Source organism: Triticum urartu, chromosome 4A (genome assembly GCF_056163025.1).
Source record: "Triticum urartu cultivar PI428250 chromosome 4A, HENAU_Tu73, whole genome shotgun sequence".
NCBI lineage: Eukaryota > Viridiplantae > Streptophyta > Magnoliopsida > Poales > Poaceae > Triticum > Triticum urartu.
In genome coordinates this window covers 228,889,247-229,033,425 of record NC_141876.1, presented here as the reverse complement: position 1 = coordinate 229,033,425, position 144,179 = coordinate 228,889,247, and the positions used below count along the sequence as shown (strand labels likewise).

General features: G+C 48.1%; 1 pseudogene; it reads right to left on the bottom strand.

Annotated features, from left to right (window-relative positions):
* Positions 1–25,799: 25,799 nt before the first annotated feature.
* LOC147975448 (uncharacterized) lies at positions 25,800–89,991 on the bottom strand (annotated as a pseudogene).
* Between the last annotated feature and the right edge of the window lie 54,188 nt (positions 89,992–144,179).

The window sequence follows — 144,179 nt, the reverse complement described above, 5'->3', positions numbered from 1 at the left end:
CACGTGTGCATAACTACACACTTAAAATACCTTGGGCAACGACAGAGGCACACTGCAGACAAGGTCTATAGTGTGGCTCAACCCTATTTGGACCTCAACCCTTTTTTCCTTCCTTTTTTTCCTTATATTATAGGTTCGTTAAAACCTAATCACCTTATGGTCGTACATAGGGCTCTTTCATTAGGCACCTTTTATATAAACGATCGTCGATTTGTCCTCTGAAAGGATCTTGCACCAAGGCGACAGCGGTGCAGACATGTGGCAGGGTGTCAATGGGATCTTTAAGAATACCTTTTCTTTTTAGGCCCAGTATACAGCTTCCCCTCTTTTATAAATTCTCAGCATGTAAAATAGCATAGATGTTTACGGCATTATCTGTAATAACACGTTTTGACGTATCAATCAGATTATAATGGAAGAGTTTTTTGCCAACCCCTGTTCGGTGTTGGTTTACTTTATAATCTGTATTTCCTCTTTGCTCCAGATTTCCATATATACTTTGGTACCGCTTAAATGTCGGGGGCTCTATTCGTCCATGTATATTTTCAAAATTCTGAACACTTCTAGAGTATACTTTGGCATCCCGAATATTGCATTATATGCAACAACTCTGAATCCTGTCTTTGGTCAATAGTTGGGTTGCCCGGCTCCTGTGATTACCACCTTACGTTCTGCTTGTTCAGCTAAGGTAGTAAAGGGAGAACTACTATGATTGTGTCTCTGGATAGTCCAGTCAAACACCTCAGTAGAGAAGCCAAAAACTGACTATTATGATATGGCGAGAGCTGGTCAGTGATTCGATGACTTGCTACAAATATTTTGCGATTTACTCCGTATTATATGAAGCACTGGCCTTATCCCACTCATGCACCTAAGGCATCCTTGTTCGCATAGCCACATACGCACCAGGGCCTAGTACTTAGCCCCACTGTCAAACTCCTAGGGCTAAGTGAAAGTAATAAAGCCGCATAGTCTGATTGCCCGGTTCGCTGCGCAGACACCTCCTTTATGGACCAAGATGTTGGGTCAAGTGTGATCGCACGCTATCCCGAAGACCCCCGTAGTATCTACGTGGGGGCTGAAGCCGACGACTGGCAAAATTTCTAAATTAAAAACGACCGCACAGAGGAAAATAATTTCACATAAAGGCATAACTATATTACAAGCCTTGGTTCACAAAACAAAGTCTGGATAACCATAATACATTCAATCAAACATGATATCCTTTGAGCATTGGCCGTCTACTATTTGGGGACCCGCCAGGACATCGTCAAAGTACCGCTCCGGCTTGTGCTGGTTCTTGCCTTCGGGCAGGCCTTCAGTTGCCATGACAGTGGCTTTCATCTTCACCCAGTGCATCTTGACACGGGGAAAGGCCATCCGCGCACCCTTTATGCACGCCGAGCGCTTCACAGCTTCAACTCGGGGCAGTGCTTCAGTGAGTCGCCTCACCAGGCCGAAGAAGCTGCTAGGAATGGGTTCGGCTGGCCAAAGACGAACTATGATGTCCTTCATGGACAGACCGTACATCCTATGCAGCTCCGACAGTTGCATCATCTGGTTGTTCAACAGCGGCGGACGCTCCGACGCTAGGAACTGTGACCAGAATAGCTTCTCTATCGTGTTCCCCTCCTGGGCTCGGAAGAACCACTCGTCATCGGTAGCACTCCTCAGAAGATCCGCAAAGGCGTCTGGACAACTCGACAGTCGAGTGAGAAAGTCATATCTTTGACCCCCAAATATACTCTGCAAAAGAAAGGGCTTACCAGCGGCTATCTATTCAGCCTACCCAATCTCTTCATGAGCACTCCAGGACTCTATCCGTGCCTCCTTGGCCTCGTGGAGGGCTGTGGAGAGTTCGGCCGCTTGGTCCATAGTCTTCTCCTCCAAAGCATCACATTTGCTGATGGCGTCTTTCAGCTCCTGCTCCACTTCGGCCACCCTCTCTTTGTGCTGACGGCGGGCGACCTGTTCGGTCTTCAATTTCGCAGCCGCTTTATCAGCGGCCGCTTTGCTCGCCTTAGCCTCCTCCTTGTGTTGGGCAAGGGCACTCTTGAGGGTCTCAACCTCGGCCGCGCTACCTGAACTCATAATTATAGTAGTACATGAGTTACACTCTGAATTCGCATATCACTTCAGATATATACAAAACTCTTTTAAACATACACACATACCTTGTGCCTCATCGAACCACTTGTTAATGCGGTCGATTTCGTCATAACCTAGCTCCAGCTTCCGATTGAGTTCGGAAACTTCAGCGGCCTTGGTGGTTGCCGCCAACAGGGAAGCCTGTTATATAAAAGAAAAGTATGTGACCTCCTCCGAGTACAATTTGATGCTCTGTTCATCTTTTTTCAAAAACCAGACATAATATTAGGGGCTACTATCGATATACATGTATATTTCCTTCATATGAAATGCATCTAGAGAATTGCGTCGCATACCTAGAAGGCTAGTGAAGGCTTCATTCAGCCCGCTCTTGGCGGACTGAACCTTCTCAACAACCACACCCATCAGGGTGCCGTGCTCCTCCATGATGGAAGCACGTCATAGTGCTTCCACCAGAGCATTCGGCGCCTCCAGGTTAGTGGAGGTCGCAATCGAAGATGATGCTCCTCCCTCCTTCAAAGGAGGCTGTCTCCCTATTCCGGAACCGTAAGGGTCTCTAGAATGGTGTTTGGCTAGGGGCTAGACTAGTCAGGGACCCCGCAGTCGGTCACCATGGGGATTGCACCCCCATGTCTTCGGCAACCGAGGTATTAACCTCGAGCGCTGTTTCGGACTCCTCGCTCACTCCTCCGCGGCCGGGAGAGGTCCTTCAGGACAACACCTTAGTGTCATCCGCGGCGATGGGCGGAGAGGATCTCGGAGGCGTCTCGCTCTCTGCCCTCTCAGGCGGCAGACAACTCCCCTCAGATAGTGAAGGGTTGGGGAGGTCGCGGGCGGGGCTGAAATACACACAATATGATATGTTATATTAAAAACATGGAGGACCGAATACATGTAATAAATCCTCTGATGCTTATGATTCGGCCAGGGGCTTCACCCTGGGAAGCCTCTTGGGGATGGGTTCAGTTTCCGATTCCGAACCATCTGAGAGGGTAATCTTCCCCCTCTTGGGCGCCTCCTCCTCCGAGTTTGTGGAGGCTGCCCACTTTTCCTTCCTCCCCTTAAGAGGGAAGTCGCTTTCCACCTCCTCCTCCTGATCTCCCTCGTGGGAGGAGGGGATTTCGGTCTCTCCGGACACTATGTCCAAAGGACCCTTACAGCGGAGGTCGCCCTTGGCCTCCTTACCCTTGTTCTTCTTGGCATTCTTCTCCGGCGCCTGATAGGGCGCCAGGACCAACATCTTCATCAGTTGGGGTTCGGCCGGGTCTTCCGGCAGCGGGGCAAGACACTTGATCCACTCCGCCTTGCTATCCAACCCTGTGCAAGGGACAGAAAACTCATTATGCCTAAAAATTTATTGATCAAACATATATATTCTAGAATAACACACTTACCGGTGTGGCCAAATTCTCGCAGTCGAGACCGACGTCTTCGGTCTCCTCCGGCCACGCTTTTTGGGCCTTGAATAGCAGCTTCTAGATGTCTTCGTGCGTTGTGCCAAACAAGTGCTTTAGGGTCCGAGGACCTTCCGGATTGAACTCCCACATATGAGAGGGCCGGAGTTGACATGGAAGAATCAGGCAGAAGAGCATCACCTGAATCACGTTAGTGAGACTGGTGTTCTTGCTCATATTTGTGATGCGCTTTTACAGCATCAACACTTCCGCTGTGGATCCCCAGTCCAGACCCTTAGTTGTCCATGAGGTGAGCCGCATAGGGGGCTGGGATCTGAATTCAGGAGTGGCCGCCCACTTGGCGTCGTGGGGTTCAGTGATGTAGAACCACTCCTGCTGCCACACCTTGACAGTCTCCACAAAGGACCCCTTAGGGAAAATGGTGGTGGGCAGCTTGCTCATCGTTGCGCCGCCGTAGTCCGCATGCTGCCCATCGACCACCTTTGGCTTCACATTGAAGACCTTGAGCCATAGGTCGAAGTGTGGTGGGGCGCGGAGTAGCGCCTCACACACGACGATGAACGCCGAGATGTGAAGGAAAGTATTCAGCTCTAGATCATGGAAATCTAGCCTGTAGTATAACATGAAGCCCCGGACAAAGGGGTGGAGTGGAAACCCTAGCCCGCGGAGGAAGTGAGGGATGAATACAACCCTTTCGCCGGGCTCCGGGGTGGGGATGACTTGTTTCTTCGCAGGGAGCCTATGCGCGACATCCACAGACAGATACCCCGTCTCCCAGAGCTCCTTGACATCCTTCTCCATGATGGAGGAGGCCTCCCACTTGCCCTTCGAACCACACCCGAACATGGCTGGAGATGCAGGCGGTGGTGGGAAAGATTGAAGTTTGGGCGCTGGAGATCGAAGATGGGAAAGTAGGAGAAGGAAGAAGGCGTGGGAAGAAAGAGGAATCTTAATCATCTTATATAGGCAGTGAATATCAAATGATCCCCCCTCATGCCTTAAAACTCGCATGTTCTCAAGGGGTCATGCGAATGACACAGTTGGATTAGCCAAAACCGTATTGATGAGAATCCCGTGATAAGCGGACACGATCTTTGTTTTGACTAGACGTGTCAATAGAGGTTGCGCCTCGAAACACGAAGCGGGAGGCGAAAGAACGGTTCGAAATGTTACGAGGCCAGATTTGACGTTTTGCTGAAAAGTTGTCAGTTGACAAACAATATTTTGATTAAATACCTTTCCTTCATAGCTAAGGGGTCAGACTATTATGTAGAGCCATATATAGTTTTGTTGTTTAGAAGGTTACTTTGAAGTTCTTAGGAGGAGAAACCCACCTTGCAATAACAAAGACAACCCACGTGCCGAACATATCGTCATTGAAGACTGATTTAGGGGCAACTGAGGGAGTGCTGGTTTAGGGGGTCCTCGAGTGTCCGAACTACTTAATGTGGGCCTGAGTGATGGGCCGTGAAGATACAAGGCTGAAGACGTTCCCCCTTGACCGGGTAGGACTCTCCTATGCATGGATGGCAAGATTGGTGTCCGGATATGTAATTTCCTTCCTCTGCAAACCGACTCTGTACAACCCTAGGCCCCTCCGGTGTATATATAAACCAGAGGGTTTAGTCCGTAGAGGCGATCCGAATTCATACATGCTAGACATCTTGGCTTTAGCCACTTCGATCTTGAGGTAGATCAACTCTTGTAACCCATATACTCATCAAATATAATCAAGCAGGACGTAGGGTTTTACCTCCATTAAGCGGGCACGAACATGGGTAAACATCGTGTCCCCTTTGTCCTTTGCTATCTTCTATCCTCAGATGCACAGTACGGGACCCCTACCCGAGATCAGCCGGTTTTGACGCCGACACCTACCTCGCGAGAGGTGCATCATCAAGTGTCACCGGGAGCCTCATGAGGCTCTCTAGCGGGGAGCTACCCGAGGCTGCCTCCCGAGGCCCCTCGCGTAGGCATGCGAGTCGAGAGTTGTTCGACGGAGCGAGGCTAGAGGAGCGCCAACGGGTGCGGACGTGGAGGCTTTCCTCTTTTGTGCTAAGGGAGCAAGGACGACGCAATGGTTCGCAAAGCAATCTCAAAAAGGTTACCCGTTCGATGCAAGAAGACCAAGACAACGTGCTCGCCCGGATGGAGGTCATCACCTAGCCCACCAGCGAGTCACGGTAGAAGGCATTTGCATGCGAATACCACCTTTAGTCAGGATAAGCTACATCCCTGTCCCACTTCAGAATTGGCTGTTGTGGCAACCCTTCTCGCCAAGTGTTTTCAGGGGAAGAGGACCAAGGCTAATATGAGTAAGGACAGGGTGCCACCGTCAAGAAGGATCCCTCCCAAGGTCACTCATCTTCCCCCCTTGTATTCTCATACTCATCCTCCCTCGTGACGCAATCCAACCACAAAGCAGGAGTAGGGTCTTACACCACAATGTGGCCCGAACCTAGGTAAAGTGACATGTCCACTATTCTTCTTCCCTAGCTCGAGCCTGACGGATGACCGCCGTGAGGTAGTGAGTCCCGTGATAGGGCTTAGCGGAGACAACGAGCACACCTAGTGTTCGAACCTTCTTGGGTCCCCGTAGCCTCGACTCCAACATCTGGCGCGCCAGGTAGGGTGTGCTACAGCTCAATCACTTCGCTCTGATTCCTAGTTCACCGGTGCCATGGACAATTCTCATCATGTTCGTACCGAGCGCCGGGCGGCCCATGTCGCCTAGACGGAGCCTGTAGGCTGCAACAACCGTTGCCACACCGTCGAGGCCGTGGCTGCTGCCATCGACCTCGCCGATCACGAGCAGAAGGAGTCTTTCGTGCACCCTTCCGGGCATCCCGATGGCCGCACAGCTACGCCTTCGCTCACCACTGCTATAGCCTCGTCTTCCCGTGGCCGTCGTGGGCCACCAGAAGCATAGGCTTGATAACCCACAAATATAGGGGCTCGCAAACAGTTTTCGGGGGTAGAGTATTCAACCCAAATTTATTTATTCAACACAAGGGGAGCCAAAGAATATTTGCATGTATTAGACATTGAGTTGTCGATTCAACCAGACCTAGCCACTAAATATCTCCAGCAAAGTGATCGGTAGCACAGTAGTATGATAGTTTGATAGCGATAGAGGTAGTAATGGTAGCAGTAGTAGCAATGATTTTGTAGTAGTTGTAACAGTAGCAACAACAGTCGTAAAGAACTATATGTGCAAAGGCTCGTAGGCATTAGATCAAGGATTTTGTTGGATAATATTTGTCATATAACAGTCAGAACCTAGGGCGACACAGAACTAGCTCCCATTCGTCAATATAATGTAGGCATTATTCCATAAATAGTCATACGTGCTTATGGAAAAGAACTTGCATGACATCTTTTGTCCTACCATCCCGTGGCAGTGGGGGTCCATAAGGAAACTAAGGGATATTAAGGCCTCCTTTTAATAGAGAACCGGAACAAAGCACACATAGTGAATATATGAACTCCTCAAACTACAGTTATCACTGGAAAGTATCCCAATTATTGTCACCTTGGGTTTTATGGACCAAAACACGTAATAGGTGCATATAACTTGCAAGATCGGATCAAGAACATAGATATAATGGTGAAAACATAAACGGTTCAGATCTGAAATCATGGCACATAGGCCCTAGTGACAAGCATTGAGCATAGCAATGTAATAGCAACATCAATCTCAGGACATATTGGATACTAGGGATCAATCCCTAACAAAACTAACTTAATTACCTGATGAATCTCATCCAACTGATCACCATCTAGCAAGCCTATGAAGGAATTACTCACTCCTGGCAGTGAGCATCATGAAATTTGTAATGGAGAATGGTTGGTGATGATGAAGACAGAAGATCCCCCTCTCTGTTGCCCCGAACAGACTCCAGATCTACCCTCCCGATGAAGCAAAGGAGGTGGCGGTGGCTCCGTATCATAAAAAGCGATGAGACTTCCTCTCCTATTTTTTCTTCAAAAATAGGAATTTATAGAGTTGGAATTAGGGTCAGTGGAGCCTTATGGGCCCCACTACCCACCAGGGCGCGCGAGAGGGGGCTGGCGCACCCTGGTACCTAGTGGGCAGCTGGGCATCCCTCAAGTGGTTCTTGGTTCCAGTATTTTTTATTTATTCCAAAATAATTCTCCAAAAAGTTTCCTCCAATTCCGAGAACTTTTCTTTCTGCACAAAAACAACACCATGGTAGTATGATACAAACAGCGTCAGTCTGGGTTAGTTTCATTGAAATCATTCAAATTAGAGTCTAAAACAAGGGCACAAGCGTTAGGAAAAGTAGATACGATGGAGACGTATCGACTACCCAAAGCTTAACCCATTGCTTGTCCTCAAGAAATTTAGTTGATAAACTAAAAGTGATAAAGAAAAACATTTAGGAACTCTTTTGTTTCTATGTACATATACATGCTTAAATAGCACCCAGGTTTTCAGCAAAGATCATGACTAACCATGCAAACAATAACTCTTAGAAATTATATTCACTCATATCAATGGAATAATCAACCAGTGAGCAATAATAAGATATCGTAATGCCAACACTTTGTTAAAACAATCCTGATATAATATGGTAATATTGATACTCCCTCCGTACGAAAATACTTGTCATCAAAATGAATAAAAGGTGATGTATTTAGATGTATTTTAGTTCTAGATACATGCTTTCCTATCCATTTTGATGACAAGTATTTTCGGACGGAGGGAATATCTCGCTAACCCTTTCTGATACCGCAAAATATAAATGCGGAGCACCTCAATAGTTCAAGCACTGACTAAACATTGTAATTCATGGTATAAGAGATCCAGTCATGATGCATTCAACATGAAATATACACAATGCATGAGGATGACAATAGTCCTCTACGGTCTAGTGCTTGTTTGAGAAGGTGATGACTCAACATAAAAGTAAATATAATTTTGCAGAGGGAAGCAGGGATTTGCAGACGGAAGCAGGGATTTGTAGAGGTGCCAGAGCTCAAAGCTTAAATCATATATAAATATAATTTTGGGAGGTATACCCTTCTTGTCAATGTTATGACCAAGAGTATTCAATATCTTCCATGCTAAACAAATTACTGGCGATTCCCAAGCGGTGAAAGTAAAGTTTACTCCCCCTCCACCAACAAACACAAGCCATGGCTAACCGAATCCATGTGTGCCTTCCATACCAATAACAGTCCCGGGGGAGTTTTGTTTAATTAGTTGCAATTTTTGAACATGGGACTGGGCATCCCGATTACCAGCCCTCTCGTGCAAGGAAGAGTGAATAAACAATGATCATGAGAATAACCCACTAAGCATGGAAGATACTGACCACCCCTATCGCTCCATGAGCGGTCCAGGCATACGAAACAGATGTTCGTTTGAATTTTTAGAGGTGGCACATGCAAATTTACTTGGAACGGCAGGGTAATACCACATATGGGTAAATATAGTGGAGTCGTCTAGAATAACTTTGTTTGAAAGATTTTGATGCACAAGAAGTATTCCCTCTTAGTACAGGCAATGTCTAGCAAATAGGTTGAGAAGCGACAGCTAGAGAGCAAAAACAGTCATGATCTTGCATTATGAATAATTAACATTGAGTACAAGCATGAGTAGGATGTAGACACCATGAACATAAATATCGTGGAGGCTATGTTGGTTTTGAATCAAGTACATGCGTGAACATGTGCCAAGCCAAACCACTTGAAACATTCAGAGAAGGACGCCATATCATCATGCTACATCAGAATCATTATCCACTCCTAGCTACATAAGCATGGAATGAGCAACTATAATCTCTAATTGTCATTGCAAACATGTTCAATCATAACTTACTGAATCATGGATACTAAGTTAAACATATTAAAAACACAAAAACAAGTTGAGTTCATACCCACTTTTCCCTGCCACAGTCACTTCATCAATTATCGTCATTATTGCCTTTTACTTGCACGACCAAGTGATGTGAAAATAATATTAGTGCAATCATTCCATGGACTAAGATGGAATCTGCAAACGTTTTATTCAGGGGAGAAGACAAAATAATATGGGCTCTTTGTTAGATCAAGAATAATGCATATGAGAGCCACTCAACATTTTCATCGTGGTCTTCCCCTCAGTTAGTGAAACACACTAAAATATTTTTGAAGTTTTTGTTTTTTCTTAAACAAAGCAAGTTAAAGAAAGAAAAACGAAAATGAGAGAAACTATTTACATGGGAAATCTCCCAACAAAGAAAAGAAGAAATGGGCAATCTTTTTGGGTTTTTCATTTAATACTACATCTAAATTAAACTAGAAAGAGAACCGAAAATAAGCAAGAAATATTTTTGGATTTTCTCAAAGATTTTCAAACACAAAAGAAGCAAGCAAGAAAATAAAACTAACATGGATAATACAATGAAAAAGTATTAACACCGACAACTAGAATGAAGTGCGAGAACATGAATGTAATGTCGGTGGAAATACGTACTCCGCCAAGCTTAGTATTTTGGCCTAGCTTGGTAATCACCATCTACGACATAGATAATAGAAGAGTGATAACTCACGGAGGCTCTTGGTGCGGCCTCCTCAGCCTGTCGGGCAGCCTCGCCCGCTGCGTTGTACTCGCGCACCTCGCTCTCATATATGTAGTTTCTTCCTTTACGCTGATAATCAAAGAGAGAGCAGGTGCAGGAAAAATAATAGGTACAATGGATTTGTTATCGAACATCAAATTGTAATTATAGTTAGTGATCTCGGTGTGACTGAAATGGATGACTCGACCCTGTGGTTTATATTTCCCGGCCCTGTCAGTGTGACTGAGTGGAACAACTCGGTGGCATCGAGATGCAGAATCGCAAGCGGTTACTGCAGCTCGGTGTGACCGAAAAGTTCAAATTGGTTGCACCGAGATTGAAAACCTAGATCAACTTAGTGATCTCGGTGTGACTGAAATGGGTGACTCGGTCATACCGAAATGCACAAAGAGGTTTTGGAAGTTTATGTCTATGACGAATCGGGGACTCCAAGTGCTCCTCACACAGAGTGGTTTGAATCTGACTTGATCAAACTTTGTGATGTAGCATGAATAGAGTTTGAGATGAGAAAAGCATAGATAGCAAGAGGGAGTTCTTAGGCATTCTTTTCCATCCATTTGGCAAAAAAAAGTCCAAACAATCAAAGAAACAAATGGATGTCCTCCAATGAGTGAAATATGCAATCAACATGCTCACATAATAAAGTGACAAATGAAATATGTGACAAAGCATGCACAATCACTCTAGCATCTATCAAGCAATTTGGCGATGACTAGGTAATCTATATATGAGTATATTGACTTAGGAGTCAAATGAGAACATTTGATCATAGGTCATACTCATTGTTTAAGCACAAGTGGGGTTTCCAACTTTACATAAAGCATTGTTGTGCTCACATCATTAGAGTTGCTTTAGCTTAATTGATTAGAGTAAAACTCCCCCTAGATGTGATATCCCCCCTAAGCTGCCACCGCTCAAAACGGTGCTTGGGTAAGCTATACTTATTATGATACTTATAGCACATTGCCTTAGAACATATGCTGTATTTGATTTTTTTATTCTTTCCAGGGCCAAACCTAGGCCAAGCAAAAAGGCCCGCCTGGACAAAGCGGCCGAAGAAGATGCCGTTCTTGAGCCAGGCAAGACACCCGATCTTGAAGCGGCTATTCCTGAGGATATACCCAACGATCCACCGCAGCAAGACGACGATCTTATTGCTGAAGAGAGACCTACTGATGCCTCAGGTCCTGTCAATCAAGCCCACAGGCTCCATCCGGATTGAGAGATCCACCGGTCCAGCAAAACCTACTGACAAGCCAACAGCCCCAGTGCAAACCGGCGATACTCAGGAGGATGAGGTTGTCATTACTAGCACTGGCCATACCGAACCAAGCAATCCTGTTGCTTTGTCCAAACATTCTGCCAAGGAAGAATTTGCTGCCTTTGGTAAAGGCAAGTGGAATGCTGATCTGGCAACTTACGCTGCTCTAAACGCCCAAGATATCCATTCCGGCTACCTGAACCGGCTGTATGCCAGCCGTGACTATGAAGCCAGTCTGATTAATATGATGAAGGATAAATATGAGGTAACTTCCATACGCTCTTTCTTGCTTGTATGCTTCAATATTTACTGACTCTCCTTAGCCCCCAAGGGCCGGCTTGTAATCTTCTTTCAAACCTGGACTTACTAACATAAATCTTAATACTTTGAACTTTTGCCGATGTAGCCCCCAAGGGCCGGTTCAACTTAGCGTAGTGAAACCGATACTTTAAGTAATTGAGATTGCCGCATCAGAATATATATACGAGCAAATAGCCATTAGCCCCCAAGTGCCAAGTTGAATACTTGTATTGATTTTGGGACTTTGCAAGAAATTGAAAGATGAAGATCGAATATGCATTAGCCCCCAAATGCTAAGTGGATAAGTTGTTATGTGGTTGGTACTTGAATCCTTATACCGATTTGTTGAAGCATATATCTGTATGCATGCAGGCGGAGCTGAAGACGAAAGAAAACCAAGTCACCGATCTCCAAGAGAACCTGAAAACCCAACAGGCTAAAACCTCCAAAGCAAAAGAGGAATTGGCCAGCGCTTTAAGCGCCATGGAATAGCTTAAGGAGAGCTTCAAGAAGAAGCGGGCGGATTGGGCCACTAAAAAGTCCGCTTTGATCAAACGAGCAGAGGATGCCGAGGCTGCACTAAAACCAGTGTCTGATGAACTGGCCAGCATAAAGCGGCACGTGCATGCCATGACTACTGCTATCTTTAGTAAGCCAGTTTGCCTTCTGAATTGGCTCTGCCTTCTTACAGAGTCGCCGGTTTATTAACCCTTTATGGTATTTCAGGGACACGCATTGGTCACTTGGGGTCAGATGTGCGGAAGAAACTGAAAGCCGCCTATACATTGGTTGAACAATTGTATACTGGTGCCCAGCAGATCATCTGTACCGCATCTCATAACAAACCGGCGCCCACTTTGATTCAAGATACTCTGATGAAACTGTCGGTGCTTCCTGCTCGGGTTGAAGAGCTGAAGAAATCTGCTGCTCGAACCAGTGCAATCAATGCCTTAATCCGGGCAAAAGCCTGGGTGCCGGATTTTGATCCTATTGAAGCGGCTCAGGGTTATCCCAGCTTGAAGGAAGACGGGTCAGAATTTGGTGAAGCGGATCTGCGAGCAATAAACCGGGAGGTACGTCCGCTAGCTTGTCAATTGGCTGAAGAAGCAGCCTTGTCTCATTATCAAGCCCAATATGACAATCAGAACAAGCGAATAGCTGCACCAATCCACGAATCGGAAAATCTGATCCCTCCAATCCGTAAGCATACTTACGCTCCCAATATTGACCCATCATTGCTGATCCATGATGAAGCTGTTTTTCAAGCATTAATGGGAATCGACTGGACAACTGTGGATTTCCAGCCACTTGGTAGAGAAACGGAGGCTGAAGCGGCGCAGGATGACCCACAACCATCACCAGGCTGGTGACCAAGCTTGAACCGGAAGCCGGTTTGAAAACTGCCTCTCCTTTGCGAAAAACAATTATATTATTATGGGCACCATGTTGCCTTGTAATAGGCTAGCTGATACTTTTGATGTTGATATGCCTTCGTGCATAATTTGTTCTTCCTGTGGTGATGAACTTTCCAAAGCACTTTCTAAAATGAGAAATTCGTCAAGTGCCACCGCGGTTGTACCGTCAGGAGGAATATGATGTCTGCATATATGAAATCAAAACATCCAAAACAAAATTTTAAGTATATGATCAAATTTTTGAGATACATAATACCTGCCATCATTGAGCGTGAAGTTGGCTTAGCCAATCTTGAAGCGGAGTTTTGCAAACCCACACTATTGAGGAGATAACAACTCTTGTATATATATGACTCTAGTTTACCATGTAAACCGTGCCGGGTTATAATAAACATCGTGTTACTCCATAAGAGGATGTTAACAACAAGGATCAAACCGGGCAAATAGTCTCTGGATTGGCGTGAACTGTGTTCCGTCAATGGATTGATTGAAAACTTTGTCAGTTTTAAAAAGAACGCAATAAAAAAGAAAAAAGAATCTAGCAAAGAAAAATGCGAAGCAAAAAGCAATGATAAAACCGTTGCAAAAAAGATTTTTTTTTGAGCTGATCAAATGGCGTTACCATGGCCGAACACGACCAAGCTCCCGTTAGGTGTAACTATGGTTCTAGCCAGCCAGGTCCCCAAATGAAACCATGGCAGTTATGCCGACCAAGTGGCATGGCGATGGTTCGGGTTCGACCAAGCCCCAAGTGATTTTGTGGCCTTAGGCCGATCAAGAGGCATGAGTGGTTCAGACGTGACCAAGTCCCTAAGTGATCTGGTGGCTCTCGCCTATCAAGAGGTATGGTATTGGTTCGGACACGACCAATCCTCCAAGTGACATAACACGATGCTTTTAGAAAAGCGAACTCAAGGGGTAAACCGGAAGCCGCTTTAGAACAACTCCGTGTAACCACACATGATGTAAAAGAACAGATACCCCGCTTTAGCTAAGGTTCCGGTTTATTATAGTTAATATATACATCGTTGTAATATGTACATAAGTAGAACCAATGGCTCAGGTATAATAAGGCCGAAGATGAGCTATGTTCCACGGCCTATTGGTCTCCTCCTCTGATGTACGTGAATCCTTATGTTCTCGAATATCGATCAGATAGTATGACCCGTTGTGCAGATTCTTGCTGACCACGAAAGGCCCCTCCCAAGGTGGGGATAACTTATGCATATCAGTCTAATCTTGAATGAGCCGAAGCACCAAATCTCCTTCCTGGAAGGTTCTGGTTCTGACTCGGTGACTGTGATAACGACGAAGATCCTGTTGGTAAATCGCCGATCGGGTGGCTGCTATGTCACGCTCTTCATCCAATCGGTCCAAAGCATCTTGCCGTGCCGTTTCGTTGTTCGCTTCAATATAAGCCGTCACACGAGGTGAATCATGACGGATATCACTGGGGAGAACCGCCTCCGCTCCATAAACCATGAAGAACGGTGTGTATCCTGTTGACCTGTTGGGTGTTGTATTGGTGCTCCACAACACAGATGGTAATTCTTCTACCCAACAACCCGGCATTCTCTGCAAAGGAACCATGAGCCGGGGCTTGATGCCTCTCAAGATCTCTTGATTAGCTCTTTCTGCTTGACCATTGGACTGTGGGTGTGCCACTAATGAAACGTCGAGCCGGATGTGCTCTCGTTCACAGAACTCCTTCATGGCACCTTTGGACAAATTGGTACCATTATCTGTGATGATACTGTGTGGAAAGCCAAACCGGAAAATCACTTTTTTAATGAACTGAACCGCCGTGGCTGCATCACACTTGCTAACAGGTTCTGCCTCCACCCACTTTGTAAACTTGTCAACTGCCACCAGGAGGTGGGTCTTATTATATTTGGACCTTTTAAAAGGCCCAACCATATCCAGCCCCCAAGTCGCAAACGGCCAAGTAATTGGAATCATTCTCAATTCTTGAGCTGGTACATGAGCATGTCTTGAGAACTTTTGGCAACCATCACATCGTCTGACCGGATCCTCTGCATCAGCATGAGCAGTTAACACATAGAAACCATGGCGAAACGCTTTAGCCACCAGAGATGTTGAACCGGCATGGTGACCACAATCCCCTGCGTGGATCTCACGCAAAATTTCACGGCCTTCTTCAGGAGACACACAGCATTGAAATGCCCCTGATACACTGCAATGATGCAACTCGCCGTTGATAATAGTCATGGACTTGGATCGCCGGATTATCTGTCTGGCCAGAGTCTCATCCTCTGGTAACCCGCCTTGGTTCTTGTACGCCAAGTAGGGAAGCATCCAATCCGGAATAACATGAAGAGCTGCCACCAATTGAGCTTCCGGATCAGGAATAACCAAATCCGCTTCACCAGGGATCTTGACCGACGGGTTGTGCAGCACATCCAGAAAAACATTGGGCGGAACCGTTTTGCGCTGAGAGCCCAACCGACTTAAAGCGTCTGCCGCTTCATTTTTCCGTCGGTCCACGTGGTCCACCTGATAGCCTTTGAAATGACCTGCAACAATATCCACCTCACGGCGATATGCTGCCATGAGTGGATCCTTGGAGTCCCAAGTGCCAGACACTTGCTGAGCCACGAGGTCCGAGTCACCGAAGCACTTAACTCGACCTAGATTCATCTCCTTAGCCATCCGGAGACCATGGAGCAAGGCTTCATACTCAGCTGCATTGTTAGTACAAGGGAACATTAAGCGGAGAACATAACAAAATTTGTCACCTCGTGGGGAAGTTAATACGACTCCAGCCCCCGAACCTTCCAATTGCCTGGATCCATCAAAATGGATGGTCCAATATGTGTGATCCGACTTTTCTTCAGGTGCTTGCATTTCCGTCCAATCATTGATAAAATCAACCAGTGCTTGAGACTTAATCGCTGTCCGCGGCACATACTTCAAATTGTGCGGCCCAAGGTCTATAGCCCACTTGGCAATCCGGCCAATTGCTTCCTGGTTCTGGATGATATCTCCCAAGGGAGCAGAACTGACCACCGTAATTGGATGCCCTTGGAAGTATTGTTTAAGCTTTCGGCTTGCCATAAAGACTCCATACACCAGCTTCTGCCAATGCGGATATCTTTGCTTGGACTCAATGAGCACCTCGCTGATATAATAGACCGGACGTTGAACTGGATGCTCCTTACCTGCCTCGTTTCGCTCCACCACAATAGCCACGCCGACCGCCCGAGCATTAGAAGCAACATACAGCAGTAACGGCTCCTTGTCAATGGGAGCGGCGAGCACAGGCGGATTGGCCAATTGCCGCTTTAAGTCCTCAAATGCTTCATCAGCAGCAGAACTCCAGACGAACTGATCCATCTTTTTCAACATCTGATACAAAGGGATTGCCTTCTCACCAAGGCGACTGATAAACCGGCTTAGCGCGGCAATCCGGCTTGCCAGGCGCTGAACATCATTGATACACTTCGGTTTAGCGAGGGAGGTGATGGCTGTGATCTTCTCTGGATTAGCCTCAATTCCCCTATTGGACACCAAGAAGCCTAATAACTTTCCTGCTGGTACACCAAAGACGCATTTGTCCGGATTAAGCATCATCTTGTATGTCCTCAGGTTATCAAAAGTTTCCTTTAAATCACCAATCAGAGTCTCCTTTTCCCTGGATTTAACCACGATATCATCCACGTAGGCGTGTACATTACGGCCAATCTGTTTATGTAAACAATTTTGCACACAACGTTGATAAGTTGCCTGGGCACTCTTGAGCCCAAAGGGCATAGACACATAGCAGAAGGCTCCAAAGGGAGTTATGAACGCCGTTTTCTCCTGGTCCTTAACTGCCATTTTGATACGATGATAGCCAAAATATGCATCCAAAAAACTTAAACGCTCACAACCTGCCGTAGCATCAATAATTTATTAATATGGGGGAAGGCAAAAGGATCTGCTGGACAAGCTTTATTAAGATCTGTGTAATCCACACACATGCGCCAGGTACCGTTTTTCTTAAGGACCAGCACCGGATTGGCAAGCCACTCAGGGTAAAAAATTTCAATAATAAAACCAGCTGCTAAGAGCCTGGCTACCTCTTCTCCAATTGCCTTGCGTCTTTCTTCGTTAAACCGGCGGAGGAACTATTTCACCGGTTTGTATTTAGGATCCACATTAAGGGTGTGCTCAGCGAGTTGCCTCAGTACACCTGGCATGTCAGAGGGCTTCCATGCAAAAATGTCCCGATTCTCACGGATGAACTTGATGAGTGCGCTTTCCTATTTTGGATCCAAATTAGCAGTGATGCTGAACTGCTTGGACGAATCACCAGGTACAAAGTCAACAAGCTTAGTTTCTGCTGCCAATTTGAACTTCAGGGCCGGATCATGCTCCGTAGTTGTCTTCTTTAATGGAGTCATGTCTGCCGGATCAACATTGTCCTTATAATACTTCAGCTCCTCGGTGGCACAAACGGACTCTGCATAGGCCGCATCACCTTCCTCGCACTCCAAAGCAACTTTGCGACTTTCGTGAACCGTTATTGTCCCCTTGTGACCCGGCATGTTGAGCTGCAAATACACATAACAGGGCCGTGCCATAAACTTGGCGTAGACCGGTCGCCCAAATAGGGCGTGATACGAACTTTGGATTTTCACCACTTCAAACATCAACGTCTCCGACCTGGAATCATGATCATCCCCAAAGGCCACTTCCAGAGCTATCTTGCCAACAGGATATGCTGATCTGCCAGGTACTACACCGTGGAAAACCGTATTAGACGGTTTGAGATTTTTATCTGTCAGTCCCATACGACGGAATGTCTCATAGTACAAGATATTAATGCTTCTACCTCCATCCATGAGCACCTGGGTGAACTTATAACCTCCCACCTGAGGCGCCACCACCAGAGCCAACTGACCCGGATTATCGACCTGGGGTGGGTGATCCTCTCTGCTCCATATGATTGGCTGTTCAGACCAATGTAGATAACGGGGTATGGCCGGTTCAACAGAGTTGACCGCCCGCCTCTGAACCTTCCGGTCTCGCTTGTCCAAGCTAGTGGTGAAAACATGGTACTGTCCACTACTCAACTGCTTTGGGTTGCTCTGGTAACCTGACTGTTGCTGTTGTTGGTTGTAACCACCCTGGTTGTTCTGACTATTTTGACCATTATGTCCGCCCGGATTACCATTAAATCCTGAACCGGAACTTCCTCCACCGTAACCCGGCCCGGATCCTGAGCCACCGCCAGATTCGTGATCATACCGGAAATTATTAGAATTCTTGAACTCCTGCATAATAAAGAAATCCTTCCAAAGGTGGTTTGCTGGCGACTCCTTCGTCCCATGTCTTGGACAGGGCTGGTTTAGCAGATAGTTTAGGCGTTCTGGGTTAGGATTGGGTGCCCCATTACGATTTTTCGGTTTACCCCTGCGTCGCTGGCCATTGTCCTGTGCGTTAGTATTAGCCACAAAGTCCATGTTACCATCCGCTTTACGCTTGCCTCCACCACCATTGCCTGCCCAGTGATGCTGCTGACCCTTGGAGTTACTGTTCCTTTTTCCCTTCCCTATCTTGTCATCATCAGATTCGCGATCCTTGGTACTATCAGAATCAGCATATTTCACCAAAGTGGCCATGAGGGTCCCCATGTCAGTGCAATGACGCTTCATCCGTCCCAACTTCAGCTTCAGGGGCCCAAACTGGCAGTTGCCTTCTAGGGTTAATACTGCTGTGTCAGCGTTGATGCGGTCTGATGAGTGCAACACTTGTGAAACCCAGAGCACCCAATGAGTTGTTGACTCTCCTTCCTCCTGGACGCATGCAGCTAAGTCCACTATCGACATAGGCTGTTTACATGTATCCTTGAAATTGCTGATAAACCGGGCTCGTAATTGGGCCCTTGAACTGATAGAATTAGCCGGCAAGCTTTTTAACCAAGTACAGGCCGTTCCTTCAAGCATCATGGTGAAGTATTTCGCACATGCCGCATCATCCACATCAAGCATCTCCATGGCCATCTCATAGCTCTCCACCCATGTCTCCGGAGAGGCAAGCTTTTTAACCAAGTATGGGTCGTTCCTTCAAGCATCATGGTGAAGTATTTCACACACGCCGCATCATCCACATCAAGCATCTCCATGGCCATCTCATAGCTCTCCACCCATGTCTCCGGAGGCTGATCCGCCGTGTAATTTGGTACCTTGCGCGGGCCCTTGAAATCCTTGGACAGGCGCACATTGCGTAAAGCGGGGATAAGGCAAGGCACCCCCAAAGAACTAAAAGTAACACCAGGTTCGATCGAGATGGTTGGATGAACCGGTGTGAGCTGCCGAGCCTGATGTTGTGCGGCTAACTCGGCCTCCCTGCGTGCTCGGGCCCAGTTCACCACTTCCTGAGCGTCATCAGCACCACCCATCAGGTTGTTGCCACGGGGTGCTCCACGACGTTCGTTACTCGACACTGCCGGTTCATCCATATGTCTGCTATAGCTCCGGCTTGGACGGGGGGTCGAGTGGATCCGGTCGTGGCTATACGACTATGCTTCCTGTTGGACCAAGGCTGTCCTCAGAAGCTCCTTGACCCGTCGCGTCTCTACTGCCTGCGGCGAATCTCCTTCAATTGGAATGGCCTCCAGCCGCGCAGCAGCGGCAACGAGATTGTCCATCTGGTTGGAGTAGTGACCCGGAGGTGTTAAAACAGCTTGAGGTATAACGGTGTTTTGACGAGGCGGGTCCATCTGATGAGGCTGAACCGGTGCGCCGGCCCCGGGAGCTTCAGCCCGGTTTCCCTCCATCGGATTGCCGGTTCCTACTCCTGGGATGGGTACTTCCTCCTCATGACTTCCTGCGACGCACTCTGGTCCAACATGAGCATGTAGGCTTGTGCGTCTAAAGCGGCCCGCTCCATGGCCATCCTGGTGTCCTCAGCTGCCAGATCTGCCTTGGCCTGGGTGATCTGTTCCTTCACCTTTGCAATCTCGGCGTTGTGAACGCCCTGATCCGCCGGATTAGCCTCCGCCATAAGCACAACCAATGCATCAAATAGCTCTGATAGAACTTGAGCCGGCGGGCGCACAGGACCTCCTGCCCCGACAGCCGTTGCCGCTGCTGAACCGGAGGTCGTTGCCACAGCGGTCGAAGAATGAAGCGCTGCTTGTGTGCCAGTCATGAATATTCCAACCCGATTGGGCAGGTCAGAGGGGTCCGGAATACTGTCGCCGTCGGAATAGCCCCCAATCCGGCCGTCTTGTAGCTGATAAAGAGATTCGGTTTCTCCGGTCGATGACTCATCATCAGAACAAATGACGGTATCGCCGCGAGATTCCGATCCATCCTCATAACTTCCTCCATGGATGACTCCCATGAAGGCACGCTTCATGGCTGGTTTAACCCGGGCGGATCGCGCACGCTGAGCCGTCTCGACGAGATCGGTGCAGATGTCCAGCTCGGGGCCCGGTTCACTGATCTTGCCAATGAAAACGTGAATGCCACCAAAGGGGACCCGGTACCCGTACTCAATTGTGCCGGCCTCGGGGCCCTAGCCTGTGCCGTTGATGTAGAGCTTGCCGTGACGACTCTTAGTCATCCGGCCTACGGCATAGCCCTCGAGTCCTTCAAAGCGGCCATCCAAGAACTTGAAACCATCGTGCGATGGCCCCACGGTGGGCGCCAACTGTCGTGGTTTTGTCACGGCAGATGTCCTAGAGAAAGGACTTAGACATGGAGCCATCGCGATGGGTTAGCTTGAAGGGGTTAAAGCGGACACAGGGACGCAAGAGAGTTTATACTAGTTCGGCCCCTTCGGTGAAGGTAAAAGCCTACGTCTAGTTGTGATGGAATTGATGGCGGTTTCGATGACTAGGGAGCAAACAAGCTTCGCCTATGTCTCGAGTGGTTGTCTGTTATCCTTGAACCGCCGTCGGGTCGTCCCCTTATATACACGGGTGACTCCCGTCGGCTTACGGAGTCCCAATACCGGCTCATAGATGTGTCCGGTTTGGTCTCTACTTATTCCTAACTTACAATACAAGTTAACTACTAACGCCGGTTTACGGCTACAGGACTTGAACCGACCATGGGCCTTGAGCCCTCCTCTGTATTCTTGGGCTTCAACATACTTAACTACTGACGAAGTTAACCCGGCCCAGATAGGCCGGTTTACGCCCAGTAGTAATATCCCCAACAGGAGCAGCTTGGCGGGGCCATCCTCCGCACCAGCCAACGGCTCCTCCAGGCCGCTCTCATACAGCGTCTTCAGTATGCCACGGGCCTTCTTCTCCAGCTTCGCGAAGGCCACCCGGTCCTCCATCAGGACCTTCACACCTTCGCCTTGGCGTCCAGCTTGGTCCTCTCGGCCTTCAGCGACCGCTCCAGCGTCTCCAGTCGGCTGTGGCCGTCATCAAGCTTGGCGTCCCGGTCCTTGGCGGTGGCCTCCCTAGCCTTCATCTCCTTCTCCATCTCCTGGAGGTTGTGCACCTCCTTGGCGAGCTCGTCGCGCAGGCCTTGCAGCTCGGCCTCAAGCGTCTTGCAGCGGCCCTGGGCAGTTGCAGCATCGCCCAGGGTAGCGTCGCGAGCGGCCTTGGCTTGGTGGGAGGCCCGCTTCTCCTCGTCGGAGGACGACACGGCCTGGCTCAGCACTGCTCGGACGGAAGCAGCAGAACGGGCCTAGCCAGAGGCCAACTCCAGGTGCCCGGCCAACAGACGAGGGTCCGCGCTCAGTAGATCCTCCCGCAGTTGGCTCAGCTCATTGGCAACCTGCTCCAGGACAACGGCGGAGGGAGCAGAAGAGACAAGAACCTGTGGAGCAGGCAGAGAAGATGGCGGCGTGACCAGGGCTTGGTAGGAAGGGACCTCCTGAGCCTTGGCCGCCACGGCCACAGCGTCGGGCACTGTCGACTCCAGGTCCAGCGGGGCCACGGGGGCTGACTCCTCTCCGGGGTGCCCCACTTGGCCTCGTGAGGGCGGTAGGGTCAGAGAGGTGCGGGCCTCGCCATCCTCTTCCCCAACTGCCGAAGGCGTCGTCCCGGCAGATGGATTTGCCCCAAGCGGGGCCGCAGAAGCCTCTTTCAACCTCTTGGCCGCAGGTGCCGGCCTGGTAAAAGAGTGCAAATGTCAAGCCTCAGCGGCACAAAACAAGCAGAGCATGAATCAAGCACTTACCGGACGTCGTCTGTGGACTCAAGCAACCTCCAGCCAAACTTGAAGCCCGAGAGCCTGCAGCGGGGGTCAGCCTTGGGGGGCGCGGAAGTAGAAGGCGCGTCAGGAGGGATGGAGCTGGCCTTGGACCCCCAAGGACCAGAGTAGAACCTGGGGAACCAAGCTCGACCTGCCCTTCCTCATGACCGAGGAAGACCCCTCCCTTCCTTGCTTGGCGCTGGCCTCGTCGTCGTCCGGCATGGAGTGGAGGGCCTGGGACCTGCGCCAAGGGAAGGACTCCCCCCATTCCTCGCCAGTCTCCTCCGAGTCAGACGCTTCCTCCTCCCCCTCTTCTTCCCTCTTTCCCCCGCTGGAGCTGCTGGAGGACAAGTTCACCATCGCCAGGACCGCCAGATCTTCCGGAGCTGCCACGGGCACCAGCCCCTCACTGTTGAAGGTGGTCATGGCGTTCACCACCTGCTCCCAGTCGTCACGAAAGAACAGGGGGACAGGGGCACCCACCGGGCTCGCCACATCTCCCCAACCAAGGAATGGAGGGCCGCATTCAGATCCTCGTCGGTCAGGGCCTTGGAGCTCAGGCGTAGGGCGGCGTCTGCTCCTCCAAGCCTCCACAGTGGGAGCGAGTGCTCCTGGAGCGGAGCTACCCGGTGCTCCAAGAACTCCCTCAGGAGCGTGGCCCCGGTCAGCTTCGCCGACCCCAAGTTGCTTGGCCTCAGGTCCGCGTTCATCCTCCCCAACACCGCCTTTGCGCGAGGGTCGACGAGCTCCGCGCGAGACCATGCGTCAACGAATTTAGGTTGCCCCGTGGGCAATACAAGATGAGGGTGGAGGCGCCCGACATCCATCATGACCCACTTGCTCCGGTAGCCTTCGATCCTCTTCCCAGGCTTCGAGACGGCGTTGGAGCTGGAATATGCAATGAAGCTCGCGCATGCGGATACCTGAGCACCAGAAACCCGGAGGGAGAAAAAGTGGCATAGCAAGGCCACCGAGGGCTTCACACCAACATGAGCCTCGCAATAGTAGGCGAAAATCGCTAGGAGAAGGACAGAGTTGGGGTGGAGATGCAGGGCCTGCAAGTTGTATTGGCGGAGAACGGCATGGAAGAACTCAGAGAAAGGAGGCACCAGACCGGCGACAATGGCGCTCATGAAGAACGGGTAGAAGGTGCTCCCCTTGCCCTCAAGCTGGTCAGAGCCAACCTTGAGCACAGTCGCCCCCTTGCTGCCCTGCGCCACCGTCATCAGGCGCGCGAGGGCGAGGTTCTTCTCCGACAAATTCGGGGAATCCAGGGCCGGCGAGTACCAAGCATCAGTCGGGGACTTGCGAGTCGCCATGGCGTGCCGGATGCGAAGGATTGAGATGGATCTAGAGGATTTCGGGAGCAAGAGGGAGGAAAGCGAGAAAGGGGATCTAGGGCAAGATGGACGAGAGCAGGGCAAGTAAGCATGGCCCGGGCACCCCCTTTTGTCAGTCGTGCTGTTGCCGAGGCGTCGTGGGAAGTGCAGACGCCCACGTCCAATCAACCGCCATGCAGCGCCCAAGGCCACAGGCTGTTAGGGCCCGCGGCGCTTCATGCTTGCCCCTTCACTTCTCTGCTAAGCCAAGCCCGCGCGCGCCTTCGTCCCGAGGGCTACTGTCGGCGTTCTGGGAAAGGGGGTCCCCAGACTTGCCTGCCTGTGGCCTGCGGCGTGGCTTAGGTGGGGGCCCAGCGCGGCCCATGTTCATCAGCCCAAGCTCAAGACCCTCGCGAGGGGCCAAGCCTCGCAGGGCGGATGACAGGAAGCTTCCTTGGAGCGGCCACATCAGGCAGGCTCGTGAGGAGGCAGAGAGATCAATGCAAGGGTACCCTGCGAGGATCCCATGACGCAAGCCATGATGATCAAGGCCAGGCGGGTGCCGGCCTACGCAAGGTCGTTGTTTCCCCTTTGGTGCAAAGGGGAAAAGCACTGGCCATGGCATCAGGCAAAGGTTACCATTCCGGTGCAACGAGACCAAGACCAGCCGGATGGCCGGACGGAGGTCATCGTGGACCCCAAGACGGCGTCATCACCAGTGCTTTTGGTAGCTAAAGACCACCTTTGTCAGGATAACTTGTACTAGATGTTCCCCTTCAAAATGGCCAATTGTTGGCGCCCTTCCCGCTCAATTATTTGGGGAGAAGCCCAGGGCCTCTATAAATAGAGCTAGCCACCACAGAGTAGAGGGACGGCGAGAGATCTAGTAGAACCCTAGAAGAGAGAGAGAGAGGCGACGGACCTCACCCTAGCAGTTCATCGCACCATCTCAAGAACACCTCTCGCGAGGCTGTTCTTCCCTTGTACTATTCATCATCGGCCCCTAAGGCAATCCACCACACCACACACTGGAGTAGGGTATTACACCACAACGGTAGCCCGAACCAGTATAAACCTCCTGTCTCTTGCGTTGTTCATCATTTTCATCTTAGTTCGCACGAGAGGATCGGATGTAGATTGGTAGGGGAGAGATCTCCGCGCGCACCCCAGTGTTCGAACCTCAAGGGTCTGCCGGAACTCGAAATCCGACGGTAGACCCTTGAGTGGTTCGAACTCAGGGTGCGTGCGAAGAACTCGTCCTGCCCATTCTGCTCGCTCAAAGATTCCAAGGCCTAACTTGATGAACCCAAGGGACAAGAGACACATCAGTTCATCCTGGTTCGGGCCACCTTGCGGTTTAATACCCTACTCTAGCTTTGGGGTGGATTGCCTCGAGGGACTGAGGATGAACTAGTACATTGGTCGAACAACCTCAGGAGGTGAGGTATTCTTGAACTCGATGAGCTGGTAGGTGAGAGTATGATCTGAATGACCCTCCCCCCTTCTATGGTGTGGCTAAGTCCTATTTATAGTGGCCTTGGTCCTCTTCCCAAAAATAAGCGGGAAGGGATCCCATAACGGCCAAATTCGAAGGGAGACAACTAGTACAAGTTATCCTGACAAAAGTGGTCTTCGCCTACAAAAGCCTCTGGAGGTGAAGCTGCGGTGAGCTCCGTGATGACCTCTGTCCTACCGTCCTGGTGGTCTAGGTCTTCTTTCACCGAAATGGAAACCTTTGCTTGATTCCTCAGGACCCTGCGCCTGCTCTTGCCTCCTTAGCACCAAAGAGCAAACTGGTACACTGTGCCCACTGGCACCCTCCTGGCCTTGGTCGTCATGGCTCACGTCATGCGAACCTCGCGAGGCCGCCCCCAGGGAGGTCTTGCCGTCGTTCTCCTCGCGAGGCTTGGCCCCTCGTGAGGGTCTTGGGGTTTTTTACGCTGAAGCTAGGCCGTACCGGCCCGTCGACGGAGCCACGTCGTGGGCCGCACGCAGGCAAGACTAGGTACCCCCGTTCCTAGGACGCCGACAGCCGTCTCCGTTACCGGCCTAGCTCGCTGGGTCCCTTGAGCCTGTCTACATGTCGGCCTCGGTCGGGCCGCACGTGCTGCACCCGCCAGCGATGCACCCGACCATGCAGTTTAGTGGGTCCTCGAGCTCCGCCGAGCCGTTCGCAGCATCGACGGGCCCTTGTTCCGGGGCGGTGCCCTGATGCCCGCCTACTCGGCCCCATCATCCTCGCTGCTCCATGCTGACGAGGCGCACCCGTCCATCACCCACGTCCAGACAGCGCCGAGATTCTGCAAGCTGGACTTCACGACTTACGACGGCACCGTCGACCCCCTAAATTGGCTCAACAATTGCGAACAATTTTTCAGGGGACAGCGCACGCTCGCGTCCAACCGCACCTGGATCGCCTCGTGTCATCTCTGAGGAGCCACGCAGATGTGGTACTATGCCCTCGAACAAGACAAGGGCAGCATGGCACCATGGGAGTTCTTCCACGATTGTTCCTCTTGCGCTTCAGTCTGCCTATATGCGGGAGCTATCTGGCGGAGCTTGGGCATCTTCCATTCCTTACCTCGGTGCAAGACTTCGCCGACCGCTTCCAGGCACTGGCGTGCCACGCCCCCAGCATTTCGGCTCCTCAGCGGGCTGAGCTCTTCGTCGGCAGCCTACCAGACCACATCCGCGTGGACGTGGAAATGCGCAGGCCACATGACCTCCAGATGGCCATGTAAGACGCCTGCACATTCGACCGTCGCGCGGTGGCCATCCAGCAGGCTCCACCACCCCGGGCCGCTGGGCCGTCACCCTGGCTGGAATTTCCCGCGTAGGGTTGGCCTGCTAGTCTTCCGCGGCGCCTCTCCCCGCGGTTGCGGCATGCCTGTTCCACCTGGCCACGTCTGCCCATGACTCTTCTACCTGGATGCTTTAGACTACATTGAGGAGGACCCCGCCGCCGCCGGGCTCGGCGACTAGCCCGGCCCAGTTGACATGGAGGTGATTGGCGACCGTTGATCTTCCCTGTCTTCTAGCTCCAAGACGAGCTATTTGTGCAAGCGGGGGCAGATGTTATCACCGACATATTAGGGGCTTAGCCGAGTTAGTTGTGGCCCACTTTATCTTATCGTTATTTGGGGCTTATCCCAATCATCTTATTAGGAGGATTATATAAACTTGTGTAAGGACCCGTTTTGAGATTAAGCAAGAAGCAATGATATTTGCTCGGCTTCATTAGGGAGCCGAGAGATCTAACCCTAGCCACCGCCCCTGCTCTCTCTCTCTCTATCTATCTCTCTCTTTCTCTCTCTCTCTCTCACTCTCTCTCTCTCTCTCTCTCTCTCTCTCTCGCACGCGCGCACGCCCGCACGCAACGACGGCACCCCAGCGCTAGCGACCATGCCTTCCTCCACGCCATACCTCCTTCCACCCCTACAACCTGAGACCACGCCCTGGTAGCGATCTGGTTCCTACTAGTTTTGGTCTCTCTTTGATTTGGATTATTGTGCTATTTTCAAGTGCTCTGAAAGTCATATTGTAACTTCCACCCCCATACTTGTTCCTCTTGCTCCAAAACCTCACCAAATAATCATGCCATCTGTAGGACATAACAATATTTTCTTACAAAAATAATTTGTCCAAAAAGTATTTTCTAAATTAGGTTTTCAAAAACCCCCTAAATAGAGACCTGAACTACAAGTACTTAATTTATGGTGTGAAACATAAGCAAAAATTATATTTGACTCCTATTAGCTATAGGACTCCTAAAAACCACAGAAATATTATTTTAAACATTATTTTGCTATTCTATTTTAAGGCATTTTCTTAAGTTCATAAATGGTCTTTAATAGGTTAAAATTATTTTGATGTTTCTAAAATATATGAGAAACTTTAGGGAAACTCTGTGCACATATAGTGTCCATATACATCAGTTAAATCCCTCGAAAACCATTTTTGGATATATCATGCTTTTGAAATATTGGTCAAATCCCTCAAAAACCATTTCTGGATATATCATGCTTTTGAAATATTTACAAAGGAAATATTCTCCAATAAATCTAAGAAAAATCTATCATGTGACAAATTCCCTATTTGATGATATTGCCAAGCTTCATGTCTTTGAGAGCAAGATAACCTCATCAAAACCCCTTTTGTCCATTTCCATATTTGAACAAATTTGCACTATCAAGTTTATCCGAACTTTCTCAAACTTGGTACACATGCTAAAATGATCCAATAATTCATCTAGAACATGTGGTTCATCAAGGAGAACAAGTTAACTTGATCAAAGCTTGTCAAAACCATTGTCGGATTGTGGGTTCCGGCAAACCCTTGAGGTTTGAACTCTGGGTGCGCACGAAGATCTCTCCGTAGCTCCCTCTGACAACGATCTCAAGGCCTACCTTACCGAACCCAAGGAACAGGAGATGCGAGAGATTATACTGGTTCGGGCCACCATTGTGGTGTAATACCCTACTCTACTGTTGTCGCCCGTCCTCCCCGGCCGCGCTTCTGGTCGGCAGAGGTACTGCCGGAGTTCGTCATGTGGTCGGAGAACCCGACCGGCACCTGGCTTCAGCTTCCGTGCTCCTTTGCAGGCGAGCTGCCGGCCACGGGTCCTGGCGGCCTCTGGCTGCAGGCCGACGACTGCTGCACCAAGGCTTCGTGGGTCACGGTGGATGTCTCCATCACGGGCAGCATAGCCCTGGCTAGCGGCTGGCCGACATTTGCCCGCGCGCGTGGGCTGAGCAGGCGGTGCACCCTCCACTTCAAGTACGATGGTGCCGCGAGCCTCTTCATGAGGGTGTTCGTGGAAGGTGGTCGCCGCGTCGGGTGCTGACATGAAGACAGCGAGGGTGACAAAGTGCTCGGCCTTGGTGACGGCCGTGATGAGGACGAGGGTGGACTCGCCCCAGGCGACGGTCGCGGCTCGTTCGGCAACGGCAGCTCATCCTCCAGAGAAAGCTCCAGCAGTGGCGGCTATGACCACCCGCCGCATCGTCGGGCTCGCTTCAAGGATGGTGGCGGGTCGTCCCATCATCGTGCCCCAACGAAGAGCGAGGAGGGCTTTGGCTGAGCCGGGGGGGAGGGGGGCGATCCTTGTGAGTAGCCATGCCATTGGAGCCGCTTTTGCCTGTCCTTTCCTTTCCTCCTACATTACAAGAAACAATTATGTGGCCCTATGAGGGCATGTAATGAACCATAATTTCCATGCCACTTGTGTTATGTTCGTTGTTCCTGTGTTGTGTTATGGCGTTCGTTCTTCATGTAGACATAGAGGGATAACTCCTTGACGCGCCCAGGGTAATTTCCTATATCATGAGGGCACGCCCACTGGCACCTAGTGAGCCCTCCTTGCTGCTGGCTTAGGACGTCCGTCGGGTGCCTTATCCTTCCTTGCGTGAGGCCTCATGATCATGGCCTAGCGCACCATGTCGCGGTACTCGTGGGCCACAGACATAGAGGGGTGCGCCAATCCATGAGCTCAATCGAGGGTGCCTCGCGAAGGTGAGGCACTAGAAAAAAAGACACATCCGTGACATATTGGGTTGAACGAAAAAAAAATTCTGTCATACTTATGACACTTCTATAACGATAGTTGTGACAAAACCCGGTGTCATCATCGATGCGGTGGGGTCCTACTTCTATGACAAAAAATCATGATAGAAAATGGGCTTTTCGTCTTGGGTAGGCCGGAGACGCAGCTGCATGACATTCTTTGGGCCGTCCATGACGAAAAAACCATGGTAGAAGCGAGGGCGAGGAAAATACGGGGGAGTTCCCGGTTACGGTGGGTGGTCGGGGGCCGAGCGATGCGTGTTTCTCTCGTACGTACGCATCGTGTGTGTGAGGCGTTGCGCTCTAACTGAACCCGAGCGTTGGGCTCTAACTGAACCCGAGCGATTACACTGCAGGCTACGCGTTACTGAACCCGAGCGATCGATTGTTCCCTTGGTGGTAACTGAACCCGAGTGATTCCTTCGCTATTGCTGCTAACTGAAGCTGATCGATGCTGCCTCTGGATTATCAGCGAGCGTTGTTGGGGCGTTTGGATGAAGAGTTCTCGGTGGGGGGTTGGATGAACAGGACCACGTTGTAGTAGAGGCCGTTGCTGCTGGATGAGGAGTACCCCGATCGATCGAGCCGGTGGATGAACATGACCCCGTGGAGGCTGGATGAATAGGACCCCGTGGAAGGCTAGATGAACAGGACAACCCCGTAGAGGGCTGGATGAACAGTAGTCAGTGGAGGGCTAGATGAACAGTAGCCCATGCAGGGGTGGTTGAACAGGACCCCGTGGAGAGGGCTGGTTGAACAGTAGCCGGTGGAGGAGCGCGTGGTGGAGGCTGGATGAATAGGAGCCCGTGGATGAACAATCGCAGGTGGAGGCTGGAGGAGGTCGACGGTGGATGAACATTAGCCCGTGGGGGTTGGAGGAGGTCGACGGTGGAGATGAACAGTATCCCGTGGAGTCCCGTTTTGCGGTACGCCACACCCCTCGGATGAACAGGACCCCATTTCGACCGTAATGCTCCAACACAAGTCCGTTTCCTCCGTTTTGCGGTACACCACACCCCTCCCGATCAACAGGACCCTGTTTCGACCGTTTTGCGGTACACCAGACCCCTCCCGATGAACAGGATCCCGTTTTAACCATGGTCGGTCGAACACAAGGCCGTTTCCTCCGTTCTGCGGTACGCCAGGCCTCATTTCCAACGGTTGTTCCGTCCAAGCCGGTTGGATCCCGATGAACAACATGCGTTCTGTTGCCTCCCCATGACCACGACGACGACGCAGTTTCCCCGTTCCGACAGCCATGTACATGATCCCTGGCTGTACGTATGCGCGAGTAGGCGTTCGAGACCCCGCCAATATGTATGTACGTGGTCGTATTTTCTTTCTTGCACCCTGGACGCTGTATGTACGTCTACATGCTATGTGCGCGCCTCTACTACGACACACGCGCGCCTCTACTACGACACGTGACCTTGCTTACACGGCCACGGTTCATCGCTGCAGCCTGTAGACAGACCGATCGTATGTACATACACGTTCATGACCAGAATGTCAACGCTACATACACCTTGACCAGGTGGGTCCTGACTGTCAGGAACTTCCTTCTGTGCGAAGATGTAGCTAGTGGGTCCTAGCAGTCAGGGGGTGAATAATTTTTTTGCCTATCATATGGACACACTTCGTTGCATGCGAAGATATAGCTGGTGGGTCCCAGCAGTCAGAGGGGAAACATTTTTTTCACGAAATACGGTGGCCCATCCAGTGGGTCCCTGCTGTCAGGTGGAGGAATCATTATTTTCTGCGTAATAAGGAGGCGCTTCCTTGCTGCGGCCGTGGACCCAGCTGTCAGCATCTCCACGTACAGTACTCTTCCGATGGAAGTCGTTCGTTGACCACATTGACCACGCCGCACCGAGAGCACCAGGGCAGTGGACGAGGTCGAGGCGTAGGAAGGGGATGACATAGAGTCGTGGAAGACGCGGCAGTGGATGCCCACGCGGAGGGGAGTACGTGGGTTGACTGCTTTGGCTGCGCGGTGAGGCTGTCGTTGCCGGAGAATAATAGGAGGTGTGGGTGAGTATAGAGGGATGGCATGTCCGGCGGTGGCAGCACAACTGGACACGGGAGGCAGGAGCAGGCGGCACGGCCGATGCTTGTTTGGGCGGCAGGAGCACGAAGACCAGAGGTTGAAGAATCACTACAGTCATTGGATGGATATCGTACGGTCACTGGAGCTAGAATCGTTCATATTGACTAAGTTGACAAAGCCCTCCATCCCCGTCATCTTAGTAGACCCACAAGTCAGCCTCCCACTATGATGGGTCCCAGCTAGCAGGGGGAGTATTCATTTTTTGTCCGTAATAACGAGGCACTTCCTTGAATGCAAAGATATAGTTGGTGGGTCCGACCTGTTAGCGGGGGGGGGACGTTTTTTTCGCGAAATACAGAGGCCCTTTCGGTGGGTCCTAGCTGTCAGGTGGAGGAATCAATATTTTGCACCCAAGAATGAGGCATTTCCTTGCGTGCGGCCATGGACCCAGCTGTCAGCCTCTCCACGCACAGTCTACTTCCGATGGCTGTCGTTCGTTGACCACGTTGACCACTCTGCGCCGAGCGCATCCAAGGTGGTGGACGACGGCGAGGCCCCAGACAGCAATGAGCTGGATATAGGAAGACGCGGGAGTAGAGTCGCAGACGGAGAGGTGTAGGAGGGTTAACTAGTTCCGGTGCGGTGTGGTTCGGCAGTCGGTGGAGAAGAACTGGAGGTGTGGAGGGGTGGAGAGATGGCCTGGCCAATGGTGCGGTAGCGCTTCAAAGCGAAGCATGCTAAGCAGAGCTGCTAGCAGCAGGAGGCGGGAGCAGGTGGCGGGAGGAAGAAGACGAGAGATTGAAGATGGATGTCGGTCGTTGGATGTATATCCAACGGCTAACGATGTCAGAATCATTTGTTGACTAAGTTGACAACGACTTGCGTTGGCTTCGACCTATTGGCCCACATTTCAGCCTCCCAAAATGTGGCATGTATTCAACCTACTTTTTTCCGGAATTTACAGTCAATTTGATCTCTTTATTTAGAATTACAGTCCATTTACTGGGCTGGGTGAACAAATAATGTAGCGTCCATGCGGCCATTTGCACTTTCTCGATATACACGATTTTCCTGGCCTGATTCTAATTATAATGTTGGGTTGGGCGCAGCAATGTTATCAAAAAATAAACAGGTGCTGAGCATTTTGTTATAAAAATATTGAAATAATAAGTGATTTATTATTACATTGGTCCTTAAATCTTGCCAAGCTTTTGTACACAATCACCAGGATTTTTGTTGCCAAAAAATCCAGGAATTTATTGTTAAGAAATTATTTTTATAAGTTAATAAGATGTGGAATATTGTTTTCTTACATATGTAAGTATCTGTTAAATATATGATGACAATAAAAATAATATATAATAAAATATAAAATAATTTAAATCTATATAATATAGTTAGAAGGGAAACATAAGTTGGACCAGGCGTTCCTATTCTTATATAGAAAAATAGAACAGACTTCTGCGTTTCTTCATAAAAATACATAAATTGGGTTGCCAATGTTTCAGGAAAAATAAAACCTCGGATGGGAGGTCCATAGGCCGGTCGATACATGACGGCCCTGAAAAAATACAAAACGGCATGTCGTAGGCTGGGCATGTTAAAAAAGAAATCCTAGACGGGGCAGCCCAAAACCCAGCTGATACTTGCTGCCCCAGTGATAATAAATGATACTTGCCAGCTCCCCGGCTTCGTTCTGAATTTATCTCCTATAGTAACTATGTTGAAGAACCTAAAAGAATGTAACTATGTTGACAAACCCATGGGCCCCAACGTCAGTATAGCATTAGGAGGTAGTATTTTTTCGATGAGGCACTTGCTTGCGTACGGCCATAGACCTGGTGGGTCCCGACTGTCCGCCTCTCCATGTAAAGTTCTCTCTGGATTCCTCTTGTTTGGTCAGCATGTTCACAACGACAGACAATGGCGTCGCAGCGAGCGCACAAAGGTGCAGGAGGAGATCAGACCACCTGAGCCAGTGCCCTATTTGTAACGAAAGTACTGAACTAGCATAGTGGCCAAGTGACACTACCTGACAGGCAACAGCTCTTCCGCCTGGGTTCGATTCCACCTGATGCAGGGAAAATATCTCCAAATTTTTTGCCTCTACCATTATTGACATGTGGGTCCCCATTGTCATCTATGCACACCACGTCCAACACTTGCCAAAATTTTGTCCCTTGTTTTCTCTGTTTTTCGCACACTCGACATTGTGTGGGCATTTTGAAAATAGCATACCTTTTTGACTGTGCATCATATGAAGATATGCTATGAATGAATGTTGATCAGCATGATGTTAACTGGCTGGTAGTTCCATTTTCGATCATGAATAAAACTTCCAACATGATGTTAACCCTATTTGAAAAGGCCGTGTTAATATAAATGCTCTCCTCTGAAAGATGCAGTTTCTTATCTGAAACTGAACTTGCAGTTTCTTATCTGAAACTAAAACTTGCAGTTTCTTCTCTGAGAATCACATTGTCTGCACTTTTATACTCCTATGAAACTACATTTTTAAGTGCTAAAAATAGATCTCTAGAATTCATAAAATACTTCATATGCTCAATACTACAAATTTGAAATTCAAAAGACATTCATATCTGAAAGGACTCTCAAAATACACAACACAAAACAGAATTCACAACCTGCAAATACTGACAACCCTAAGCTCCTCCTAACAATTCACAACCTACCCGACTATTGGGCTGGGCAGACAGTCCCCTCCAATTCCTCAGCGGTAGACAGCCACCCCGTGAGACGGTGTGAACGGCGAGGGAGAGGATGGCGGGGAAGTGTCATCGGGCCAACTGTTTTTATCCTCTTGAAGTTGGGTTCGGTCGACGAAGACTCCACTGGCTCGCTTTGGCTCGATCCTTCAATATCTGGTGGATGCTCATCTGGGATCGATACTCCCACCACCGCTCCCTCACGATCGGATTCGGTGAATCTGTTTGCTCCGTGGCCCAGAGGAGCAGCTCTATGTACTCCCGCGTGACTCCCTTCGGGAGTATCGCCGCCTTTTCGCTCTGTTGCAGATATTTGGCCATGGATATCGCCGTCGCCACTAGTTAGTCCTTGTTGTCAAACCAAGACTGCATATCCAACATCCTAGGTAGCTTCACAGGGTCGCCATCTGCGATCCTCACGTATCGGTTGTACTCCTCCACTATCTACTTCTCCACAGCACCTTCACTCGCCGACGGTGGTTTTTGAATGGAAGAGGAGAGGAGCAGCGCAGGTTTTGGATTAGAATGGGAGAGGAGCGACGCTGGTTTTGGATTGGAACAGGAGAGGAGTGGTAGTGGTTTTGAAATGGAAGAGGAGAGGAGCGGCACTGGATTTAGATTGGAACAGGAGAGGAGCAGCGGTGGTTTAAGAGGAGAGGAGCGGCGCTAGTCTTTGAAGTATTTTTTGTTTTGCGTATTTTGGGTCAAAGTTTGACCACGTACTATATTTCACAAGGAAAATGTGAATGCATGTCACCAAAAATTGTATCGTTTGGTTCGTATCTGAATGTACTTTCAAATTATATTATTTGTGCAATGTATAACATATATTTTATTTGTGAAAATCATGGTCAATTATGACCCAGAATAAAAGGGAGACTAGTTAATGTGGGGTCACTCTCTTAATTGAAGGGGTAAATTGATTTTGATTTTGATCCAGTCACAGCGCGCCGGACCTCTCATCCCATCCCAAATCGCTGTCGCGCGCTCCTCTCCCTCTTCTCCATTGCAAAACCACCTCCTCTCCTCTCCATCATCTCTATTCCAAAACCACCACCTCCTTGGACGAGGATCCCCTGACGTAGCCCATCCCGCCATTGAGACAATGACACATGGGTCCCACCAGGCGCGGGCCAACCAGTCAGCGACCGAAAGGCAGGGAAACCTCTCCTCTCCATCATCTCCATTCCAAAACCACCATCTCGCCTCTCCCTCTTCTCCATTGCAAACCCCCCTCTCCTCTCCATCATCTCCATTCTAAAACCATCGTCTCGCCTCTCCCTCTTTTCGATAGCAAGACCACAGTCTCTCCTCCCATGTTCCAAAGCTAGCACCGGACCACTTAGAAGGACATCTATGGTTTGACAAAGAGGAGATCGTCGGTGGCGACCAGGCAAAGTTAGCGAGGTTGAAGGAGATCCTTACTTGGTTTGACAATGAATGGGAGATTTCGAAAGAGCGAGATAGCGGCGATGAGGGCAGTGATGTACTCCTCGGCGGCTGTCACGCTGCAGTCCTTCAAGTTCATCAATATCTCATCTGGGCGACGGAGCAGACAGATTCGCCCGAGGCGGAAGTAAGGCGGAGGTGGTGGGCGTACAGGTCAAAGGTCGGGCACCTAGAGGATAATGAATCGATTGAGTACAGTGTGCCATTCGTGAGGGAGCAGAGCCAACCGGAGCCACATGAGTATTCGTTCTACCACCGCAAGAGGAGGTCGGATGGCGCGATGTTGCTTCCCCGCCATTCTCCATGGTTCCCTCGACGCTTGCCTCATATCAACGGCGTCGGTAGGGTTTAAGGTAAGCTTTACAATAACCTAATCTTCCATCTGCTCATGTGTGGGAGTCCTGGATTAGGGGGTCTCCGGACAGCCAGACTATATCCTTTGGCCGGACTGTTGGACTATGAAGATACGAGATTGAAGACTTCGTCCAGTGTCCGGATGGGACTCTACTTGGCGTGGAAGGCAAGCTAGGAAATACGGATATGTATATCTTCTCCTTTGTAACCGACCTTGTGTAACCCTAGACCCCTCCGGTGTCTATATAAACCTGAGGGTTTTAGTCCGTAGGACAACATACAATCATACCATAGGCTAGCTTCTAGGGTTTAGCCTCTTTGATCTCATGATAGATCTACTCTTGTAATACTCATATCATCAAGAACAATCAAGAAGGACGTAGGGATTTACCTCTATCAAGAGGGCCCGAACCTGGGTAAAACATCGTGTCCCCTGCCTCCTGTTACCATCAGCCTTAGACGCACAGTTCGGAACCCCCTACCCGAGATCCGCCGGTTTTGACACCGACATTGGTGCTTTAATTGAGAGTTCCACCGTGTCATCACCATAAGTCTCAATGGCTCCTCCGATCATCGCTAGCGATACGGTCCAGGGTGAGGCTTTCCTCCCCGGACAGACCTTCATATTCGGCGGCTTTGCACTGCGGGCCAATTCGCTTGGCCATCTGGAGCAGATTGAGAGCTACGCCCCTGGCCATCAGGTCAGATTTGGAAACATGAACTACACGGCCGACATCCACGGAGACTTGATCTTCGACGGACTCGAGCCCATGTCGGATGCGTCATACAGTCTTGACGAGCATGACGTAACTCTGCCGTCGGATAGTATTCGGGAGAGCGCATCTGCAGATACTCCGTGCATCAATCCGGAGCAAGTCGCTCCATCCGAGAGCGGAGGGATGGACCCCTCCATGGAGGCCGCGCTCTTAGTGGCGATAGAGCCGGATACTGACTTTAGCCCTTACGAGAGTCGTGTTGCCAAAACACTGGATTCATCTACAGCCACGGACTCCGAGCCGCTCATATCCGTGCCCGTCGAGTCCGGCTGGGCGCCGATCGTGGAGTTCACCTCCGTGGACATCTTTCAGCACTCACCCTTCGGAGATGTGCCAAATTCATTATGGTCTCTCTCCCTGTGAGGAGAACCTTGGCCGAACTATGTCCGGCTAGAATGGGATGCGGGCGACGAAGAAATTCACTGCCCACCCACCACCCACTTAGTAGCCACTGTCGACGACTTAACTGACATGCTCGACTTCAAATCCGAAGACATCGACGGTATGGACGACGATGCAGGAGACAAACCAGAACCACTACCCACAGGGCGCTGGACCGCTACTTCATCACATGACGTAAACATGGTGGACACCCCCAAGGAAGACAATGGCAATGAGAAGACGAAGGATGACCCCTCCAAGAAGCAACCCAAGCGCCGACGTCAGCGGAGCCTCTCTAAGCCCCGCCATAGCAAGAACAGCGATAATGATAGTCCACGCGACTCTGGAAGAGACGACAATTGCACCACCCCGGTGGCAGAAAACGATCAGGATGCAAACTGCAAACATAGTGCGGATCCGACATCCAAACACGATGATGCCAAATATAAGCCTCATCAATCCCCGTCTAGGGAAGAAAGCAGTCCAGACGAAGATGCACCCATCATCCCGGAAACACACTTGGAGCAAGAGAACCTCCGCAGAAGGCTTACTGCCACAGCGAGAAGCCTGAAGAAACAGAAACAAAGGCTCAAGTTCGCACAAGATACGCTCAACAGCAAGTGGAACAAAGTAACAAAGTATGGTGGAAGTTACCATCCAAAAAGCTATTCAAAGAGCAAGCTATTACTGGAATTCGACGATGAGGCCTTAGAGCCCATACGGCCGAAAAATGATACGGCCAACCGGCCGGATCCACCACCCTGTGAACGTGATAGAGCGGCTAACAAATTCACGCATAAGTCAACACACGATCTACGTGAGAACTTGCGTCAAAAATCCGGCGCGACCAGATCTATCTATGGATCTAGGAAGCGCGCTACGGTACACAACCAACACCAAATACTACAACCGTCTGAACAGCATGGCGCATCCCAATACAGGGGTGCCGCACACCCCTTATGTTTCATTGATGAGGTGCTGGATCATGAATTCCCAGAGGGATTCAAACCGGTGAATATAGGGGCGTACGATGGAACCACAGACCCTGGAGTCTGGATAGAGGACTTCGTCCTCCACATCCATATGGCTCGTGGAGACGATCTCCATGCCTTTAAATACTTGCCCCTCAAGCTTAAAGGGCCAGCTAGGCACTGGCTGAAAAGCTTCCCCGAAAACTCAATTGGAAGTTGAGAGGAGCTCGAGGACGCTTTCCGGGCCAATTTTCAAGGGACTTATGTCCGGCCTCCAGATGCAGACGATTTAAGTCACATAATCCAACATTCCAGAGAGTCCGCCTGAAAGCTTTGGAATAGGTTCCTCACAAAGAAGAACCAAATAGTCGACTGTCCGGACGCCGAAGCCTTAGCAGCTTTCAAACACAGCGTCCAAGACGAATGGCTCGCCAAACACCTTGGTCAAGAAAAACTGAGAAAAATGGCAGCCTTAACAAGCCTCATGACCCGCTTTTGTGCGGGTGAGGACAGCTGGTTGGCCTATAGCAGCACCAGCGACCCAAGCACATCCGAAGTCAGGGATTGCAACGGTAAACCACGACGCAACAAAAACAAACGTCGAAATAAAGAAGGTAGCCCAGATAACACGGCGGTAAACGCCAGATTCAGGGGCTCTCGACCACGTCAGCGGAAAAAGCCTTTCAAGGGCAGCAGAGAAGGACAATGTGGCCTAAACAAAATTCTTGACAAACTCTGTCAGATCCACGGCACCCCAGTCAAACCTGCAAACCATACCCATAGAGAATGTTGGGTCTTCAAGCAGGCCGGTAAGCTAAACGCCAAACAAAAAAGGGGATGAAACACCAAGCGAAGACGAGGATGAACCTTGCCAGCAAAGCGCTGGAGGACAGAAAAAGTTCCTACCAGAAGTTAAAATAGTAAAGATGATCCAGGTGATAAAGGGGAGAAGCAATCACGCAGCCCGATGCACACGCGCCATAAAGCCCGTCACCCCTAGGCTCAACCCCTGGTTGGCCTGCCCGATCACTTTTGATCGTAGGGATCACAGTACAAATATCCGGCGCGAAGGACTGACGGCCTTGGTGTTAGACCCAATACTAAATGGGTACCATTTCACAAGGGTCCTAATGGACGGCGGCAGTGATCTAAATTTGATATATCAGGATACAGTCCGCAAAATGAGGATAGATCCGACACAGATAAGACGCAGTAATACTACCTTCAAGGGAGTAATACCAGGCCAAGAGGCCCACTGCACGAGCTCTCTACTACTAGAGGTGGTATTCGGTTCTCCCGATAACTTCCGAAGTGAAACGTTAACTTTTCACATCGCTCCATTCCGAAGTGATGTTCAAGCACTACTCGGAAGGGCGACTTTCACTCGTTTTAACGAAATACCGCATTATGCTTTTCTCAAGCTCAGGATGCCCGGTCCACGAGGCGTCATTACAGTTAGCGGAAATACCAACCGTTCTTCACGTACGAAAGAGGACGCGGCGGCTTTAATAGCCGCACACTAGACGGCCTCACCAACTAGAAAAAATGGTAGGTCACCAAGACCACGGACACGGTTAGACGAGTCCGGTGTTCCATCATACATGCATGAGATTGGTTTTCGAACCCTCATAACATGATACCAGGGGCTTCCCATGTGTAATCAGGGCCAACCCAGGTCAACTAGGCTTCTCTGGAATTCTGATAACTCATTCTTCTTTTCTTCACGACAACTTTCACCTAAGTTCTTTCTTTTTGCAGGTTACAATCATGCTACACCCACCCAGGACACGGCACAATGGAGACACAGGCGCAGACGTGAAGTAGGGACCCTCCCAAAGGTTTATTTTTAGATTAAGGCCCTGCGTAAACCTTTTTTATTGTCTCTTGTTGCTCACATCCTCCGGATACTCCACACAACCGAGAAGGATGTCGGTGTTATTGGCATGTGGCCACGCGAGGATTTTGCACGTACCCGGACACATGGGGTTTCTTATAAAGGGCATTGTTTAGCCCGATATATGTTATAAAGACCAAACACCTTAGAGAGTGTTCAGCGTCGCGAGTTTGGCCCTATATGCATCATCTCTGAATCATGTCTTTGGTCAAACGTTGGGTTTGCCCGGCTCTCACGTTGTGGTACCTTATGTTCCGTTATATCGGCTAAGGTAGCACTGGGAGAACTACTGCGATCGTGCCCTAGTTCATCCGGATGAGCACCTCAGTAGAGACAGCCGAAAACTGACTATCATGATATAGCGAGAGACTGGTCAACCACTCGATGACTAATCGAAATCTTCGGGATTCCCCGCATTAACAAAGGGCCATTTCCCGGTCACGTACGTATGCGCACCGTATTCGGATGAGTGCATAAGTACCAGGGGCTATATAGTAGCCCCACTGTCAAACTCCTATGGCTAAGTGAAAGTGTTAAAGAAATATAGTCTGATTGCCTCGTTCGCTATGCTATCACCTCCTTAACGGACCAAGACGTTGGATCAAGTGTGGATATGCATCTTTTGCAAACACCCCCGCATTATATGCATGGGGGCGGAAGCCGACGACTCCAAACTTTCAGGTTATATACATATATACATAAACGGCCGCACATGAGGCATCATAGTACTTTCGGGCAAAAGTGTAAATACAACCTTGATTAATTCAGAAAAACATTGTTTGTACAATGGGACTACATGTCACTGGAAAATAATATTCTTCGACCACTGAGCCTCTATCAAACGAGCACCTTCAAGGACTTCTTCAAAGTAGTGCTCGGCAACAACTCGGCCTATAGCCGAACCCTATGCCACAATAGTGGTGACCTCCATCTCCGCCCAGTATGTTTTGACACGGGCAAGGGCCATCCGCGCACCTTCTATGCACGCTGATCTCTTTACAGCATCGACGCGTGGCACAGCTTCAAGGAATTGTTGCACTAAGCTAAAATAGCTTCTCAGCCTTGGCCCTCCCAGCCACAGGTGATCCACAACAGACCTCATGGCAAGTCCGGACAACCTATGGAGCTCGTCCCAATAGGTCAATCGCTCATTCAGCAGCAGCGGACGGACTGGAGCGTGAAACTGTGACCAAAACACCTTTTCAACTTCGGGACATTTCTGATCCTTGAAGTACTCGGCTGCGTCAGCAGCACTTGCAGCCAAATCCATGTACGCGTCTGCAGAACTCCATAGCCGGTCCAGAGGAGCATATTTCGGATCTCCGAACTTAGTCCGCAACAAGAAGGGCTTCCCAGAAACGATATATGCAGCTTGATTCAGCTCCTCCTTCGTCGCTCTAATTTTGGAGCGGGCTTCCTTGGCAGCCACCTGAGCCTTCTCCAGGTCCGTCGCCTTCGCCCGATTTTCTTCTTCAAGAAGCCGGTACCGGTCCGCAGCCTCTTTTAACTCCACGGCCATCTTGGCTATTTTTTCTTTGCTCTCGCAATGCGCGGCCTGTCCGGCCCTTAACTCCTCGGACGCCTTTAAAGCGGCCGCATTGCTACTCCTTGCTTGCTCCTTGGCTCGGGCATGCTCCGCCCGAAGGGTCTCCACGGTGGCAGCTCCATCTGCAGTCACAACATGTTGACAATACTGGCATCATGCTGCTCTTATTATGTGACGATCACCAGAAAAATCACTCACCATGTGCCTTGTCAAGCCACTTGTTGACAAGCACGATGTCGGCATCTGCCGCATCCAGTTGCCGCTTTAGTTAGGCAAAACCATCAGTCTGGCTCACCACCGAAGCTTCAACTACCTACACATAAAGGCGATCTGGTTATTACCCGGGACTATGATCCACTGTTTGCCGCCGTTCCCAACGACAACCAGAGTCTCAGGGGATACTATCTGCATGGGCAAACCTAACGTATGCGGTACTGTTAAAGGCATATATTGTTTCACGTACCTCGAAGCCTTTCATCAGACTCATAAAAGCTTCATGCAAACCGCGTTCAGCGAATGAAATCCTTTCAATTACCGTACCCATTAGCGTACGATGCGCTTCCCAGACGACAGCTTGCCCCAGAAGATCCTTCAGCGCATCCGACCGCACACTGTACGGACCCTTGCTGTCGCTCCCCACAGGAACCGGATACTGGGGATGCCGGGCAGCCAAAGGGTTATCCTCTGGCCCTAGTGGATCCGGAGATACCCTTCGCGACGACATATCAAGGTCGCCCGCTTCTTGGGCTGGGCAGTCCGGGGGAGGCGTTTTGCTCGCCATCATCTCCGGAAGAAGATCCCCCGAAGATGAACTCTATCGAGAAGGGCTGTGATCCGGACTACAATTTATAAGCATCGATTATTGTCTTCGGAAGTAAGATAGGATATCTTCACTATTAAGTACTTTTTGATTACTTATAGCTCGGTAGAGGGCTAATCCCCGCGCGGACATTGTGCGGCCAGAATACCCTCCGAGGCAGGAGCCTCTGGCGGAGATTTCTTCTCCCGTTTGGAAACCTTAGTTTCCGGATCTTCAGAGGTAGTCCTCTTCCTTCCCCGGGGAGAAAGAATGTTAGATTCTTCCCCTTGGTTATCCTCCCTCGCGGAGGCGCTCATTCCCCCGATTGGAATAAATAGCGATGGAGGCCCGCTTTCACCCTCTTTATTGCCCCCTTCATCTTCCTTTCAGGGCACTAGACAAGGTGCTGGCTCGAGCATCTTTTCCAGCACCGGATTGTCCAACCCCTCATGAAGGGGAGCCGAACACCGGATCAGCTTCACCTTTGTTATCCAGTCCTGGTCAAAGAGTGATTCTTCAGAATGATGTCATGATAAATAAAAGGACAGTGTGTTCGGACATGGGATTACTTACTTGGGCAGCGGGGCAGTTGCAGCTGAGGCCCACGTCCTCTGTGGTGTCCGGACACTCTATTTGGGGTGCGAAGAACGATTTGTACATCTCCTCATGCGTCATGCCAAGGAAATGCTAAATAGCGCGCGGTCCTTCTGGGTTGAATTCCCACATACGAAGGGGTCGGTGTTCGCAAGGCTGGACTCGACGAACCAGCATAACTTGCATAACCATAAAAAGACTGAAATCTCCCTCGAAGAGAGCTCGGATACGGCTCTGCAGTATTGGCACGTCCTTGGTTGGACACCAGCTCAACCCCCTGCTGATCCATGGCATCAGTTGTGGTGGGGGGCGAGCGAAAGGCGGGGGCAGCTACCCATTTGGCACTTCGGGGAGCTATGATGTAAAACCACTCCCGGTGCCACAATCCGGACACCTTTGGAAATGAACCCTTTGGCCATGGAGCGTCAACAATTTTGCTTACTAAAGCACCTCCGCATGCTGCGTACTGCCCCTCGACCATCTTCGGCTTCACATCGAATGTCTTGAGCCACAAGCCGAAGTGAGGGGTAATGCGGAGGAAGGCCTCAGATACAACGATAAATGATGAAATGTGAAGAAGGGAACCCGGGGCCAGATCGTGAAAATCCAGCCCGTAATAGAACATAAGACCCCTAACAAAGGGATCCAAAGCAAGGCCTACTCCTCAGAGGAAGTGGGAGACGAACACGACGCTCTCGTTGGGTTCGGGAGTAGGGACGACCTGCCCTCGGGCGGGCAGCCTATGCGAAATTTCGGCGGTCAGATATCTGGCCTCCCTCAACTTCTTGATGTCCTCCTCTGTGACAGAGGAAGGCATCCATTGGCCTTGAAGGCTGGATCCGGACATGATTGAATTTCCGAAGCGCCTGACCTGAGCTTTGGGTGTTTGAACTCGAGGCGGCGGAAGGATTCGATTGAGCGCGGGAGGGAAAAAAGAAAAAGCCCTCTCCCTTTATAAAGGGGGTGAATATCAGGCGTCCACCTCGTGGCCAGTTGAGACTTACCTAAGATCTAGGAGTCATACCAAAAGGCATGGTTGGGTTACCCATGTTTGTATTGATGAGAATCCCGTGATAAGGGGAACATGATCTCTGCTTTGACAACACGTGTCAAGAAACCGCCTCGCGTTATGTGCGGGGCTGATTAAAGTAAAACGGTTCAAATAATGACCGGGCCATGGCGTGATGTCATGCTATCCAAACATGTCAGCAGATTGGATTTATGGAAGTATTATTCTCTCTACGGTGGTATGTGGAACTTATTTTACAGGCTCAGACACTATCCTTGCATTCAAACTCTTCCATGGTGTATTCGGAGGAGGAACCCGCCTTTCAATGCCGAAGACAACATTGTGCGCCGGACTCATCGTCATTGAAGCCTAGTTCAGGGGCTACTAAGGGAGTCATGGATTAGGGGGTCTCCAGACAGCCGGACTATATCCTTTGGTCGGACTGTTGGACTATGAAGATACGAGATTGAAGACTTCGTCCCGTGTCCGGATGGGACTCTACTTGGCGTGGAAGGCAAGCTAGGCAATACGGATATGTATATGTCCTCCTTTGTAACCGACCTTGTGTAACCCTAGCCCCCTCTGGTGTCTATATAAACCGGAGGGTTTTAGTCCGTAGGAAAACATACAATCATATGATATGCTAGCTTCTAGGGTTTAGCCTCTTTGATCTCGTGGTAGATATACTCTTGTAATACTCATATCATCAAGAACAATCAAGAAGGACGTAGGGTTTTACCTCTATCAAGAGGGCCCGAACCTGGGTAAAACATCGTGTCCCTGCCTCCTATTACCATCCGCCTTAGACGCACAGTTCAGGACCCCCTACCCGAGATCCGCCGGTTTTGACATCGACATCATGCTTACAATCAGTGTGACCACTAATAAAAATCATGCTTACAATCACTCTCCGAGTACTACGCCAATCACCCTAAAATAGCTCTGGACCTTTGGGTCAAAGTTGTGACACTGTGTACAAATAAAGAAAAATAGATTGGTGGTTCTTTCAGAAAAGAGTACTCCCTAGAAAACTACCAATATAAGCTACTAGTCTTTTTTATGTCTAAGCTACTAGTATTTTGTTAGAGGATTTGCTGCCGAGAAAGATCCATCCACAGTGAGCGACACACATGCCACTGGTGGTGGTGGATGCCAATGCTTAGATGGAGGAGGGCTGGTGTCGGTAATTTTTACTTGGCACCTCACACTCTACATATATGCCGGTTCCATCCGTACATTTGTGTAGTTCCACCAAAATGCAGCTGAATAACCCTGTTTTCATAGATAATGAAAAAGCGTGATTACATTATAGTGTAACTAGTTTATGAAACATACAGTAATAAATAGAAGAAAATATTCTAATAGTACCATAGTACGCCATGCTGCGAGGGCGAGATGGGCCCCGCGACGCCTCATACGGTACGCCTCGCACTGGAAATCGAGTAATTGACTCAAGCCTCCCCGATACACCTTCTGCCAGTGATGAACATCAGTGTGCATCGGTAGTACAAGGAGGGGCCTTGAGACATTCCAATCTCTATTTTTGTGCATATCAACTAGAATTAGGCACCCCAGTTTGCACAAATGCTTAAACATTAACAATGGGACTAGTTGATGAAACATATACTAACAAAGAGAAGCACTTTCTTTATCTACAATGGAAATGAAATGATAGAGAGGACACTCTCTCTATTTTAACTATATTATTAATTCATTTTACTAGTGGCACTAGGGTCGAGCAGGTGGCAAACGAGGTGTAACGTGTGTCGCAAGGATGGAGACTGGGGGTGCTTAGACCGGGATGTTGAAGATGGCTCTACCTTCCCCCCTGATGTTCCTGTCGTAGCATTTGGGTTGTAATCCAAACTTGGTTGAGCTGGTGCTGCGTCCCCCTACCTGCCTAGCTTATGTGGCAAACTTGTCTCCTGCTAGTACTCAGTCCGGTCTAGTACTAGTTGCATAACTACCCGTTTACACTGAGACGTTGTCGGATAATGGTTATCTATGCTAGGGTTTCTTTAATGAAATCCGAGGAAACGCCCTCTTTCGATATATATAAAAAACCTATGGCACTAGCGGTGCCAAAACATTGCCTCAAATTAATAGTGCCACTTGATTAAGGTGCAAAATAATAACATTACTACTTTATCATGGCAGTGCCAAAACAGTAGCACAGGAGCAGACTCAACATGCAGGATCTTTGGCAAACGGTCAGACCAAAAATCCACATACCTCGTGATGGGAACCATATCTGCAATCAACGCCATCATAGAAGGGATGACACCAGTCACCAACATGGATGATTCAATTCATGGGACCTTTTGGTGCAGTTCACCTAGAATGAAGCAATGTCCCATGAGCTAGCAGCTTCTTCTTCATTTTTTAAGAAAAGGGCTTCAGCCCCGGTTCCATTCCATCAAAAAAGGAAACCCACAGAGCTTCATCTTCATTAGTTGCAATAAAATTGAGCAACATCAAGGTTGGTTGTGAAGCTCCTAGAATGTTCAACTATAATTTGGATATCATTTGTGCTGTTCAACTAAGATCATGCGTGAAATGTATGTCTCTGTTTGCACAAAAAAGGTCGAAAGGAGGGTGACAAACAAGTGATGAAACATACATCAAACAAAAATAAGCATGTTCCTTATCTAAATGGCAATCCTACAAGGACAGTAGCAATTTCTAAAGCAGCAGCTTTGTTAGATATTAGTGTGGGCATTAGGATTAACTATAACAACCGTTAAATACGACATTACTTTAATGGTGTCAATGCTTCATTTTACAAGCAACATTACATTAATAGCTGCTATAGAGGCGGACCAGGACAGTTGCATTTCTAACGAAAATAAGCAACTTATCTTAATGGGAAATTTAGCAGGGCATGAAAAAAAGTGCCATTGATTCATATTACTGGAGGCATTACATTGAAAACAACATTGGTTTAACGTGTCCTTACTTTTAACAATGCGACTGCTACATTTTACCAGTGGCATTACATAAGAGTGGCTCGGGGCAACAAACATCAGAACATGATATCTTTCCTTTTTCAACCAATAGATCGGGTTTATATTGAGTTTGTACTGCATTTCCCTTTATTTCCCTATTAGACCAAGAGACCAGTTGGATAGCCAGTCTCTGCTACTTTTCGCCCCCATTATTTCCTCTTTCGACCAAGTCTTAGATTCAGGTAACAGATCTTCCCCTAGCTCCCACCCCCTTTCTTCCTTGTTTCAACCAAGTACTACTAGATTCGAGTGCATGAACTACTTTTACCACATAACAGTCAAAATTTAGGTGGCTCTCAAACAGCCGATCGATCCTATGTATGAGGGGGCCTGGGAAATAGTAAAAGATACAAATGTAGCGATGCCAGGAGCTCGGGCAGTAGAGCAAGGCCAGATTCGAAGGAAGTTATACCTAAGGGTCGTCGGGATGTCGATAGGTGGCCGGCGGGAGGTCGGATCTGCCCACACAACGACAGCGAGGAAGAAGGGGTCGGAGGCCCTCCCTAGCCAGCGGTGCTTGGGAGAGAACGGCAAGGCACGCTTATCAGGATGCACCGGCAGTGGGTAAGAGCCGTCACCGAGGACGACCGCATGAATATTGCACCGTCTCACCTTCCCCGGCGGAGAGGATCCAGCTGGATCTGTGACCAGCGGTGAGCAGAGAGAGAGAGTGTGGCCACCGCTGTCGTGTTTACATCTGGAGAGGACGAGACAATGTGAAGAGAGCAACACTAGCAAGCAAGCGTGGAGGCTCCTGCCTATATCGTGAAGTACTAGTTTTCTTTTGTCTACTGGAGCTGGCTTGACCTTGTCAATGACTGTCGAGAAGTCTTCATGCACGTGCCCCGGAGGCGCAGTTGTCGTCATTTTGATCTGAAGCACGGAATTATAACTCATAACACAAAAAAATGCAACATGACAAGAAACCATAACCTCACTGCCCAAAGGAGACAACATGTGTGTGAAAACGCAAAATGACCCGCGTACCATTCGGAGAGCAGCATGCCAGACCGACCGACCGTCTGGGGTGCCACACGAACGCGCTGGGCGTGTTGTATACTACGTGCATGTGTGCCACCGTTTTCTTGAGGCTTTGCTCCATGGCGCATTCCATGGACAAAATATTAGTATACTGTACTATTTAAAAGTCGAGGGCGGGGCTTTTCCCGCGCAGTAGGTGGGGCAGATCCTCCTAGTCGGTTCAACAGAGAAGCGAGAAGATGAGGGAGTAGGTTGCTGCAAACTTAGGGCTGTGTGATTTGACAGCGAGTTACTGCTGGACAGGTGGGACCCCGTGATTTGACTTCCATTTTATCATTTTAATTGGGGCGCTATGACCGGCGTGAGTCTCCCAATTCATGACCACCTCCATGGTATACCGGTGCCTCTCCCAATGCTCCACCATGTAGAGGCTGGCTCTTGCATGAGAGCCCACTCCTCCACTTTTTCCTTGCCTCTTTCCTCCACATATGCAAAAATTCCATGTAAGCGGGCTTATAGCCCACTATTGTACTTGCTCGTAGAGGTGCTAAGCCTGCCACATAGGCATAAAGTCTGATGGGCAAGTTAATTACTCCCTCCGTCTAGGTGTGCAAGTCATCTTATGAAAACCAAATAATCCCAAAACACTTAGGCGCGGTGCATAGAGCGTTTCTTGTTTCTTGACATATCAACCAATAATAGATGTGGGGTGTGCATGCTTTTAATGACTTGAGAGTACCATTTCATTGGAAAAGGTCACTCCTTGGGAAATGCAATAAATACTACGAAGAAAGAGATAGAGAGAAGTAAACAAACACTCGTATAGCTGACCTTGTTGTATAAGTGATGACTATGTATGACATGCCAACATAAAATAGCCTAATGCACCGTGTTAAATCTCCATGGGCGCGACCGCGCGAGCGAGGCAACGGTCATGGTAGGCGCGACCATGATACGGGCTGCTGGCAGCCCTTGGATCTGAGATCAAACAGTCGCATGCTAAATTGGTATAAATTTGCAGAATAACCCTCCAGGATAGGATATTCACCCATAGGTCTAGAATCACGCCATGCAACCGTTCGATCTCAGATCCAAGGGCTCTCGGAAGCCTGTATCACGGGAGAATGGAAAGCTTCGTATCACCTGTAATTTTCCCGACGATTGACATGACATCGAAAGCCATTTAATTGTGCGTCGAGTAGACATGACATCTAATTGGGCCCCCATAGTACTGTGCATGAATCCATTTATCCACCAGGCAAGCCACTACCCTACTATTCGCACGGCCCACTCAGCATTTTTACAAAAACCGCTGGTAGTTCTCGCTCATACTCGTCCCCGGATGTCCTTTAACATTACGGCAGTTCTCTCCTAGTCGTCCCGTCCTTTCACATTATGGCAGTTCCACTAATACTAACCCTCCTCCGAAATCCATGACGTCCAAAATCTCCATGATCGGCGGTGAGTACAAGGTTAAAACATCACTGGCGATGAGTGAGGGAGTCCTGGACTAAGGGGTCCTCGGGTGTCCAACCTATTGGATATGGGCCGGACTAATGGGCCGTAAATATACAAAGGCCGAAGACTCTGCCCGTGTTCGGATAGGATTCTCCTTCGCATGGATGGCAAGCTTGGAGATCAACTATGAAGATTCCTTTCTCTGTAACTGACCTTGTGTAACCCTAGATCCCTCATGTGTCTATATAAACAGGAGGGCTAGGTCCGTAGATAGATCCTCATAATCATAGCTAGACTACACTTTTAGGGTTTAACCATTACGATCTCATGGTAGATCAACTCTTGTAATACTCATATTCATCAAGATCAATCAAGCAGGAAGTAGGGTATTACCTCCATAGAGAGGGCCCAAACCTGGGTAAACATTGTGTCCCCCATCTCCTATTACCATCGATCCTAGATGCACAGTTCGGGACCCCCTACCCGAGATCCATCGGTTTTGACAACGATAATGATTTTGACGTTATATACACCCATTCTTCCACAACAGGTAAAGGATGCCTTGCTCGCTTCAAACGCATGTTCTAAAACTCAAATGATGAGTGGTTCGCTGGGCTAGATGTTGAGTACACCATAGTCCTAGGAAGCAAGAAGAATCTAAAGGAGGGAGAGAAGAAGAAGCCCACCATGATCCAGGTTTGCGTGCATAACTTATGCTTGGTCTACCACATATGCCATGTGACGTTGAGTGCGAGGAATTTAAGAAGTTCCTCAAGGGCTGCCGAGTCAAATTTGTTACGTTAGACTTTAGGAACGACAAGGAAATCCTGGGTCTGATAGGCCTCGTTGTAGGCAACCCCTTCAACCTCCAGAAGGAAGGGCTGGTGCCATCCCGTGATCAGCCTTCAATGCTGACCCTGGCAGGTTCATCCTTCGTACGGTACACTGAAGAAACCTCCGTTCAAGTTTCATCATGCATGGGAGTGGAATGTACTAGATATAGACCACATCCACTATGCAACGGATGGCTACCTTTGTTTCAATATCTACAAGGGTTGGATGAAGAGGAAGAGCCAAGTGTGTGGTTCAAGAAAAGAAGTATCACCCAAGAGGAAGAGGGATAAGGACGAGGTCGATCACGTGGATGAGGAGTCTGAGTAAGGTGGCAGTGTCGATGCTCATGGTGGTTCTAATGTAGTGTCTACCGGATTAGTTCCTTAGTTTAATTTCATGTGTGCTTAGTTTTATTTGAGGAGTGTGTTGTGGTGAGCCTCTAGCAGAACTATGTTATGTTCCTTCTTGTTACTTTAACTATTCAGTACGTACTACATACTAGTATTACTTACAGTTCATCTTTTAGTTGGTATAGTACTACCGCTCATTTCTTCACATTATATACGTACAATATATATGGCCAAAATCGTAGAGCCAACAGTTTAGTTGTCAAAGAATTTCAGGGTGCTTAGTTTTATTTGAGGGGTGTGTTGTGCTAGACACCATTATTGTGACTCAAATCTCTTTGGCCATTTTGTAATGACATAAATACTGATGGACCAACATGCCAGCTCTCCCTCTATCTCACTACAGTAAAATAAAGTGTGGGCCTACTTGATCCCAATAGCGTTCTTGTTTTCCTGTAAAATTATTCGCTTGGTTAGTCCTAACAAGTGGGGCCACACTTATCATTGGGAGAATCGGCTTATTTTTGTCATATAACATGGTCAACGGGTTTGACGTGAAAATAACAATGTCTAATGGCATTTTTGAGCAAACATCTAACTTAACGATGGCATTTTTGAGATATCTAATTGCATTTTTGAGCAGGCATCTCACGGATCGATGGAATTTTTGAGTAGTTCTAACTTCTAATGGAAAAACTGAGTAGTGATACACAACTGGTGGCATAAATAATAAGAACCCAAGAATTAAATATGTATGCTAACTTCTTTAATATAATTTAGCACCCCATTTAAGCATGTACTAACTTTTTTAGCAGTACTATATGCATAATTTGGCAACGAGCGCTCTCTATATGTACCAACTTTTTTTATTTAATTTCATCTTTTTAGTTTTGCTCCATGGCGCAATCCATCGATACTACTACTATACAGAAGTATACATTTTATAAAAGGCTAGAGGGCGGGTGTCGGTGTCAAAACCGGCGGATCTCGGGTAGGGGGTCCCGAACTGTGCGTCTAGCCCGGATGGTAACAGGAGGCAAGGGACACAAAGTTTTACCCAGGTTCGGGCCCTCTTGATGGAGGTAAAACCCTACGTACTGCTTGATTAATATATATGATATGGGTAGTACAAGAGTAGATTTACCACGAGATTGGAGAGGCTAAACCCTAGAAGCTAGCCTATGGTATGATTGTTGTTCTGTATGTTGTCCTATGGACCAAAACCCTCCGGTTTATATAGACACCGGAGAGGGTTAGGGTTACACAAAGTCGGTTTCAATGGTAGGAGATCTACATATCCATATCGCCAAGCTTGCCTTCCACACCAAGGAAAGTCCCTTCCGGACACGGGACGAAGTCTTCAATCTTGTATCTTCATAATCCAGGAGTCCAGCTGAAGGTATAGTCCGGCCATCCGGACACCCCCTAATCTAGGACTCCCTCAGTAGCCCCCGAACCAGGCTTCAATGACGATGAGTCCGGCACGCAGATTGTCTTCGGCATTGCAAGGCGGGTTCTCCTCCAAATTCCGTGTACCTGTTGAATAAAGTCCGGTTTCTTGTAAATGTTGCGCTCCTTGGCTTCTACGCCCAATAATGGCCATCTCCAACGTGTCAAATGAATATGAAAAGTCTGAGTGTTTTTATATCCACACCCCTAGCCGGGTAAATGAGCCGCCCATTTAAGGGGACGAGGATTTAGATCCAAACCACACCTTCTCCCCTTCGCGAGTGTTCATCAGAGCGCATCCGAAAAAGGTCCATTCCACTATGGCCAGCCGTCGCAACTCCTCCTTTCGCCCTTCCAACCCTCAGCTTGGATATTGGGAGAGATGCTCCATCCCACATAGCGAGCTAGTGACGCTCCAGACTAAGGGATTTCTCCCCAGGGCCTATATGGTCCTGGTTCGAGCCGGTCTTGCCATCTATAATGGCAGAGAGCAAGCAGAGAGTGCCCCTAATCCCTCCAAAGGAGAGCGGGTATGCCTTGTCCCTTATTTAATAAGAGGGCTCGGATTTCCAATCCATCCATTTCTCCGGGGGCTCCTGGAGTTCTATGGCCTCCAGCTACACAATCTTACGCCTGCCTCCGTATTGCATATCGCGGGCTTCGTAGCCCACTGCGAGCTGTTTTTGGGTGTTGAGGCTCATTTCGGGCTGTGGAAAGAGCTATTCTGCCTTGTGCCCCGTTCTCAGAAGGGGTCAATATATCAAGTGGGCAGAGCCGAAATGTGGCGCATCGCCGGGACCCGATATCTATCCGGAACCCCAAAGAAGGCGTCCGAGGACTGGCCTTCGGAATGGTTTTACATAGAGGACGTCCCGCTGCCGGATCCTGTCCGGATCGGCCTCCCTGAGTTCGACAATGCTCCACTAAAGAAGCGCCTAAGTTGGCGTCCACGGAGCCCTCAGAGGAAAGTGACAAGGACGTCCTTTACCTGATGGGCCGGATAAGATTGTTAGCTCATTCCGGACTGACCATGATCGGGGTCATGGACGCATGCATCATGCGAGGGGTGCAGCCGCTACAGTATAGAGGCCACCCCATGTGGGACTTCAACGGGGAGGACGACGCCACCCGCTACGGCCGTAAGGGACCGGATTCGGCTGCGGCTCTAACAAAGACCTTGTCCGCTTTGTAAAAGGGAGAAGAGGAGGAATTTCTCCGCGTCAACCCACAGGGTGGAATTTCTATGTACAATCCCCCAAGCTGGGTAAGTGGTCACATTTACGTGCCCATCCGTTTTATATTCCCATTGTTAAATATTCAGTCTAACGACTTCAATGCAGGAACTGCGCCAGCCTGTTAAAGAAATAAACAGCCCTCCTCCACAACCCGAGGACCCAGGACGGTCCCTCGACCTGGCCTCTCAAGAGGATCTGGACTTATCTGTGGAGCTGATTGATGGAGTGTTCCATCAATTGAGCAAGGACAACGCCTTGGTGGCCATTACGGCCGATTACCCAGGGCTAATCCCGGCCTCCCAGGTAACTGAGATCAAAGTCCCAGTACCCCGAATAGGGGTCCGCCCTCTCGTGTTTTCAGTTTCCTAATTACAACCGAACCTGCGGCAACAAGTCAACGAGGGGCCGCAGGGCCCAGTGGGCAGAAAAGATGTGCAGTCCGAACCGAGGCGTCAGCGCAAAGGTATGGCATGCCCCCTTATCCCAGGTGTTATACCTTCAAGGCATATTAACACTCGTGCTCTCTTCAGGACAAAGAGACCTCGCCGGACTATATCCGGAGAGGCTGCCAATCGCGCCTCCACTAGCCAGGCTCCAAAGCCTGGTCCGGAGGCGGAGGCAAACACAAGGCGTGCACCGGACGCTCCTCCGACGGAGGATGTGGACAGGTTGTCTGCCACCAACTCTGAGGTGGAGAGTGCCATGAACCACAGGCATCGTCGGACAATTCTTCGCGATGCTTGTTTCTCCCAAGAGGCATTAGATGCCTTCAATTCGAGAGATGCGTACCTCCGTGCCTCTGAAAATGGTCTAGCCAGAGCCACGGAGCAATATGTAAAAGACATACGTGTAAGAAAATTTTGGTAATTATATATATATACCAGTAGCCCCCGAGACTTGAAATAGTTAGAATAACTGATTTAAGAATCATTTGTTATGCAGGTTCTTACAGAAAAGAATTCCCTACTGTCCCAGGAGCTGGAAGAGTGCAAAGCCCAACTTGAGGCCGCACTAGCCGCGGCAGGGGAGCCCAAGGAGACCCCTCTGGTAATATACACTTCGAAAGATAAGTATTTTGTGAAGCATGACATGGGTGCGAATCTGACAAATGAAATTGCAGATGGCGCCGGAATGAATCCGGAAAGGCAACAACTCCTACGCTAGCTGAAGGCTGGTGAGAAGGTGCTGACAAAGGTGAGGCGGGAGAAGAACGATCTCCATGATGCCAACACCAAGCTGGGCGTCGACCTGAAAGATGTTCGTGCCCAGCTGTCAGACTCCGTTAAGGAGAATCAGCGGCTTCGGCGCGGCATATTTAGTAAGTGCTTGAACGAGCCTTTCAAAAAAAGTTCGGCGGGGAAGTCGACTAACAGAGTAATGTCTGTAGGTGTGCTAACAGGTCGTCCTGCAGAGGAGATGCCTGGTTCTACGGGTGGCCTTCTTCCCGAGCTCTCGCAACTGCTCGAGCGAGTTCGGAAGGCGATGCAAGGCGTCACCCAGGCTTTGTAGCCATCCATCTCCATGCCCGAAGGTCTTGGAGAGCCTGCGGAGAAGCTAAAGGGAGCACGGCGGCGCTTCCGATTGTGGAAGATATCGGCCTGCTGTCAAGGCGCTAGGGAGGCCTGGGCCATGGTGAAGACGCGATACACAAAGGCTGACCCCAACCACATGGCCGAGGTCGGTCCTGTGGGGCCCGATGGGAAGGAGATCCCTGTAAGCTTAATATACGGCCAAGTAGAATTGGCCGCAAAGTATTCCCAGCAGGACTATAAATTAGACAGCCTGTTAGATGGTATTGAAGAGGAATACAATCAGTCAGAATGACTATGTAATTTAATGACATTTATAATGCCTTCTAGTCGAATTGTAGATCGTTTGTCATGGCCGACCTTTTCGCTTCAGCCTCGGGACCTGACAGTCCGGAGTGTGTCCGAATTCCCATGTGGTTATATAAGAACTGGGGAATGCATGGAGACCAGGTGTAGGGGTCATTAGTGTGTGAACAGATAAGTGCCCGACTAGTTATGTTATATTTCATGGTTAGTAAGAAACATCTTCCAGGGAGAATAGTTCCGTTAGGGGTTCCTTTCCCTAGGAGGCATGCCCTAAAGTGCATGCCCATTCTGCGAAAAAGACGCGGGAAAAAGCATCTGGGGGTGCATAAATAAATAAGTGAAAAGATCATCTTTTAGGTCACCGACCGAATATTCCCTTAAGAATGCTAACTTTCGGCTTCACCCAGTCTGAGGTACACATCCGGCTGATCCGGCAGTAACAATGGCAGAGGTGCTCCCTTTACCTCCTAGCCGAATAATCGGGAACGTAGGGGTAAGCACAGGAGCCAGGAAACCCAGCTTGGCCAAAACTTAAGTCATATCGATGCATATAATGGTGAAATAAAAGGTACATGCGGAAGTGTAACACATGTGTTGGGCATGAAGCCCGTATAAATAAGCTTCTGTTAAAAGAAGCCCCCAGGTTTAATGAGTGCGAATAGCACGTCATTTGATGAGCCTTTAAAGTCTATAAGAGAAAGGAAGGCGAGAAGGAGAGAAATGTAAGACAGATAGTATATAAAAAATGGACAGAGGAAGGAGACGAACAAAGAGTCTAGTGCTAGGCATAGAATCTTCGGAGACGGGCTGTGTTCCATGGGTTCGGCTCGAGTCGGTTATCTGATGCATCTCGCAGGCGGTACGCTCCACCTGTCAGGACTTGGTCAATTATGAAGGGACCTTCCCACTTGGGCTTGAGTTTGTCCTTTTTCTTGTCCGGCAGGCGTAGAACTAATTCGCCAACGTTGTAATTTTTGGCCCGTACTTCTCTGCTTTGGTATCTTCGAGCCTGCTGTTGATAGAATGCGGAACGGGCTTTTGCCATGTCACGTTCCTCCTCCAATGCGTCCAAACTATCCTGCCGATCGAGCTCGGCTTCTCTTTCTTCGTACATGCGCACTCGAGGTGAGTCATGAATTATGTTGCAAGGCAAAACTGCCTCTGCGCATACACCATAAAGAATGGTGTGTATCCGGTGGTGCGATTCGGTGTGGTCCGCAGCCCCCAGAGTACGGAGTCGAGCTCCTCTACCCAGTGCATGTTAGATTCCTTGAGGGACCACACTAATCTGGGTTTGATGCCGCTCATGATAAGACCATGTGCACGTTCAACCTGGCCGTTAGTTTGTGGGTGATAGATGGAAGCATAATCGAGCTTGATGCCCATGTTTTTGCACCAGAGTTTTACCTCGTCGGCCGTAAAGTTCGTGCCGTTATCAGTGATGATGTTGTGGGGCACGCCGTAACGGTGTACAACCCCGGATATAAAGTCTATCACTGGTCCAGATTCAGCCATCTTAACAGGCTTGGCTTCTATCCATTTGGTGAACTTATCCACCATGACCAGTAAGTATTTTTGCTTGTGGGTTCCGCCTTTAAGGGGTCCAACCATGTCAAGCCCCCAGACCGCGAAGGGCCAAGTGATGGGGATGGTTTGGAGGGCGGTGGGTGGCATATGGCTTTGGTTTGCAAAGAGCTGGCAACCGACGCATCGTTGGACTAAGTCCTAGGTGTCTGCCCGGGCCGTCGGCCAATAAAAGCCTGTATGGAAGGCCTTGCTTACAAGGGACCGAGCTGCAGCGTGATGACCGCCGAGTCTGGCATGAATTTCAGCCAGGAGGTTCCGCCCTTCCTCTTCGGAGATGCACCTTTGAAGGACTCTGGTAGTGCTTTTCTTATAAAGCTCTCCCTCGTGGACTTTGTAGGCTTTGGATCGCCGCACTATGCAGCGTGCCTCATTTTGGTCCTCGGGGAGTTCCTGCCTAGTAAGGTAGGTGAGGAATGGTTCTGTCCACGGGGCGATGATGGCCATTATTACGTGGGCTGAAGGTGTTATTTCATTGGCAGAGCCTCCGATTGTGTCAGAATGTTCGGTGTCGGGCGGTGCGGTTGGGTCCGGGTTGTTATTGTTCGCCTCCCCTTCCCATACTACGGATGGCTTGAACAGCCTTTCCAAGAAGATGTTGGGGGGACTACATCGCGTTTTGCGCCGATGCATGCCAGGACATCTGCCGCCTGATTATTTTCCCGGGCTATATGGTGAAATTCAAGCCCTTCGAACCGAGCTGACATTTTTAGGACGACGTTGCGGTAAGCTGCCATTTTTGGATCCTTGGCATCGAAGTCTCCATTTATTTGGGATATTGCGAGGTTCGAGTCCCCGCGCACCTCTAGGCGTTGAATGCCCATGGATACTGCCATCCAGAGACCATGTAAAAGGCCTCATATTCGGCTGCATTGTTGGAGTCTGTGTACATAATCTGGAGTACGTATCGAACTGTGTCTTCTGTGGGGGATGTAAAAACGACGCCAGCCCCTAGTCCGGCCACCATCTTGGAGCCATCGAAATGCATGATCCAATTTAAATATGTGCCGTACTCTTTAGGGAGTTCGGCCTCCGTCCATTCTGCGACGAAGTCGGCCAAAACTTGCGACTTGATGGCTCACCGTGGCTTATAAGTTATGTCTAACGGGAGGAGCTCAATGGCCCATTTTGTAATCTGGCCCGTTGCGTCACGGTTGTTTATAATATCGTTAAGTGGTACATCCGAGCCTACTGTTATTGAACACTCTTGAAAGTAGTGTCGTAGCTTCCGGGATGCCATGAATACCGCGTACGCAATCTTTTGATAATGCGGGTACCGTGATTTGCACGGAGTGAGGACAGTGGACACATAATAGACCGGCTTTTGAAGGGGGAATTTGTGTCCGTCCGTTTCTCGTTTGACGACGAGCACTGTGCTTACAACCTGATGTGTTGCTGCAATGTACAATAGCATTGGTTCGCCAATGTTTGGCGCAGCCAGGACTGGGTTTGTTGCCAATATGGCTTTTATTTCGTCAAGTCCGGCTGTGGCTGCATCCGTCCATTCAAAGTGTTCGGTGCGCCGAAGGAGGCGGTAAAGGGGTAGGCCCTTTTCTCCCAAGCGGGAGATAAAGCGGCTTAGAGCCGCCGCGCATCCGGTTAACTTTTGTATTTGTTTGAGGTCCTTTGGGATATCCAATTGTGAAAGAGCTCGGATCTTGGCTGGATTTGCTTCAATTCATCTATCGGATACAATGAAGCCCAAGAGCTTTCCGGCTGGAACGCTGAAAACGCATTTTTCCGGGTTGAGCTTGATGTCGTATGTTCGGAGGCTATCAAATGTGAGCCTCAAGTCGTCTACTAGAGATTCGCCATCTCTTGTTTTGACGACCACATCATCTAAATATGCCTCCACTATTTTTCCGATCTGGTTTGCCAGACATGTCTGAATCATGTGCTGATATGTTGCGCCGGCGTTTTTGAGCCCGAAGGGCATTGTGTTGAAGCAGAATGGGCCGTATGGTGTGATAAATGCCGTTGCGGCTTGGTCTAATTCTGCCATCTTGATTTGATGGTAGCCGGAATATGCGTCGAGGAAACACAACGAATCGTGTCCCACGGTAGCGTCGATAATTTGATCGATGCGGGGGAGGGGGAAGGGATCCTTTGGGCAAGCCTTGTTAAGGTCTTTAAAATCAACGCACAGGCGCCCGGATTTGTCCTTCTTTGTTACCATGACCAGGTTTGCTAGCCAGTCCGGATGTTTTATATCTCTGATGAATCCGGCCTCCAATAGCTTTGCTAGCTCCTCTCCCATGGCCTGTCTCTTAGGTTCAGAAAAATGCCGAAGAGCTTGTTTGACAGGTTTGAATCCTTTTAGGATATTTAAGCTGTGCTCGGCCTGCATGGGATTCCTGGCATGTCTGAAGGGTGCCAGGCAAAAATGTCCCAGTTCTCTCGTAGGAACTCTCGCAGTGCGGCGTCTACATCAGGGTTTAACTGTGCCCCGATGGAAACTGTTTTATTGGGGTCCGTTGGATGGACCTGGAATTTGACTATTTCGTCCGCCGGTTTAAAGGAGGTGGACTTGGATCTTTTGTCGAGTACCACATCGTCCCTATTCACCATGGAGCGCAGCACTATCAGTTCCTCAGCTGCTAGGGCTTCGGATAGTGCCTCGAGGGCCAGTGCGGCTGTCTTGTTTTCGGCGCGGAGTGCTATGTCCGGATCACTAGCGAGAGTGATGATCCTGTTAGGCCCGGGCATCTTGAGCTTCATGTACCCGTAATGGGGTATTGCTTGGAAGATTGTAAACGCTTCCCATCCTAGCAGAGCGTGATAACCGCTGCTGAACGGAGCCACATGGAACGTGACCTCTTCGTACCTGTAATTATCCGGCGTGCCGAACACCGCATCTAGTGTGATTTTTCCTGTATAGCATGCTTCCCGACTGGGGATTATTCCTCTAAAGGTTGTGCTGCTTCGCTCAATGCGGTTCCAGTCTATTTCCATTTTTTTGAAGGGTTTCCTCATAAATGAGGTTCAATCCGCTGCCGCCGTCCATGAGTACCTTGGTAAGACGAAAGCAGTCCACTATTGGACTAAGGACCAATGCGGCTGGTGCTCGGGCTGTTCGGAATTTAGGTTCATCACTGGCGTTAAAGGTAATAGCCGTGTCACTCCATGGGTTTATTGTTGCTACTTAGTAGACTTCGGCAAGGCTGTGGAGTGTCCTTTTTCGCATATTATTTGATGCGAAAGTCTCGAAGACTGTTAATACCGTATTGGTGTCTCTGGGGTGGCTTTCTGTGGCCTCCGGAATTAGGAGATCTTCGCCAATTTTGGCCACCTGCCGGAGTATCCAACATGCTCTAAGGCTGTGAGTTGGTGTGGCATCCTTTGTACTGTGAATTTTACAGGGTCCATTAAGCCATCCTTCCAGTACGATTCCATGCCCTGTAGAGGGTTTTTGCTTTTTGGTGTTTGACCCGGGTGACTGGCGATGATGCACCCTTTTATTTCGGACTGGGTTTGTATTCAGGGCCGGATCGTCCCAAAATTTTATTTCGGTTTTCCAGGCGCTTTCCATCGCACAGTACTTTCATACAATGGACGCCAAGTCAGTGAAGCGTGTAATATCACGGCGACTTATGGCGTTGAGGATTCCCTTGTCCGTGCAATTATTGCAGAAGATTGAGATTGCGTCTTCCTCGCGGCAGTCCCTTATCCTGTTCCTAACTAGGAGGAATCTGGCCCAGTAATGATGTACTGTTTCTTCAGGCTCTTGCCTGATTTGGGATAGATCGCTTATGTTCGGGTGGGTGGGTGGAATAAAATCCGAAGCCTCACCCAATCTGAGGCTCAGAGGCCGAGGAATTTCCGAACTCGAAAATTTGGATTCCTGGATGTTGTCCATTGAATCCAGCCCGTCGCCTGACTCTAAGTTCAGGTCTTGAGTGGTATCCTCCCCTCCGCAGGTATCCGGCTTGGAGGGATCGGGAATCCGGACGTAGCTAGTCCTTAAGATAGATGAAGGGTCGCCGCACTGTCCCTCTACGACGGCAACGTGATGGGTGACTTGGGGAGAGTTAATCTCTCTCAGATCAGGTTTAGGCCCAATCTGGTCGTAATCCGTAGCGACTCACAGGGCGGCGAGGCGATCCAAGAGCTCGTTTATGGAGGAGAGCTCCATTGGATCTAACTACTCAGCGAGTTCCGAGGTGACATGAAGATTGTTTTCGATGGCTCGAGAGGTCATCGTCGGCGCAGAAGCCGAACAGGCGGTCATAAGAAAACCACCTAGCCAGAGGGTTTGGCCGACAGCCCAAAGCTCCCTTAGCAACTGTTCCGTCTTTAAAGACGGGGCGAGGCATCCTTCCTGATGGTGAAGACACAGAGGAACTCTCAATGAAAGCACCAATGTCGGTGTCAAAACCGGCGGATCTCGGGTAGCGGGTCCCGAACTGTGCGTCTAGGCCGGATGGTAACAGGAGGCAAGGGACACGAAGTTTTACCCAGGTTCGGGCCCACTTGATGGAGGTAAAACCCTACGTCCTGCTTGATTAATATTGATGATATGGGTAGTACAAGAGTAGATCTACCACGAGATCGGAGAGGCTAAACCCTAGAAGCTAGCCTATGGTATGATTATTGTTCTGTATGTTGTCCTATGGACTAAAACCCTCCGGTTTATATAGACACCGGAGAGGGTTAGGGTTACAAAGTCGGTTACAATGGTAGGAGATCTACATATCCGTATCGCCAAGCTTGCCTTCCACGCCGAGGAAAGTCCCTTCCGGACATGGGACAAAGTCTTCAATCTTGTATCTTCATAATCCAGGAGACCGGCTGAAGGTATAGTCTGGCCATCCGGACACCCCGTAATCTAGGACTCCCTCAGCGGGGCAATCTAGCTTGGTCGGTTTGAAGAGAGGCGAGGGCCTTTGTGATTTGACGGCTCATTCTTGCTTGAAGGCGAGGCCTTGTGATTTGATTGCTTGTATAAATGTGTCGACGACCTGAGGAGGAGCAAAGAACCATGCGGTATGCTCAAGTTTTCCACTGGAGTAGTACGACGTAGGAGCATGAAACACGGCAGCCCAATGCCATATGGTGATAAAAAATGATCTAATTTTGTAGTCTTCTCATCATTAGCATTGTTCTGTTCATGCCTCGCAGAGAACGTGACACGTGCGGTGAAACACCCGAAGCAAAAGAAGAAACACATGAGTAAAAGAAGAAGGAAGATTATCACCCCCCAAAAAAGAAGGAAGACGCACACTCAAGTCTGGGGCGCTGCTCTCTACTACATGAAGGGTTGCTGGCCGCGGAGTCGAAACTGCTTCTTCATCGCCTCCACGACCTTCATCTCCTTGCGTGTCTCCTCCGCCATCTTCTTCATTCTGTCCATGATGCGGGATTTCTCGATGCGAGCCTTCATCATCTGTTCCACGGCCGCATTACATACCTTGACTTCAGCCGGGTGCTCGATGCAGAGCTTTGCCAACTCCTCCTTCTATTCCATGACGAGGGCCTGCAGCATCTTCATCGAGGAACTACTATTCTCATGCAGCTTCTTCCAGCCGGCGTTCTCCTCGTTCAGCAGGTCGAGCTCGTGGCAGAGCTTCGCCTTGTCCTCTTGAAGTTGCAGGATTGCGCTGGTCGCCTTCTTCCCTGAGGCAATGCTCTTCTTCAGCAGCATCACCATGCCGGCACTCAACTCCCCTTGCTCATTGAGCTCAGCGGGAATGTCATCGAGGTTCTCCTTCAACAGCTCCTCCAAGCCGTGGATGAACTCCTTCTGCTTATTGAGGTGCTTACTGAGCTGATCGGGCATGCCATCGAGGGATAACGACTCCAGCGTCGCTAGCTCGGCATGTTCGCCTCCGCGGCTAGGGCGCTCTTGGGAGCCATCGCCTTCCCATGAGAGATCTTTCGAGGTCTGTGCGGGGCGGCGAGCCCTCTCTTTTTTCCGCAGCCTTGGTTACCACTCCCTTGTTACGAGTAGTTCTCGACCTAGTGCTCTACATACCGGCCATGGCAAGGATGAATGAAGAAGAAGGACTTATGAGGAGGAAGGTAGAGTAATTTCCGGTTAGGTACTAGATCTACACTAATACTAAAACCTGCATAGTGGGAACACGTTCAGGTTTGGTACGTACTAGTAGGTGTGAGCAGGCTTGCACTTAATTGTAGCACTAGTACATGGGAATGTCATGGGAACAAGGTAAAGATTAATAGATGGTTTTGGTTTTGAAGCCCGAAACGGCTCCCGATGAGTTTAGTGTAACATAAATTTCAAGTACTCCCTCCATCTCAGTTTACAAGGCTTACACGTGTATCTAGGTAGTCAATGTAAATTATATAAAATAAATTGTTTAACATAAAACATATATCATTAGAAAAATAATATTTGAAGTTTGTAATGATATATTTTTCGTAATGTATGCCTCTTATTAAGTTGGTCAAATTAATGACCTAGGTACACGTGCAAGACTTGTAAACTGAGATAGAGGGTGTACTACACTGCTGAAATGCATGTCAGACCAAGCCGATGTGTGTCCCTTTTGTGTGACGCGGGTCCGACCGACAGTCCATTGGTACGACCGACCGTAAAGTATTACGCGATGGAGACTTCTAGTTGTAGCTTCGGTTGATTGTCACGACCAAGCATTCTAAAACTAGTGATAAATCACTTACCATCTTTTTCCAAACGACCAAGTATTTTCACGGGAATACAATACATATAGATGGAGTGATTGTCAAAGTTGCAAACCGACATGGCGTTGCAAGTTCACTGCAATAGCAACCGACTAGGTCACTGCATCGCTGGCGGGGAAGGAGGGAAGCTCACCTCACCTAGGATGCATGCCCAGTGGCGCCGCCACAACTGGTCCCGGGATTTGGCTTCTCCTACTGCCCATTTGAACAGTTGCACGGGCTACTCATGCCATTGCGCAAGCATGCGCATTCTTTCCTCCGCAGTTGACTCCGTGAATATGATCTCTGCCATTAGCCCTAGCTCGAAATCAACGCGACGCTACCAGATGCTGACATCCCTCAGCATCTCTCCCCTGAGATCGACTTGCGCCTCCGCCTTGTGCTGTGCCAGGCACAGCTCCTTAGAACTTCTCTCCAATAGATGTGACGCTTCCTCGATCCGATTTGCCCTTGCTGCCCACCACCTGAAACGCAGCCCCGGCATGTACTCCGGCGCCACCGATCTGTGATTCCAGAGCAATGGATCCCCTCTAAAACACATGTGGGTTTCGCCCGCGGGATCCTGGGATCTGAGGGATTATCCATGGCGGGATCCTCCATGGCGGGATCCAGTGGGCAAGGCGGGTTAGCGATCCTAGGTGCAGGGAGAGCCCTATGAGGCTAAGATAAAGATAATACTACTCCACTCCATCCATATTAAATACAAAGGCCACCAACGGTAGCCCTGGCAAAAATTGATAATGCTGCCCACGTCCTGGTTTATTGGCCCCCTTTTTTGTGCCACTTTTTATGACATGCATAAATATTATGTTACTTACAAATATGGTCAAAAATTGGCACAAAATACGAAGGAGACCAATGGAAGTACTAGCAACCCATGATTTAACTACTTGCATGCGCGCAGTGGAGTAGTAATGTCTTTCTTTCGCCCTCACATCCACTCAATTTGCATGCGCTGTATTAATTGACCATGAATGAATTGAAGGGATATAGACACGTCAAATTATCACATGGGGTGGATCTTCGTACAAAAATGCGTCCCCCCGTGTACCCATGTGTGTGTGCGAGGGAATGAGTGCGTGCATGGCCTGCGTGCACATCTTCTCTTCGTGCATGTACCTCCAGTGTGGCTCAGAGAGGACGAGTACATTCTTCTAGAACAAGCAGCACATCACTGTGATCAATCTACACAAGGAGGTCACAACAACAACTCCACATGTGCCACGTGGCTTCATGAATTGTAACAGAGACATTGTGTAGCGTGCCATTGGAATCCTAATTTACGTGTTCTGCACATACTCGAAGTACTAGTAAGGTACACATGCATTGAACGCATTAGATTTGGCAACCAAATTATGAATAAATACCACACAATAGCATGTAAGCTCTGAGTCATATATGCCTGATGTAGACCTTCGTTTAATTCTTATAGTTAACCTCATTCAAAATAAATTAGTTTCTATAAAAAGCTAGGGACTCTTTGATTTGTAGGATTTCCTAAACGCGGGAATAGGTAAAACATGGGATTAGAGTGGAGTGTCATCTTGAATCCTACAGGATTGTACGAGTGTTTGATTGTGCATAGAAAAAAATGCAGGATGGATTCTTTCAAAGGGGTTTGAGTGGATGGGATGTTTCCTATGAGATCTAGTGCAAATGAATCCTATGAAAAAATTCCGGTTTACAATCCTACAAATCAAACAACCAAGATAGGAAAAATTCCAAAGATTAGAATCCTCCAAAATTACTTTGAGAATCCTTTGAATCAAAGAAGCCCTTATTCAATTTTATGATTCGTGGAATTGTGCATTGTAAAGCATAAAGTAAAAACAAATAATGGAAATTCAACTAGAAAAAAGTTTGGGGACTTATGATACGGAAGATTCTAGAACAAAGGGGGGCTAGTAGATGGTGCGAAGGGCCAAGTGGAGGGAGACTATGAAGGAGTGCTCAAGTGCGATATCGATATTTAAAGAGAGGGGGCGAGAATGTGCGTCATTGCGCGCAGTGGTGGAGCCATGAAAAATAAATGAGTTAGGGGGCCAAGCATTGCTAATCCTTTATGAGGAGGGCCAATTCATGAACTTAAACCATTTGACCAGCAATTGTCTAATGATCACATTCATATTAGCCTTGATATATAGTGATGTTAGGGGGGGCAGCGCCCTTGCTGCCCCCTGTCTTCGCCACTATGCGTGCGTCTGAGAGATGAAGCGGAAGGCATGGATGATGAGAGGGGGACATTGGATATATAATTAATGTGTGTGTATTAGCTATGTAATCCTATATAGAGAGGAATAGATTGATCGACGTGGACATGGGAAAGAGGGTGAGACCTCACTAGATATATACATTGATCGGTTTTGTGCGGGAAACTGTGAAAGACCAAGCTATATATACACACACATAGAGGAACATCGATCGTTGAGAATGCACGTGAGAGATAAACAATGCCTGATACGATGGAGAGTGGGAGGTGTGTGTGTGTGTGTGCATTCATGGGAGACCGACCGGAAGAAAAATATTGCATGTGTGCGGTGGATAATGCCAACTGGTACTATCTGTGCATGCATGCACGGGAGAAAGTTAGTGGTACAATTATAAAAGAGAAGACGACTGTGTGGGCGTAAAAGATTAGGTGAAGTCATAATCAATGTAAAGTTGAATTCAAATATTTGAATAAGAGATCATGATGTTTGAAACCCATGCATGCATGAATATAACTGAGATATGTGCGGTGTGGTTTGGAAACGGGCATGTTGTACTGTATACACATTGAACAAGGTCGGACTGATTTGAATTTAAGATATCGATGGAAGACATCATTTGGCCACATTACATCCGTGCATGGACACACTATTCTAATTGGAGATGATGGGTGCCTTTCGCATCACATATCTATATCTATACCCCTATGTATATTATATTTTATATTTTTTATATAGTGTGCGGATAAATTTAACTTTGAAAGATGGTCGTTGGATGAGGCCAATCCGATGGTGCAGAGATGGCAAATTTGAGCACTATTGGCCATTGGATATCATCTAGATTCCACCAGATTTTGCCACATGTACAATCTAGAAGACTCCATGGTTGAACTTAAGCATAATGCACAAACCTGAAAACACAAGCACTTCTTCTTTGTTCTAGAATCTTCCGTATCAGAATTTCCTAAATGTTTTTCTACATGATTTGCCATTATTTGTTTTTACTTTATGCCTTACAACGCACAATTCCATGAATCTTAAAATAGATTATCATTCTTATAAAAACTAGGTGATTTTGAATGAAATGAACTATAAGTATTAAACGAACATCTACATCATGCATATATGACTCAAAGCTTACATGCTATAATGTGGTATTTTTTCATAATTTGGTTGCCAAATCTCATACGTGCAATGCACGTGTACCTTACTAGTCTAAATGGTGATTGTGTGTGTGTTGTGATTGTTAAACACATTTTGCATAGTATATCGTACATGGTTTAGATTCCGAACATCTAGCTAGAGCATACATGTACTATGATTTGAATTCAACATAAAATGGATACATATTTTTGAACTTGAGATCTTATGTCCATGTAGTTCGTATTTATATAGGAATTTACTTCTCCTATATTCATGTCTTGTGTTGTGAAGATAATATTTAGATGCTTGTATAACAAACCCGAGTACAATCCCATTCAAATAGGGAAAATGTACTCAAATTTGGTCCATATGCTAGACAACACACATTGTTTTTTTTATTGTTGAGGGAAGTGCAAATTGTTTAGGTACAGTACATGTTATGTTTGTTGTCTCGATTTTTTTAGTTTTTTTGTTGTATTTGATTGCATTTCTAGTAACATAGTACAACGGAACATGGCACTCTCAAGTGATGAGGTGTGAATTGTATTTTTGGTACACGTTAAGCTTGTTCTCCCGAAATTTCAAGCCGCGCCTTGTTATGCCGAAATTTCAAGCTAGCATCTCTGTCTATCGTGCTGCGAAACTCCCGCCTCTTCAACCCGCGCCTTGTTTTCCCGAAATATTTAAGATATATCTTTATCTCGTTGTGCTCCGACAACTACCTCCATGTCAACTCGCGCCTTGCTATTCCAAAATTACAATGCGCGCGAAAACTCCCACCTCCTGTGAAAACCCGACACGTGAAATGCCCGTGATACCCCTGAACCTAAAGAACTGCCTAGCTCAAATTGGTGGGGGTACTTTCGTAACTTACCCCACATTTCGGACAAGCCTGTCCCTAAACCATGGTTCCCCACTCCCATCCCATACATCCACCCATTCGTACACCAAGGACGCAGAAACCCGCGAAGCCCCACACCCTCCTCAGTCTGCCACGACGACGTCGTCCATGGCAACACCTCGACGTCCCTCATCCACCATACCGGATGAGGATCCGTCGTCGATCTCGTTGTCCCGTCGGTTCAGCCACCCCGTTGTCCACCTCCAAGGAGCTGCCCCGACGTTCCCCTCGTCTTTCTCGCCACCTCCATTCCCACACCGCCATCTTCACCTGCACCACCGGAAGAGCATCATCATCATTGTTGCCTTGGATGAAGCTGAGGCATAATCGGTGCCACCAAATAGGTTGTACACTGATCGCCGCATTTTCTTCTTGATTCGATCTCACGGTGCTGCCGGCGCTCGGTCCCGAGCCGACACGGCGCGGCTCCATCCACGGCGGCATTGCCGGAAACTTCCTCCACGACGTCGCTCCCTCGGGGGCAATGTCCACATTAGTAGGGGCTGCTGCTGCTTTAGCTCTCACTCGCGCTGCGGCTCTGCTCATGCTCTCGGTCCCCTGCTTGGTCTCCTCTTGCTATTGCTCTTGCTCTTCCTCTTGCTCGCACTGCTGCTCTCGCTCTTGCTCTTGCTTGCGATGCTGCTCCGATTTAGCTACACTTCAGTCGTAGTGGGGAGGAGGACTCGTCGGAGAGGTACCCCAGTATCTATCTTAGGGTTCAGGGTGGGGGCGGTGGTCGCCGGCGGTGGTGGGGAGGTGGCGTGGGGATCACCAGAGAAAAAGCTCGACACGGGGGGGCCTAGAGGGATGGCCGGGGCAGCGGCGTACCGGCGGTGGGGAGTGGTTTCGGGGTGGGCGGGGCGGCACACCGCCGGCCGCGGGCGCCGGGGGGCTGCTGTTTGGCCAGTGGTGGCTGGCGGCCCAGGGTAGCCTCACGTGATGCCGCTACACGACCAGCTACCCCGGCTCTCACATGCCCTGCAGCTGCTGCTGCTACTGCTTTTCTGCTACTAGTGCGTTCAGTTTCGATATTTCAGTTCAGTTTCGACATTTAAGTTCAGAGATGAGCGGTTGATGTATTTTACCTCTAGCACTCTGTGGTTATGTATTTTACGTCATCTATTGTAGATGTTATTAGAGTTCCACTCATGTTAACATTGTCTCTCTTGTCCTGCTTCAGCCTCGGCGTCATACAACTCACTGGAGCTGCTCCAACAATCAAACCCTCCATAACAGCGGAGCAGTACCCCGGGCTCCATCTCCTGACGCCTAACATCTTCTTCCCCTCCTCCGATAGCCAAGTCAGGTAGAGCATCCTCATCGACCAACCCAATCACGCTGAGATCGATATGGCTTCGCCAAAGAGGTTGTACACTTGTGGTTTGACTTAATCTCACCATGCTTCTTTGAATCCCGTGATCTTCCAATTCTTGTGAATCAAACACCCAAATTGGCAAAAAACTGTGTTTTTAAATTCTCTGTTTTGCACGTGCATTCCTATCCTATTCTTGTCTATTTCCTCTCCATGCATTGTCAGAATCCTCAAATTCAAACAATTCCTTACACAATTACTTCTGTTAGAGATATGTGTCAGAGAAAACCTTGTGTGGTTTGTCCTGCTCCTGCTGCGCTGTGTTCCACCCCAGCTCAGCTGCTCCAATGATGGAAGGGTTCACCGCAGTAGTGATCCACTCTCCAGAATGTCTTTCGCCGCCTCAGATATTCTTCCCCACCGCCGGCAGCCACCACAACTGCATTAACATCATCAACTAAGCAGATGACCTTGAGGACTACACGGGTCCGCGAGAGAGGTCACACTCTTCAGTGTGTGCTTACGTTATGCATCGCTTAATATGATGACATGCTAATTCATTGTCATGTTCACCTATTAGACTCCGAGCCAGGTCCAAACTAATGCTGAAACATGAGTTTTTAAGTGGTTGCGAGGTACATATTGGGGCAGCAATCAGTACTATCTGTCTACTATCTCGTTAATCTCGGGTGTCTACTATGAGTTTCATGTTGGGTGCAAACAAACATTAAAGGAGCCATTATTTGTATTTTTAACTAAAGCTATTATCTGTCTGTCATCATTGGTTTTGGGTCTATCCACAGTTCGCTACCATCACTCTGGATTTGTGCATGCACTTCTTACATAATCTCACTATGTTTTATTCCTATGCATGTCAGTTATTGTACACAATGGAACTGAACATGTAGAGCAAAAGAGACGAGCCTTGCGTGGCAATAAAATTTTATGCAGACGTCGCTCCATGGTGGGTGCAAAGGCATCCCCCCTCCATCCATTTCGGATCGTAATCAAGAGCAAGATAACTGTTCTAAGGGGGATTCAGAAGGAGAAGACCACTCCTATTTACCCCCTGAATTCTTCGCTCCAACTTGGCATGCTGATGTTGGTAATATCATGCATATGGTGCCTTGCATTGCTTACTGTATACATCAAATTGGTCATCTTCTTAGTTTAGACATGCTTTGTGTCAATGCCATATGTTTAGTTTCTTTATCATATATGTGAATCATGCAATGCCATCTTGTTTAGCCAGGCATCATCTATGTGAATTTTGCAATGCCACCCTGGTTAGCCTGTCATCTTATATGTGAATTATATCATGCCATAATTTTTTATTACGTGTTAAATTTGTCAACAATTTTAGTACATTCAATTACTCTTCCTATGCATCAGCCATTCGGCACGGTCATGGAAATATCTGAAGTGGAAACAAGGTCTCAATAGCAGACAAGGCTATCTGACGAAGCGCATGTCTTGCTGGCTATGGATAGCTCCTTAAAGGAGGATTCAGAGACAGATGACCAGTCCTATCCCCCCTGAGGTGCATGCTCTAACTTGGCAGTGTTATGTTGCTCATAGCATGTGTATGGTATCTTGCATTGCTATGTCATTTGCTTAGTTTAGACATGTTTTGTGTCAATGCCACCTGTTTAGTGTCTAATTACCATATATTTGAATTTTGCGATACCATCTTGTTGCAAGACATTATATATGTGAATTATGCAATGCTATCTTATTGCAAGGCATTATATATGTGAATTATGCAATGCCATGCTGTTTAGCCAAGCGTCATATATTTGAATTATATCATGATGTCTTTTTTTGTATTTCACGTTGCATTTGTCGAAAGTGTTTGCATATTCAACTGCTCTTCCTATGCATCAGCCATTTGAATTGGTGATGGACAAATCTAGAGTGAAAACAAGGTCTTCAGAGCAGACAATGCTACGTGCTAAAGCAGATATCTTGATGGTTATAGATATCTCTTCAGAGGAGGATTCAGAGGCAGATGACCAGTCCTATTATCCCCTTGAGGTGTATGCTCAAACTTGGCAGAGTTATATTACTCATATCATGCATATCTTGCATTGTAATGCTTAGTTTTTACATCATATACACTATATTGAATGCCATCTCCTTAGTTGACACATCATATATGTGATTGCCCTCTTCTCCCTTGCTTAGTATATAAATCATATATTTGAATTATATCATGCCAAGATGTTTACATAGATAGCATGTATCTGAATTATGGCATGCCAACCCATTTTCCAAAGACATAATATAGTTATATCATCTCATCATGTATACATCGTCATCATATTTTGAATTACGTCATTCTATCTGTGAATTATATCATGCCTTCATGTTTCCATCGACGGCATGTTTGTGATTTATGGCATGCTAACCACTTTAATAGACACATCATATAGTTATATCATGTCATCCTGTTTACATAGTCATCATATTTTTATGTATGTCACTCTATCCTGTTTAGTTAGCCATCATCCATGTGAAATTGTGTCATGCTATCCTGTTTAATTAGCCATCATATATGTGAAATTATGTCCTACTATTCTGTTTGGTTAGACAACATAAATGTGAATTAATTCATGCCATGTTTTCTTCCCAACTATCCATTGCACCTGTCTATTAGAATGTCTATACATTCAATTAATTTTCTTGTTTATCAGCCATTTCAATTGGATGGGGTGATGGCAGTATCCGTGGGAGTAAAAACAATGTCTTCAGCAAAGATCGTGCTACCTATCGATGCAGATAGAACCATGGTTGTACTTGCTAAAGAACCAGCCCCACCACACATAACCCAGACTCACGCAGATTGTATCCCTACCCAGTTGGACAGAGAATGAGCTACACCCCTTCTAACCCCAACCCCAGCAGATAGTAACCCAGTTCCAGTTGACACAACACGATATCCACCACAGAGCACCCGAACACCAGCAGTTAGTAAGGCAACTTCAGTGCCCAAAGCATGAGGACCACCACTCCGAACCCCAAGTCAACGCTTAAAGCAGAAGAAGAATTGTTCTCTAGTCAGGTTCCGTAGCTATGGTTCATACTACTTTGCTCTTGCATCACTGCATTTACTCATACCAACTAATTTCAAATTTGAAGGATGCAATTGAAACTCCAATGGCGCAACAGGTATGTTTTAAACCTGTTTCTTTAACGTGTTTGCGGTTGTAACTTGCTCTATGTTGATTTCAGTTTCAATTGAATAAACAATTATGTTCTCATGCCATGCACATTACAAGTGTTGTTATTGTTGTATTGTTTCCCACACTTATATTCTGTCTATGCTGATTTGTCTTAAATAGATATGATTCGAACTGTATCTATCCTGATTTGGCAACATAAACTAGAATGATATAGACCATACAGTGACCATACTACATAGATATATGTTTGTTTCATGTTGTTATCCTGTCCACCTTACTACTGAACTGGTTTATCAAAATGAGTTTCATATACTACATTGTAAACCTATGATGTGTTTGTTTGCTTCTCTTTTAGAACGCGGATAAAATATTAGAGAAGAGTACCCCGTTATGAAATGGTAAAGGAAGTAATGCAGATAAGGTTCAAGATAGTGAGACATCCATGTTGGTCTCCAAGAAAGCTGATAAAAACTATATTGAAGACATTGAGACAACCCCAAAGTCCTGCCTTGATGTAGTGTTCGAGTTACTGGCTACTACTGCTGGCATCAGCTCTTCAAACTCTCTGCCTGAATCAGTTCGGCTTCTTGAGTCTCAACTTTAAGTTGAAATACATCGATCATATGTTATGTGATAGTAAGCCGAAGGACTGAGGAAGTCCCTGCAGAATTCAGATGCATACTTCCTAGTGCAACAACAAGTGCTAGAGGATTTAAGCGCCAAACAAGAGAAAGTTAATAAGCTTGCTAAGCATCTTGCCAGCATTATGGGTACCCATGATATTGTTTCTTGAGATCTTTTGAAGTGGTTTCAGTTGTGGACTTGTTTTGATGTGGCGTTTATTCGCACGGGTCGCCAACCTTGACAACCAGTGTAATAGATATGCTGCTTTGTTCGCTATATTTGCACCGGTGGCGAACTTTGATGCCCAGTGGATGTAATATGTGTAATAGCTGTGATAGCCTAGTGTAAATTGCTTGCTTATTTATTTCCTTGTTGTCTTGTTTATTTGTTTGCTTGTAGTCAGTGCGGCTCTTTTTCTGCGGTTTGCTAGTGGCCGCAATAACCTATTTTTTAATACTAGGCCACAATAACCATGGGCTACATATTTACTGTAGTTACCATGGGCCTCGTACGGGCTGTAGAAACAATGGGCCTTCTATGGGCCGTAGCATCAATAGGCCTTCTACGTGTCGTATGATGGATAGGCCAAACATGGGCCAATAACAGACCGCATTATGGGCCGTAAACGGGCTAGATTTGGAATTGTCTGTTCATGGGGCGACAATAATGGGCCGTCGTTAATCGGCCGTATTTGATGACGCTATGAAAATGGCCAAACGGATTAACAGGCTGCAAATGGGCTAATTGTAACTGCGGGCTGAATTTGGCCCACAAGCAGAAAAGGCCAATAACGGGCCGTAAGTAACCGAATGATGGAAATGAGGCCAAGAACAAATGGGCTCTAAGAAGGCCGAAAGAAAACATGGGATGGGAACGGCCCAATGGAATAATGGGCCGTTAATGGGTATAAAGGGGTACACTATTTATTGCGGGCCAGATTCACCATGGGCCGTTAATGGGCCAAGAGTTACAAATGGCCTCGTATGGGCCGAAAGACATCATGGGCCATACATGGGCTGGAAGTTACAACATGCTAGAATTATATTGGACGGCCCACGCTTAATTCCGATAGGCTGTAACGGGCCGTGAGTTAGCGCGCCGTAAATGGGCTATATACGAATAGGCCGTTAACAGGCTTTCCGTGGGCCGGCCTATTACCTTTTGACTAAGTCAAACGGGCTAGCCTTTTCATGGGTATGGGCCTATGTTTGGCCGTGCCACGTGTCGACGTATCGTAGGTGCCTCTTGTCCAATGAATGGACGACATCTGTCCCAACGGTGAGCCAGCACGTGTTTCCTACGGCCAATGAGAATTTTGCACGTGGAAAATCCTCATTGGTCCGGGCTGTTGGCGGGTTATCGGATCCAAAACCGAGCCCAATAGCTTAACGGCGACCCATTATGGTGAATGTCACATGTCGGTCACCCTTGACGAAAGCACTTCCATGATGCACGATTTATCATCATGGAAGTGGACACTTCCGTGATGATAATTTTGGTAATGTCATGTGTAACACCCCGGATGTAACTTTCCCAATTTGTACTGCAACTCTTGCCATTTCCGGCGTTAAGTTATATTCATTTTCCTCGGGTTCGGGTTTTGTCTCCGTGTGTTGTTGTCATTGTCATGCATCTCATATCATGTCATCATGTGCATTGCATTTGCATACGTGTTCATCTCATGCATTCGAGCATTTTCCCCGTTGTCCGTTTTGCATTCCGGCGCTTCGTTCTCCTCCGATGGTCATTTCTAGCTTTATTTCGTGTGTGGGGATTAAACATTTCCGGATTGGACCGAGACTTGCCAAGCGGCCTTGGTTTACTACCGGTAGACCGCCTGTCAAGTTTCGTATCATTTGGACTTCGTTTGATACTCCAACGGTTAACCGAGGAACCGAAAAGGCCTCGTGTGTGTTGCAGCCCAACACCCCTTCAATTTGGCCCAAAACCCACCTAATTCTGCTCCATCATCTAGAGCGTTCGATCACGATCGCGTGGCCGAAAACCGCACCTCATTTGGACTCTCCTAGCCCCTCCAATGCCTATTTATACCCCCCCTCCCCGAAAAATCCGGATCCCCTCGTCCTCAAACCCTAAAAATCCATCTCCGTCGCAGCCGGACGTGTCCGGGGGAGCCGGACAACATCCGCCCGCCACCGCCGGCCGCCACCTGTCCGTGCCCCGCGCCCACTTCCCTGCCGGCCCGCCGGGCCCGCCTCCGGCCCCCGCGGCCCAAAGGCCTCCGCCGCCCGCGCCCGGCGACCGGACCCCGCCGGCCGCCGCGCACCGCCGCCTCGCCGGTCGAGCTCACCGCACCGCCCCCAGGCCGAGCTCGCCGCGGCGCCCGTCGCCGCGCCGTGGCCGCCGCCCCCGCCGCCTCTCCGGCTCCCCGCCGGCCAGATCCGGCGAGATCCGGCCCGGGAGCACCTCGCCGCCGTCATCCCGCTCCGGCGAGCTCCATCCCCGCCGTGAACAGTGCTCGCGCCGCCGCCTCAGTTTGCGTGCAGATCTAGAAACCCTAGGTCGTTTTTTTCTCTAACTCCCGAAATTGCAGATCCAAGTGCCTCTGTTCATGGCCTCGTAACACTGCATCCGTAGCTCCGATTCATGCATATAGCATATCAAAATGTTCATCTCAGAGAGTAAATCATTTCATTCCATTGCATCATTTTCATTTGAGTTAATCTTGATGCCCGAAATGCTGTTAGAAGAGGGCTACTTGAGATATTTGTCAGATCTGCTGCTCCATTTAGGTTTTTGTCATTTTTGCCATGATTAATGTGTGCATGTTATGCCCTGATGCTCTACATATGTTTTGTTAAGGGTTTTGTCATCTTTCCAGAGGTGCAACCCATGTATTTTTGTGATGTGTGTGGAGCACTTGCTAATTCTGTTTTCAGGGACTTAGCAATTCCACTAAGTCCTTGAGCTGTTTATCTCATGATGCCATATGTTCATGTTGTTTCCTATTGATCTGTGCCTCTTTTGAGGATGATAAGTAAGGATGTTTTGTTAATCTTGTAGTGCTCTATCCATCCATGTCTTTGTTTGCAATTATGGAGCACGCTAGCTTGACTCAATCGAGCTCTACTTTTGCTACTTTGTGAATCTGGGAAGATTGTCAACTTGTTTGCAATTTTGCCGATGTTGTTGTAGTTGATCCGTGCATGCTATGCTATTGTTCTTGCCATTTCTAGATTGCATTTTTTGCCTTCTTGATGGATGTATGATTGTCTTGCCATGACATGCACAGTAGTGAGTGCATCGAGCTCGTAAACATGCCTACTTGAGTTATATTTCAGCATGTGTCAGTTTTCACTAAGTCTGAAAACTGATTATGTTTTTGCTATGTTCACATGCTTGCAATTGTATTTTCTGATCCCTTTTGGCTCAAGGTCACTAAGGGACTTTTGTTAAGCTCTTTGAGTATCTCCATGCCATGCTTTACTTTGCCATGATCAGATCCTGTAGCATGGAGTTTTGTTGCTCCGAAGAGGGCTACCTGATCTGAAATTCCAGACAAGTGTTGATTTCACCAAGTCTGAGATCTGTTTGTCATATGCATTTTTTCCATGCTTGTTTGAACCTATTAATGGATGAATTGCCCATAGCTTAGAGCTAGACTTTTGTTAATCATCTTGTGTGCATCCCTGCCATGTATTTTGTTGTCATGTTTGGGTGCTGTAGCATGTTCATTTCGTTGCATTTAGATGCCTACTTGCTGTAAATCGCAGACCGGTGTCATATTTGAATCGCTTGCCATTTCCAAACCGTAACTCCGATTCCGGCGTTCTTTATATCGTTTTCAAGCGATTTTGTCTCATCTTTCCAGTGGAACACTTGGAATTCCAAGCTGAGGCCAGGTTCATGCATTTCCTGTCATACCTTGCATTTTGCATCCCGCATCGCATCCCGCATAGCATATCTTCTTTGCATTGTGTTGTTTGAGTTTGCACGTGGTTGATTGTATCCTTATTGCTTGTTTGTCTTGTTCGGGTAGAGACGGGAGACGAGTTCGCTAACGAGGAGCCCGTTGAGTTTGCTTTCGAGGATCCAGTCAACTCTGACAACTGTGCAGGCAAGATGATCATATCCTCGAAATCACTACTATCTTTGCTATGCTAGTTTGCTCGCTCTTTTGCTATGCCAATGCTACGATGCCTACCACTTTCTTGCAAGCCTCCCTAATTGCCATGTCAAACCTCTAACCCACCATGTCCTAGCAAACCGTTGATTGGCTATGTTACCGCTTTTGCTCAGCCCCTCTTATAGCGTTGCTAGTTGCAGGTGAAGATTGGAGGTTGTTCCTTGTTGGGACATTTATTTACTTGTTGGGATATCATTATATTATCTTGTTTTCTTAATGCATCTATATACTTGGTAAAGGGTGGAAGGCTCGGCCTCTCGCCTAGTGTTTTGTTCCACTCTTGCCGCCCTAGTTTCCGTCATATCGGTGTTATGTTCCCGGATTTTTGCGTTCCTTACGCGGTTGGGTTATAATGGGAACCCCTTGATAGTTCGCCTTGATTAAAGCTTTTCCAGCAATGCCCAACCTTGGTTTTACCATTTGCCACCTAGCCTTTTCTTTCCCTTGGGTTCTGCAGACTCAAGGGTCATCATTATTTTACACCCCCCCGGGCCAGTGCTCCTCTGAGTGTTGGTCCAAACTGTCAGCCGCCGGTGGCTACCAGGGGCAACTCTGGGCTGGCCTACCGGAAGTTTGGACAATCTGAGTGTGCCCTGAGAAAGAGATATGTGCAGCTCCTATCGGGATTTGTCGGCACATTCTGGCGGTGTTGCTGGTCTTGTTTTAACCTGTCGAAGTGTCTTGAATTACCGAGATACCGAGTCTGATCGGAACATCTTGGGAGGAGGTCTATTCCTTCGTTGACCGTGAGAGCTTGTCATGGGCTAAGTTGGGACTCCCCTGCAGGGATTTGAACTTTCGAAAGCCGTGCCCGCGGTTATGGGCAGATGGGAATTTGTTAATGTCCGGTTGTAGATAACTTGAACCTTAACTTAATTAAAATGAATCAACTGAGTGTGTTACCGTGATGGCCTCTTCTCGGCGGAGTCCGGGAAGTGGACACGGTGTTGGAGTAATGTTTGCGTAGGTTGCTCTCTAGTTTCTCGCACGCGCTTTGCCTCCTCTTCTCACTCTCTTTTGCGAATAAGTTAGCCACCATATTTTGCTAGTCGCTTGTTGCAGCTCCACTCATATATTTACCTTGCCATACCTATAAGCTTAAATAGTCTTGATCGCGAGGGTGCGAGATTGCTGAGTCCCTGTGGCTCACAGATTACTATTACACCAGATGCAGGGCCTGATGATTCCGCTCTAGCAGACGCGTATGAGGTCAAGTGGGAGTTCGACGAAGACTCTCAACGTTACTATGTTTCCTTTCCCGATGATCAGTAGTGGCGCCTAGTTGGGGGTGATTGGGACCGTGTCGCTTGTTGGGTTCTCTTTTATTTTGGCGCCGTAGTCGGGCCATGAGTGTTTGGATGATGTAATGTTATTTATGTACTTGATTGACGTGGCGTGTGTAAGCCAACTATGTTATCTCCCCTTTCATTATTATATTACTTGGGATGTTGTGAAGATTGCCTAACTTGCGACATATGCCTTCAATGCGATTATGTCTCTAAGTCGTGCCTCGACACGTGGGAGCTATAGTCGCATCGAGGGTGTTACAAGTTGGTATCAGAGCCTTCCCCGACCTTAGGAGCCCCATTGCTTGATCGTTTTTAGCGGCCAAGTTGTGTCTAGAAAAATGTTTTGAGTATTTTAGGAATTATATATCGGAGAGATTAGGAATTCTTTTTACTTCCCAGTCTCCTCATCGCTCTGGTAAGGCATCCTGACGTAGAGTTTTGACTCTTCTCTTCCCAAATTTCATTAAAAAAAATTTAGGATCACGCGGGTATCTTGGAATCGTTCCGATGGTTTTATGATGAGAACATTGTCTTGGTGCCTCCTGTCAGGCGTTTAGTGGAAGTGTCCCGGGGAGTTGAGCTCTGAGGTGTTGTCATCATAATTTTATCGTTGCAGTTCTGGAATACCTGAGTTTAGTACGCAGACATTGAAAATCTCTTTTATGCAGTTCATTGTTGAGATAACCTCGACGCCACCCAGTATTGGGGCGGGAGTTCGGGAGTATCGCCATAACTTGTATAACGGATGCTTTTCGAAGGTTGAGGTAGATGGTTTCCGAAGGTTTCTTGGTTATGTGTTGAAGGATGGATACAGCTGGATGTAGGATTTGCTAGTTTGGGTGAGATATTATGCTTCCCTGTATCCCCAACACCTGATTGCATAACCGGAAAGGTTCGGGAGTTTCATAGGTGGGAATTCTAGTAGCTCTAGTTCTTCTTCCACGGATATTGGTTTGAGATTGGGATTTCTTACCGATTATTCGTTCTTGATCCGTACCTTGTTGATTTATTTCTCTACCTTAATTCTACGTGGCTTCTCAATTTATGGATATGTGACTATTTCAAGAGGAATGCATTCGTTCATTTTGTTCGGATGTGAAGACTATATGTTGCAATTTTCATTCCGTTGGATTCAGCTTCAATATATTTCTATCAATGTGCTAATGGTGGTCAACCTCTTCAGGATGGCTCCTCTAACGCGCACGACTCCGAATCCTGATCCACCACCACCTCCACCTCCTCCGGAGGCATGGCAAGCTGTGATTACCGCAACCAATGCAAACACACAGTTGATCATGCAAATTCTTCAAGAGCGCAATCAAGGCAACCAAGGGAATCAAGGCAGCAATCAGAATCATTTTGCTTCACTCAACCAGTTCCTTGCTAACGGGCCAAAGACTTTCATCAATTGTGTTGAGGCAACCGATGCTGACGATTGGCTTGTGGATCTGTGCAAGCATTTCGAGTGCAGTAACGTCAGGCCTGAGGACTTTGTTAAGTTCGCTTCCTTCCAACTCAAAGATCAAGCTGCAGAATGGTTCCAGCAGTACAAGGACTCCAGAGGTGGATGTGTTATCACTTGGGATGATTTCCGTCGAGATTTCCGAGCTCATCATATTCCGCAGAGCGTGGTTGAAAGCATGCGTGAGGAATTCCGCAACCTGAAGCAAGGCTCTTTGTCTGTCTATGACTACAACAAGTTGTTTCAGAAGCTCGCCCGCTTTGCCAAGCAGGACGTCCCTGATGAGAAGAGCATGATATACCAGTTCAGGGGTGGTCTCAGAGAAGAAATTCAGCTAGCTCTTGTTCTCTTCGAGCCCTTGAGGTACGATGAGTTCTACAACATGGCACTGAAGCAAGAGGCTGCTCAGTTGAGGTGTGATGCTTCCAAGAAGCGAGTCAGAGATGTTACTCCTTCTTCCTCTACTCAAGTGGCCAAGCAGCAGAAGTATTGGCTTCCTCCTCCTCCGTTCCGTTAGCCGTATCAGCAGAAGAGCAAAGGTGGCAGTGGTTCTTCCCACCCATCCAACCCTGGCTTTCAGAACAAGACTTCGTCTCTACCTCCAAGATCGAGTGCTCCGTATCACCGTCCGCTTTCAGAGGTCACGTGCAAGAAGTGCCAACAGAAGGGTCACTATGCCAACAAGTGTTTCAACCAGAGGCGTCTTCCTCCTCCTCCTCCTGTCAGATCGGCAAGTACAACTGTGGTCAAGCATAACCCCAAGCATGCCAAGGTCAACTTGATGAATGCAACTCAGACATTGGACTCGTCAGATGTGATCATGGGTAACCTTCCTGTTAATGATGTTCCTGCAAAAGTTCTTTTTGACACGGGTGCATCGCATTGCTTCATCTCGAAACCTTTTGCATCTAAGCATGAGTTGACTTCCCAAGTTATGCATAAACCGTTAGCAGTTGTCTCTCCGGGTAAATGTTTGCTTGCTAATCACGAGATTCCGGATATTTCAATCACGTTGGGCGATTACAAGTTTCTTTCTTCTCCTATGGTGCTTGGTAACTCAGATATTGATCTTATTCTCGGAATGGATTGGCTTTCTAAGCACAAGGCTCAGCTTGATTGTGCAGCCAGGCAAATTCAATTGACTCATTCGTCTGAGGATGTAATTGTCTTTGCCGCTTGGGATAATACCATCCGTCTGTTTTCTCTCAATGAGAAGGGTGAACTCGATGCCATCTCTCAAATTCCAGTCGTTTGCGAATATCAAGACGTCTTTTCAGAAGAGCTTCCAGGAATGCCTCTGCACCGGCTAGTTGAATTTGTTATTGATCTTGAGCCTGGCACGGAACATGTGTGCAAGCGTCCTTACAAGCTCGGACCTGAAGAGTTGAAGGAGCTGAAGAAGCAACTCGATATTCAAGAGAAAATGGGTCTCATCCGCCCTAGTTCTTCTCCGTGGGGTTGTGGTGTTCTTTTTGTGAAGAAGAAGGATGGAACGGACCGACTTTGTGTTGATTACCGTCTAGTGAACAAGAAGACCATCAAGAACAAATACCCACTTCTCAACATCAATGAGCTATTCGAACAACTCAAAGGTGCCCAAGTAGTCTCCAAGCTTGATCTCCGTATGGGTTATCATCAGATTCAAATCTGTGAGCAAGATATTCCCAAGACGGCTTTTAGGACAAGCTTTGGTTCATATGAATACACTGTCATGTCTTTTGGCCTCGTCAACGCTCCTCCGACGTTTTCTCACATGATGAATTTCATCTTCAACGCCTACACCAATGACTTCGTTTTGGTCTATCTCGATGACATTCTGGTTTTCTCCAAGAACAAGGAAGATCATGCCAAGCACTTGCGTTTGGTTCTTGATAAGCTCAGGGAACATCAGTTCTATGCCAAGTTCTCCAATTGTGAATTTTGGCTCGATGAGGTTCTTTATCTTGGTCATATCATCTCTGCCAAGGGCATTGCCGTGAATCCTGAGAAGGTGTCTGCAATTGTGAATTGGGAACCTCCTCAGAACGTGAAGCAACTCCGCAGTTTTCTCGGTATCGCAAGCTATTGCCGAAGATTCGTTGACAACTTTTCTAAGATCGCGAAGCCTCTCTCTAATCTTCTCCAGCAGCACGTCAAGTACGTTTGGTCTCCAGAGTGTGACATTGCTTTCAATACATTGAAAGAGAAATTGATCACTGCTCCAGTTCTGACTCCGCCTGATGAATCCAAGCCATACGAGGTCTTTTGTGATGCCTCTCTCCAAGGTCTTGGCGCGGTATTGATGCAAGAGAAGAAAGTTGTTGCTTATACATCTCGCCAGTTGAAGCCTAATGAGAAGAACTACCCCACTCATGATCTCGAGTTGGCGGCAGTTGTGCATGCTCTTTTGACTTGGAGACATCTTCTATTGGGAAGAAAAGTGGACATTTTCACTGATCACAAGAGCCTCAAGTACATCTTCACTCAGCCTAATCTCAACCTCAGGAAAACTCGATGGGTCGAAATGATTCAAGAGTATAATCTGAGTATCGAGTATACTCCAGGCAAGGCCAATGTGATTGCTGACGCTTTGAGCAGAAAGGCTTACTGCAACAGTCTGATTCTCAAGCCTTATCAACCCGAGCTTTGTGAAACCTTCCGCAAACTTAATCTGCACGTTGTTCCTCAAGGTTTCCTCGCCAACCTTAAAGTCTCTCCTACCTTGGAAGACCAGATTTGCCAAGCTCAGCTTCTTGATGCTATGGTGAAAAAGGTGAAGATTGGGATTGCCAAGAGTCAGTCCAAGTACAAGTGCTACCGCCTTGATGACAAGGACACTCTCTTCTTCGAGGATCGTATTGTTGTACCCAAAGATGACCTCCGTAAAGTGATCTTGAACGAGGCTCACAATTCTCTCCTCTCCATCCACCCTGGGAGCACGAAGATGTATCAGGACCTTAAGCAGGCTTATTAGTGGACTCGAATGAAGCGTGAGATCGCTCAATTCGTGAACGAATGTGATGTCTGCAGAAGAGTGAAGGCAGAACACCAAAGGCCAGCGGGTCTCCTCCAACCTCTTGCCATTCTAGAATGGAAGTTTGACCACATTGAAATGGACTTCATGACTGGGTTTCCAAAGTCCAAGCGTGGCAATGATGCTATATTCGTTGTCATCGACAAACTCACCAAAGTGGCTCATTTTCTGCCTATCAAAGAGTCAATCACTGCAGCTCAATTGGCGGAACTCTATACGTCTCGTATTGTCTCTCTGCACGGTATTCCACAAGTGATCTCTTCAGACCGTGGCAGCATCTTTACATTGAAGTTTTGGGATTCTTTTTAGAAGGCCATGGGCACCAACATCCGTTTCAGCACAGCTTTCCATCCTCAAACCAGTTGTCAAGTCGAGCGTGTCAACCAGATTCTTGAAGATATGCTCAGAGCTTGTGTGATCTCCTTCGGCATGAAGTGGGAGGATTGCCTTCCTTATGCTGAATTCTCCTACAACAACAGTTTTCAAGAAAGTTCGGGCAAGGCCCCATTTGAAATTCTGTATGGCAGGAAGTGCCGTACCCCTCTCAACTGGTCTGAAACCGGTGAACGTCAGCTTTTGGGTAATGACTTAATCACAGAAGCAGAAGAAATGTGCAAAGTCATTCGTGATAACCTCAAAGCAGCCCAATCCCGCCAGAAGAGCTACTATGATAGTAAGCACCGTGATTTGGCTTTCGAGATCCGAGATCATGTTTACCTCCGCGTCTCTCCTATGAAAGGTACTCGTAGTTTCGGTATCAAAGGGAAGCCTGCCCCTAGATACGTGGGACCTTTCAAGATTGTCAGCAAGAGAGGCGAGCTCGCCTATCAACTCGAGCTTCCTTCAAACTTTGTAAATGTTCATGACATGTTCCATGTCTCTCAGCTTCGAAAGTGCTTCAAGACTCCTGGCCGCACCGTCAACTTCGAGGACATTGAGCTCCAAGAATATCTCTCTTATCGTGAGCACCCAGTTGCTATTCTTGAAGAGACTGAACGCAAGACTCGCAACAAGTCAATCAAATTTCTCAAAGTCAAGTGGTCACACCATTCTGAACATGAAGCTACCTGGGAACGCGAGGATCACCTCCGTTCCGAGTACCCGGTGTTCTTTCAGTCCTAGATCTCGGGAGGAGATCCTTTCGTAGTGGTGGAGTGTTGTAACACCCCGGATGTAACTTTCCCAATTTGTACTCCAACTCTTGCCATTTCCAGCGTTAAGTTATATTCATTTTCCTCGGGTTCGGATTTTGTCTCCGTGTGTTTTTGTCGTTATCATGCATCTCATATCATGTCATCATGTGCATTGCATTTGCATACGTGTTCATCTCATGCATTCGAGCATTTTCCCCGTTGTCCGTTTCGCATTCCGGCGGTTCGTTCTCCTCCGGTGGTCATTTCTAGCTTTATTTCGTGTGTGGGGATTAAACATTTCCAGATTGGACTGAGACTTGCCAGGCGGCCTTGGTTTACTACCGTAGACCGCCTGTCAAGTTTCGTATCATTTGGACTTCGTTTGGTACTCCAAAGGTTAACCGAGGAACCGAAAAGGCCTCGTGTGTGTTGCAGCCCAACACCCCTTCAATTTGGCCCAAAACCCACCTAACTCTGCTCCATCATCTAGAGCGTTCGATCACGATCGCGTGGCCGAAAACCGCACCTCATTTGGACTCTCCTAGCCCCTCCTATGCCTATTTATACCCCCTCCCTGAATAATCCGGATCCCCTCGTCCTCAAACCCTAAAAATCCGTCTCCGTCGCCGCCGGACATGTCCGGGGGAGCCGGACAACGTCCGCCCGCCACTGCCACCAACCGCCGGCCGCCACCTGTCCGCGCCCCGCGCCCACATCCCTACCGGCCCGCCGGGCCCGCCTCCGGCCCCCGCGGCCCAAAGGCCTCCGCCGCCCGCGCCGATCTCCGCCGCCCGCGCCCGTCTCCGCCCCAGCGACCGGACCCCACCGGCCGCCGCGCGCCGCCGCCTCACCGGTCGTGCTCGCCGTGCCACCCCCACGCCGAGCTCGCCGCGGCGCCCGCCGCCCATGCCGCCGACTCCAACCGCCGTGGCCGCCGCCCCCGCCGCCTCTCCGGCTCCCCGCCGGCCGGATCCGGCGAGATCCGGCCCGGGAGCACCTCGCCGCCGTCATCCCGCTCCGGCGAGCTCCATTCCCGCCGTGAACAGTGCTCGCGCCGTGGCCTCGGTTTGTGGGCAGATCTGGAAACCCTAGGTCGTTTTTTTCTCTAACTCCCGAAATTGCAGATCCAAGTGCCTCTGTTCGTGGCCCCGTAACTTTGCATCCGTAGCTCCGATTCATGCATATAGCATATCAAAATGTTCATCTCAGAGATTACATAATTTAATTCCATTGCATCATTTTCATTTGAGTTCATCTTGATGCCCGAAATGCTGTTACAAAAGGGCTACTTGAGATATTTGTCAGATCTGCTGCTCCATTTAGGTTTTTGTCATTTTTGCCATGATTAATGTGTGCATGTTATGCCCTGATGCTCTACATATGTTTTGTTAAGGGTTTTGTCATCTTTCCAGAGGTGCAACCCATGTATTTTTGTGATGTGTGTGGATCACTTGCTAATTCTATTTTCAGGGACTTAGCAATTCCACAAAGTCCTTGAGCTGTTTATCTCATGATGCCATATGTTCATGTTGTTTCCTATAGATCCGTGCCTCTTTTGAGGATGATCAGTAAGGATGTTTTGTTAGTATTGTAGTGCTCTATCCATCCATGTATTTGTTTGAAATTATGGAGCACCCTAGCTTAAGTCAATCGAGCTCTACTTTTGCTACTTTGTGAATCTGGGCAGATTGTCAACTTGTTTGCAATTTTGCCAATGTTGTTGTAGTTGATCCGTGCATGCTATGCTATTGTTCTTGCCATGTCTAGATTGCATTTTTTTCCTTCTTGATGGATGTATGCTTGTCTTGCCATGACTTGCACCGTAGTGAGTGCATCGAGCTTGTAAACATGCCTACTTGAGTTATATTTCAGCATGTGTCAGTTTTCACTAAGTCTGAAAACTGATTATGTTTTTGCTATGTTCACATGCTTGCAATTGTATTTTCTGATCCCTTTTGGCTCAAGATCACTAAGGGACTTTTGTTAAGCTCTTTGAGTAGCTCCATACCATGCTTTAATTTGCCATGATCAGATCCTTTAGCATGGAGTTTTGTTGCTCCGAAGAGGGCTACCTGATCTGAAATTCCAGACAAGTGTTGATTTCACTAAGTCTGAGATCTGTTTGTCATATGCATTTTTGCCATGCTTGTTTGAACCTGTTAATGGATGAATTGCCCGTAGCTCAGAGCGAGACTTTTGTTAATCATCTTGTGTGCATCCCTGCCATGTATTTTTTTGTCATGTTTGGGTGCTGTAGCATGTTCATTTCGTTGCATTTAGATGCCTACTTGCTGTAAATCGCAGACCGGTGTCATATTTGAATCGCTTGCCATTTCCAAACCGTAACTCCGCTTCCGGCGTTCTTTATATCGTTTTCAAGTGATTTCGTCTCATCTTTCCAGTGGCACACTTGGAATTCCAAGTTGAGGCCAGGTTCATGCATTACTTGTCATATGTTGCATTTTGCATCCCGCATCGCATCCCGCATAGCATATCTTCTTTGCATTGTGTTGTTTGAGTTTGCACGTGGTTGATTGTATCCTTGTTGCTTGCTTGTCTTGTTTGGGTAGAGACGGGAGACGAGTTCGCTAATGAGGAGCCCGTTGAGTTTGCTTTCGAGGATCCAGTCAACTCTGACAACTGTGCAGGCAAGATGATCATACCCTCGAAATCACTACTATCTTTGCTATGCTAGTTTGCTCGCTCTTTTGCTATGCCAATGCTACGATGCCTACCACTTTCTTGCAAGCCTCCCAAATTGCCATGTCAAACCTCTAACCCACCATGTCCTAGCAAACCGTTGATTGGCTATGTTACCGCTTTTGCTCAGCCCCTCTTATAGCGTTGCTAGTTGCAGGTGAAGATTGCAGGCCGTTCCTTGTTGGGACATTTATTTACTTGTTGGGATATCATTATATTATCTTGTTTTCTTAATGCATCTATATACTTGGTAAAGGGTGGAAGGCTCGGCCTCTCGCCTAGTGTTTTGTTCCACTCTTGCCGCCCTAGTTTCCGTCATATCGGTGTTATGTTCCCGGATTTTTGCGTTCCTTACGCGGTTGGGTTATAATGGGAACCCCTTGATAGTTCGCCTTGATTAAAGCTTTTCCAGCAATGCCCAACCATGGTTTTACCATTTGCCACCTAGCCTTTTCTTTCCCTTGGGTTCTGCAGACTCAAGGGTCATCATTATTTTACACCCCCCCCCCCCCCGAGGCCAGTGCTCCTCTGAGTGTTGGTCCAAACTGTCAGCCACCGGTGGCACCAGGGGCAACTCTGGGCTGGCCTACCGGAAGTTTGGACAATCTGAGTGTGCCCTAAGAAAGAGATATGTGCAGCTCCTATCGGGATTTGTCGGCACATTCGGGCGGTGTTGCTGGTCTTGTTTTAACCTGTCGAAGTGTCTTGAATTACCGAGATACCGAGTCTGATCGGAATGTCTTGGGAGGAGGTCTATTCCTTCGTTGACCGTGAGAGCTTGTCATGGGCTAAGTTGGGACTCCCCTGCAGGGATTTGAACTTTCGAAAGCCGTGCCCGCGGTTATGGGCAGATGGGAATTTGTTAATGTCCGGTTGTAGATAACTTGAACCTTAACTTAATTAAAATGAATCAACTGAGTGTGTTACCGTGATGGCCTCTTCTTGGCGGAGTCCGGGAAGTGGACACGGTGTAGGAGTAATGTTTGCGCAGGTTGCTCTCTAGTTTCTCGCACGCGCTTTGACTCCTCTTCTCGCTCTCTTTTGCGAATAAGTTAGCCACCATATTTTGCTAGTCACTTGTTGCAGCTCCACTCATATATTTACCTTGTCATACCTATAAGCTTAAATAGTCTTGATCGCGAGGGTGCGAGATTGCTGAGTCCCTGTGGCTCACAGATTACTATTACACCAGATGCAGGGCCTGATGATTCCGCTCCAGCAGACGCGTATGAGGTCAAGTGGGAGTTCGACGAAGACTCTCAACGTTACTATGTTTCCTTTCCCGATGATCAGTAGTGGCGCCTAGTTGGGGGTGATTGGGACCGTGTCGCTTGTTGGGTTCTCTTTTATTTTGGCGCCGTAGTCCGGCCATGAGTGTTTGGATGATGTAATGTTATTTATGTACTTGATTGATGTGGCGAGTGTAAGCCAACTATGTTATCTCCCCTTTCATTATTATATTACTTGGGATGTTGTGAAGATTGCCTAACTTGCGACATATGCCTTCAATGCGATTATGTCTCTAAGTCGTGCCTCGACACGTGGGGGCTTTAGTCGCATCAAGGGTGTTACATCATGGAACACTTCAATGAAAGCACAGGTATGGCTATCTTGATTTTGTCATAAAATTGTCATGGATGTACATGCATGACAGAAAACATGACCTACTGTGGCAAACACGTATCATCACAGAAGTGTCTTTTTTGTAGTGAGGGCTTTGGCGAGGCATCTCTGTGGCTTAGGTTAGCCCAGCGCACGCACACACCTGCCCAGCCAACATGCGAGGCACGCGAGGGAGACCGTCGGGCAACTGCCGCCCTCCCTGGCATGAAACAAAGAACCAAGTGAAGAAGTAGAGAAAAAGGGTTCAACTGAGCAACATAGAAATGCCAGAACTTTAAATTTCATTTAAAAAAGTTGCAAACCAACTACAGAAAGCAAATGAACAACTGCGTCTGGCACCTAGTCTAGTCTTCTCACCAGTGCGGAGCTAAGTGCTGCCACTAGGAGGTGGGAGGGAGCCCCGAAGGCCCGAGGGCGGCATTCCGGAGACTCCGGGGCGTGTACAGCCTCACTCATTATTACGTGAGAGTGTCACGAGAGGAGACCTTCATAGGCACTAGGCCTTGCTTCATGTGTAGAACTTCCGGAGGTGTTGGATGTTCCAGGATTTCTGGATGGGGGTCCTGTCCTGCGTCTCCAGGCGCGTGACGCCAGGCCTGGAGATGCAGGCAATCCTAAACGGGCCCTCCCACATGGGTGAGAGCTTATGCAGCCCTTCCCTGGAGAGCACCCGCCTCAGGACAAGATCGCCCACCTTGAGCATCCTGACGTGCCTCGTGAAACGCGAGGACCCGCGAGGAGCAATGTTTGACCTCGTGAGGGAGAACTGCTTCGAATTCGTAGACAAGGAAGAATTGGGTCTTGCCTGTTGGCTTGGTAGCGGTGGTGCGGATAGACCACATCATGGACTAGAGCTCGTCGTCCCAGCCCCTACAGTAGGCCTTGAGCCTCTTCTTGAAAGTCCTTGTCTTGAGGCCTCTCAGGACCTCTGCGTTGGCACGCTCGGCTTAACCAATGCTCCCGGTGTATGCCACTGAGGCGTAGCATATCTGCGTTCCAAGGTTTGCACAATATGCCTTGAAGAGATTGCTAGTGAACTACGAGCCGTTGTCGGTGATGATGCGGTTAGGGACCCCAAACCGGCTCACGAGGCCCTTGATGAAATTAACTGCTGAACCAGCTGGGATGGTGCGGATGGCTTCCACCTCTGCCCACTTGGTGAACTTGTCGATGGCGACGTAGAGGTAGCGGTAGCCCCCGGTCGCTCAAGGTAACGAACCCAGGAAATCCAGCCCCCAGACCACGAGCGGCCACATGAGTGGGATAGTCTGGAGGCCCTAGGCCGGCTCGAGATTTGCTTGGCATGGAACTGGCAGGCTTCGCAGGACCTTAGCAGCTTGGTTGCACCGTTGAATGTCGTGGGCCAATAGAACCCGCTGCAGAACGCCTTGTTAACCAGGGTGCACGACGATGAGTGATGCCTGCAGTCCCCGCCGTATATGTCACCTAGCAGCTCGCTCCCCTACTTCCTAGATATGCATCGCAAAGAAACATCATTTGGTCATTTTCTGGACTGCTCACCGTCCTGGATGCAACATGTCGTAGCCTGCTGGGCCATGGGCTCCGCGTCCTCCTCTTTCTCTGGCAGCGTCCCCCGCAGCGGGTATGCCTTGAATTCTTCAGTCCAGCGCCCCTCCTGAGTCTCAAGCGCAAGGAGCAGGCGTGCTCCTGATGTCGGGCTGTAGGCGGGAGCTCTTGAGGTTCGTGGTGGGGGGAGCTCCCCTGAGGCGGCGTAGGCTCTGTAGCCGGAGGGGCCACTGAAGGCTTAAAGGCCCGCTCCTCGAAGACACTAGGCTCCTGGGGCTGTCGCCTTGACATATTCTTGGTGATATCATCAGCTTGTTTGTTTGTGCCGTGGGGCACATGCTGCAGTTCTAGGCCCAAGAATTGTTCTCCATTTTGCGTACCTCCGCGAGGTATGCCTCCATGCTCTCATCCTTTGGGTCGTACACCTTGTTGGAGAAGTTGACGAGGAGCTGAGAGTCACCCTTGATGGTGAGATGCTTCACTCCCAAGACCGCTGCAGCCTTGAGGCTGGCGATCAACCTTTCATACTCCGAGATATTGTTGGAGACCTTCATGCCTCGCTGGAAGAAGAGCTGCACAACATTGTAGAGCTTGTCCAGGGTGGGCAAGATGAGTACGGCTCTGGCCACTGTGCCCTGGCATGTGAAAGCGCTGTCGAAGTACATGACCCAGCCATCTAGCGCTTCACTTCCTAGAGAGAGGGGTCTGTTCTCGCCTTCTTCAGATTCCGAAGCGTCGATCTATTCTGCCACGAAGTCGGCGAGGGAAGCTGAGGGAGTCCTGGATTAATGAGTCCTCGAGCGTCCGGGTTATGTGATGTTGGCCGGACTGATGGGCCGTTAATATAAAAGACAGAAGACTTCCTCCCGTGTCCGGATGGGACTCTCCTTTGCGTGGAAGGCAAGCTTGGCGTTCGGATATGAAGATTCCTTCCTTTGTAAAACCGACTATGTACAACCCTAGGCCCCTCTGGTGTCTATATAAATCGGAGGGTTTAGTCCGTAGAGAAGAAGACAATCATACAAGCTAGACGTCTAGGGTTTATCCATTACGATCTTGTGGTAGATCAACTCTTGTAATCCTCATATTCATCAAGATCAATCAAGCAGGAAGTAGGGTATTCCCTCCATCAAGAGGGCCCGAACATAGGTAAACATCGTGTCCCCCGTCTCCTATTACCATCAACCTCAGACGCACAGTTCGGGACCCCCTACCCGAGATCCGCCGGTTTTGACACCGACATTGGTGCTTTCATCGAGAGTTTCTTTGTGTTGTCAGTAGAAGGTTCGATGGCTCCATTAGTCATGTACAACAGTGCTGCCCCGGGGGAGGTTTTTCTCCCCAGCCAGGCCTTCATATTCGGCGGCTTCGCACTGTGGTCCAACTCGCTTGGCCATCTAGAGCAGATCGACAGCTACGCCCCAGGTCACCAGATTAGTTTTGGAAATCTGGACTATGTCACTGATATCCGAGGAGACTTGATCTTCCAAGGGTTCACGACCCCAACATCCGCTCTGGCTTTAGATCCGAAGCACATCACCAGGTCCGAAAACGGGATTCTCCAGCCCGCCGGACTCTTTGTGGCCATTGAGCCTAGCATGGGAGAGCCAGAGGAAGTACTATCAATGGCAATCATCATGACGCCGGACACTTCTCTGAACACTGGCCCCGTACCCTCGGAGTCCGCATTATGCGAGGCCAGCCAAGGGATTCTCCTCCCGCCGTACTCCACGAACTTTCTTTCCCCTGGTTGAACCTCGCCTTTAAGAGAGACTCTGGACCTAATGCGATCACTCGTCATCACAAAGGAGCAACGTGCAAATTACGCCCAGCCCGGACTAGGGGCCGAGGGCGAGAAATTTTACGTCCCACCCACCACCTACTTCATAGCCACTATCGAGGACCTTACCGACAAGCTTGATCGTAACTCTGAAGACATCTACGTTATAGACATCGATGCCGGAGACGAACAAAGCCAAAACCCGCCGCATACCATACACTGGGCGGCCACCTCCACATTCGACGTATGCATGGTAGATACGCCAAGAGAGGATGGCAGTGAGGGCAGCAAGGATCTAATCAAGGAAAACAACACTGATAAACCACCAAGGAAGCGGCATCAGTGATGCCGCTCAAAATCACACCGTGGCAAGGAAAGCAATACCGGCAATGGAGATAATAACACTCCAGAGAACGCCGAAGACCCAGATGCCCCTATCGAACCAACACCCAAACATGATAATAGGGAGGAGGGGTAGGGTAACCCTAACGAGCCAGTCCGAGGCAAGGACTCGGAGGACAGCAATTACATGCCACCCTCCGAAGACGACATAAGCCCCGGTGACGAAGATTTCATCGTGCCAGAGGAGCCCCACGAGCAAGAGCGCTTTAGGCAACAGCTCATTGCAACCACGAGGAGCCTGAAAAGGAAGCGGCAATGGCTTCAAGCCGAACGGGATACGCTCAACGACAGATGGACTAATGTCCTGGTAGCCGAGGAATACGGCCTCACACGACCAAACAAAAGCTACCCGAAGCATAAGCTGCTACCTCAATTCGATGACAACGCACTAGAGCCCGTACCATCAGCGCGTAACGCGGCTGACCAACCACCACATGGCCGTGACAAAACGGAAACTCAAGCCGAACACCAGCCCATACCACCTCGCCGTAAAGGTAGAGACACAACAGCTCGGGGATATACATATGACCCGCGACAGGACCTAGAACATAGAGCTGGTCAGACCAGATCGACCTACAGATCACTGGGACGTGCCCCGGCGCGCGATGGCATCTATCTAGCCGAACGTGACAAGCATAACCACATCCGGGCCGAAAACCGCAGATGGACTCCATCCGAGCTACGTCGTGACTTGGCCCGATATAGTGGCGCCGCACACCCCCTCTGCTTCAATGATCAAGTAATGGAGCATGAATTCCTAGAGGGGTTAAAACCCATGAATATTGAAGCATATGATGGAACAACTGACCCCGCGGTATGGATTGAGGATTTTCTTCTCAATATCGACATGGACTGCGGTGATGATCTCCACGCCATTAAATACCTCCCACTAAAATTAAAGGGACGAGCCCGGCACTGGCTAAACAGCCTCCTAGAGAACTCAATTAGTAGCTGGGAAGACCTGGAAGACGCTTTTCATGATAATTTCCGAGGTACATATGTCCAGCCTCCGGACGCAGATGACCTCAGTCACATCATCCAGCAGCCCAGAGAATCAGCCAGGAAACTCTGGACCAGGTTCTTAATCAAAAAGAACCAAATTATCGACTGTCCGGATGCCGAAGCACTCGCAACCTTTAAACATAGCGTCTGTGACGAGTGGCTCGCCCGCCACCTCGGCCAAGAAAAGCCAAAGTCCATGGCAGCTCTTACCGCACTAATGACCCGCTTTTGCGCGGGAGAAGATAGCTGGCTCGCTCGTAGAAGCAATAGGGCGAGCGATTCTGGCACCTCCGAAGTCAAGGACGGCAATGGAAAGCCACGACGCAATAAAGACAAGTGTTGCAAAAATAATTGAGAAACCCAAGACATAACGGTCAACGCCGGATTTAGTGGCTCCAAAACCGGTCAACGGAAGAATCCATTTAAGGTAAATAGAGATGACCCATCCGGTCTAGACAAGATACTAGATCGGCCCTGTCAGATCCATGGCAGCCCCGAAAACCCGCCAACCATACCAACATAAATTGTTGGGTCTTCAAACAAGCCGGCAAGCTCAATGCCGAAAACAAAGGAATGGGCCGCCAAGTAATAGTGAAGAAGATGAGGCTCGCCTACCGAGCACCAGGGGACAGAAGCAATTTCCCCCGAAGTAAAAAAGAGTAAACGCGATATACGTGACGCATACCTCTAAAAGGGAGTGAGGGAGTCCTGGATTAGGGGGTGTCCGGATGGCCGGACTATACCTTCAGGCGGACTCCTGGACTATGAAGATACAAGATTGAAGACTTCGTCCCGTGTCCGGAAGGGACTTTCCTTGGCGTGGAAGGCAAGCTTGGCGATACGTATATGTAGATCTCCTACCATTGTAGCCGACTTTGTGTAAACCTAGCCCTCTCCGGTGTCTATATAAACCGGAGGGTTTTAATCTGTAGGACAACATACAGAACAACAATCATACCATAGGCTAGCTTTTAGGGTTTAGCCTCTCCGATCTCGTGGTAGATCTACTCTTGTACTACCCATATCATCAATATTAATCAAGCAGGACGTAGGGTTTTACCTCCGTCAAGAGGGCCCGAACCTGGGTAAAACTTCGTGTCCCTTGCCTCCTGTTACCATCCGGCCTAGACGCACAGTTCGGGAACCCCTACCCGAGATCTGTCGGTTTTGACACCGACATTGGTGCTTTCATTGAGAGTTCCTCTGTGTCGTCGCCGTGAGGCTTGATGGCTCCTATGATCATCAATAGCGATGCAGTCCAGGGTGAGACCTTCCTCCCCGGATAGATCTTCGTCTTCGGCGGCTTCGCACTGCGGGCCAATTCACTTGGCCATCTGGAGCAGATCGAAAGCTATGCCCTTGGCCGTCGGGTTAGATTTGGAAGTTTAAACTACACGACTGACATCCGCGGGGACTTGATCCTCGACGGATTCGAGCCACTGGAGGCCGCACCCGCATCGGCTTCGACCCTTAATTCAGAGCCAACTGCGCCGATCGAGGATGGGTGGTTGGACGCCGCCTTGGGGGCTGTGATCCCAACGGCGCTCGAGCCGAACACCAGCCCCGCACTTCGCGATACTCATGACTCCAAGGAGCCGGACTCCTCTCCGGACTCCGAACCCTCCGCGTCCCTGCCAATCAAATCCGATTGGGCGCCGATCATGGAGTTTACTGCCGCGGACATCTTTCAGCAGTCGCCTTTCGGCGATATTCTGAAGACACTAAAGTCTCTCTCTTTATCAGGAGAGCCCTGGCCGGAGTACGGCCAGCAAGGTTGGGATGCGGACGATGAAGAAATTCAAAGCCCACCCACCACCCACTTTGTAGCCACTGTCGACGATTTAACGGACATGCTTGACTTCGACTCCAAAGACATCGATGGTATGGACACCGATGCAGGAGACGATGAAGAACCAGCGCCTATTAGGCCCTGGAAAGCCACCTCGCCGTATGACATATACATGGTGGACACCCCAAAAGAAGGAGATGGCGATGGAACAGCGAAGGATGACGCCTCCAAGAAACAGCCTAAGCGCCGGCGTCAGCGGCGCCGCTCAAAATCCCGCCAAAGCAAATACGGTGACTCCAGAACGGGAGATAATAATACTCTGGAGAGTGCCGAAGAAAACCCCCTCCAGCAAGATTCAGCACAAGAGGATGGAGAAGCCAGCCCTCATGAGAGAGCGGCAGACGGAGAGGTCAAGGACGATAATTATACGCCTCCCTCCGAAGACGAGGCAAGCCTCGACGACGACGAATTCGTCGTGCCAGAGGATCCCGCCGAGCAAGAGCGTTTTCAACGCAGGCTTATGGCCACGACAAGAAGCCTCAAGAAAAAACAGCAACAACTTAGAGCTGATCAAGATTTGCTAGTCGACAGATGGACTGAAGTCCTTGCGGCCGAAGAGCATAAACTCGAACGCCCTTCCAAGAGCTACCCAAAGCGCAGGTTGCTACCCCGATTAGAGGAGGAAGCACTTAAACCTACATCACCAGCACTTGATACGGCCGACCGGCCACCTCATGGCCGCGACAGAGAGGCCTCTCAGCCCTCCACTCAAGCCGCACCCCGTACTAAGGCACGGGAAAGTGCGCCAGACCTGCGAGATATGTTGGAGGACAAGGCAAGGCAAACAAGATCAATCTACGGATCGCGTGGGCGCCCCATGACTCGAGATGGTAACCGTCACGCCGGCCACAAATCTGGTAGGGCCAAACACAGTAGACAAAGCTCATTGGAGCTACGTCGTGATATAGCCCAGTACAGAGGCGCCGCACACCAACTATGCTTCACAGACGAAGTAATGGATCATCAAATCCCCGAGGGTTTCAAACCCGTAAACATCAAATCATATGATGGCACAACAGATCCTGCGGTATGGATCAAGGATTATCTCCTTCATATCCATATGGCCCGCGGCGATGATCTCCACGCCATCAAATACCTCCCACTCAAGCTTAAAGGACCAGCTCGGCATTGGCTTAACAGCTTGCCAGCAGGATCAATCGGTTGCTGGGAGGACCTGGAAGCCGCATTCCTCGACAATTTCCAGGGCACTTATGTGCGACCACCAGAAGCCGCTGACCTAAGCCGCGTAATTCAGCGGCCAGAGAAATCGGCCAGGCAGTTCTGGACACGGTTCCTAACAAAGAAAAATCAAATAGTTGACTGTCCGGACACTGAGTCCCTAGCAGCCTTCAAGCACAATATCCGTGACGAGTGGCACCTTGGACAGGAAAAGCCAAAATCTATGGCAGCACTCACGACACTCATGACCCGGTTTTGCGCGGGAGAAGACAACTGGCTTGCTCGTAGCAACAATATGACCAAGAACCATGGTAATTCGGATACCAGGGACAGTAGTGGCAGGTCGCGTCGCAACAAGCAGAAGCGCCGCACTAACGGCGACAATGCTGAGGATACGGCAGTTAATGTCGGATTTAGAGTCTATAAATCCGGTCAGCGGAAAAAGACATTCAAAAGAAATCCTAGGGGCCCATCCAGTTTGGACCGAATACTCGACCGCTTGTGCCAGATACATGGCACCCCCGAAAAGCCGGCCAATCACACCAACAGGGATTGTTGGGTGTCCAAGTAGGCAGGCAAGTTAAATGCCAAAAATACAGACAAGGCATTGCATAGCGATGACGACGAAGAGCCCCGACCGCCGAACAACAGTGGACAGAAGGGTTTTCCCCCACAAGTGCGGACGGTGAACATGATATACACAACCCACATCCCCAAGAGGGAGCGGAAGCGCGCGTTAAGGGACATATACGCGGTAGAGCCAGTCGCCCCAAAGTTCAACCCATGGTCCTCCTGCCCGATCACCTTTAATCGAAGGGACCATACCACTAGCACCCGTCATGGCGGATTCGCCGCATTGGTTCTAGACCCAATCATTGACGGTTTTCATCTCACTAGAGTCCTTTTGGACGGCGGTAGCAGCCTGAACCTGCTTTACCAGGATACAGTGCGGAAAATGGGCATAGATCCCTCAAGGATTAAGCCCACCAAAATGACCTTTAAAGGTGTAATACCAGGTGTAGAGGCCAACTGTACAGGCTCAGTCACACTTGAAGTGGTCTTCGGATCTCCGGATAATTTCTGAAGCGAGGAGTTAATCTTTGACATAGTCCCATTCCGCAGTGGCTATCACGCACTGCTCGGGCGAACCACATTCGCCAAGTTCAATGCGGTACCGCACTACGCATACCTTAAGCTCAAGATGCCAGGCCCTCGAGGAGTAATTACGGTCAATGGAAACACCAAACGCTCTCTCCGAATGGAGGAGCACACGGCGGCCCTTGCTGCGGAGGTACAAAGCAGCCTCCCCAGGCAGTTCTCCAGCCCGGCCATTAAACGTCCGGACACCGTCAAGCGCGCCCGAAGTAACCTACAACAAGACTGCCTGGCATGTTCCGAGCAGGCATAGCAATGCGGCCCCAACCCCAGCCCTCGCAAAATTGCGACACCAGTACTTCGCGTACATAACTACGCTATAGAAATACCATGGGTACTGGGGGAGGGGCACCATCATGGCATGCCCGAAACACGGCTTAAACCGCACCAGGGGCTGCCGATTTTTTAATTTTCTCTTACTTTCAGGACTCCACTCTTTGGAAGGCCTGTTCGGCAGTTCAATTGCCACACAAACGATGCAAGAACCAGGGAAGCAGACAAGCCATGCCGCATTACGGAACTCCCAGGTGGTCTCTATCACGAGCAGTATACCTGTTTTGCTTACCATTCCGCAGCCTGCCCCTGAAATGGACATGTTAAATAGTCCAACCTTTTGCTTATCGCATTATTTGTATCGTTCTGCTTCGATCGCAGCCCTTTTTAATAAACAATGCATAGCTTCTGTCTATTTTTGCATTACTCTTTTTTTTACCAATATATGTTCCTTAACGACATGTTGCACCCGTACACTTTGGTACGGCCAAAATACGCCAGGGGCTTTAGTACCCCTCAATATGGTGTGAGAAGTCCGAACACTTTAACAAGTGCGGCACCCCGAACTTATAGCATTATATGCATCAGCTCAGAATCATGTCTTGGGTCAATAGTTGGGTTTGCATGGCTCCTATGCTTTGGTGCCTTACGTTCTGCTATATCGGCTAAGGTAGCACTAGGAGAACTAATGCGATTGTGCCCCAGTTGAGCTGGGTCGAGCACCTCAGTAGAGAAAGCTAAAACTGACTGACAAGATGAAGCGAGAGCTAGTCGCTGTTCAAGAGGTTTTTCGAGTCCCTAAAGACTTATACCGCTTAGAGCGAGGAGTCGGCTCTGTCCGGCCAAGGCGTGGATAGCGCCCCGAACTCGGTCTTCCGAATACCAGGGGCTTCGTTGAAATTTAAAATTATAGAATTCTATGGCAAAGTGAGAGTGTTCAAGCATTATAGTCCGATTGCCTTGTTCGTTGTGCTGAGCGCCTCCCTCGAAGGACCCAAACATGGGAAAAAGAGCGCTCAGGTTTATCACCGAACACCCCAGCACTAGTGGCACAGGGGCAGAAGCCGACGACTCGCCATCTCTCAGAATTGATAAATAGCCGCACATAAGGTAATATTTTAAATTCTAACAGCATTGCTTAGCGCATATGAACAAGTTTTCAGCGCACAGGACAAAACGAGCGAGTTTTACTCAAAAATTACATCCCTGGAACACTCATCCGCCACAAGGCAGGCACCCTTCAGAACATCCTTATAATAATTCTTGGGCTTGCGATGCTCCTTCCCCGGTGGTGGCCCGTCCTTCACAAGCTTCTTAGCATCCATCTTGCCCCAGTGCACCTTAGCACGGGCAAGGGCCCTACGGGCACCTTCAATGCAGACGGAGCGCTTGATGACTTCGAGCCTTGGACAGGCCCCCACCAGCCGCCGCACCAGCCCGAAATAGCTCCCAGGCAGAGCCTCTCCAGGCCACAGCCGAACTATGAGGCCCTTCATGGCCTGTTCGGCCGCCTTGTGGAGCTCGACCAGTTGCTTCAGCTGGTCGGCTAGGGGCACGGGGTGTCTGGCCTCAGCATACTGAGACCAGAACACCTTCTCCGTCGAGCTGCCCTCCTCGGCTCGATAGAATGCGGCGGCATCGGACACGCTATGGGGAAGGTCTGCGAATGCTCCTGGAGAGCTCCGGATTCAGGTAAGTAACAAGTAACTTATGTTTACATGTTTGCTTTGCATAAATAATGCCTTACCCGCCGCTATCTTTTTCACCTCATCCAACTCCGGGAGGCTCTTCTGGGATTCGGCCTTGGCAGACTTGGCATTTTCAATAGCCACCACGAGCTCGGACGCTCGCGTCTTTGAGTCAAGCTCCAAACTCTCATGTTTTTCCATGAGTGCCTGGAGCTCCTGCCGCACCTTGCCAACCTCGGCCTCATACTTCTCCCGCCCGGTGCGCTCCGTGGCCGCCCACTTCTTGGGCTCGAGTAGCGCTTGCTTAAGGGTCGCCACCTCAGACGTCGCCCCTACAATAGCCACGATAATCCTGTCATTTTTTGCAATTGCACCTTTTTATATATATATTTAAACAAGGTATTTCTTCCCATCCTTGTCCTCGAGCTGCTTCTTGCCACGCCCGAGCTCTTTCTCAGACTGCTCGAGGTTCTACTTTAGCGTGTCCACTTTCGCAGTCAGTACGGCGGACGCCAGTAGAGAAGCCTGCATACGCATATTGACTCCTTTTTGTTAGACTCCTGCGAATTTCATTTTGATCCTCTATTCGGCTTTTCTTCCCGAACGCCAAACAGAGCATCAGGGGCTACTGTCTATGCGGTAATATTATTTACACATTCTTTACTTACCTCAAATCCTGTTAAAAGGCTAGTACAAGCTTCAGTCAGTCCGCTCTTGGCGGACTGAACCTTCTGGACAACCACACTCATAATGGTGCGGTGCTCCTCGTCGATGGAGGCGCCTTCGAGCACCTCCAACAGACTGTCCGGCGCCTCTGGTTGGATGGGGGTCACCGGCACAGTGGTCTTGCTCCTCTTGGAAGGAGGTCCCCTGCCGGACTCTGGAACCTTTAAAGGTTCCGAAGCGGTGTCCGACCTAGAGCCGGACTTGGAGCCCTGGGGGGTTCTATCCCCTTCACTCCTGGGGTCCGAGAGGTTGCCTTGCGGCGCCTCCAGGACCACCTCCTCCTGGCTTGGAACCTGTTGGGACAACACTTCGATGTCGTCCGTATGGCGGGGGGAGGAAGCCGTCCGAAGCAAATTCACATCCGACAAGTCCAGTGAATCGCTCGATGACGCGTCGAGCCGGTCTTTGGGTGGGCTGCATAAACATATTCGACATAAGGGAAAGTTTTGCAATAAAGGAATACTATGAATTACTATGGTATCTAGATACTTACGATTTAGCCAGGGGCTTGGCCCTGAGCGGCCACTCCTCTCCGCCGTCGTCGGCGTCGGTGGAGTAGTCCGGAGGAAGGGTTTTCCCCTTCTTGGACCCTTCGGCCTCCCCAGTTGGGGCGGCCTTCCTTTTCTACCCTTCCCCCGCTGGAGGGGGAGGGGTCTCTTCTTCCTCCTCCTCATCTTCATGGGAGGAGTGCGTCTTGGAGTCGCCGGATGAGGGATCCAACACCTCCAGGCGTCGGGCACTCTTTCGAGTCCCCGTGGCCTTCTTCTTGGCCTTATTCTCCGGCACCACATGGGGTGCCGGAACCAGCAGCATCGCCAAACGAGCGTCCGCTGGGCCTTCGGGCAAAGGAGCCAGACAGTTGATCTGTCTGGATGTCTCCTGCCAATCCTGTCAAAGGTAAGAGAGCTTAGATCCCGCATGGAGTCAAACTATGAAAAACTGATACCCTGTAAAAGGTAAAAACAACTTACCGCATGAGCGTGATGCTGCGTACTGAATCTGCGATCCTCGGTAGCGGATGCGGGGGCCTCGGCGCCCTTGAAAAGCACCTTCCAGGCATCTTCGTACGTCGTGTCGAAGAGCCTGCTTAGAGTTCGGCGTCGCGCCGGGTCGAACTCCCACAGGTTGAAAGCCCGTTGTTGACACGGGAGGATCCGGCGGATGAGCATAACCTAGACTACGTTGACAAGTTTGAGCTTCTTGTCCACCAGGGTTTGGACGCATGTTTGGAGTCCGGTCAGCTCTCCTTTTTTATCCCACGACAGGCCCGTCTCCTTCCAGGAGGTGAGCCGCGTAGGGGGTCCGGATCGGATCTCGGGGGCTGCGACCCATTCAGGGTCGCGCGGCTCGGTGATGTAAAACCACCCTGATTGCCACCCCTTCAGGGTCTCCACAAAGGAGCCCTCGAGCCATAAGACATTGGGCATCTTGCCCACCATGGCACCTCCGCACTCCACCTGGTTGCCGCGCACCACCTTCGGCTTGACATTGAAAGTCTTGAGCCATAGGCCGAAATGGGGGAGGATGCGGAGGAAATCCTCGCACACGACGATAAACGCCGCGATGTTGAGGGCAAAGTTCGGGGCCAGATCATGGAAATCCAGGACATAGTAGAACATGAGCCCCCGGACAAATGGGTGGAGAGGGAAGCCCAGTCCGCGAAGGAAATGGGGGAGGAACACCACCCTCTCATGGGGCCTAGGGGTGGGGATGATCTGCCCCTCTTCAGGAAGCCGGTGCGCAATGTCTTTAGACAAGTATCCGGCCTTCCTTAATCTTTTGATGTGTCCATCCGTGATGGAGGAGACCATCCACTTGCCTCCCGCTCCGGACATGGCTGGAGAAGGTTGAGGTGGGGAGTGCGGACTTGGGCGCTGGAGCTCGGGTGCGCAAGAATGGAGAGGCAAAGGAGGAAGAAGGCGTAGGTGAAAAGGTTGATCCTTATCCCCTTATATGGGTGGATGCAACTATGTGTCCCCACCATCCTGGTAAAACTCGCTTATCCCCAAGCGCTGTAATCAATGGCGCGGTTGGGTTACCCATGCCCGTATTGATGAGAATCCCGGAATAAGGGAACACGATCTCTGCTTCGACAAGACGTGCCAAGGAAACCGCCTCGCATGATGCGCTGAGGTGGGATAATAAAACGATTCGAATAAAGGCTTGGTCGTGGTGCGTCACACTACGGAATACGTCAGTAGATTAGATTTGTGAAAATATTATTCTCTCTATGGCAATATGTGGAAACTTATTTTGCGGAGCCGGACACTATCTTTGTGTTCAAAATCTTCTATGAAGTACTTGGAGGAGGAACCCGCCTTGCAATGCCGAAGACAAACTGCGCGCCGGACTCGTCGTCATTGAAGCCTGGTTCAGGGGCTACTGAGGGAGTCCTGGATTGGGGGGTGTCCGGATGGCCGGACTATACCTTCAGCCGGACTCCTGGACTATGAAGATACAAGATTGAAGACTTCGTCCCATGTCCGGAAGGGACTTTCCTTGGCGTGGAAGGCAAGCTTGGCAATACGGATATGTAGATCTCCTACCATTGTAACCGAATTTGTGTAACCCTAACCCTCTCCGGTGTCTATATAAACCGGAGGGTTTTAGTCCGTAGGACAACATACAGAACAACAATCATACCATAGGCTAGCTTCTAGGGTTTAGCCTCTCCGATCTCGTGGTAGATCTACTCTTGTACTACCCATATCATCAATATTAATCAATCAGGACGTAGGGTTTTACCTCCGTCAAGAGGGCCCGAACCTGGGTAAAACTTCGTGTCCCTTGCCTCCTGTTACCATTCGGCCTAGACGCACAGTTCGGGACCCCCTACCCGAGATCCACCAGTTTTGACACCGACAGGGAGCATAAGAACGAACTACGAGACGACCACGCCATAGAGCCGGAATCCCCAAAATTCGACCCATGGGCGGCCTGCTCGATCACTTTTGATCACAGGGACCACCCAACCAGTATCCTTCATGGAAGTTCGGCAGCTCTGGTGCTCGATCCAATTATCAGCGGATTCCATCTCACGCGAGTCCTCATGGACGGCGGCAGTAGCCTCAATTTTCCCTATGAAGACAATGCCCGCAAAATGGGCATTGGCCCTTCGAGGATCAATCCCACCACAACTACCTTCAAAGGAGTAATACCTGGCGTAGAAGCTCACACCACAGGCTCACTCTCACTGGAAGTCGTCTTCGGCTCACCAGAAAACTTCTGACGTGAGGACTTGATCTTCGATATTGTCGCATTCCGCATTGGCTACCACGCACTGCTCGGGCAGACCGCTTTTGTTCGTTTCCATGCGGTCCCAAACTACGCCTATCCAAAGCTTACGATGCCCGGACCACGCGGCACCATAACGTTCAACAGATACACGGAACGCTCCCCCCGCACCGAGGGGCACACTGCAGCAATCACAACCGAAGTACAAAGTGGCCTCCTCAAGCCACATATCTCATCGGTCCTTAAACCGTCGGCCTCTACTACACAGGACCGGTCAATTTTAGAGTTGGATTAGCAGCTCCGCCTCCGCCATTCGCCTCTTATACCCGCGGAGTTTGCACCACACATACATAATTATGCACTCAAAATACCTTGGTCATCAGCTGAGGCACAATACGGACAGGCCTATAAAGCTGTCCGTCCAGGCTTTAGTCTTTCCTCTTTTTACTAACTATTTTCTTATGTTTTTGCCATAGGTGAATCAATACATGTCCGTCCTATGGACCTGAAAGGACTCTTTATGAGACCGGTTTTCCTACAAATAATCGGGGATTGCTCCCTTTAAGGAAGCCTTTTCGCGGAAACACAGGCAGCGCAGCTGTGCCACAGGAGGTCCAAAAGATTTTTTGTAGACCACAAACCCTATTTAAAATATGTACAGATACTTTTCCTTCAACCCTCGATACCTCGGCACAAAATTGCTAGGGGCTTGATACGGAAACATATGGGTTGCCGAAAAAGTACGAATAGCTCTATAGCATACTTCAGCGTCACGAGTTTGGCATTATATGCATTAGCTCAGAATCATGTCTTTGGTCAATAGTTGGGTTGCCCGACTCCTATGCTTGCTACCCTACATTCCGTCTTATCGGCTAGGGTAGTAAAGGGAGAACTACTGCGATTGTGTTTCCGGTTCATCTGGTCAAAAACCTCAGTAGAGAAAGCTAAAAACTTACTGTCATGATGCGGCGAGGGCTGGTCAACCACTCGGTGACTTACCAGAATCCTTTGCAATTTCTTCCGTATTACACGAAGGACCGTATTTTCTCGCCTACATAACGCAACCGTATTTGGACAACTACGTGCATAGCAGGGGCTACATAGTAGACCCGCCATAAAACTCCTATGGCTAAGTGAGAGTGTTAAAGCACAATAGTCTGATTGCCTAGTTCGCCGCACTGACACCTCCATTCCGGACCAAGACGTTGGGTCAAGAGTGATCAGGTGCTATTCCGAACAGGCCCGCGTTATACGCGAGGGGGCCGAAGCCGACGACTAGCAAACTTTGAGGTTATAAGAAACGACCGCATAGGAGGAAATAATGGCAAAGGTATATAACACAACTTTAACGTTTCATAATATTGTTTTTACAATTCTGGTACATTTATTCAAATATAATATCCTTCGATCAGTGACCCTCTATCAAGCGGGCTCCCTCTAGGACGTCCTTCAAATAATGCTCTGGTGTGCGATGGTCCTTGCCTCCAGGCGGACCCTTGGTTGCAAAATCGGTGGCATTCATCTTTGCGCAGTACATCTTGACGTGGGCGAAGGCCATCCGGGCACCTTCTATGCGCACCGACCACTTGACGGCGTCAATACGCGGCACTGCATCGACAAGCCGCTGCACCAAACCGAAATAGCTGCTCGAAATGGTTTCGGCTAGCCATAGACGAGCCACGAAGTCCATCATGGCAGCTCCGGACATCTTGTGTAGCTCGGCCCAATGGGCCTTCTATTCGTTTAGCAACGCCGGGCGCCTGGCCACATTGAATTGCGACCAGAAAAGCCTCTCCGCAGCACGTCCTTCCTGTGCTTGGAAGAACTGCACCGCGTCAGAAGCACTCTTCGACAGATATAGGAACGCGTCTGGAGAACTCCACATTTGGTTAAGCAGAGCATACTTTGGGTCACCGAACTTAGTCTGTAAAAGAAAGGGCTTACCAGCCGCTATCTCCCCAGCATGTCGGATCTCCTCCCGAGCCACTATATATTTGGATCGCACTTCTTTCGCCTCTAGTAAGGCCTTGACGAGTTTGGCTGCATTCGCTTTATTAACCTCCTCGAGAGATTTGCACCTGCTAGTGGCATCCTCCAGCTCCCGCTCCATGGTAGATATCCTCTCCTGGCACTGGCGCCGAACGGCCTGTTCGGCGTGTAAATCCGCAGCCGCCTTCTTGACAGCCGCGTCGCTCACTCTAGCCTGCTCCTTGGCCCGGGCAAGTTTAGCTCGAAGGGTCTCAATTGCGGCAGCACTATCTACAGTTATGCATGCCACAATATATGATTCTTAGCCTTTTGCTCATACTAATATACATGCATAAACAAGCTGCCCCAACACATACCTTGTGCCTCGTCGAGCCACCTGTTAATAAGAGTGACGTCCTCATCCGCTAACTCAGGTTTCTGCTTTAGATCTGCAACTTCCGTAGCTTGGGCAGTCGCCATCGATGTAATAGCATGTCTTCAAATTAATTAGGTTACTTCCTCAGCATATCTTTTTGATCCTCTGATCGCCTCCCTGTGAAAGCCGATCAAAGTCTCAGGGGCTACTATCTGTACACGACCGCATTATGCATATAAAAATAGTTAAGCTATTACATTGCATACCTCGAAGCCTTTCAACAGGCCCATGAAATCTTCATTCAATCCGCTTCTCGCGGACAGAACCCTTTCAACTACCGTACCCATTAAGGTATGATGTTCGTCTGAGATGGACACACTTTGTAATGTGCCCATCAGAGTATCCGGCACCTCCGGATTCCTGGAGGCTGTTGCGGGAGCATGCATTCCCTTCAAAGGGGCACATCGGCTCGACCCTAGAGTCGTCTTCGGCTGTAAGATAGATAGTTCGGGGCCTTCATTGCTGGCCGCCGTAGGGGCTGCGCCCACTGGACCCTTGTTGAGTGAAGTACCACCCTCGAGCGTTGTTTTCATTGTCCCCCACGCGGCTTGATGGTCAGGGGAGATTCTCCGAGATGACACCTTGAAGTCATCCGCCCTAAGAGGCGAGGAAGCATGAGAAGGCATCTCGCTTTCCATCATTCTCGGAGATAAGTCCTATGATGGGGAGGACTGTTGGGGTGGGCTGTGGGCCGAACTGCAAGCATATAGTTTAAATCTTATCCTTGCAACCTAAAAAGAACGGGGCATGTCAAGAGCATCCTCTTTCACTTATGATTCGGCAAGGGGCTTGTCCTTAGAGAGGTACCTTGCGATGACATCGGCTTCCGAACCCGAACCATATGGTAGGGATACCTTCCCTCTCTTGGGTGCTTCCACCTCCACGTCTTCGGATGCAGTCCTTTTTCTCCCATGAGGGGAAGGGGTATCACCTTCTCCATCCACTTCGTCTTTCGAAGAGGGAGCTTCGGTCTCCCCGGACATAGTGTCCGGCATACCTACAGAGTGGAGGCCGCTTCCGGCCTCTTCGCTCTTCTTCTTGTCCTCTTGCGCTGGCACTTGATACTGCGCCGGAACCAGCATCCTCGTCAACACAGGATCTGCCGAGTCTCTGGGAAGTGGAGCTGAACACCTCATTCGTTACGCCTTCTTTATCTAGCCCTGGTCAAAGATAGAACTCTCGATACATCGCTGTGGGATAATCGACTGAGTTGTGGTCAAGAATTGGGTGCTTACCGAGGTATCCGGATGGTTGCAGTCGAGACCGATGTCCTTTGATGTGTCCGGGCACTGCTTTCGAGTCTTGAGGAATAGTTTCCACATCCCTTCATTCGTTGTCCCGAGGAACTGCTAAAGGGTCCGTGGTCCTTCCAGATTGAACTCCCACATACGGATAGGCCGTCGCTGGCACGGGAGGATCTAGCGAACTAGCATCACTTGGATCACGTTAATAAGACCAACATCCCTTTCAAGGATACTCCAAGTACGACTTTGCAGCATATGTACTTCATCAGCTGATCCCCAGTCTAGCCCCTTATTTATCCATGATACGAGCCGCAATGGTGGGCCTGATCGGAACATAGGTGCGGCTGCCCATTTGGTAGCGCGGGGTTCGGTGATATAGAACCACTCTTGTTGCCATGAGTTGGAGGTTTCCATGAAGGTACCTTTTGGACAGCTAGTATTGGCAAGCTTTCTCACCATAGCATTGCCGCACTCCGCTTGCTCTCCGTTAGCTAGCTTCGGCTTCACATTGAAGGTCTTGAGCCATAGGCTGAAGTGTGGGGGATGCGGAGAAAGGCTTCGCAAACGATGACGAACGCCGAGACGTGAAGAAAAGAGTCCTGAGCTAGATCGGGAAAATCTAGTCCATAATAGAACATGAGGCCGTGAACGAAGGGATGAAGAGCAAACCCTACCGCGGAGGAAGTGGGAGATGAATACCAGCCTCTCATCGGATTTTGGTGTGGGGATGACCTCCCCTTTAGTAGGGAGCCTGTGGGGGATTTCCGCAGTCGGGTACCTCGCCTTCCGAAGCTTCGCAATATTCTCCTCGGTGACCGAGGAGGCTGCCCACCTACCTTGGGAGATGGATCCAGACATAACTAGAGGGCCCGGTAACAATGGAAGAAATCAAGTCATGGGCGCTGGAGCCTGAGGTTGGGAAGGTTGAGGAAGAGGTAGGCGTGGGGGGAGAAAGATGGGTCTGTGCCCCTTTATAAATGCAAAGAATACCGAACACCACCTCATGGGCTTTAAAGCTCCCCTATTCCCAAGGAATCGCCAACAACACGGTTGGATTATCCATGCCCATATTGATTAGGATCCCATGATAAGGGGACATGATCTCTGCTTCGACAAAACGTGCCAATGGAAACCGCACCTCGAAACACCGCTCGGGAGGCTAAAAACTGGTTCGAAATAATGACCGGGCGGAGACGTGACATCTCACTACAAAAGTTGTCAGTAAATGGGACCCATGACATATTATACTCTCTACGGTTGTGGTACTTGTTTTGTAGAGCCGGACACGTTTTTTGTGTTCGAGGACTACTTTGGATTATTCGAAGGAGGAACCGGCCATGCAATGCCGAAGACAATCTATGCGCCGGACACATCGTCATTGAAGCCTGGTTCAGGGGCTACCGAGGGAGTCCTGGATTAAGGGGTCCTCGGGCATCCAAGCTATGTGATGTAGGCTGGACTGATGGGCCGTGAAGATACAAGACAGAAGACTTTTTCCCGTGTCCGGATGGGAGTCTCCTTTGCGTGGAAGGCAAGCTTGGCGTTCGGATATGAAGATTCCTTCCTCTGTAAAACCAACTCTGTACAACCCAGGCCCCTCTGGTGTCTATATAAACCGGAGGGTTTAGTCCGTAGAGAAGAACACAATCATACACGCAAGACGTCTAGGGTTTAGCCATTACGATCTCGTGGTAGATCAACTCTTGTAATCTTCATATTCATCAAGATCAATCAAGCGGGATGTAGGGTGTTCCCTCCATCAAGAGGGCCCGAACCTAGCTAAACATCGTGTCCCCCGTATCCTATTACCATCAACCTCAGATGCCCAGTTCGGGACCCCCTGCCCAAGATCCGCCGGTTTTGACATCGATAGCAGCCCCCTTGATCGCCTTGGTTGTGCTGAGCTCCAGCTGAAACGCCTGTAGCTCAAAGTTCTACTCAGCGACTCTTCCCGCTGTGTTGGGGCACCATAGTATCCTCTCTAGTGGGTAGGCTGAGACGACCTTAATTGGGTGGCCTTGCATCACGGTGTATCGTGCCCTTGCATCCTGTAGCACCATGCTGACGAAATAGACCAGTTGCCTCCGGAGGTTGTGGCGCCTCCCAGGGTTGGGGGGACCACAGGAGCTTGGTTATCCATTATGGCCTCTGCAGGCCCAGAAACGCCATCTTGTGGGATCCGATCGTCCGCGGGCGTCGTCGTGGCTTTAGCGGCGCCATCTTGGAGACGCACCGTCCAGGCCGAAGGTATGGAATTACGTGTTGCATCCTTGGCCTGGCGCTCCTCCCGGACAGCCACCAACCACGCGCTAGCTAAGTGGGGTGTGGTGGCCAGGTAGAGCACCAGGCACTCGAGGGGTCGAGGCGCGACCATCACCAGAGGGATGGTCAAATATCTCTTGAGGTCTCGAAACGCCATGTCGGCTTCTGGGGTCCACTCGAATGGGCCCTTCTTCTTCATCATTTTGAAGAATGGCAGGGCGCGTTCTCCCAGCTTGGAGATGAAGCACCCCAACGAGGTCAGGCAGCCCATGAGCTTCTGCATTTTCTTGAGTTTGTAGCGGGCTCATGTCTTCTATCGCCTTGACCTTTTCTGGGTTGGCCTCGATCCCCCTCTATGATACGAGGAAGCCCAAGAGCTTGCCGGAGGGAACACCAAACACGCACTTCTCCGGTTTGAGCCGCAGGTCCACCTGGCGCAGGCTGGTGAAAGTGCCCTCCAGGTCCTGGATGAGGGTCCTTGCCTCCCGAGATTTTACCACGTTGTCATCGATGTAGGCTTCAGCGTTTCTCCCTAGCTGCAGGCCCAGGGTGATGTGCATCAGCCGCTGGAAGGTCGCCCCATCGTTGCGTAGCCCGACCGGCATGCGCGTGTAGCAGTATACCCCACACGGGGTCAGGAATGCCATCTTCTCCACGTCCTCCAGCGCCATCTTGATCTGGTGGTAACTCGAGAATGCATCCAGGAAACATAGCAGGTCTCACTCGGTGGTGGAGTCGATGATTTGGTCGATGCGCGGGAGTGGGAACGGGTCTTCGGGGCAGTCTTTGTTGAGGTTGGTGAAGTCGACACACATGTGTTCCTTCCCGCCTTTCTTGGGCACAATGACGGGGTCCGCTAGCCATTTCGGGTACCGGATCTCGCGAATGACACCCGCCGCTTGTAGTTTGCGAGTTTCCTAGACGATGAAGGACTGCGTGGACTGTCGCCTCACCTTCTGCTTCACAAGGCGCACATTGGGGCACACCTTTCAGTGGTGTTCGATTACCCCCCTTGGGATACCTACCAGCTGCTTGGGCTCCAAAGCGAATACCTCCTTGTTCACGTGCAGGAACTTCACCGATGCCTCCTCTTGGTCCGGGTCGAGGTTAATACCTATGGTTAAGATGGCTCCCGAGGATCCATCCTCCTCGACCAGCACTTGCTTCGTTTTGGCCCGGTCTTGAGTGAACAACTACTTCTTTTTCGCCGGCGCGGCTGTCTTAGCTCCTGGGCAGCTTCCTCGGTCGGGCGCGCTACCGCGGCGGCCCTGAAGGCGAGCTTGAGGGCCATTAGGGCCTCCTTAGTGTCTCTGGCCATGATGAGGACACCGTGGTTCCCCGGCATCTTCATGAGTTTGTATGCAGGGTGAATCGCAACCATGAACTGAGCCAGGGCAGGGTACCCGAGGATGGCCTTGTACAGGAGACCGATGCGGGCTATGTTGATGTCGATGAGCTCGGTGCGGTAGTTGTCGCAGGTGCCGAAGGTGGCGGGGAGGAAGATCTGCCCCAGGGGGCTGATGGAACCGTCACAGACTCCGGAGAAAGGCCTGGTGTGGCAGAGCCGGCCATATGGTATGTGAAGCAAAGCGAAAGCTTCCACAGAGAGCACGTTGAGGCCAGCCCTGCCGTCGATGAGGGTCTTAGTCATAGCCACATTGCAGATGGTAGGTGTGTAGGGCATCGGGAGCACACCTGAGCCTGTGGTTATGGTTGGGTGGTCCTCCGAGCTGAAGGTGAGGTTGGCCTGGGGCGCCGCCCATCACAGGGGAGCCCCCTGTTGCACATGGGCAGCGCCCACCTGGCGGATGAACTTCTTGATGCGGGGATTCGTGGGTGGCGCCTGTGAACCACCAAGGAGGGCTGCTACGGCGTGGGGCGCTTGTGCCGCGAAGCGCGTGATGAAAAGACCACGCAGCTCCTCCTAGGAGGCTACCAAAGATCCTGGCCGGCTGAGCAGCCAGGCGCGTGGCATGCCGGCCAGGGCCAGGGGGAACCAATTGGCCATGACCTGGTCGTCGCCTCCGGCTTCGAGACCGACCTCCTCATACGCCTACAGGAAGGCCGCTGCGTCTGCTGCGCCGTTGTAGTGGGGTGGCATCTCTGGAGAGGGTGAAGGCCCAGACGCCCACGGCACATCCGCAGGAGCCCACCGGCCTAATTGGAGGAGTGACGTCTGCCATGGGGGCAGGACGAAGCGAGCGGAGAGGCGAAGCTTTGGCGCACCCCTACCTGGCGCCAAATGTCGGATTGTGGGTTCCGGCAAACCCTTGAGGTTCGAACTTTGGGGTGCGCACGAAGATCTCTCCCTTGCTCGCTCTCGCAATGATCTCAAGGCCTAGCTCGCTGAACCCAAGGAACAATAGACGCGAGAGTTTATACTGGTTTGGGCCACCGTTGTGGTGTAATACCCTACTCAAGTGTTGTGTGGTGGATTGCCTCTTGGGCTAGGGATGAACTAGTACAGTGGATGAAGTCTCTTGAGGAGAGGTGTTCTTGAGCTCGATGAGGTGGTGAGATGGCCTTGGTCGAGTGGATCCGATCCAAGAAGAGCCAATGCCTGACTATGTTGGTGGCTAGCCCTATTTATAGAGGCTCTGGTCCTCTTCCCAAATGTTTAGGCGGGAAGGGATCCCACAAAGGCCAATTTCGAAGGAAGAAAACTAGTACAAGTTATCTTGACGAAAGGTGGTCTTCGCCTGCCAAAGTTTCTAGTGGTGACTCCGTCGTGGGATCCGCGGTGACCTCCGTCCTACCATCCTGCTGGTCCTGGTCTTGTTGCACCGATATGGAAACCTTTGCCTGGGCCCTCGGGACTCCTCGCCTGCGCCTGCTTCCTTAGCACCAAAGAGGAAACTGGCACCCTATGCCCACTGGCGCCTGCCTGGCTTTGATCATCATGGCTCACGTCACGCGGACCTCGCTAGGTGCCCCTTGCATAGATATCTCCGCTCCTCGGGAGCCAGCATAGCGAGGCCGCCCCAGAGGAGGTCTTGGTGTTGTCCGCCTCATGAGACTTGGCCCCTCGCGAGGATCATGAGTGGTTGCTGATGAAGATGGGCCGTACCAGGCCATTGGTGGAGCCACGCCCTGGGCCGCAGGCAGGCAAGTTTGGGTACCCCCATTCCCAGGACACCGACAATCATTTATGTCCATTTCTAGGGTTTGAAATGTTTGAAGTAGAAACTTTCTCCATTTTAGTTTAAATTTTGGGATAATTTGATAAATACCACACGAATTCTGGCGATTCTGAGAAGTGCCATTGCAATTTCTAAACTTAGAAAAACTATAGTGGCATTTCTCAGAAACGGTAGAATTGGAGTGTCATTTATCAAATTAACCCTTAAATTTTTACCAGAAGTCCATTTGGTCCTAATATACATTTTTGTTAGATATCATGGTAAATAGACCAACTTACCTAGCCCAAACACAGCAAAAGCACCCTATGCTATTTTGCCAAAACCACTGTTTTGACCCCTTCAACTATTCTCTATGAGCTCAAAATTTTACGAGAGCCTCCCCTAGTCACCCTCTACGTCCAGTTACTCCCTCCTAACCAAAGCTCCATGAGTGATGGGTAAAACTCTCTCTTTCTTTCTCTGTTCACCCCATGGCATCACTCCCACCCTCTCCCATTTCTTTATCTACCACCTCCCCTAACTCTTGACCACACTATAGCATCCAAAGGAGCCCTAGGACACAAGTGGACAAGCCCCTATCAATTAAAAATGGCAATGCCGGCCATTGGCACGCTCTAGAGTGTTCTACGGTGCACAAGGGCACTATAGTGGCCCCTTGCCCGATGCCCCGACCACCTTGGCTCTCCCTCCGGGCGCCTGCCAAGGCCCCTTGGTGTCCTCAACACGCCAGCATGCCATACCCCTCCTTCCTCTCTCTCCCCCGCTCCAACCTACCCGTGCTCGAAGCCAGCCAGCTACACCAGTGCACGCACTCACTCGGGACCTGCTAGAGGCACCCTACCCTTTCTTTGATTCCCTTGAGTCCTTAGCCTCGCCTAGGAGGACCGTAGACATGACCCATAGCACTAATCTGGCCTCTAGCATTCCCTTGGCCATGGCCAAGGACGTCGTCCATGGTGCTCCTCGTCCTCGCCATATAGAGCCTCCCCGGGTCTCTCTCTCTCTCTCTCATACCCATTTACCCCCCCTCCCTCTCAGCTACCTGCTGGACTGATCCCCTCCTCCTCTAGTGACCTCCTTAGCCCTCCATAGCCGGAGAGCCGTCGTCGGCCTGGAGCTAAATTTGTGACCCTTGGACCTCCTCCCCTCCACATCTTGCCTCCAGGAGACTACCATCACCCTATCGGAGGCCCCCACCTCTCCATTTTTCCCTGTCCGCGACCATTTAGCCATGCCCGATATCGGCCAACGGCCCTGCCCGAGGCCATCGACGCCATTACCCGGACGGTCTTCCCCTGCTTGCGCACACCGCCTGGATGGGTGCGGCGTTCTCCCCCGAGGTCGCAGGTGTGTGTAGTGTCACTAAAAGTGATCGAAGCCGCCGGGGCGAGCGCCGGCGCCACACGGTCGCGCCTCCCATTGCTCCTAGGCCTCAGGCGCAAGGTATGGGACGACCGACCTGCCAGCTAGCAGGGTGGCCCGCTAGTTACCGGTAGTTGCGGCTGAGCCGGCCCCCTCTATCCGGTTAAGTGGAGGCGAGATCAGTGGAAACCGCCACCTCCATCAGGAGGCGCACTCCAGGAGTACGTCTTCGGCGTCACCCCCTTCACCAGCGCAGCTGAGCTGCTTGGCCGGCCCAGTACAGTTCGTCGCTAAGTTCCGCCCTGTGCGCGCTGCCACCGCCCAGATCCAGCCCATTTAGGTAAATCCTTTTCTTTTTCTTTTTCTATAAGTTTGTAAAATCTCCCAAATATTTAAATGGACTCCAAATTTTGTGATTCAAATTCTTGGTGGCCACTAAATTCTTGATCTACTTCATGGTGCATCGTGCACATTTGTCCAGAACACTTTCCTTCACACATATTTACTAAATCCTATTTTCTTATTTATGTGCTAAACTTTATAAATTCATAGAGAGCCTATTTTTTATCCAAATGCCATGATTGAAATTCCTAGGTGCAACTAAGTTCATAACTTTGTTTATGAACATTTTTCCTTATGCTTTCTCCACACCCTAAAATATTGGTCCATTCCTTCATGTATGGACAACTTCGCAAATTCATAGGAAATTCATTTGAACTCGAAATCCAGTAAAACCAACTCCTAGATGCTGATAAAGTCATTCCTTGTTAAATGGGTGTCCTTGCTCATTTTTCAGAATGATGTTTCTATAGACTCCTTACAGATCCATTAAATCCCTTTATTCCATCATATTCTAATTTCCGAAAATCCTCATTGATCCAAATTTCATCAAACCACTTTGGTCATTTTTCATATGACCAAAGTCATTCTAGAGAAGTCAAATATATATTTTAGAGAATGTTTATTTTTGCCGTGTTGTGTTGCTTATTGTGATTTCTCTCGACAATAGTTGATGAAGTAGATGGAGTACTTGGTGACGGACCAAAACATCTGAAGACTTTGCTGAGCCAGGCAAGCAACCCCTTGACCATGTATATGAAACCCCTTTTATGCATGTCATATAGCAATTTAGTATTTTTGCATCGGAATCATTATGAGATGGTAATCACTTTGGTGTATTTCCTCCGTTACTTCCTGGTAGAAACTTGCATTGTCCATGACCCTACCTTCCTATGACGGTTATTCGGGTGGGAGTAGATAGGATGCTAAATTAGTTGCTATGCAAATGGGACGAGTATATTCATAGTGGTGGAGACAAAATGATTTTTAAGGACTTCTTGAAAACCCCGTCGGGTGCCACTATTTCCCGAGGGAGATGTTGATCTAAGTAACCACTTGTTTACGAAGTGGTGTACCGAGGCAAGTGAGAGTGTTGTTTTCGAAAATGGATGGGTTTAAGTTGTGACCATTACTCCAAGATTACATGTGCAACCACACTACCCTTATATGGGAAAGTGCTTTGTTGATTACCTTGGTCGATGCTAGAAGAGAGCCCGCATAACTAGGGGCGGGAGAGTATGCATTACTCTCTTGATACGGGGCCGTGCCTGGTAGGGCGACTATGGCTGTTTTTATAGACACCGGGCACACCATTGTGTCCCCTATTGGATGTTACGATCTTGATTGAGTCTCGTGTGATGTACATCATGAGGACATGCGCCAACGAGTGGAATCTTAGTTGGTATTGTAAGGGAAAGATAATGTTTGGGTGGATACCTCAAGTACTTGATGTGTCACGAGCCATGGATTGACACGAAGGTTCCCCGAGTCTTGTGGGTAAAATGTGTAACCTCTTCAAAGTGTAAAACTATTGGCTTCATCTATTGTTTAAAAAATCCTGGTGTGTGTGTGGGGGGGGGGAGAACTACTTGAGTCAAGCCGAATGACTCGACATGTTGATTAAGCTGGAGTGGATCAAACTCTGTTTATGTTGATATTTGTAACATGTTCACATGGATATCAAAATTCTTATTGTACATGCTTTACAAGTTGTTAGCACATGTCATGGCAATCAAAACTAGCTTTCTGCAAAATTACCTACTTAGTTCTATATAATGCATTGTTGTACCTTGTTCGAAAACATGGGTTGCTTGCGAGTACATCCAAACGTACTCATTTGCTAATCTCTTGGATATTTAATTGGCCAGGCCTGGAAGAGAAGGTATACCTTGAAGAGTTCTTTTGTGATGAACATGCGAGCTAGGACGCTTTCCCATTCATAATGCCAATAGTGTTAAGAAAGATGGCATGGGTCCAAGTTATCTACTAAGATTTCTGCTGCGATGTAATACTCAAGACTAGACCATAATTGTCCTATTTGTGCAGGACAGTATGTAATGGATGTAAACTCTTGATGTTCAGTTTGTGGTGTACAGTTAGCATTGATCCTTGGTGCGTATGAGGACATGACTACCTTGGAAACGACCAAAAATATTGCATACATGCATGTTTGTGAGGTGATTTCTAATGCAAACTATGCAATAATTCATTTATGTTATTCAGGAAAAAAAATATTTGACAGACTTTGGTGCCATGTCTAATTGCACGTATATGGGACATTTGTACAATCCACATATGAAGATAAGAAAAAAAGAGAAGTATAAGTGGTGTTCAAAATGTCCTCTCACGTCACTTTTTGGCCAAGAGAAGATAGATTCCAGGTCTCTCATGTTCTAGACTCAGATTCAGACTACACAGACATCCTGACTCAAAACGCCAAAAACTCTTTCATTCGGACTCCCAATTGGATGATTCTTTTTTGTTGGAAGGTATATTTCGTGTACTTTCCAACCCAATTGGAATCACCTTCAAATTCATCGGGAGCATTGAGATATTGACGAAATAATCTGAGGTTGCAGCTGAATCGAAGTCAAACGACAAGTCCAAAGGTGTTGCATCACCTCCACTTCGTCCCATGGGCCATCGACCTAGGGTTAGTTGTAGGCTGCCTTGGCATGTCCTCCCACCTCCTTGGCCACCACCCCTTGCTCCTATATTAGTAGATCCATCTAGTAGCATTTTCCTTGGGATTTTTGAAACACCCTAGTTGTAGAACTTCCATATTTGGCAATATAACCATCTTGTTCCTCATCAATCTCAAGTGGTTTCCTCCTTGTTGGTTTCATTTTGGGTTTTGCCTTGTTTCATATTGCATTGTATTGTCATTCCTTGTCATATTACATTTGTGCCTCTTGTCATTTTGCATTTGTGCCTCTTGTCATTTTGCATTTTTCATCTCATATTGCATCATGGTCATTGCTAGGCTTTGCTGTGTTGTGCATAGTGGGGTTCTTGATGTGTTTCAAGTGCATCCTCAAATCATGCCATCATCACTACTCCTCTTCATCTTTCCACCTCGCCCTTTTCTTATTTTTGGCAAGAAACATTATTTGGCCTCAAATAATGTTCAACTTTTCCACAATATTCTGTCACCATGTCCTAAACCTCTCTGCCAAATTTCATCACTTCTGAAGTTGTTTTGGTCAGGTTCAAAAATGGCCCAAGTTTGATATTTATTCAAACATGTTTTATTTTCCTACCTCTAAAATAGTCCAAACCAATTTTAACAAATAGAACATGATTCCAGGAGCTTGAGAGTATTTTTATATCTCTCAAAGCCCTCTCCAGTCCCCCTGTGTTTTTTCTCTCTGATTTTCTGCCTGAAGAAAAGAAAGGAAAAAGGAAAGCCAGCAGCAGCTTACTTGGGCCTCGGCCTCCCAGCGCGGCCCAGCTAGCTCAGCACCAGCCCGCGTGGCCCCCCTCTAGCTGCCTTTTCACACCCGCGCACGCAGACACCCCCTATTAGCCCCTCGCCACATGCCCTCTTAGGACCCGCCTGTCAGCGTCTCCTTTCTCTCCTGCACGCACCTTTTCTCCTTCCTTTTCCCCTATGCTTCGTTGCCATGGTTCCACCGTGGCCATGAGGGCAGCCAGGGGCCACGAGCCACTATAAAGCCAGCCCTAGCGCATCTAGGGTTTTCTCCTTCCCCTCTCCGCGCCGCCACCGCTCCAGCTAGGTGCCCATGCACCCCTGCTCCCCCGACCCTCCATAGCCGAGACGAGCTCGTGCTCATCGCCGTCATAACACGCGTCATCGGGTACCATACGTCGACCACATGCTCTAGAACGCCTCCCCGACGGTCCCCTTCGCTGCATCTTCCACTACTTCATCGAGGGATCTCCAAGTCCTGCCCCTCGCGTCCTCCTATGCTGCCTTGTTCATCAGATAGGAATCGTGTCGGGTTCAGAGCTACGTCATGTCCGGCTCGTCTCCGTCGACCCCATTGTGTCCTAGGGTGAGTTAGGTATACCTGCTGCCCCTCTCTCTTCTCCTGCTGCATATCAGTCGTCGTCGACATCGCTAGGGTCCGGTTCGCATAGCGCTCTTGCTGCTCCGACTAAGTCTGAAACCTTAGTGTTCTTGCCGATCCGCTGCATCACGTGCACCCGAGGCCTCTAGCAGATTGGCAGCCAACCCTCTGTTGCACGCGCACGCTCGCCTCGCACCGCCACACCACGACCGCTCCCCGCACGCCCGGCCTTGCCTCGCACCGCCTTGCTTGTTTCTCTGCTCGCCGTGGGCGCCATGGCCCCGAGCCGAGGTCATGCTCGGGCTCAAGCATCACTGTTTCCGTGCCTGTGAATCAGGAACCCCCACGCAACCCCACACGCCCACTGCTGCATCTAGGTACCCACCGTCGTCATCGTTGCTCGCCGGCGACGTCCGTGTCTTCTCTGATGCACCGGAGGAGGAGACCCAAGCCCGGCCTTGTGCTAGCTCAAGAGGAGCCAGGCCCATTATTTACCAATATAGAGAGCATAGCCCAGTGGCTCGAGCCATACCGCACCACCCAGGTGACCCGGCTTCGAATCCCCAGAGGCGCGTAAAAACTCCCCCTTTTTTTGATTCATTTGTTGTGTCGCTGACAAGCCGGCCCCACCTGTCATGCTCACACCCACACCCCACAACGTGGCCCACGGGCCCAGCAGTCGGTCTAACCGTTGGGTACCGCCTGCGTAGACATTGTGTTTTTCCCCTTTCTGTTTTATTCCAGATTCGGAATATGCCCGTTTTTGCATATGCTTATGTTGCCATTTTAGGCAGTTTGTTGTTTTGCATATTTGTCAGGATTTTTCTACTACAACCTAGACATATTATATATGTTTTTGGGGTAGAAAAATCCCACCAATCCAGTGGTGGCATTATTTTCTACATTTGAGCAAGTTTGCACACATGTCATTTTACATCATGTTCTTGTTTTATCTTTTAAGTATATGTATGCAAACATGCTATGTGGTATTTTGGCACATGTGTAGCTTCATTTTCATGTCTATTCATGCTAGAATTTATTTCATGCGTTGTGGTGCACTGTGATGAGTGCCACAAGCTTGTAAACATGCTATCATGAATCTTTCTATGCCATGCCATGTAATTCCAGTCTGAAATTTGTTCATATGACTTGCCATGTTTGCATAGACGCTATCACCATTTCTGTAGATCACTGCAACAAGTTTAGTAAGGGAGTTTTGTTAATTGATTTTAGTACTAGCATTCCATGCTCAAGTTTTCCATGATATGTTCCTGTGGCATAGAATTTACTAGGCATAAACATTGCAACCTGATGTTGTTTTTGTCAAGAACAATGAAAAACTGCCAAGTCTGTAAACTGTTGTCATTTGCATTTTTGCCATGGTTTTGTAGTCAGGTTCTAGTGATTTCTCGAAGTACCTCAGTGTTCATGATTTGTAGAGCTTCATATGTACTTCACTGCCATGTATTTTGTTCTCATGTTTGGGTGTTGTAGCATATTTAAACTTTACATCTAAGTTGCCATGCTACTGTTTTCAACATATTGCATTGCATCTTGTTTTCTTGTCATTTCCAAACCGTGCATCCATTTCTAGTGATCTTCATATCGATTTCATTCGAAATCTTTCAATATTTCCCATGGCATGCTTGGGTTACCAAGGTTCTGCCCATATCCTTCATGACTCCACCGTTACCTTCTCGTTGCTCGTCTCCTTCGTTCTGATAGGTCTGTAACTACGTGCATACCGTTCTTATTATGCGTCCTCGCTAGTCTTGCATGTAGAACATGTTCTTGCCATGAGTGGTTGTTTATTGTATGCTTGTATTTTCTTTGGGTACTTCCAGGAGAATAGTTTGAGTATGAGGACCCTGTCGAGTACGTTCACGAGGAGCAAGCTTTCGACAACCCTGAGAATATTGCAGGACAGATCATCATTACCCCGGATATCACTTCTATCTTTTGCTTGCTAGTTGTACTTTCTATCACTGTGTTGCGCTACCTACCACTTGTTATACAACCTCTCAAATTGCCATGTCAAGCCTTTAACCCACCTTCCTAGCAAAACGTTGTTTCGCTATGTTACCGCTTTTGCTCAGCCCATCTTATAGAGTTGCTAGTTGCAGGTGAAGTGCAGGTTGTTCCGTGTTGGAACATCGATATGCTGGGATATCACAATATCTCTGATTTAATTAATGCATCTATATACTTGGTAAAGGATGGTTGGCTTGGCCTTTGGCTCGGTGATTTGTTCCACTCTTGCCGGCTTAGTTTCCATCATACCGGTGTTATGTTCCTTGATTTTGCGTCCCCAACACGGTGAGGGTTTATGGGCCCCTCTTGACAGTTCGCTTTGAATAAAACTCTTCCAGCAAGGCCCAATCTTGGTTTTAGCATTTTCCTAATAACAACTAAAATTTGCATAGGGAGTAATTAACCCGAGGATTCTTAATCAACAACCCGGGCCAATGCTCCTCATCAGTGTTGGTCCAAACTAGAGTCGCGTGCGGCTTCCCCCGGGGCAACTCGGGTCTCAGTTGCTGTGCGCTATGCTCATCCGCCGTGGCCTGCGACGAGATATGCAGAGCTACCATCAGGGTGTCGACACGTCGGGAGGTCTTGCTGGTTTTGTTTTACCATTGTCAAAATGTCTTGTGCACCGGGATTCCGAGTCTGATCGGAGGGTCCCAAGATGTAGGATTGTCTCCGCGGATCGTGAGCTTGTCCTGGGCTAAGTTGGGACAACCCTGAAGGGTTCAATCTTTTGAGAGTCGTGCCCGCGGTTATGTGGCAGGCGGGAGTTTTTGATATCCGGTTGTAGTGAACTTGAAACCAAACTCTTTAAAATACACCAACCGCGTATGTAACCGTGATGGTCTCTTTTCGACGAGGTTCGAGAAGAGAACACGGTGGGGTTATGTTTGAACGTAAGTAGTTCAGGATCACTTCTTGATCACTACTAGAGTACGACCGTTGCGTAGTTTCTCATCTTATTCTTGAATCCGTAAGAAAGCCACCATACAATTCTTAGTGCTTGCTGCAACTCCACCATATGTCCATACCTTACCTTAAGCTTTGTTAGTCTTGTTAACGTGGGTAATAGGATTGGTGAGTCCCCGTGGCTCACAGTATACTACAAACATAGTTGTAGGTACCGACAAGACTGATGCAGGTGATGCCATCGAGCTCAAGTGGGAGTTTTACGAAGACCTTGGCCGTTACTGTGTTTCCTTTCCGGATGATCAGTAGTGGTGCTCAGTAGGGTCGATCGGGACTTAGCTTGGGTGGTTGTCTTTTAATTGTTTGATTTCGTCCATAGTCGGACTCTATGTTCATCCTAAATGATTGTATAACTTGATGATATTGTGTGACATTGTGGCGATTGTAAGCCAAAGCTCGTATTCTATATATTCAGTACATGATATGAGCAAAGATACAACCACTCTTGAGTATATTCGCATATTGGGCGTTACAAGTTGGTAATCAGAGCCATCCTGACTTAGGAGCCCCTGCTTGATCGAACCGCTGACATTGTTGAGTCTAGAACGAAACTATTTTGAGTCTTAGGAATATATATATATCGGAGAGTAGGATTCTTTTTACTCCTCATCCCCTTCATCGCTCTGGTAAGGACTCCTGATGTAGATGTTTTGACTTCCCTCTCCTCATTTTTTCACTAAACTGTTTAGGATCACGCGGGTATCTTGGGATCGTTCTAATATTGTTGTGACGAGAACATTGTTCTTGGTGCCTCCTGACATTTAGGGGTTGTGGCAGTGTCCTGGGGAGTTGAGCTCTGAGGTGTTTTCGTCACAATTTTATCGTTGCAGTTCTGGTATACCTAAGCTCACCGACATCGAAAATCTCTTCTGTGGAGTTAGTGGTGAGATAACCTCGATGCCACCCAGTACTGGGGAGGGAGTTCGGGAGTATTGCCACAGCCAAGCTTTTAAATCAAGGCTGATATGACCGATATAAAGGCCGATATATCACTTTAGGGCTCTACCGATATATACATAACATATCATTTTGTAAATATCATTTTCAAACATATCACCCGATATGGACCAAAATATCAACCGATATGGCCGATATCTAGCCCGATATGTCCACCGATATAGCACGATATGTAGATAGCAATAGTTCTTTATTAAATAACAGTGAAATAATATTATGCACTTACAACTTCAACATATATTATCAGAGTCATGCACAATGTTTCGTGCAAATGCATACATATCGTATTTTTTATCATAGAGTAAGAATTTTGTGAATCTTTCCTTAATAGTTTCTTAATCAACAAGCTAATAAACTAGGTATCTAAATGTGTTATGTTGAAGCATTGACACCATACATTTTGTTTTACTAAAAATACATGTTTTGAACAAGAATAGTGAAAAAACTAGACATGTTTTCTCCGATATATCTACATATCGTCTGATATATCACCCGATATCCGACATCCGATATGTCGAAGCCAAACCGATATGAACCCGATATCCAATATTTTGAAGCTTGGCCACAGCTCGTATAGCGGATGCTTTTTGAAGGTCGAGGTACACGATTTCCGGAGTTTTCTTGGTTATGTGTTGACGGATGGATACAGTGGAGCGTAGGGCTTGTTAGTTGTGTGATATATATTGTGCCTCCCTGTATCCCCAACACCAGATTGCATAACCAGAAAGTTTCGGGAGTTAATAGGTGGGAATTCAAGTAGCTCTTAGTTATTCTTCCGACAAATAATTGGTATGGGATTGGGAGATCCTTACCATTTATTTGTTCCAGTCATACCTTGTTGTTTCATTCAACAACCTTTTCCTAAGTGGCTTCTCACCCTAATGGTCGTGTAATGTTAACTTCAGAATGCATTCGTTCAATCTCTATTCGGATGCTTATTGTGAAGACTATATGTTGCACATGTCTATCCATTGATTCAGCTTGTCTATCATTTTTGTGATGGTTCTAACGGATGTCACCTTCTTCAGGATGGCTCCCCCAATGCGTCTGCATCCGGAACGTACCGATGGAGAGTAGTCCAACCCTCCACCAGCTCCTCCGCCTCTAGAGGCATGGCAAGCTTTGTATGGAGGCCACCAACGCCAACACTAAGATGCTGATTTAGCTCATGCAAGAGCGGAATCAAGGCCAAGGAAACCAAGGGAATCATGGCTAAGGGCAATTCAACAATCAGCCTCAGTTTGCTACCCTCAACCAGTATCTTGCAAATCAGCCGAAGTCTTTCAGCGCTTGTGTTGAGGCCATGGATGCTTATGATTGGCTCGTGGACATCAACAAGCATTTTGAATGCAGCAATGTCAGGCCTGAGGACTCTGTTAAGTTTGCTTCTTTTCAGCTCAAGGACCAAGAAGCAGATTGGTATCAGCAGTACAAATACTCTAGAGGGGGTCGAGAGATTACCTAGACTGACTTCTGCCGGGACTTTCGAGCTCATCACATCTGAACAAGTGTTGGCGAGAGCAAGCGTGTGAAATTCCTCAATCTCAAGGAAGCATGTCCGTGTATCAATACAATGTCAAGTTTCATAATCTTGCTCACTTCGCAAGGCAAGACATTCCTAGTGAAAAGAGCATGATCTATCACTTCAGAGGTGGCCCCAGAGAGGATCTGTAGTTAGCTCTCGTTCTTATTGAGCCTACTCTGTTCGATCAGTTCTATAACGTGGCCCTCAAGCAAGAAGCTGCTCAACTCAAGTGTGAAGCTTCCAAAAAGAGGCTCAGGGATGCAGTCCATTAGTCCTCTTCCTCTCAAGTGGTATCAAAGCAACAAAAGTTCTGGCTTCCTCCTCCTCCTCTATTTCGTCAGCCCTACCAGCAGAGGCACTCAGGTGTTCATGGATCTTCCCACCCACCCAACCCAAGCCAACATAACAAGTCTCAGCCTCAGGATCTAACGACAAGTGGTCCTCCTCGTCATCATCAACGCCCGCTCTCATAGGTTACGTGCAACAAGTGTGGTATGAAAGGTCACTATGCAAACAAGTGCTTCAACCAAAGGCGCCTTCCGCCTCCTCCTCCGGTGAACTTGATGAATTCAGCTCAAGCAGAGTATTCTTTAGAAGTGATCATGGGTAATCTCCTAGTTAGTGATATTCCTGCAAAAGTTTTATTCGATTATGGTGCATCACTTTGCTTCATGTCAAGACCTTTTGCATCAAAGCATGAGTTTCTTTTTCAAGATTTGCCTAGGCCTTTGTCCGTTGGTTCTCCGAGCTCATTGATGAATTCTAACAACTTTATTCGAGATGTCACCATCAAGATGGACAATTATGAATTTCGGGCTTCCCCAATTGTATTGCATGATTACGATATTGATTTCATTCTCGGCATGGATTAGCTTTCTAAGCACAAGGCCTTTCTTGATTGTGCTACCAAGGAGATTAAATTGACACATCCTTCTGAAGATGTGACCATCTTTGCTGCTCATGATGAAACCATTCGGTTGTTCTCTCTCAATGGGAAAGGTGAGATCGACGCTATTTCTCAGATTCCAGTTGTTTGTGAGTATCAAGATGTCTTTCCTGAAGAGCTTCAGGTATGCCTCCTCACCGGCTAGTCAAGTTCGTTATTGATCTTGAGCCCGGTACAGAACCTGTTTGCAAGCACCCATACAAGGTTGGGCCAAAAGAGCTGAAAGAATTGAAGAAATAGCTCAATGAACAAGAATTTCTGGGTCTGATCTGACCAAGTTCATCTCCTTGGGGATGTGGTGTCCTCTTTGTCCAGAAGAAGGATGGCACGGAACGACTTTCTGTCGATTACCGCCCATTGAACAAGAAGGAAGTCAAGAATAAATACCCACTTCGCAATATCAATGAGTTATTCGAGCAACTCAAAGGTGCAAAGGTGTTTTCCAAGCTTGACCTCCACATGGGGTATCACCAGATTCGCATTCGTGAAGAAGATATCCCAAAGACAGCATTCAGAACGAGCTTTGGTTCTTAGGAATACACTGTCATGTCTTTCGGTCTTGCAAATGCCCCTCCAACATTCTCTCGCATGATGAACTTCATCTTCAACCCCTACACCAATGAATTTGTCCTGGTGTATCACGACGATATCCTAGTTTTCTCCAAGAATAAAAAGGATCATGCCAAGCTTTTGTGATTGGTGCTCAACAAGCTCAGAGAGTATCAATTCGCAAAGTTGTCCAAATGTGAGTTTTATCTTGATGAAGTTCCTTACCTTGGTCACATCATCTCCTCCAAGGGCATTTCTGTTAATCCGGAGAAAGTTTCTGCAATTGTGAACTAGGAGCCTCCCCAGAACATCAACCAGCTCTACAGTTTCGTTGGGCTTGCAAGCTATTGTAGAAGGTTTGTGGAAAACTTCTCGAAAATTGCTAAGCCTCTTTCCAACCTCCTCCAGAAGCATGTCAAGTACTCCCGGACTTCTGAGTGTGACATTGCCTTCAATACACTCAAAGAGAAACTCGTCACAACTCCTGTCCTTAATCCTCCTAATGAGTCCAAGCCCTACCAATTTTCTGTGATGCCTCGTTGCAAGGTATCGGCGGTGTTCTTATGCAAGACAATAAGGTTGTGGCTTATACTTCTCGACAGTTAAAGCCAAACGAAAGGAACTACCCCACTCACGATCTTGAGTTGGCAGCAGTTGTCCATGCATTAATCACTTGGAGACATCTCTTGTTGGGTAGGCAAGTGGACATTTTCATCGATAATAAGAACCTCAAATATATCTTTACTCAGCCCAACCTGAACCTCCGGCAAACTCGTTGGTCGAAATGATTCAAGAGTACAATCCCAGCATTGTATACACTACAGGCAAGGCGAATGTGATTGCAGATGCTTTGAGCAGAAAGGCTTATTGCAACCGCTTTATTCTCAATTCATTCCAACCAGATCTTTGTGAAGCTTTCCACAAGCCAACCTTCAAGTCACTCCAACTTCCGAAGACCAACTTCATGAGGCACAACTCCTTGATACCATGGTGAAGAAGGTGAAAAATGGTATTGCCAAGGGCCTTTCCAAAACAAGTGCTATTGCATTGATGACAAGGGCACCTTATTCTTCGAGGACCAGATTGTCGTTCCAAAAGGTGATCTAAGGAAGGTCATAATGAACGAAGTGCACAATTCTCTTCTTTCCATCCACCCAGGTAGTTCGAAGATGTCCCATGACCTCAAGCAGTCATATTGGTGGACTCAAATGAAGCGAAACATTGCTCAATTCGTGAATGAATGTGATGTCTGTCGAAGGGTGAAAGCAGAACATCAACGACCAGCTGGTCTCCTCCAACCTCTTGCTATTCGAGAATGGAAGTTTGATCATATATAGATGGACTTTGTCACTAGCTTTCCCAAGTCTAAGTGAGGGAATGATGCTATCTTCGTTGTCATTGACAAGCTTACAAAAGTGGCTCATTTCCTTCGAGTGAAAGAATCTATCAACGCAACTCAGTTGGCAAAGCTATACACCTCCAGAATTGTCTCGTTGCATGGGATTCCTTAGTTGATCTCCTCAGATCGTGGAAGCACCTTCACTTCCATGTTCTGGGACTCCTTCCAGAAGGCCATGGGCACGAACATTCGTTTCAACACGGCCTTTCATCCTCAAACAAGTGGCCAAGTTGAAAGAGTCAATCAAATCCTTGAAGACATGCTCAGAGCTTGTGTCATCTCTTTCGCTATGAAGTGGGAAGATTGCCTCCCATATTCCGAGTTCCCCTACAACAACAGATACCAAGCAAGTTCGAGCAACGCCCCTTTCGAAATCCTATATGGCGAAAAGTGTCGTACTTCTCTCAACTGGTCTGAGACTACTGAACGCCAACTTCTTGGTAATGACTTGATCAGAGAAGCTGAAGAAATGTGCAAAGTCATCCGTGAAAATCTCAAAGCCGCGCGATCGCGCCAGAAGAGTTACTATGACAGCGAGCACCGTGACATGGCTTTCTTGATGTGTTTCAAGTGCATCCTCAAATAATGCCATCATCACTACTCCTCCTCATCTCTCCACCTCTCCTTTTTCTTATTTTTTGCAAGAAACATTATTTAGCCTCAAATAATATTCAACTTTTCCTCAATATTCTGTCACCATTTCCTAAACCTCTTTGCCAAATTTCATCTCTTTTGAAGTTATCTTGGTCAGGTTCACAAATGGCCCAAGTTTGAATTTTATTAAAACTTGTTTTATTTTTCTACCTCTAAAATAGTCGAAACTAATTTTATCAAATAGAACATAATTCTAGGAGCTTGAGAGTATTTTTATATATCTCAAACCTCTCTCCAATCCCCCTGTGCTTTTTCTCTTTGATTTTCTGCTTGAAGAAAAGAAAGGAAAAAGGAAAAGCCAGCAGCAGCTTACCTGGGCCTCGGCCTCCCAGCGCGGCCTAGATAGCTCAGCACCAGCGCACCAGCCAGCCCGTGCGGCCCCCATCTAGCTACATTTTGTCACCCGCGCGTGCACACACAACGTGCTAGCCCCTCGCCACATGGCCATTTCGGACCCGCCTGTCAGCGTTTCCCTCCTCTCTCGCACCCACCTTTTCTTCTTCCTTTTCCCCTCTGCTTTGTTGCCGTGGCACCACCGTGGCCACGACAGCAGCCAGGGCGCATGCGCCTCTATAAAGCCAGCCCCAGCGCCTCTAGGGTTTCCCCCCTTCCCTTTCCACGCTGCCACCACTCCAGGTAGGTGCCCGCGTGCCCCTGCTTCCCCGACACGCCATGGCCGGGACAAGCTCATGCTCCTCCCCAGCGTAACACGCGTCGCCGGGTCCCCTACATCGACCACACACTCTAGAACGCCTCCCCGGCGGTCCGCTTCGCCGCTTCTTCCACTACTTCGCCGAGGGATCGCCAAGACCTGCCCCTCACGTCCTCCTCCGCTGCCTTCTTCCTCGGACAGGAATCGCGTCGGGTTCAGAGCTCCCTCACGTCGTCTACGGCTCGTCTCCGTCGACCCCATCGTGTCTTAGGGTGAGTTAGCTATACCTGCTCCCCCTTTCCCTTCTCCTGCTGCATATCAGTCGCTGTCGACGTCGCTAGGGTCGGGTTCGCATCGTGCTCTCGCTGCTGTAACTAATTCTGAAACCTTAGCATTCTTGACAATCCGCTGCACCCCGTGCAGCCGAGGGCTCTAGCAGATCAGCAGCAAACCCTCTATTGCATGTGCACGCTCGCCTCGAACCACCGCACCATGACCGCTCCCACACGCCCGGCCTTGCCTCGCGCCGCCTTGCTTGCTTCCCTGCTCGCCGCGCACGCCATGGCCCCGAGCCGAGAGCATGCTTGGGATCGAGCGTTGCTCTTTCCGTGCCTGTGAACCAGGAACCCCTGCGTAACTCCACACGCCCGCTGCAGCCTCTAGGTACCCATTGTTGCCGTTGTTGCTCACCGGCGCCATCCGTGTCTTCTCTACTGCGTGGGAAAAGGAGACCCAAGCTCGGCCTTTTGCTAGCTCAAGAGGAGGCGAGCCCCTACTTTACCGGCACAACGAGCATAGCCCAGTTGCTCGAGCCACACCGCACTACCCAGGCGACCCGGGTTCGAATCCCCGCGGGTGCATAAAAACTCCCCCTTTTTTGATTCATTTGTTGTATCGCTGACAAGCTGGCCACACCTGTCATGCTCACACCCACACCCCAACACGTCGCCCACGGGCATAGCAGTCAGCCTAACCGCTGGGTACCGCCTGGGTACAACTTGCATTTTCCCCATTTCTGTTTTATTCCAGATTCAGAATATGCCCGTTTTGGCTTATGCTTATGTTTCCATTTTAGGCAGTTTGTTGTTTAGCATATTTGTGGGGATTTTTCAACTGAAACCAAGACATATTTTATATGTTTTTGGGGTAGAAAAATCCCACAAATCCAGTGGTAGCATTATTTTCTGCATTTGAGCAAGTTTGCACACATGTCATTTTACATCATGTTGCTATTTTGTTTAAGTGTATATGTATGCAAACATGCTATGTGGTATTTTGGCACATGTGTAGCTTCCTTTTCATGTCTACTCCATGCTAGAATTTATTTCATGCCTTCTAGTGCACTATGATGAGTGCCACAACTTGTAAACATGCTATCATGAATCTGCCTCTGCCATGCCATGTAATTTTAGTCTGAAATCTGTTCATATCACTTGCCATGTTTGCATAGATGCTATCATCATTTTTGTAGATCTCTGGAACAAGTTCAGTAAGGGATTTTTGTTAACTCCTTTTAGTACTAGCATGACATGCTTAAGTTTTCCATGATATGTTCCTGTAGCATAGAGTTTACTAGGCATAGACATTGCAACCTGATGTTGTTTCTATCAAGATCAGTAAAAAACTGCCAAGTCTGTAAACTGTTGTCATTTGTATTTTTGCCATGCTATTTTAGTCATGTTCTAGTGAGTTCTAGCAGTAGCTCAGTGTACATGATTTGTAGAGCTTCACCTGTACTTCACTGCCATGTCTTTTGTTTTCATGTTTTGGTGATGTAGCGTATTTAAACTTTGCATCTAAGTTGCCATGCTACTATTTTCAACATATTGCATTGCATCTTGTTTTGCTTGCCATTTCCAAACCGTGCATCCATATCCTATGATCTTCATATCGATTTCATTCGAAATCTTTCAATCTTTCCCATGGCATGCTTGGGTTACCAAGGTTCTGCCCATATCCTTCATGACTCCACCGTTACCTCCTCGTTGCCTGTCTCCTTCGTTTCGATAGATCCGTAACTACATGCAGACCGTTCTTATTATGCGTCCTCCTTAGTCTTGCATGTAGAACATGTTCTTTCCATGAGTGGTTGTTTATTGTATGATTGTATTTTCTTTGGGTAGTTTCGAGAGACGAGTTTGACTATGAGGACCCTGTCGAGTACGTTCACGAGGAGCAAGCTTTCGACAACCCTGAGAACATTGCAAGCAAGATGATCATTACCCCAGATATCACTTCTATCTTTGCTTTCTAGTTGTACGTTCTATCGCTATGTCGTGCTACCTACCACTTGTTATACATCCTCTCAAATTGCCATGTCAAGCCTTTAAACCACCTTCCTAGCAAATCGTTGTTTGGCTATGTTACCGCTTTCGCTCAGCCCCTCTTATAGAGTTGCTAGTTGTAGGTGAAGTGCAGGTTGTTCCATGTTGGGACATGGATATGTTGGGATATCACAATATCTCTTATTTAATTAATGCATCTATATACTTGGTAAAGGGTAGAAGGCTTGGCCTTTTGCTCAGTGATTTGTTCACTCTTTCCGCGTTAGTTTGCGTCATACCGGTGTTATGTTCCTTGATTTTACGTCCCTAACACAGTGAGGGTTTATGGGACCCTCTTGACAGTTCGCTTTGAATAGAACTCTTGTACCAAGGCCCAACATTGGTTTTACCATTTGCCTAATAACAACCAAAATTTGCATAGGGTGTAATTAACTAGAGGATTCTTAATCAACAACCCAGGCCAATGCTCCTTATGAGTTTTGGTGCAAACTAGAGTTGTGTGCAGCTTCCCCCAGGGCAACTCGGGTCTCAGTTGCTGTACAGTATACTCATCCGCCATGGCGTGAGACGAGATACGCACGGCTACTATCAGGGTCTCGGCATGTCGGGAGGTCTTGCTGGTTTTATTTTACAATTGTCGAAATGTCTTGTGCACCGGGTTTCTGAGTCTGATTGGAGGATCCCGAGATGGAGGATTGTCTCCGCGGATCGTGAGCTTGTCATGGGCTAAGTTGGGACACCCATGCATGGCTTAATCTTTCGAGAGACGTGCCTGCAGTTATGTGGCATACGAGAGTTTTTGATATCCGGTTGTAGTGAATTTGAAACCAAACTCTTTAAAATACACCAACCACGTGTGTAACCTTGATGGTCTCTTTTGGACGAGGTTCGGGAGAAGAACAGGGTGCGGTTATGTTTGAACGTAAGTAGTTCAGGATCACTTCTTAATCACTACTAGAGTACGACCGTTGCGTAGTTTCTCATCTTATTCTTGTATCCGTAAGCTAGCCGCCATACAATGCTCAGTGCTTGATGCAAATCCACCATATGTCCATACCTTACCTTAAGCTTTGTTAGTCTTGTTACCGTGGGTAATAGGATTGCTGAGTCCCCGTGGCTCACAGTATACTACAAACACAGTTGCAGGTACCGCCGAGATTGATGCAGGTGATGCCACCAAGCTCAAGTGGGAGTTCGGCAAAGACCTTGGCCGTTACTATGTTTCCTTTCCAGATGATCAGTAGTGGTGCCCAGTAGGGTCGATCAGGACATAGCTTGGGTGGTTGTGTTTTATTCGTTTGATTTCGTCCATAGCCGGACTTTGTGTTCACCTTGAATGATTGTATAACTTGATGATATTGTGTGACATTGTGGCAATTGTAAGCCAAAGCTCGTATTCTATCTATTCAGTACATGAGATGAGAAAAGATACAACCACTCTTGTGACCATAGCAATATGCGCTTATGCCCCAAGTCGTGCCTCGACACATATGGAGCATAGTCGCATATTGGGCGTTACAATATTTTAGGTAAAGTTAGGCATTGCAAGTTCGTGTACTTCGTTTGTGTCCAACGACTAGACCTAGACTGCTTTCGGATCACCATCTTTATGAATACTTCATCTATATTTGCAATATTCATATTGCATTATCATATTCTTGCTTGTTCTTCGATTGCGTGTAGGAATAGACCTTCGTGGTCAGGCTGATCGTGCTTACAACATCGTCAGTAACCTCAAGAGATTGGTTTTGCGATTGCTAAGGTGCAATGTCATGCACATTTGTAATCGAATCATCAAAGTCAGCTCCACCAAATCGGCAGTTATCATCTCATGAAAGATCTGGACACCCTCGCGCCTATCAAGTAGTATTATTTTTCAGGTTGCTCGGTGAGAATTTACAGTTATCCCTAGATTAGATTTATATTCTAACCTACTGTCCAAGAAAAACCATAAAAAGTTAGATCTGTTCATACTTTGTCCAAGCTAATTTGAGACTTTGCAATTTTCTTTTCATTGCATGCATAGTTGAATTATCAGTTGCATCGTCGTGTCGAGTTGCTGGTCTTAGTGTCTAGTTCGTTTAGAGTTTCGAGTTTTGTTCACATTAGTCACACTGCCGCTACAGCATTATCCCTTCCGCTGACCACCACCCTGTCCAACAACTTCCACCACGTGCTACCCATCATTCATTTTCATAATCATAACTGAGGTCATTCACATCTTTGCTTGATCTAATTTGCATCTTATCTAGTTTGTTTTGGAAAGAGGGAGAGAGACAAAAAGACAGAAAAAAGTAAAAAATGGCCAGAGAAAAAAAAGGAGAGAAAGAAAAAGAACAAAAAGTGTGAGAAAAAAAGAGAGAAATTTTTTTTGGATCTATTTAGACTCAATCTCGTACCTGAATTTCACATTGGAATCTGTTTTGCGTAGTGTTCAGAAAAACATGCATATCTTTTTCATATGAAGTCCGTTTTCGCTCCACAACTACTCAAATTAAAGCTAGCGACGAACCGCATCTAAATAGTTGCAGAAGCTTATTCAGTATTTGACAGCTCTAAATTGGCTTCTAAATATGTCTTTTTGCCCTCTGAAGTTCATGAACATGACATGTTCCAGTTTTAGAATTTTTTGACTCCTCATACCAAGTCAAAATTGAGTGATTCTTCTTGCGTTTGAAAGCTTGAGTCACTGCCATTCTTGAGAAAATTTATCAGAAAATTGGCACAAACTTTGCTAGAGGAAAGTTGGAGAGAAAGCCGTTGGTTTCCTTTTTGGCAGCCGTTTCACATCATTATCTTGACTGCTATTGTGATCTTCATTTTTATCTTGTTGTCCAGAGCTACTTCATATCCTTTATTAATGATAGTTGTGCTACACTATGACCTCATTAGTGTTCTAGGCACGCGTCTCTACTTCGTTCTAGCCTAGGACCATCACAGTACCGTCGTTGAGCGTTTATTCAACATTGCATCTCTGAATTGATTATTGCTAATATTTTGCTACCATATATTTAAGCCTTCCAAGATCCACATATTTCTACACCGTGTATATGTACATTCCCCTGGGAATTGCTTTACTCAATCTTTGGAGTTATTTGACACTGTTGGTTGCCTGTCACCGCCTGCTGCATGGTAAGAACTTGTAAGACCTTGATATTTGCTATACCATGAGCATTTTACCAGCACATCCTAGTAGTTCATAGGAACGTTATTCTCGGATTTTGTTTCTTGCTTTCTACTAATTATGACAGGTTCTGGAGTTGTTAGTTCTTGGGCTTCATCGGTCATGGGAGACGTGCCACCACATAAGCAAATACTACAACTGTCATGAGAGGTACACAAACATCCAAACACACATGATTAGGTTAATGTTTCTATACCACCATTTGATGCCCATTTTATACCTGGTTTATATATTGCATGGGAGTTCGACATAAATAATATATTTGCTTCCCATAATTTTTCTGATTGTAAAAAAGCTAAGGTCGCGGTTGGTTCCTTCACTAGTTATGCTTCAGTTTGGTGGATTGAATACTGTCGATTAATTAAACCCTGATTATATACCTACTACTTGGGATGGTTTAAAACATGTCATGAGAAATAGATTCGTAGATGTTTATTATACTCGTGGCATGATTAAAAAACTACAACATTTAAAACTAGGTAGTGACATTGTAAAAAAATATTATGATGATTTGCAAACTACCTTGATTTTTGGGAGGATTAAGCCATGATATTCAGTAAATACTAATTCATGTAGAGTGTTATCCGATGGAACGTTTGTTTAGTATTACTTGCAAAGCTGAATAGGAAACAAAACAACATGTTGCCCATGAGGAGAACAAGCGCAAGGTGCACATTCCAATTGTTGATATAAATGTTTCTTCAACTACTATGCGTACTATGACAACCACATCCATTTTTTGTGAGGACTACACATCTCCACCATGTGACACATCACCATCGAGAGTGCCTACATCATCTGAGTTGATCATAAGAGGTAATTACAAAGGTGTGGATTTTCCAGTTTCACATGAGGATAACGCATGCCTAGTTAAATTAAATACAACATGTGTTGAGTTACCTATTGATTTGAGCACACCACCTATTTTAGAGAATTGTGTTACTATGAGGAATGCATCATGTGATCAAATAGCTGAAATACCAACAATTTTGGGTGCACCCATTGAAGTAACTATAGATGCAAAAGAACCAATGTTTAATCATTTTGATATGACCTCTAATCTTGGTCATGATTCTGTGTCAAATGACTTGTTGCATGCTTGTTTATTTAAGCATGTTTTAGCATGTAAATTTGATGCAGGTAAGGTTTATTCACCAATGTTGGGATGGTTTAATGACGAACATTATCAATCTTTTGACATGAATGAGAGCTTCACTTATACGTGCAAACAGAGTTGCATTATTTTCATGCCTTCTACTTATTGCGATAACATTTTGGCTTTATATTTTTATGAACTATGAAAGTTACTCATGTATACATGTGTCATATGTCCAAAAACCAAGGGAAGTAAAAATGGATGGCATATACATATACACCATGTATACCCAGTCTCTTTTGTTAGCCACATTTTAGATTAAGCAACGCCGATGACGACTTCGTTTTCAAGAATGGGAGGATGACGAGGACATGACTACCTTGGATACGACCAAAAATATTGCATACATGCATATTTGTGAGGAGATTTCTAATGCAAACTATGCAAGAATTTATTGATGTTATCCAGGACAAAAATACTTCAAAAACTTTCATGCCATGTCTAATTGCAGGTGTGAGGGACATTTGTACAATACACATATGAAGGTAAGTGAAAAAGTGAATTATAAGTGTTGTTCAAAAAGTTCTCTCACGTCACTTTTGGGCAAAGAGAACATAGAGTCCAAGTCTCTCACGTTCTAGACACATATTCGGACTGCACAAACATACCTGACTGAAAACACCAATAACTCTTTCATACGGACTCCGAATTGGGTTATTCTTTTTTTGTTGGAAAGTAAATTTTGTGGTCTTTCCAACCCAATTATAATAACCTTAAAATTTGTCCGGAGAGTTGCGATATTGATGAAACAATCTTATGTTGTAGCAGAATCCGAGTCAAATGACAAAGTTCAAAGGTGTTGCATCACCTCCACTTGGGCCCATGGGCCTTATACGACCTACAGTTATTTTTAGGCTGCCTTGGGACATCCTCCCACCCCCTTGGCCGCCACCCCTTGCTTCTATATAAGTAGATCCATCTAGTAGCTTTTTCCATGGAATTTGTTTAGTTAAAAGTTAGGCATTGCAACTCCATGTACTTCGTTTGTGTCCAACGACCAGACCAAGACCGTTTTTCGATCCCACCTTTATCAATACTTCATATATATTTGCAATATTTAGATTGCATTATCATATTCTTGCTTGTTCTTCGATTGCGTGTAGGAATGGACCTTCGTGGTTAGGCTGATCGTGCTTCGACCATCATAAGTAACCTCAGGAGATTGGTTTAGCGATTGCTATGGCACAACATCATGCATGTTTCTAGTCGGATCATCACAGTCGGCTCCACTAAATCGATAGTTACCATCTCAATGAATGATCAGGACACCCTCGCCTCTATCACATGGGATCACTATGCACATGTAACCGGTGGCTTCGACTGTGTAGGTCGGGGTCGCCACAGAGCTGGCATCTGAGCCATCCTGACTGTAGGAAGCCTTAGTTATCATGGAGTTAGTTAGGACAAACTATTTTTCCAAACCCTTCAAATTACATACAAGAACTTTTATATTTCTTACCTCTTCAAAATTTTCAAAGAAACCATAGGATTGTGCCTTAGCACTGCCACCATTTTTTCTCTTGGCTCTCCTTATCCGCTTTTGAAAATCATGCATACAGTCATTATACCCATATGCCCCTGACCACTAGATTCCTTGTGATCGTCGTGGATAACCTTGAAGGGAGTCACCTTGCCAGACATTCTCCCAGATCTTTTGGACACAAGGGTGGCGACACCACGACAAGGCGACACCAATAGGAGATACTTTCTCGAGGAATGAGGACGTAAAGACCCATAAGAGGGTGACACCCTCAACACTGCCCCAGGATGATGCAACATTGGACTACGATGATTATGGTGTAAGATATGGAAGATCATGAAATACATCGCTAATAGAGCAACCCTTCCCTTGCCGTTGTTGTATCGACAATCACTGGTGGATGAGAACCTCGCCATTTGGTCCGCCTCACTATAGTAGCAGGAAAACGGCTCTCTTCATCCCCCTCTCTTGGTGACAATGTTGTCCTCAACGTGACCGATAGGTTGGACCTCTACCATGCCTTGTTAATGTTATTACATAAAGGATTGCCTACCTGTAAGCCTTGATCCCTTAGAAGACTGGAAGGCATAGTCATGATTACAGAGATAACATAAGACCCAGACAATGGAAGCCACGAGGAACCACCTTCACCCCATCAACTTATGAGACGAGAAGATGTCAAAGATTCTCTAGGCCCCAACACGGATCATTTTGTCGGACAACTACAAGACACATAGCGGCACCTAAGAAAGACCTAGAAGACTGCACATTCTTCTCTACGAGTCATGAAGCCAGGCACGACCCCTAAGTCCGAGAAACCCTAGGGTAGGATGAGTCGTGTATCGCCTATTGTGAAGCCGAGTCCATGTGATGGTTCAAATGGAACCATGTTGTGTGTTGCTTTTTTTATCTATTTTTGTTTTGGTATAAGTCGCACTTTTTCCTTAGGCAATAAGTACTTGACTACATCACCTACCTTATCTTATTGTTGCATTTGGCCCTTTCGGCACTTGTATCATTAGACTTGCACTATAGAAACCCCTTTAGGCACCTCCTATATGCTACACTTCTTTCTCACCTTTCTAGTCAACTGAAGACTAGCAAGGCAAGATTCACCAAGGATCCACATCGACAAACAACTAGCACTGAAGACTTTTTTGTGACAACCTATGCAACCAAGTGCGACTCAGTAGATTCAAGTTTTTTCCTCAGAATTAGAAACCCTTCGCTAGATAAACATAGACCTCATGAGTTACCCCAGCCCAAACCCTTAACTAGGTGCTAAACCTATGAATTTGCAAGAGAACCAGTTGGCTTCAACAATCTTTGCTTTGCACTAGGTTTGTTATGGAACTAGTGATCATAGCGAACAAACATACTACATCCTTAAGCTAGCACTTTATCTGATGATGCCATAGGGAAGATCCTTTTGAGGATACATGATTAGTAGACTAATGATTTGACGATGCTATAATAGATATCTTGGAGAAGTAGATTTGACGAGGCTACTAAATCCCTTTGGTGGAATACTAGACTTTCATGATGGTAGATGAACTTGGTGGATCAAGTTGATAGAGTAGCATAATTTACTTCTCCCTTTAGTAAATTGGATTTAGTAGGACAATTATGATCAATAGCTGAGATTATTGGAGGAATAAGAATTCGAATTGATCACATGATATCAATAGGAGATTGTCGACATTACGATAATGACTTGGGGGAACAGGTAGGAATTCTCGTAGGAGATGATATTTGAATTAAATAGGTGATCCTAGAGGAGTATCGATGGTGAGTAAGTCTACATGGTTCGGAGTAAATTGGATTTAGATTGATGATCTCGAACATGATATCTGGTTTCCTAGTGGATAATAAACTACGGATATTAGGTTGTTGTTAGATTCAATTCAAGGATCTATATGACCTGGCCTTGAAATTTACTTGACCATGATAATGGAAATTTGTGGATATGCTGTGATAAGGTAGTTCTTTCTAGAATTTGGGAATTATAGGAACTCTAGTTGATTAGGTAGAACACCATAGATATTGGATTTGTAGAATTGATGAATCATGTTGTGATTGATGGAGTGAAGGTTCCGCTGGAGTAGATTTATAGGAAAGAAAAAATATCTTGGGTTGGTATAAGACGTGTTTCCTTAGGATTGATATACGCTACCTTTGACCTTCGATGGATAGGCTGAGCACTTGGATTGTGATGTTTAATTCAACCTTAGCATCATGTATGTTCTACCTGGGATTTTTACATATGAATAGCCATACATATGAGTTTGGGAATAGTTGACATGTATGAGTTTGTTTAGACCTCCTCTCAGGAATCATGACGATATGAAGAACATGAGTGATGATTGGAGTTGACTCATATTAAGTGGTGCTTTCGTTGGTATAAGTTAATTTTTTGGAGTATTAGATAGAACAATTGACATCTAAGAAACTGTGCTCAAGGATGAGATGATAAACATTCACTCACATCCTAGAATGCTTGAAACCCTTAATATTCACCGAGCCACAACATGCTCATATCATGACCATGAGCTTTGGCTCTAGGTGGAGAAGACCTTGGACAATACTCAACTATGACCACCACTAATCCCGCCTATAAGGAAGAGGGACACAAAGGGCCAGATTGCAAACTGATGACAGATTCCTGGACGAGTAACTACCCAAAACCAGTGCCGCAGCCTACCTTATGTACCCCGTGAACAAGTCTTCATGGAGTACTTGGACAAGTTGGATGTCGTCTTTATTGATAACATAATTGTCTACTTGGATACGAAAGAAGAGACGTTCAACTATTTAGGGAATGTCTGAAGACCTCCATGACAAGGCGGAAGAGCTATGCTGACCCTGTCATCGAGAAACAAACTTCCCCGTCAAGGACCATCTGTATCTGTTGGTCACTCCTCCCGAGGAACCAATAGTTTTCACAAAGCTCGCACCAAGATTCATTGCCCCCCTCCAGACCACTTCAAGACAAAGAAAAGACGGTTACCAACTGGTGAAACTGTGTTATATCAACTAGAGGGGGGTGAATAGGCGATTTTTACAAATTTGTCACTGAGGAAATACAACTTGAGGAATTTGCTATGTGACAAACTACAATCAGTGGAATAAGTACTCAGGTGCATGCATAAAAACAAAGTAGCATAGTCATCATGATTAAATGAAACATACACAAAGCACATGTAGAGTGTAAACAGGATAAGCAGGCTGAAGATAAGATGACTGAAGAATAGGATTGAGGAAATTGAGAAAGTCTCCAGTCAAAGTCTTCAAATAGTAACGATCAATTTCACCAATACATGAGCGAGGAAATGAAAGGGTTGAGTAAATTGAACCAGTACCTTTGTGAAGACAGTATTTGGTAGACCAGTTCCAACTGCTGTGACAGTTGTATGTTTGGTTTGAGCGGCTAGGTATTTAAACCAAAGGACACATAGTCCCAGGAGACACAATCCTTACCGTATTCTCCTTGAGCTAAGGTCACACATACCTCGCCCATTCACTCATGGTTTGTCTTCAAGGTGACTTCCAAACCTTCACAGACTTGGTCACCCCGCGATCCACAATTCCTCTTGGATTCTCTAGACCATGATGCCTAACCGTCTGGAAGATGCACTGTCTTCAAAGGTAATAAGCGTTGGTTCCACACAGGAACAATCTCTTCAGTGATGCTCAATCACTTTGGGTTTTAGGTGTTGGGGTTTTGGGTTTTTCCTCACTCATGATTTTCTCTCAAAGTCCTCGGCGGATAGGATGCTCTAACTTATAAGTGTCAGTTTCTATCAGAGCATCCAACCGGCAAGTGGTTGAGGGGGGCGGCTATTTATAGCCAGGGAGCAGCCTGACATGATAAGACATAAATGCCCCTAATGATATGACCGTTAGGTGGACAAGATATTTGGGACAACTGGCGCGTAACACAGCAACGGTCGGAAATTTGAGCTCTCAAATTCCTCAGGGCTATCATGTTCCTCACTTGTAGGCAATCCGCATGGGCGAATTCCTAAGTCCTCAGTCAGAACAAATTCCTTAGAGACCAAAAGATCTTCGTCCCTGTCACTGAAGAAATTGACAGAATTGTATGAGATTTCCAAAGGCTGCACACGAAGGATTGGGTATGTGTAGGCTTTGAGATGAGCATCACTTGGAAATCTTTCCTTAGTATTACCTCGACCCCTTTTGTATTACGGTGTTTTCTATTACTCAAGAAAGGAAAATGAAACTATGAAAACAAAATTCTTCATGCTTCATAGTCCTCGCATCAATATCAATATCTTTAAGGTCATGCCAATTTCCTTCAAAGTCTTCAAGAAAACCGAAGTATTCAAATGAAGACATTCATTTTTAGGGGATGACTTTCTTCGAATATATCAAACTCCTGAGGGAGTTATAAGACATGTGTACACTCAAAAACACATTAGTCCCATAACCTATAAGTCTTCAATACACCAAAATCACTAAGGGGTACTAGATGCACTTGCAATCTCCCCATTTTTGGTGATTAGTGACAAATAGGTAAAGTTTTCAATGGGGATACATATGAAGTGTAAATATTGATATTGAGGAATTTGATTGCAAGATATTGAAGAACTTGAAGGAAATATGCCCTAGAGGCAATAATAAAGTTACTCCCTCCGTTCCTAAATACTTGTCTTTCTAGGCATTTCAACAACTGACTACATACGGAGCAAAATGAGTGAATCTACACTCTAAAATATGTCTACATACATCCGTATGTAGTAGTCATTTGAAATGTCTAGAAAGACAAATATTTAGGAACGGAGGGAGTATTATTTATTTCCTTATATCATGATAAATGTTTATTATTCATGCTAGAATTGTATTAACCGGAAACATAATACATGTGTGAATACATAGACAAACAGAGTGTCACTAGTATGCCTCTACTTGACTAGCTCGTTAATCAAAGATGGTTATGTTTCCTAACCATGGACAAAGAGTTGTTATTTTATTAACGGGATCACATCATTAGGTGAATGATCTGATTGACATGACCCATTCCATTAGCATAGCACCCGATCATTTAGTATGTTGCTATTGCTTTCTTCATGACTTATACATGTTCCTATGACTATGAGATTATGCAACTCCCGTTTGCCGGAGGAACACTTTGTGTGCTACCAAACGTCACAACGTAACTGGGTGATTATAAAGGTGCTCTACAGGTGTCTCCAAAGGTACATGTTGGGTTGGCGTATTTCGAGATTAGGATTTGTCACTCCGAATGTCGGAGAGGTATCTCTAGGCCCTCTCGGTAATGCACATCAAATAAGCCTTGCAAGAATTACAACTAATGAGTTAGTTGCAAGATGATGTATTACGAAATGAGTAAAGAGACTTGCCGGTAATGAGATTGAACTAGGTATTGAGATACCGACGATCGAATCTCGGGCAAGTAACATACCGATGACAAAGGGAACAACGTATGTTGTCATGCGGTCTAACCGATAAAGATCTTCGTAGAATATGTGGGAGCCAATATGAGCATCCAGTTTCCGCTATTGGTTATTGACCGGAGACGTGTCTCGGTCATGTCTACATTGTTCTCGAACCCGTAGGGTCCGCACGCTTAAGGTTTTGATGACAGTTATATTATGAGTTTATACATTTTGATGTAGCGAAGTTTGTTCCGAGTCCCGGATGTGATCACGGACATGACGAGGAGTCTCAAAATGGTCGAGACATAAAGATTGATATATTGGAAGCCTATATTTGGATATTGGAAGTGTTCCGGGTGAAATCGGGATTTTACCGGAGTACCGGGAGGTTACCGGAACCCCCCGGGAGGTATATGGGCCTTAGTGGGCTTTAGTGGAAGAGAGGAGAGATGGCCAGGGCTGGGCCGCACGCCCCTTCCCCCCTAGTCCGAATAGGACAAGGAGAGGGGGGCGGCGCCCCCCCTTCCTTCTCTCTCTCCTCTTTCCCCCTTCCCGAATCCTATTCCAACTAGGAAAGGGGGGGAATCCTACTCCCGGTGGGAGTAGGACTCCTCCTGGCGCGCCCTCCTCCTGGACGGCCACCCCCCCCCTTGATCCTTTATATACGGAGGCAGGGGGCACCCCATAGACACAAGTTGATCCACGTGACCATATTCTTAGCCGTGTGCGGTGCCCCCTTCCACCATAATCCTCGATAATATTCTAGCGGTGCTTAGGCGAAGCCCTGCGACGGTAGTACATAAAAGATCATCACCACGCCGTCGTGCTGACGGAACTCTTCCCCGACACTTTGCTGGATCGGAGTCCGGGGATCGTTATCGAGCTGAACGTGTGCTAGAACTCGGAGGTGCCGTAGTTTCGGTGCTTGATCGGTCGGGCCGTGAAGACGTACGACTACATCAACCGCGTTGTGCTAACGCTTCCGCTGTCGGTCTACAAGGGTACGTAGATCACACTCTCCCCTCTCGTTGCTATGCATCACCATGATCTTGCGTGTGCGTAGGAAAATTTTGAAATTACTACGTTCCCCAACAGTGGTATCAGAGCCTAAGTTTTATATGTTGATGTTATATGCACGAGTAGAACACAAGTGAGTTGTGGGCGATATAAGTCATACTTCTTACCAGCATGTCATACTTTGGTTCGGCGGTATTGTTGGACGAAGCGGCTCGGACCGACATTACGCATATGCTTACGCGAGACCGGTTCTCCCGACGTGCTTTGCACAGAGGTGGCTAGCGGGTGACAGTTTCTCCAACTTTAGTTGAACCGAGTGTGGCTACGCCCGGTCCTTGCGAAGGTTAAAACAGCACCAACTTGACAAACTATCATTGTGGTTTTGATTCGTAGGTAAGATTGGTTCTTGCTTAAGCCCGTAGCAGCCACGTAAAACTTGCAACAACAAAGTAGAGGGCATCTAACTTGTTTTTGCAGGGCATGTTGTGATGTGATATTGTCAAGACATGATGCTAAATTTTATTGTATGAGATGATCATGTTTTATAACCAAGTTATCGGCAACTGGCAGGAGCCATATGGTTGTCGGTTTATTGTATGCAATGCAATGGCGCTGTAATGCTTTACTTTATCACTAAGCGGTAGCGATAGTCGTGGAAGCATAAGATTGGCGAGACGACAATGATGCTACGATGGAGATCAAGGTGTCGCGCCGGTGACGATGGTGATCACGACGGTGCTTCGAAGATGGAGATCACAAGCACAAGATGATGATGGTCATATCATATCACTTATATTGATTGCATGTGATGTTTATCTTTTATGCATCTTATCTTGCTTTGATTGATGGTAGCATTATAAGATGATCTCTCACTAATTATCAAGAAGTGTTCTCCCTGAGTATGCAGCGTTGTGAAAGTTCTTCGTGCTGAGACACCACGTGATGATCGGGTGTGATAGGCTCTACGTTCAAATACAACGGGTGCAAAACAGTTGCACACACAGAATACTCAGGTTATACTTGACGAGCCAAGCATATATAGATATGGCCTCGGAACACGGAGACCGAAAGGGCGAGCGTGAATCATATAGTAGATATGATCAACATAGTGATGTTCACCAAAGAAACTACTTCATCTCACGTGATGATTGGACATGGTTTAGTTGATTTGGATCACGTGATCACTTAGAGGATTAGAGGGATGTCTATCTAAGTGGGAGTTCTTAAGTAATATGATTAATTGAACTTAAATTTATCATGAACTTAGTCCTGGTAGTATTTTGCAAATTATGTTGTAGATCAATAGCTCGCATTGTTGCTTCCCTGTGTTTATTTTTGTTCCTAGAGAAAATTGTGTTGAAAGATGTTAGTAGCAATGATGCGAATTGGATCCGTGATCTGAGGTTTATCCTCATTGCTGCACAGAAGAATTATGTCCTTGATGCAACGCTAGGTGACAGACCTATTGTAGGAGCAGATGCAGATGTTATGAATGTTTGGCTAGCTCAATATGATGACTACTTGATAGTTTAGTGCACCATGCTTAATGCCTTAGAATCGGGACTTCAAAGACGTTTTGAACGTCATGGACCATATGAGATGTTCCAGGAGTTGAAGTTAATATTTCAAGCAAATACCCGAGTTGAGAGATATGAAGTCTCCAACAAGTTCTATAGCTAAAAGATGGAGGAGAATCGCTCAACTAGTGAGCATGTGCTCAGATTGTCTGGGTACTACAATCGCTTGAATCAAGTGGGAGTTAATCTTCCAGATAAGATAGTGATTGACAGAATTCTCTAGTCACCATCACCAAGTTAGTAGAACTTCGTGATGACCTATAATATGCAAGGGATAACGGAAACAACTCCCAAGCTCTTCGTGATGCTGAAATCAACGAAGGTAGAAATCAAGAAAAACAACAAGTGTTGATGGTTGACAAGACCACTAGTTTCAAGAAAAAGGGCAAAGGGAAGAATGGAAACTTCAAGAAGAACGGCAAGCAAGTTGCTGCTCAAGTGAAGAAGCCCAAGTCTGATCCTAAGCCTGAGACTAAGTGCTTCTACTGCAAAGGAACTGATCACTGGAAGTGGAACTGCCCCAAGTATTTGGCGGATAAGAAGGATGGCAAGGTAAACAAAGGTATATTGGATATACGTGTTATTGATGTGTACTTTACTAGTGTTTATAGCAACCCCTCGGCATTTGATACTGGTTCAGTTGCTAAGAGTAGTAACTCAAAACGGGAGTTGCAGAATAAACAGAAATTAGTAAAGGGTGAGGTGACGATGTGTGTTGGAAGTAGTTCCAAGATTGATATGATCATCATCGCACACTCCCTATACTTTCGGGATTAGTGTTGAAACTAAATAAGTGTTATTTGGTGTTTGCGTTGAGCATGAATATTATTTGATCATGTTTATTGCAATACGGTTATTCATTAAAGTCAGAGAATAATTGTTGTTCTGTTTACATGAATAAAACCTTCGATGGTCATACACCCAATGAAAATAGTTCGTTGGATCTCGATCGTATTCATAATATTGAAACCAAAAGATGCAAAGTTAA